Source organism: Cucumis melo, chromosome 2 (genome assembly GCF_025177605.1).
Source record: "Cucumis melo cultivar AY chromosome 2, USDA_Cmelo_AY_1.0, whole genome shotgun sequence".
Lineage (NCBI taxonomy): Eukaryota > Viridiplantae > Streptophyta > Magnoliopsida > Cucurbitales > Cucurbitaceae > Cucumis > Cucumis melo.
Genome location: NC_066858.1, coordinates 22,073,899 through 22,218,077, shown reverse-complemented (window position 1 = coordinate 22,218,077; position 144,179 = coordinate 22,073,899). Strand labels below are relative to the sequence as shown.

At 30.8% G+C, this 144,179-nt stretch overlaps 11 protein-coding genes across 17 annotated transcripts; 5 read left to right on the top strand and 6 right to left on the bottom strand.

The window, feature by feature from the left end:
* The first annotated feature begins 20,012 nt into the window (after positions 1-20,012).
* LOC103494249 (villin-4) lies at positions 20,013-29,549 on the top strand. Its single transcript, XM_051080964.1, is given in 23 exon segments — positions 20,013-20,291; positions 22,229-22,315; positions 22,586-22,685; positions 23,273-23,341; positions 23,421-23,657; positions 23,736-23,913; positions 24,083-24,215; positions 24,445-24,607; positions 24,688-24,835; positions 24,980-25,080; positions 25,281-25,436; positions 25,745-25,813; positions 25,921-25,989; positions 26,124-26,261; positions 26,361-26,489; positions 26,817-27,038; positions 27,343-27,483; positions 27,631-27,756; positions 27,878-27,943; positions 28,220-28,550; positions 28,643-28,845; positions 28,935-29,101; positions 29,176-29,549. Coding segments are annotated over 21 exon segments (2,949 nt in total). The 5' UTR covers positions 20,013-20,291; positions 22,229-22,259; the 3' UTR covers positions 29,049-29,101; positions 29,176-29,549.
* Positions 29,550-42,355: 12,806 nt separating this feature from the next.
* Positions 42,356-44,647, top strand: LOC103494250 (putative glucose-6-phosphate 1-epimerase). The gene is made up of 9 exons (XM_008455364.3): positions 42,356-42,551; positions 42,750-42,824; positions 42,906-42,962; positions 43,174-43,328; positions 43,444-43,584; positions 43,673-43,775; positions 43,867-43,966; positions 44,051-44,310; positions 44,393-44,647. Exons 1-8 carry the CDS (start codon positions 42,387-42,389, stop codon positions 44,266-44,268), a joined length of 1,014 nt encoding a protein of 337 aa, XP_008453586.1. The 5' UTR covers positions 42,356-42,386; the 3' UTR covers positions 44,269-44,310; positions 44,393-44,647.
* A 1,415-nt stretch (positions 44,648-46,062) lies between these two features.
* Positions 46,063-48,093, bottom strand: LOC103494251 (uncharacterized). Its single transcript, XM_008455365.3, has 3 exons — positions 47,993-48,093; positions 47,000-47,316; positions 46,063-46,912 (listed from the first exon to the last, which is right to left on the bottom strand). The coding sequence occupies exons 2-3, from the start codon at positions 47,312-47,314 to the stop codon at positions 46,286-46,288; spliced, it is 942 nt and encodes a 313-aa protein (XP_008453587.2). The 5' UTR covers positions 47,315-47,316; positions 47,993-48,093; the 3' UTR covers positions 46,063-46,285.
* Positions 48,094-64,089: 15,996 nt separating this feature from the next.
* On the bottom strand, positions 64,090-70,395 carry LOC103494252 (plasma membrane ATPase 4-like). Its single transcript, XM_008455366.3, has 16 exons — positions 70,181-70,395; positions 68,823-68,942; positions 68,508-68,744; positions 67,604-68,365; positions 67,393-67,515; positions 67,188-67,292; positions 66,958-67,102; positions 66,509-66,673; positions 66,191-66,429; positions 66,069-66,101; positions 65,871-65,952; positions 65,626-65,786; positions 65,376-65,549; positions 64,922-65,104; positions 64,628-64,812; positions 64,090-64,531 (listed from the first exon to the last, which is right to left on the bottom strand). The coding sequence occupies exons 1-16, from the start codon at positions 70,229-70,231 to the stop codon at positions 64,435-64,437; spliced, it is 2,862 nt and encodes a 953-aa protein (XP_008453588.1). The 5' UTR covers positions 70,232-70,395; the 3' UTR covers positions 64,090-64,434.
* Positions 70,396-79,688: 9,293 nt separating this feature from the next.
* Positions 79,689-83,720, top strand: LOC103494256 (uncharacterized). 2 transcript variants are annotated; one of them, XM_008455370.3, is made up of 4 exons: positions 79,689-80,325; positions 81,033-81,130; positions 83,208-83,264; positions 83,396-83,720. In XM_008455370.3, the coding sequence occupies exons 1-3, from the start codon at positions 80,064-80,066 to the stop codon at positions 83,259-83,261; spliced, it is 414 nt and encodes a 137-aa protein (XP_008453592.1). In that variant the 5' UTR covers positions 79,689-80,063; the 3' UTR covers positions 83,262-83,264; positions 83,396-83,720. The 2 variants fall into 2 exon arrangements, with proteins under 2 accessions (XP_008453592.1, XP_050936920.1); XM_051080963.1 differs by having other exon boundaries at positions 79,811-80,325; positions 83,208-83,720.
* Positions 83,721-84,834: 1,114 nt separating this feature from the next.
* On the top strand, positions 84,835-93,958 carry LOC103494254 (uncharacterized). 2 transcript variants are annotated; one of them, XM_008455367.3, is made up of 16 exons: positions 84,835-85,129; positions 85,229-85,414; positions 86,016-86,195; positions 86,538-86,946; positions 87,650-87,768; positions 87,857-87,934; positions 89,143-89,283; positions 89,945-89,992; positions 90,095-90,261; positions 90,443-90,521; positions 90,606-90,688; positions 90,882-91,011; positions 91,474-91,606; positions 92,283-92,446; positions 92,532-92,724; positions 93,334-93,958. In XM_008455367.3, the coding sequence occupies exons 1-16, from the start codon at positions 85,010-85,012 to the stop codon at positions 93,537-93,539; spliced, it is 2,436 nt and encodes an 811-aa protein (XP_008453589.1). In that variant the 5' UTR covers positions 84,835-85,009; the 3' UTR covers positions 93,540-93,958. The 2 variants fall into 2 exon arrangements, with proteins under 2 accessions (XP_008453589.1, XP_008453590.1); XM_008455368.3 differs by having other exon boundaries at positions 84,845-85,129; positions 89,948-89,992.
* Positions 93,959-96,576: 2,618 nt separating this feature from the next.
* Positions 96,577-99,586, bottom strand: LOC103494257 (probable receptor-like serine/threonine-protein kinase At5g57670). The gene is made up of 7 exons (XM_008455372.3): positions 99,221-99,586; positions 98,867-99,121; positions 98,616-98,773; positions 98,441-98,520; positions 98,206-98,341; positions 97,675-97,824; positions 96,577-96,896 (listed from the first exon to the last, which is right to left on the bottom strand). Exons 1-7 carry the CDS (start codon positions 99,444-99,446, stop codon positions 96,753-96,755), a joined length of 1,149 nt encoding a protein of 382 aa, XP_008453594.1. The 5' UTR covers positions 99,447-99,586; the 3' UTR covers positions 96,577-96,752.
* Positions 99,587-103,789: 4,203 nt separating this feature from the next.
* LOC103494258 (uncharacterized) lies at positions 103,790-106,660 on the top strand. 4 transcript variants are annotated; one of them, XR_007818755.1, is made up of 3 exons: positions 103,815-104,605; positions 105,566-105,655; positions 106,347-106,660. XR_007818755.1 is itself a non-coding variant. In XM_008455373.3 (2 exons), the coding sequence occupies exon 1, from the start codon at positions 103,881-103,883 to the stop codon at positions 104,577-104,579; it is 699 nt and encodes a 232-aa protein (XP_008453595.1). In that variant the 5' UTR covers positions 103,790-103,880; the 3' UTR covers positions 104,580-104,605; positions 106,347-106,660. The 4 variants fall into 4 exon arrangements, 2 of the variants coding, with proteins under 2 accessions (XP_008453595.1, XP_050936919.1); XR_538612.2 differs by having other exon boundaries at positions 103,817-104,605; positions 105,561-105,655; XM_008455373.3 differs by lacking the exon at positions 105,566-105,655 and having other exon boundaries at positions 103,790-104,605.
* A 717-nt stretch (positions 106,661-107,377) lies between these two features.
* Positions 107,378-112,560, bottom strand: LOC103494259 (VIN3-like protein 2). 2 transcript variants are annotated; one of them, XM_008455375.3, is made up of 5 exons: positions 112,250-112,560; positions 112,066-112,148; positions 110,404-111,076; positions 109,159-109,439; positions 107,378-108,858 (listed from the first exon to the last, which is right to left on the bottom strand). In XM_008455375.3, the coding sequence occupies exons 2-5, from the start codon at positions 112,088-112,090 to the stop codon at positions 107,660-107,662; spliced, it is 2,178 nt and encodes a 725-aa protein (XP_008453597.1). In that variant the 5' UTR covers positions 112,091-112,148; positions 112,250-112,560; the 3' UTR covers positions 107,378-107,659. The 2 variants fall into 2 exon arrangements, with proteins under 2 accessions (XP_008453597.1, XP_008453598.1); XM_008455376.3 differs by having other exon boundaries at positions 112,066-112,133.
* An 8,222-nt stretch (positions 112,561-120,782) lies between these two features.
* Positions 120,783-127,345, bottom strand: LOC103494260 (ABC transporter I family member 6, chloroplastic). The gene is made up of 6 exons (XM_008455377.3): positions 126,867-127,345; positions 126,713-126,763; positions 125,732-125,953; positions 123,061-123,183; positions 121,563-121,739; positions 120,783-121,120 (listed from the first exon to the last, which is right to left on the bottom strand). The coding sequence occupies exons 1-6, from the start codon at positions 127,194-127,196 to the stop codon at positions 121,034-121,036; spliced, it is 990 nt and encodes a 329-aa protein (XP_008453599.2). The 5' UTR covers positions 127,197-127,345; the 3' UTR covers positions 120,783-121,033.
* Positions 127,346-132,724: 5,379 nt separating this feature from the next.
* On the bottom strand, positions 132,725-135,746 carry LOC103494261 (AP2-like ethylene-responsive transcription factor AIL5). Its single transcript, XM_008455379.3, has 8 exons — positions 135,196-135,746; positions 134,955-135,037; positions 134,732-134,740; positions 134,355-134,443; positions 134,196-134,269; positions 134,036-134,086; positions 133,876-133,952; positions 132,725-133,716 (listed from the first exon to the last, which is right to left on the bottom strand). Exons 1-8 carry the CDS (start codon positions 135,636-135,638, stop codon positions 133,115-133,117), a joined length of 1,428 nt encoding a protein of 475 aa, XP_008453601.1. The 5' UTR covers positions 135,639-135,746; the 3' UTR covers positions 132,725-133,114.
* Between the last annotated feature and the right edge of the window lie 8,433 nt (positions 135,747-144,179).

The following is a 144,179-nucleotide window of genomic DNA, read 5'->3' as shown; positions in this document are numbered from 1 at the left end:
CATATGAGGACTCAGTTTTGCTTTCGCGTTTATGTATCAGTGTTTTAGTATTCTGTTTTTAATGAAAATTTAGTCTTCCCTCTTTTCAAGAAAGTGTCTATTGTATTGTTTCTTTTTAGTAATGACCTCAGCTTAGTATAAAGAGTTGGGTCGTTACATCACTCTTCTGTGATTTTTCTCTAGTCTGCTTCTGTGTATGAACAAGGTCTTGTCAATTTCTCCTCTGGAATATCCACTACCTCTCAAATACACAGTTAGTCGGTCATACTAAGCTCTCAGAGCTTGCTTTAGTCCATATAAGGCTTTGTTGAGCTTATACATATGCTTCGGGTGCTCGGAATCTACAAAACCTTTTGGTTCAGCAACATAAACCTCCTCATTCAAGTACTCATTTAAGCAAGCACTCTTTACATCCATCTGATACAATTTAAATTTATGTATGCATGATATGCCCAGTAAAAGTTGAACGACTTCAAGTCAAGCAACAGGAGCAAACGTTTCATCAAAGTCAACACCTTCAACTTGAGTATACCCTTGAGCTACTAACGGCTTTATTTTTCGTCACACATCTAGTTTCATCAGTCTTATTTTTAAATATCCATTTGATGTCAATAACGTTTACACCTCCTGGCTTTGAGACTAACATCCAGACATTTTTTCGTCTAAATTGCAGTAGCTCCTCTTGTATAGCATTTAACCAATACTCACCCTTGAGAGTAGAGTCAACAGTCGAAGGTTCAATGGTGGAAATATAGCACAAGTTAGCAACCATCTTCAAATAGTCAAACTTATCTTTCTTTCTGGTCTGCATCCCAGCTGATGGATCACCTATGATAGAGCTTGCTGGATGATTTTTCTTTACATGAGCTGACGGAATTAGTAAAGATTTGTTATTGATAATTTCTTCTGATGATTTTTTTCAAACTTTTGCCTGGACCGTCGGATGAATTATCAGCTTTAGACTCTTCCACAGTACTCGTAGTTCTGACTTCAGACATGTTTGGAGTCTCATCTTCCTCATCATTCATCTGTTTTATATCATAATCGAGATCATTTATAACTACATTGATTGTTTCCATAACACTGTTGGATCTGTTATTGTAGACTCTATAGGCCCGACTGTTTTGAGAGTACCCGAGAAAGATTCCTTGTTCCGACCTTGCATCCCATTTCTGACGGTATTCTCGGTCAGCTAAGATATAACATGTACTTCCAAAAACATTGAAGTATTTGACATTTGGTTTTCTCTCTTTCCAAAGTTCATAAAGAGTAACAGTCATTCCAGTTCTAATAGTTACTCTGTTATGAATGTGACAGGCAGTATTTACAGCTTCTGCCTAAAAACATAAAGGTAAATTTTTGGCATGTATCATAACACGAGCCATTTCTTGTAATGTCCTATTCTTTCTTTCTTTTACACCATTTTGTTTAGGAGTTGTCGGTGCAGAAAACTCATGGTGTATTCCTTCTAACAGACAAAAATTGTTAAAGCCTTCATTATCGAATTCTTTACCATGATCACTTCGGATTCTTGGTATCTTCTTCCCTTTTTCACGTTGTAGCTTCAAACAAAGTTTTTTGCATATTTCAACCGTATATGTTTTTCCTTTGAGAAAATAAACCCAAGTGTATCTTGAGTAATCATCAACAACAACCAGCACATACCTCTTACCTCCAAGACTTTCTGTTTGCATTGGACCCATGAGATCTATATGTAACAATTCCAAGACTCTACTGATATAACATTCTTTCAAACTTTTATGAGTAGACCTTGTCTGCTTGCCAATTTGACAGTCTCCACAGAAGAAGTTTCCATTTACGTCTAAATCAGGAATTCCCACAACTGCTTTATTTTTAATAACTTTCTCCAATCCTCTCATGCTGACATGCCCCAGCTTTCTGTGCCACAGCCATGTTTGATCGAATCTTATCAACTGACAGGTGTCAGACATATTTGAATTCCAATGGTAGCAATTATCAGTTTGTCGTTTACCACTCATGCAAATTTGATTTTCTTCATTCATGACAACACAACCAATATTATCAAAACTAACTTTGTAACCTTGATCACACAGTTGACTTATACTGATCAAGTTTGCTTTTAGTCCATCCACATACCTAACATCGTTCAGTCGTGGTAGATCATCCTTGTCTATGTTACCTTAAGCTATAATTTTTCCTTTTGCACCATCACCAGAGGTAACATGTCCGGTGACACAGTTGTTTAAGTTTGTAAAGTAGGATCTGTTTCCATTCATGTGTCTGGAGCACCCATTATCACAATACCACGAATAATCTGCGGTCTGAAAGAATGTAAAGGCAATCTTACATCTTTCAGCAGATTTAATTCTCCAAACCAAGCGAGGTTGACCACGGCTTCTATTCCAGTGTTTCTGTTGACGTAACTGATCTCGCCTTAATTTATAACAAATTGACTTGATATGACCTTTTCGACCACAATAGTAACAAGTTCTCCCAAGAGATTTAACTGGAGTCCTGATGCCAGTCTCTACATGAATCGTGTCATATTCAACTCTCACTGAGGCAGGGACAAACTTGATTTCTGATGTAGCTTTAGAACTACTTGTAGAGGCCACAAATCCCAACCCATATCTATGAGAGCCATTATGTCCAGCTTTTAGTATTCAATCTAGATTCTCCGTTCCTGAATTTAGCACTTTAACGGATTTTAAAATCTGATCATTCTCATTTTGACCCTCTCTCAATTTTAACTTCAGAGAAGATATTACAGACATCAACCGTTCATTTTCTTCTAAAAGATCTTGGATCCTTTCCTTTTGTATTGCCCTAGCTTCACAATCTTCTTTCCATAGAGTTTCAAGCTTCTTAATTGATAATTCATCATTTTTACTTTCTACCGAACATTCACTATATCATCAGTGTTCTCATCAGTAATTCGTACTGCGAAAGCATTTATGTTGCCATCATCTCTACTATCAACAGATTCTTCATCTCACAATGTGACACGAAAGTTTTTCTTCTGTTTTCTCAGGAATGTGGGACATTCTGCCTGATAATGACCAACTCCTCCACATTCTCTACACTTGCAAATCTTTCTGTCACCTTCCTTTTTCTTAAGATAACCATCACTTCTTCTATCAGAATTTTCATTGTTTCTCCTAGTATAACCATTATCATTTCTTCTTCGATATTGATTAGAAGTTTGAACATTCATACCTGTGACATTCGAATTTTTTTAAATTTCAAAGGGCGTTGGTGAATTGTTTGGTTAATAAAGCTATTGAGTCATCTATGTTTGCTTTAATATCACAATCAACCTCCTCACTTAAATGTGTGGATTTAAAAGCAATTCCCTTGCCTTTCTTACTTTCTCTATCAGCAGTGGCCATCTCAAACGTAAGCAACGAGCCAAACAATTCATCAAGTTTCAGCGTTGTAATATCATGAGCTTCCTCGATCGCAGTAACTTTCATATCAAATTTTCTGGGCAAGGAGCGAAGTACTTTTTGAACTATCTTAGAATCAGGTATCTTTTCACCGAGCAACATCATTTGCGATTTCAAGAACTCTCTTATCATAATCAGATACTGATTCATCCTCGGTCATTCTCAATGCCTCAAACTTAGATGTTATCAACTGTAGTCTTGAGATCTTTAGTTTTGAGGTACCTTCATACGCTACCTCCAAGGTTTTCCAAACTTCTTTGGCTGTGCTGCAGGAATTTATTAACTTGAAAACGTTCAAGTCAACACCATTAAATATCACGTTAAGAGCTCGGGCATTCCCAACAGAAGCTTGCTCTTCTGCATCGATCCAATCAACTTCAGGTTTTGGAATTGAGACACCATTCACGATAATCATAGGAGGATCATAACTAGCCACAAGAGCTCTTCAAGCTTTTCCATCTAACGTCTTAATGAAGAAGATCATCCGAGGTTTCCAATATGGGTAGTTTTTACCATCTAAAATAGGAGGACAAGATGCAGATGGTCCTTCTCTGATTATCTCCATGATATTTCTATCCGCTCTGATACCAAATGAAAAATAGTAAAAGATAATCAAGGACCCTTCAGTTACAACTACAGCTAATAATATAAGTAATAACTAGTGAGACAGTAGAAGAGAATAACACACGAGACTTTGGTGACCCAGTTCGGCCAATATTGCCTACGTCTGGGGAGCTGCGCATAGCTCAGATGAGTAATTTTATTAATAGTCACCATAAACATCAAAACATCAATATAGCTTATGTATACATCTCAATACTAAAACTATATGACTTGTGAATTAACATCAGACTCCAGGCTCCCCCTGGAATAAAGAAGACTCTCGTCGACAGCATCTGAGGGTCAGGCTCCCCCTGAATGTATGCGTGACTCAATCATTAATCAGACTAACCATAGTCTCATTCTATATGTTACTCATCTGCAAACCTCAACGTTAGATAATCATGTTGCTTCCGAAGTCATAAGGTCAAGCTACCTTTTGTAGAGGGCGCTTCAATGATAAATCGGAAGTTACTTTTTCGTATCAGCAACAAAAACTTTTCTCTCTATCTTCTGCTTTTTTTCAGCCGATCTTCAAGACCCCAATACATACATATATCTCCAACTATGTATATGCCTTGTATCTTTAATGAGATCCCTAAAGAATAGGAACTTATTATATTCTTGGAGATAATTAGAGAGATTCCATAAATATAGGAGAATCAAATATTCATTAATTATCTTCTCTCAAATATATCTTCTCTTTTAATTTAAAAGATATTCTTTTAGACAAACTATACTTCAACACATTCTTTATAGGTCGTTTATTAAAACCCTTGGTTGTATGAACTTTGGGCGCTTATTTTGAAAAGTTTATTAGTCTGCTTATTAAGAAGGTGATTTTTGTTTGGCATGTACTTAATGTTTATGCTTATTTTTATGCATTTTCAGTAATGAATGTTGGTTAAGGTTCATTTTCTTCAAATTTGTAGGTAGTTGAAAAATCCATGGACCATGGTATCGATCAAGTTCACATTTATGCGTCAGTTTGCTTAGACTAGGTCACACATACATGTAATATTACAGTTAATTTATCTTTTTGATTATTGTAAAACTTTTACCGATAATGTAATTTATATTTCATATTATCAATATAAATATCTTTCCAAATATATGTGGGTAATGTTGAAATTCAGTATTTAATTGTTTTTAAAAAAATATATATTGTAGAAAAATATGTGTTGCAGAAATGAAGAATAACGACACCAAACATGTGTCGACATATAAGCCTTTATTAAACAGAATAAGTATCGTCAAAGCACATTTCTTGACAAGAATTTTGTGTAACGAAACATTTAGAACAACAATATATTAGTGTCGAGTTATATTGAAAGGTGACACACTTAAAGCGTTGTTATAAGAGTATTAATGACAATATATCCATGTCGAGTGAGAGATAGCAGTGACACATTTAAATTGTCAATGTAACGGTATTAATGACAATATATTCGTGTCGAGTGATAGGTTACGGTGACACATTTAAAGTGTCAATGTAAGGGTATTAATGACAATATATTTGTGTCAAGGTATAGATAACGGTGACACATTTAAAGCGTCAATATAAGGTTATTAATGACAATATACTCGAGTCGAGTAATAGATAAGCGTCAATGTAAGAGTATTAATGACAATATATTAGAATCAACGCATAGATAACAATGACACATGATTTGTGTCAATGTAAAGGTATTGATGACAATATATTGGTGTCGAGTTATAGATAAGGTGACATATTTATTGCGTCAAGGTAAAGGTATTAATGACACAATTTTGGTGTCATATAAGAATATTTAATGACACATTTTCCAAAGTATCATTAAATAGTCTTTCTTGACAGTGGCTTCAATGACACGAAAATTGTGTTGTTGAAAGTCTTTATGACGCAAAATTTGTGTCGTTAAAACCCAAATTTGTAGTAGTATTTACATATATATATATATATATATATATATATATATACATACACACACACACTTCTCTAAATCCTATGATCAAAATCGTAAATAATTACAAGTACACACATAATCTAGTAGCCCGACTCTGGCCATACTAGGTTGTTTGTAAAGCCACGTGATGAATTCAAGACATTCTAACATTTACCAAGATGTGAAGTATTCTTTGAGCTATGGTACTTCACAATGTAGTTTTTTCAAAATTATTTTATTCTTTTAATTGTCATGTTGTTGGATTCATCTTATGTTTTGGAGGCGAAAACGTTTTTTTTTTTTTTAAGAAAAATGAGGTTGGTTTTGTACGATATTTTAAGAAAAAAACGAAGTATTTTAAATACCTAAAAGCTACAAGTAACGTTGTTTGTATATATGTGTTATATATGTTTAAATTTTAGCTAGAATTATTGATCCAGTAGCATATTAACCAAACTACTTACTAGAGTGATCAAATCTTAGAAACGAGTTATCTTTACTCTTGAACTTAATTTTCATATCGAATAAAAAAAATTTATGAGTGAAGGTGTTGCTGTTAAAGCAGTTTTCAAAGCATAAACCGAATATACATTTGTAGTTTCTAAAAAGTTTGATTATGGTTGCAACCAACCAATGGCAAAGAATAATACAGTTTCTCTTACCATTACGATTAAAATGAGAGAAGTCAAAGTATGAGAGTCATAGGTAGTGACTTTAGGATGGAGAAAAAGAAAACCAAACTTTTATCTTTCAAAATGGACCTTCTTGTTTAAGATGATCGATCATGTTTCGTTAGATCATAGGGGATAATTAATTTTGTTGGTTTATTATTATTATTATTTTTTTATAAAACATCAACCTCCATCGTAAATTTTCTTCCAACCATATTTATATTTATTTAAATTGTCTATAATAACCATTTCATATGTGTGCCCTAATTTTGAACAAAATTATATATAGTTATAAGATTATTCTATTTCATTGATTTAAAAAATATTAGAAATATTTGAACGTATTCGAAAATTTATTTTATGTCGTAGAAAAGAAATACAAGATAATTTATATTATTAAAATAAAAATAGAGGAATAAAGAAAACAATATGATTAGAATAAAATGGAAATTAAAAAATTAAACAAAAATAAATAAATATTCAGAGTTAAACAAATTAATGAATTTAGTTGCCTCTTGACTTTTCATAATCAAATGAATATTTAACCAAACATATTAATAATTAATGTAACGTCCCAAAGTAAGTAATTTTAAGTTTGATTAGCCTAAGTTAAATTTTGGCAATTATTGAAACTATTTTTGGGTGTTATATGATTTAATTGTGAAAATCCTTGATTTGTAGAAATTAGAATTAATTAGATACTTTGGGAAAATATCTAATTAATTGAACTTTGGAATTTATGTTTGAATTGGTTGTTTTAAGAGATTTGTATTTGAGAGAATTTTGGATAATTATATAGGAGTATATAATTATTTGAATTTAAAGTTAAAATAATTATATTATGAAAATAATATAATTATTAGAGATTGGGCTATTATTTTGGAAAGATAAAGTGATGTGATTGGAAAGAGAGAGAATATCGAAGTTTAAAAGGGAATTTTATGGGTTTAAATGAAGAGAGAGTAGGAGATTTTATTTGAAAAAGGAGTAAAGAAAGAGAAGATAAAATGATAATAATTTTTATATTATTATTATTTTATTAAATAGGCTCTTTGGAAACCGTGGCACTATTCATCATCGTCTTCACAAACCCTAAAGAGAAAACCCTAACCATCACTCAATCCACCGCCGCCGCCACTTGTTTTTCGTTCGTTCATCATCGTTCCCTACCCTCGCGACAGCTTGGGTTTGAAGGTTACGGTTTTTAGGGTTTCTTAAGGAGGGAGATAATGAACAGTGCACGCACGCAGTACGAGGACTATTTAAAATATTATTATTATTTTCTTTTCTTTTTCCTTTTTCTTTTCCAAATAAACCAACTTCTTCTCTCTCTCCATTTAAAACCAACCAAATCTCTTTTTAAACTCAAATCTCTCTCTTTTCAATAACTCCTCCCATCAAATCTTCTTTTTATCTTCCCGAAAGAATATATATCCTTAAATAATTATATTATCTTCATAACATAATTATTTTAACTTCAAACTCAACTAATTATATAATTAATCATAATTCCCTCAACCATAATTCACTTAAAACAAACAATTTCAATCATAAATTCCAAACTTCAAATAATTAATTAGATATTTTCTCAAAATATCTAATTAATTCTAATTTTTACAAAATCAATAGTTTCAACAATTAAATCAAATAATACCCAAAATAATTTCAACAAGGTCAAAATTAAACTTAAGATAATTAAACTTAAATTACTTACTTTGGGGAGTTACAGTTTCTACCAATGATAGATTTTATTGTGTAGTCATTGCCAATAGTTTCTATCAGTAATAGAAACCAATATACAAAAATATAACTTTTTTCCAATAAATGCACCCATTAATACCAATTTGCAATGGTTCAACAAATACTAATCTCAATGCAAACATAGACAAAAAACTTGTAATGTTTCAACTTGTAATCCAACATTTTTCTTCATTAATATGGTAAAATCAACTACATATGAAGGTGCAATGTGAACTCATCATAAACATCCACAAAACTAATGCACTACAATATCCATCTACTCAATATTAAGAGATTTGTACATCAAAACAAAGTCAATTGTAAAATCTATCACAAATATCCATAAAACTAATGTACTAACATATTCATCTACTCATAATTGAGAGATTTGCAAACCAAAACTAGGTGCAAGATCCGTTATTCTAGGAGAATGCCTTCTTAGTTTTAGAGGACATTCTTCTTGCCTCTTGCATTCTTTTGATCTTTTTCTTTCTTTTGCTCTTCAACATTCTTCAATACTTCCTTTGATGGTTTAGGTTGTCTCTTCGACCTAGCATTTTCAATATTCTTCGCTATTTCCATAATTTTCATTTTGTCTTTTCTTAAACAACCTGAAAAAATAATATTGAATTAGAGTTTATACATATACACATTGAGTCTATCATAAAACAACAAAATGTGATTATTATAATACATTCACTTGGTTCGCTTTCCATGATATCTTTTTGCTTATCCATCTATTAAAATTACAATAAACACATCAACCCAATGAACTAAACATCCCTCAAGTCTATCAATGATACAACATCTAATAACAATCCAACACAAACAAGTAAAACATCCTTCAAGTTGATAAAAATATATCACTGATAGAACATAAACAACACCACATAAAAATATACATTAAACTAAATTATCTACTAACATTCCAATGCAATCAAACTAAACATCCCTCAAGCCTATCAGTGATACAAACACATCAATGATAGACCCTAACACTAAGCAATAATACAAACCTAAAATAGATCAGCATAAACAAACAAGTGAAACATCCCAACATAAACAAATTAAACATCCTCCAAATCTGTCAATCAGTGATAGAAACATATCACTCTTAAACCCTAAGCATCATAACACACAAAATCCACATTAAACTAGAGCTTCTACTAACTTTCCAAGTCAAACGGGCTAAACATCTTCCTAGACTATCAAGGATTGAAACATATCATCGATAGACCCTAAGCAACAACATATAAAAAGTGCACATTAAACTAAAACATCTAATAACAATCAAACACAAACTAGTAAAACATCCTTCAAGTTGATAGAAACATATCATTGATAGAACATAAACAACATCACATAAAAATATACATTAAATTAAATTATCTACTAACATCCTAATGCAAACAAACTAAGCCTATTAGTGATACAAACATATCACTGATAGACCCTAACCTTAATCAATAACACACAAACCTAAAACAGATTAGCAAGCCAAGCAAACAAGTTAAACATTCCAACATAAACAAGTTAAACATCTTCCAAATCTGTCAATCAGTGATATATAAATATATTATTGATAGACCTTAACCTTAAGTAACAACACACAAACTGAAAACTGAGCACAATGAAACAGAAAATGAAGGAATCAATTCCAAACAAAATAGAAAAAGAAAAAAATCTACTTCAAACAGGTTATGACCAAACGAAATCAAAGATACCTTATGAAAATAACTTACTATTTCAAACGAGCAAATAACTTACGATTGTACTGGATAATAAGGAAAAGCAAAGAAGTCTGTAAGATGAAGTAAAGAACATGAAGCAAAGCGAAAACCATCGGTACCATCGACAAACCAAATCGGAATATGAAGAAAGGAGAAGAAAGTAGAAAATGGAAGGAAAACGTGAAGAAGTCTGCTTAAAATCGAAATACGAAGCGACAGAAGCTTAAAGTATATGTAGGGGCATTTTCGTCTTTTATTTTGGACTGTTGTTAAAATTTGCCATATTTGAAAATTTTTTAAACTTTTGCTATATTGTTAATTAATTTAGAGTTCAATGTTATATCTTCAATTGATCCTATTTTAGTAGGTAAATGAGTTTTGTTGTTGTTTTATTTATTTAAAGACGTAATAAAAAATGGGTTTTCTTAAAATATTAAAGTAACCATATTAGAAAATAAAATAAGGTTTTAAGATATTCTTATATGCATGAATATTTGAGGTGGGTATGGGACGGGGACTCAATGAGATACTCTTTCCATCCAAAATTGAAGACTCACTTTGTTTAATTCATCCTCACTCAAATCGAGGCTGGTACCACAAGGATTTTTACCAACATTAAAAAGTAAATATTGTAAATATAATGATATATTATAAATGTAGATATCCATAACCTACATAGGTTACAATTTTAATATAACTCTCTCATTCAATTCCATATTGTAACATTCATCCCATTGAATTTCATAATATAACTTATACCATGATATATCCTATAAATAGAGGAGTATGGTGTCTTTGTAAGACACACCACAATTGAGTTCAATTGTCTTCTCTACTCCCTCTCTTCTCTATTTTTTTTTTTTTTTGTGTTCTTGCATTGTTCTTATTTAGTTTTTGGTTCTTTATTTCATAACACGTTATCAGCACAACACTCTACAATTTTATCATTTGCAAAAGTTTTACCATGTCAAGTCTTACCAAATTAGAATTTCTAGCTCTTGATATCAATGGTGATAATTATTTATCATGGGTGCTTGATGCTGAAATTCATTTGGATGTCATGAATCTTGGAGAAACGATTAAAGAAGGAAACACGACTTCAAGTCAAGAAAAGGCGAAAGCCATGATTTTCCTTCGACATCATCTTCATGAGGGACTAAAGATTGAATATCGCACGAGATCCCTATGAACTATGGCAAAGTTTAAAAGAAAGGTATGATCATAAAAAAAAAAAGTGTGATTCTTCCTAAAGATCGATATGATTGGATGCACTTAAGGTTGCAAGATTTTAAATCAGTAAGTGATTATAATTTCGCATTATTTCAAATTTGTTCAAAATTATTGTTATGCGGAGAAAAAGTTACTGATGAAGATATGTTAGAGAAAACCTTTTCAACATTTCATGTCTTGAATATGCTCCTACAACATGAGTATCGAGAAAGAGGTTTTAAAAAGTATTCTGAATTCATATCATGTCTTCTTGTTGCCGAACAAAATAATGAGTTATTAATTAAAACCATGAATCTCGACTAACTGGAGCAACACTATTCCCTGAAGCGAATGTTGTATTTTTAAATAATATTAATGGTCGAGGTTGAGGTCATGGTCGTAGTCGTGGCTGAGGTCGTGACCGTGGTAGAGAAGAAGTAATTATACTTTACGTGGTAATGATCATTTAGATTTCAAGAAAACCACAAATGATGATCATAGAAGAAAGACTCCACAAAATAAGAAAAATAAAAGTGGTGAAAATCAATGCTTCCGTTGTGGTATAAATGGTCATTGGACTCGTACTTGTCGTACATCCAAGCACTTAATCGACTTCTATCAAGTCTCGTTGAAAGAAAAAGGGAAGAATGTGGAAGTAAACTTTGCCTATCAAGATGATGTATTTGATCCTTCCAACATGACCCATTTGGATGTGGCGGATTTCTTTGAGTCTCCTGAAGAGAAAACTGATGTTAATGAAGAAGCAGCAAATACTTCCTTTAATTATGATAATGTCCAAAACTAATATTTACATTATGTTTTCTCTATTTAACATTTACTAGTTCATTTACATTATTTACACTTTAAGGTTTAGTTTTTTTTTTTCTCTCTCTTTTTACCAAGAGACTTATTGTAATCGTTTTTTTTTTTAATGAAAAGTTATGGACATTTCTCATATTTTGGCTGACTTAAAAGATGAATTATAAAGACTTATGTTTGGCAGATAGTACAACTATGCACACAATACTTAAAAGTAAAAAATATTTTTCTACATTGAAAATGTTTGAAGAAAATGTGAAAACAATATCAGATTCTACAAAATTGATTGAAGGTTTTGGTAGAGCAAACCTTATTTTGCCTAGAGGAACAAAATTCACAATTAGTAATGCTTTGTTCTCTAGTAAGTCAAAAAGAAACTTATTGAGTTTCAAAGATATACGTCAAAATGGTTATCATGTTGAAACTAACAATAAAAATAATATAGAATATATTTATATTACATTTATTGTTTCACATGAGAAGCGTATATTGGAAACACAGTCTGCCTTTTCTTCTAGATTATATTATACTCATATACGAGTAATTGAAACATATGCAATCATGAACCCGAAGTTCATGAATTTCAATATGTTTACTATTTGGCATGATCGATTGGGTCATTCTGAATCAATAATGATGAGAAGAATCATTGAAAATTCTCATGAACATCCATTAAAGAACCAGAAGATTCTTCAATCCAATGAATTATTGTGTATTGCTTGCTCTCAAGGAAAATTAATTATTAGACCATCATGAGTCAAAGTGGGAGTTAAGTCACCTACATTTTTTGAACAGATTCATGGTGACATATGTGGACCCATCAATCCTCCAAGTGGACCATTTAGATACTCCATGGTTTTAATTGACGCATCAAGTAGATGATCACATGTGTGTTTATTATCAAGTCAAAACCTTGCATTTGTAAGATTACTTGCTCAAATAATCAAATTAAGAGCACAGTTTCCTGATTATACAATAAAAAAACATTCGACTTGATAATGCTGGTGAATTTACATCCCAAACTTTTAATAATTATTTCATGTCAATTGGGATAAATATTGAACATCCTGTAGCTCATGTTCATACACAAAATGGTTTGGCAAAATCATTTATCAAGTGTTTACAATTGATTGCCAAACCATTACCTATGAGAGCAAAACTTCCATTATCTATATGGGGTCATGCTATTCTGCTTGCAGCGTCACTTATACGCATAAGACCGACATTTTATCATAAGTATTCCCCAACACAATTAGCTTAATTATGGCCAGGAACCAAATATTTCTCATTTGCGAATTTTTGGTTGTGCAGTATATGTTCAAATTTCCCCACCACAACGTACTAAATGGGACCTCAAAGAAGGTTAGGAATATGTGTCGGATTTGAATCCCCATCAATTATTAGATATCTTGAACCCTTGACGGGGGATGTATTTACTGCAGGATTCGCTGATTGTCATTTTAATGAGACAAATTTTCCAACATTAGGGGGAGGAATTAAGAAGTTGGAAAATGAAATTGCCTGGAATGTATCGTTATTGTCTCATTTAGATCCTCGTACAAAGCAATGTGAACTAGAAGTTTAAAAGATAATTCATTTACAAAGTGTAGCAAACCAAATGCCAAATGCAGTTACAAATACTAAGAAAGTGACCAAGCCATATATTCCAACTGCAAATGCTCCATCTAGAATTGAAATCCCAACTCAGCAAGTTGATACAATTAATGAATCAGTGTTGCGCCAAATGCGTGGTAGACCGATGGGTTCAAAGGATAAAAATCCTCGAAAGAGAAAAGTGACCAATAGTCAAAATGACTTAATTGACAATAGAAACATTCAAGAAAAAGTCCTGGACACGACTAATGGTAAAAATATTGAAGAGACTCAAGTATATGAAGATAAAATGAGATCTCGATAAATTATGTCATGACAGGAAAAAGATGGAATAAAACTAATGTAGTTGTGGACAACATTTTTACGTATAATATTGCACATAATATCATTCATGAAAATAAGGATTATGAACTTAAATCTGTTGGCGAATGTCGTAATAGAAAGGATTGGCCCAAGTAAAAAGAAGTCATCCAAGCAGAATTAAACTCACTCACAAAACGTGAAGTTTTTAGACCTATAGTTCATACACCTAAAGGTGTAAATGGGTATTCGTGCATAAACAAAATGAAAATAATGAGGTCACTAGATATAAAGCACGACTTGTTACACAAGGATTTTCTCAAAGACCGGGCATTGATTATGAGGAAACATATTCTCTTGTGGTGGATCCTATTAAATTAAGATATTTAATTAGTCTGACTGTATGTAAAAAATCTTGATATGCATCTTATGGATGTAGTTACAGCATACTTGTATGGATCTTTGGAAAATGAAATCTATATGAAAATCCCTTAAGGATTTAAGATACCTGAATCATATAATTCAAACTCTAGAAAATTATGTTCAATCAAATTACAAAGATCATTATATGAATTGAAACAATCAGGACGAATGTGGTACAATCGCTTAAGTGAATATTTATTGAAAGAATGTTATTAAAATAATCCAATTTGTCCATGTGTTATTAAGAAATCACAGTCAGGATTTGTGATTATAATTGTATATGTTGATGATTTAAATATAATTGGAACTCTTGAAGAGCTTTCAAAGGCAATAGAATATCTCAAAAAGGAATTTGAAATGGAAGATCTTGGTAAGACAAAATTTTGCCTTAGCTTACAAATCGAGCATTTAACCGATGGAATTTTTGTTCATCAATGGACATATACAAAAAAAAAATTAAAAAGATTCTACATGGACAAAGCACACCCATTGAACATTCCAATGGTGGTTCGATCACTAAATGTGAAAAAGGATATCTTTCGACCTTGAGAAGATAATGAAGAATTACTTGGTCTTGAAGTATCATACCTTAGTGCAATAGGTTCACTAATGTATCTTGTTAATAACACAAGACCAGATATAGCATTTTCAGTAAATTTATTAGCAAGATATAGTTTTTCTCCAACAAAAAGATATTGGAATGGAGTTAAGCATGTACTTCATTATCTTCGAGGGACAATTGATATGGGTTTGTTTTATTTAAATAAATCAAACTTTGATCTAGTTGGTTATGTGGATATTGGATATTTATCTGACCCACATAAAGCAAGATCTCAAACAGGTTATTTGTTTACATGTGGAGGAATTGATATATCTTGGCGGTCTGTAAAGCAAACCATTACGGCCACTTCATCAAGTCATGCAAAAATTCTTGCAATTCATGAAGCTAGTAGAGAATGTGTATGGTTGAGGTCAATGACTCATCATATTCGAGAAACATGTGGTTTGTCTTTTAGTAAAAATTTATCAGCAATACTATTTGAAGATAATACCGCATGTATAGCACAAATCAAAGGAGGATATATAAAAGGAGATAGAACAAAGCATATCTCACCAAAACTCTTCTATACACATGACCTTGAAGAAAATGGTGACATCAGTGTTCAACAAATTTCTTCAAAAGACAATTTGGCAGACTTATTCACAAAAGCATTACCCACATCAACATTTGAAAAGCTGGTGCACAACGTTGGAATGCAACGACTCAGAGTACTCAAGTGATGTATCCATAAGGGATAAATATTTCCCTCAAGGAATAGGAATACTGCACTCTTTTTCCCTTTACTATGATTTTTTTCATTGGGTTTTCCTAGCAAGGTTTTTAATAAGACAGTTATTAATATATAAAAACGATGTACTCTTTTTCCTTCACTAAGATTTTTTTCCAATTGAGTATTTACCTAGTAAGGTTTTAACGAGGCATTTATTTTTATATAATATGGATATTTAAGGGGGAGTATTGTAAATATAACAATATATTATAAATGTAGATATCTATAACCTACATAGGTTACAATTTTCATATAACTCTCTCATTCAATTTCATATTGTAACATTCATCCCATTGAATTACATAATGTAACCTATACCATAATATGTCCTATAAATAGAGGAGTGTGGTGTCTTTGTAAGACACACCACAATTGAGTTTAATTGTCTTCTCTTCTTCCTCTCTTCTCTATTATTCTTTTGTCTTCTTGCATTGTTCTTATTTAGTTTTTGGTTCTTTATTTGATAACAGTAAAGACATTAATTGGATATTTTCGAGGATGATACGTATTTTTTTGTTTATTAAAGTAGTCTTAATTTGGCTCCAGAGTCCATTAAGGTTTAAATCCAATTAGTTGGATTCAAATGTTAGGTTTATGGACAACTAAGCTCAACCCCATAAAACCTATAGTAAAACCCTAAAGAAGCTATAACGAATTCTTTGAATAATTGGAAGACTTTCTAATTTTTCAATACTTAATCCCTCTCTGTAGTTAAGTCATTTGAAGATAGAAATGAACATCAGATGGCATATATATATATATATATCAATCATAACTGATTAAAGGAGTTGACATAATTTATTTGACAGAAAAAACATCATTTCTCTACAATTATTTTACTTTTTTTTACAATTACCTAAGTTTAGAGCCTTGCAACCGCCAAACCAATATACCTTAGGCTAGTATTATACAATTTATCTTATTTTTATTTACAAAATTTAATAAGAGAGAAAAAGAATATGTAATCGTTATTTTGGAATTCAAGATTAATTTTTTTTCTTTTTTTTTTTTAATTAGAGTTTTGTGCACTCCATTTCGCTTTAAATTTATGATAATTTAGAGATGGTTGCTTATGAACAATGCCTGCCAAAATAAAATCTTCCCATGACTTAAATAAAGAAAGGAATAGACAATGTAGAGTTGTTGAGATTGATTTTTTAGGGGTGTGGAGTGGTTATAATAGGTTTTTTAATGATAGGAGGAACGCATTATAAATGGTAAAAAGATTGTGAGAACCAAAAAGGAAGATAAAATGTTTTCCTTTTTTCTAAGGATCCTCAGTTGTCCATCTTAATAGGGAAAAAATGTGAGAACTATAGATTAGTAGGTGAGTGTAGCTTACAAAATTAAATAAATTGTAGTAACACTGAAGTTTAAATTAATTGAAATTGAAAGTTTATGGTAAAAGTTGATGTGGTATCCTACTAAAGTTGAGATATAAAACGTCTCTCACGTTCAATTTTCGTTTCAGCTAGCGTTAACTAGGAAGCACCAATGAGACTATTTTTCTTTTTTCTTTTAAACCATAATAAGGGTGTGTTATGACTTTGTATCTTGAATTGCATGCATGTTTTCTTTTTATCGTACAATTTTCAAATTTATATAAAATATTTTTCAAACGTAATAATAGTATCCTAGATGTTGAGGTTAAGATACAAACAAAACACCATCAAAAGTATTATTAAAAAATTATGACAAAATATAACAAAACTCACAAAGTAAAAAGTTTACACGATTCAAGGAAAAGAAAATACCTTAAGGAAAAGAGAGTCGAGTAGGGTTGGTAAATTCATTGTGGGGTCATGTCCCTCAGGGACCCCGCTCCGACCCTAATCGGATTATTTTTTTTTTTTTTAAGGACACACACAAGTATATTAGGTATTTAATTTTTTACACTTAGTCCAATTTTCATTTTTTGCTCTTTTCAAGTAAATTAAAGTGTCCAACCCAAGTTCCAAAACCAACTTGTATCATTTTCACATTCTAGCACGTTTAGCAAGCTACTCCTTACACTCACAATTGGTCTAGCCATCGAGCACCCCTCATATTTAGCAAAGCGACGACTTAGGTTTAGCAAACTACAATGTCATATATTCATCTATGTCGTCTATTGTCAAAAAGATTTAGTCAATGATGTTGTATAGTTGTCCATTCGATCACTGTAAATTATGTTTTTCCTTTGAATTGCAAGGATTAGGGCAAGGGACTAGGGACGAGGACACCCTGCCCCACCCCGACTTCGTTGTCAACCTTAGAGCCAAAAGATTTCCTTCCATGGAAGTTCCAAACCACCTAAAAACAACAAAGAAAATCTCAAACCGCACAAACTAATTGGTCACATGTGGAGGGCATACAATAACTCTCCATGAAGACAAATAATGTGTTCTCTCAAGTCTCAAAATATAATAAATAATAATATAGCAAATAACTCCAAACTTCATGCTTGCAATAACTTAAATCAGTGAAGACTTGTAAGGAAAACGTGCTATTGATATAAAAACTTTGAGAGAAAATATAATGAGAGGAGTAATGACATAAAATTACAAATTTTAGTCCTTATGTGCTTGAAAAAAAATTAATTTGATCCATGTAATTTTTTTAGGACTCACTTTATTACTGTTCCGTCCCTGAGGTTTAAATACATTAGTAGCATGTAGCTTTATTGTGCTATAGTATGTAATCAAAGATTTTACGAACATAAATACTCCATTTGAGTTTTTCCTTCTTTAAATTTAGTTTTATTGATGTGATAGCAATGTATTTCAATCATAAATGTAATGAATTGTTTTTATCACGTTTACTTAGACATTTTGTAAATGTAATATATGTCATATTATCGTTTATGGTCAACTAGTAATTATAGGTAATTGTGACATTTTCATAATTTTCTGAATGATTTTCATAATTATTATATTATGGCGGTAATTGACAATGATAACAATATTCACAAGTAATTTTATTACTTGAACCGAGTACTCTCTACTACTTAATCAGACCATAGATTTTTTTAATTATAAACCGAGTACTCTCTACTTCCTCTTTTCTATATATATTACATGTTAAATTTGATATCACAGATAAACACACACAATGTTAAAATTATTTTAAAAAATTAATTTATTATTATTATTATTATTAAGAAAACTATAAAAAAAAATAAAATAAAATGGATAAAATATTTACAGAGTGAATTATTTATTATTATTATTTTATATATTTCTAAAGCTATTGATTGGACGACCAACCAAGATTACAGAGTAAAGCTTTTATCATACAAAGTACAATTTTCAGCTAAAAACAAATAAACAAAGTCGATATTGTACTTAAAAAAACAAACACAGTTATTATTAGATAAGATCTAATCACAAATTTAAAACATACATTAAAAAAGAGTCTAATTCTTTTCATATCGTATTAATATTATTGAAGAACAACACAAGTTTCAAACAAATAAATAGGTTTTGTAAAGTCTCTGTATTTGAAAAATCAACAATGAAAAATCATCATAATCCTACCATATTTGAACATAATCTTCCACAGTTTCTATGAAAAAGGTAATAACTTTTGTGCTGGAACTGTACTGTCAAGCGTTAACATACAATAACATAAATAAAAATTGAATTAGCATACCGAATTAGACCAATGGATTTCAAAACTGTCTAAAAAATGGAGAAAGAAAAATAGAAAAGAAAAGTCCCCAAAAAGCAAAAGGAAAAAAACGGAAAGAGAATTGTTTCCTATCGTAAAGCCCCATCGTTGGCTTTTTGGCTGTGTGCTTCAATAATGGACGGTGACCGACCTTTCTTTCTCCCTTTCTTAGCAGCCAATCCTCACAGCGCGGAAGTCAGCCAACCCCATTTGCTAATCGCAATCATCTGACCAACCAATTTTATCCCTTTAATTTTTTTTCTCCATTTCAAATGGGAAACAAATAAACTAATTCTGTGAAGAAACAAGCGATTTCACTGTAAAAGAGTAGACCCCATCATTCTCAATTACATTTTACAGGTACCCATCTGGATGTTTTTGTGTTTTTGTATTATTTGATGGTTGTTATTTATCATACTTTTCATTTCATATAATTTCACCCTTTACTGTTGTAAATTTTGAGATGTGATTAATTGGGTCCAGACTTCATTGATTAAAGAAGAGGAAATTTCATTTCGAAATTTATCTGGACAATGTGGGTTTAGCGGTGAAAAAGGCTAATTCCTGTTAATTTATCTCGTGGGGGTGGCTTTAGTTAGTGATATGCACGCCTGTCCTTAATCATTCCCTCCATATTCTCTTTCTGAATTTGTTATTCCTATTATTTATTTTTCTTCTTCTCCTTCTTCCGCCCTGTTTTCTTTCTCTGTCTTTGGCTTCTTCCTCTCTCGTACGTTCTATCTACTGGGTTGTGAAGATTGTACAAATTCCATAAGCTTCTACAAGTTGGGACTGGATCTGGGTGCTTGTTCTTTTTCCTGTTATTCATCTCCTTCACGTTTTATTCAACCAGGTACTTAAATATTTCGGCCTTTTCATTTCTCTTTGTCTTCCTCTTATTCATCTGGTGCCTTAATTATGTTAATCCCTTGGAGTTTCGTAATCAACCTATCAGTTCCCTATATGCAACAAGATATTCCTTTTTCACTTGTTTTGTTCCTTGGTACCATTGGCTTCGTGGGACATGCTTGTCAAAGAGTAAAAGTATAGTATTTTCTTTGTTGAGCCCGGAAATTTTGTTCATACAATGTTTGCTCCCTTATGGTATGTATCAAGCTGAGAATGACTACTTGCATAATTGACCGGATATTCATGCTGTAAAGAGCACGTTCAGCTTTCCGTGGGTTAGAATTTCGAAATTCGAATGGTGGGAAAATCTTACCATGTGCTGTTGAGAATTGTATATGCATTTCACCTTTATTTTTCTGGGTACAGAAAATTCGCTTTTAATGTCCGAGCGTTTGGGTCTTACGGTCATGTCTTTATATTTGTAACTCGGATAATCTAATATATTGCTTATTGCACTTCCCTTTCTCCAATTGAAGGACCAGGAGGATTTGTTCATCGTTCCTATGTATTTTGTTCTTCTAAGGTGCAAACTTTACATTCCGTGAGGTGTAATACTAGTTTCGTTTGATTGTAAAGTAGTTGGGTTGTTTCCAACTGCTGTATTGATAGGGCATTATATTCAAAAGCGTCGTTGTCATCTCTGCTTTTTTCAACATTATTTTTCTCCAATGCAATAAATTTTTTGTTCTTAAGAATGAATATTTCATGTATTCTTTTGATAAATAATGATGAGCTTTAATTAGCTGTAGGATTTTTTTTTTCTCCCCACAGAGCTCGTTTAATCTTTCAACAGTTTGACCTAAACTGGTTTAATGTTTCTAATATTGAAAAAGGATGTCTTTTATTACTTAAATGCTTTGTACTGATTATTATTTTCTTAGGAGATTTCGTTTAATTAGTTCATGTTGTGTCTTGATATGAACATCAAATCATTTGAACTGAGCCATTTTACTCAGGTCTTACTTGAGAACATATGTGCTTACATTCAGAAGTAGGAGGAATATGGGTTACACGACATATTGTGAGAAAGTAAAGTAAAAAAAATAAAAAAAAAATTCCTTTGCTGCAATAATTTACCTCTTTGGATTGATAGATTACAAGAATATGCGAAGGGTAGATTCTCGGAGTGAGCTAGGGGAGTGGTCTAGGATTTTGTAGATGCTGGCTTGGCCTGCATTAAAGGAAAAATCTTTTGTGAATGCATAATAAAGAGTGCTAAGGTATAGTTGGATGATATGTTTTTATTTGTGCAAAAGAGTAGTGGAAGAAAGTTGGGCAAGCTCTATTTATGATGTTTGTTACAACTTGGAAAGAAACTTGTGGTAGGAGTGAAGAAGGAGAATATACTGGGATAGGGCTAGAGAATGAAGGAGACCTATTAGGGATTCACCTCTTTGGAACATGCTAAGCCACTAACTTATTTAATTATAGATTTGGTTACTGGTTACTGAAACTGGAAAATAATTCTCTTCATAGTGAGACAAGTAAAATTCTCTCGTAGCTTCAATCAACATTTTCCGGATGGTTTTGTCTGCATTATTTAATCCTTAGTCAACAGTTTCAGAGTGCTGAATGTCAAAACTAGTTTAGTGTTGCTTATCACTATCCCATGAGCAATTCCTCATGACTTCGCAATGTATTTTGTATTTTATGCCAATTTAATGACTCACCCTTGCAGAGGTAATTATGCCACGACAGTTCTACAACTAGTGTCACTTGTGATAACTTTTTGGTAAATGAATTTTTGTTGTTGTACAAAGGGGGCTCCAACTTGGAATAAGATTTATTTTGATTCGTTTGATCTGTTACATTTGAGACCACTTCACTCTGATTCTTATTTGCCCAAAAGTGACATCCCTTTGACTTTTGTGTGCCCAAAAGTGGCAGGTAACAACAGAGTTGGCAATATAACATGGCTGTCTCCATGAGAGATTTGGACCAAGCCTTTCAGGGTGCTGGCCAGAAAGCGTATCCTCACTCATTGCCAATATAGCATGCTTATTGTTAGTACTTTATTTCTATTTTCTAGTAAATCTAGCTTATGAGGTAAATATTTTTCCTATAGCAATTGATAATCTTTTCAATATACCAAAGTTTACACAGTTAAGTAAATTTACTAAAATTTCATTGCAACAGCGAATTAAATATATTTTCAACCACTTCATAGAATGATTTATTACAATTGCTTCATCTCTTGCATCTGGAAATTTCTACTTCATTTTCCTTGACAATACACAGTGGGCTTGAAGTATGGCGCATAGAGAATTTCCGCCCTGTTCTTGTACCAAAATCATCTCACGGAAAATTTTTCATGGGAGATTCATATATAGTCCTCAAGGCAAGTGGTTTTGGTTTGGTTTTTTACTGTATGCTTTGACAAAACTTGTCTCGAAACTACACATTTTATTTTAATTTGTATCCTTAATCAAATATAACAATAGGCATCCTTAATAGGCAGAATATTTTTTTATGACAAATAAGGCAGAACACTATCTTTTTGCACCAGATGCAGTATATGTAGATGTGCTTCCTTTAAAAGTAGTTCTCATGCGACCTGTCTCATTGCATCTAATTCAATAAAGCTTAGATACTAAAAGGATGAAGGACAGAGACTGGAGGGGCTTATTAAGAAATCATAGCAAGAGAAGGGATCTTGTTGCATTATTAACTTTATTAATCTGTTGTGGGCTTTTACCAGACTTGGATTTGAGTATTTAAAACCTATATGGTTATCCTGTCTTCATTCTGTTCCTTCTTTAAAATGTATTATCCCGCTGCATTCTATCTTATAAGGAATTGTAATCAGTTTGATGAACGGCAACCTGCTATTACAGCAGCATGCCAGCATTAAAAGACGAGGGGAAAGAAGCCCCCCTTTTTTTCTTGATACCTTCATTGATCCTGTATTTTATTCATTCTTTGCAGACCACATCCTTAAAAAGTGGTGCTTTGCGGCATGATATTCATTATTGGCTTGGTAAGGATACCACGCAGGTAAGCTCAAATCAATCAGTTCTTCTCTGGTGGTTATTTCTTTGTTTTCAAATTGAATTTGCAAGACCTGTCAATTTAGGATGAAGCTGGTACTGCAGCCATCAAAACTGTTGAGTTGGATGCAGCTCTTGGAGGACGTGCTGTACAGTACCGTGAAGTGCAAGGCCATGAGACAGAGAAGTTCTTGTCATATTTCAAACCGTGCATTATACCACAAGAAGGTGGAGTTTCCTCTGGGTTCAAACATGCAGAGGCTGAAGAACACAAGACAACGTTGTATGTTTGCAAAGGAAAACGTGTTGTTCATGTTAAAGAGGCAAGCTTAACCTCAGATGCATAAAGCTGATAAGGAATTAGCTTTTCCATTTGCTAAGTTTTTTCATTCTGCTGGCAGGTTCCTTTTGCTCGATCTTCACTTAACCATGATGATATTTTCATTCTCGACACCAAGTCCAAAATATTCCAATTTAATGGTTCCAACTCATCCATTCAAGAGAGAGCGAAAGCATTGGAAGTAGTTCAATACATTAAAGATACATATCATGATGGAAAATGTGAGGTAGCCGCCATTGGTAAGTAACCCAAAAATTAGTAGTCTTGCATTTTGTTTTTTCTTCTTCTTCTTCTTCTTTTGTTTATTTGATCAATTTTGTTATTATGAGTTTGGTTTACTATGTTTAAAACCTCATAATTTTCTACATTTTTGTCACTAATAATCCAGTTATGTCTATTCTCGTACAGAGGACGGCAAATTGATGGCTGATGTTGAAACTGGCGAATTTTGGGGTTTATTTGGTGGTTTTGCTCCACTTCCAAGAAAAGTGGCCGGTGAAGGTGATAAGACGGTTGACTCACATCCAACTAAACTATTGTGGTAATATATTACCCTGTTTTGTTTTGTTTCTTCTACGTTTCATGAGAAATCATGACCATATCTTGTCACTAGTTACTTGCTACATGTTCAGTTTATCCCTTCAAAGTAATGAATATATTTTGGAGAAATATAATCATATTTACTTCCAAATTCTATAATTCTTGCTTATTTTAGTGTTTTATTCAACTAATTAATGATGTAGTTCTGATAGTAGTATGTATGTCTTTAGTGTTGAGAAGGGCAATAGAGAACCTGTTGAGGCTGATTCTTTAGCTAGAGAGCTGTTAGAGACAAATAAATGCTACATTCTAGATAGTGGGACAGAAGTTTTTATCTGGATGGGAAGAAATAGCTCTCTTGAGGAAAGAAAAAATGCCAGCAGAGCTGCAGAAGTAATTCACAAGACCTCCTTGGTTTTTTATTTTAATTCTTTTTGAAGACTTGAGATTCTTACATCTCTCCTTGTTAACAGGAGTTAGTTAGTGTTCCTGATCGTCCACAATCACATATAATGCGTGTGATTGAAGGCTTTGAACCTATTATCTTCCGAGCCAAGTTTGATTCATGGCCTGAAACAGCAGCTGTAGCTGTGTCAGAGGATGGTAGAGGCAAGGTTGCAGGTTAGTAAGAAGAAATTCTCTGATTTATGTCTCTTTTAGTAAATCTTTTGGTTTTCATTTTCTCCTGTTTTTCTCATTGTAATGCTGACATTTCTCCTGCTATTGTGTGGTGTTCTCACTTTTTCTTTTTGGGTTATCTTTCAGCACTTTTGAAACGCCAAGGAATTAATGTGAAGGGTCTTTTGAAAGCTGAACCTGTCAAAGAGGAACCTCAACCTTACATCGACTGTACAGGAAATCTACAGGTAAAGTTTCTAAAACAATCGAAAATTGGCTCTTCTTTTGTTTCAAGATAAGCTTCTGTAGTTGAAGTACCTTCAGACTTTTTGTAGCCGTCCTTAACATAGAGATATCTGTAAATATGGTTAGATAATTAGCGCTCACTAGCCTATTAGTAATCTGCACAAATGATTTACTCGATGATGAAAACTCCCTAATTTGTCAGGTCTGGCGTGTCAGTGGCCAGGAAAAGCTTCTACTTCCTGTCTCTGATCAATCAAAATTTTACACTGGAGATTGCTATATTTTCCAATATTCTTACTCGGGAGAAGACAAGGAAGAATTTCTCGTTGGAACATGGTTTGGTAAACAAAGTGTCGAGGTAGTTAACTTTTCATTCCCAATTGTCATTTCCTTACAATCACCACCTCTACACCCTTGTGTGGACAAATAAAATGGATTGTATTAAACTCGTAGTAGTGATGTTCCAATTTTGTCATGTTTGAAAGCATCAAAATATTTGAATAATGATAATTGGAAAGAGTTGTTAATGGCAACACTTTCTAGAGTCTATAGGAAAATTTGTAAGCATAGACAATTTTTTTTTTTGTGGCATGTCTGGGTTTGATTTTATTTATTTATTGTTTGTTTTCTGAGGAGTATCTTATTAGTTCAATTTTTTTCAAATAGGGAGAAAGAGCTGCTGCTCTATCGCTGGCCAGCAAGATGGTGGAATCATTGAAGTTCCTGCCTGTCCAGGTACCTTCTACGATTTAAATTGTCCACCTAACAAAGGTTAAATACAATTATTCTAAATTCTTTGCTGTCTCTAATCGAGGACACTCATCTTTGTTTCAAATTGCTAGGCTCGTCTTTATGAAGGACATGAACCAATCCAGTTCTATTCAATTTTCCAGAGCTTTATTGTTTTTAAGGTATGTGTGGGTTACTTAATGGAAATGCATATAACTGTATTATATTAAATGTTTACTTCTTGAGACATCCCTCTCTCTCCCCTTCTGTCAAAGTTGAATTATTTCCTGAAGTTGATTGATAAAAAATTTTGCAGGGTGGGTTGAGTGATGGATACAAGAATTACATCACAGAAAATGAAATTCCAGACGTGACAAATTCAGAAGATGGTGTTGCATTGTTTCGAGTTCAGGGTTCTGGTCCTGAGAATATGCAAGCAATTCAAGTTGATGCAGTACGTTGCTCTAGCTCCATGGTCTTTTGCAGTTTCACCTTGTGCATACTTCACTATAATAAATACATCGTTGTTTTTTTCTTCTTTTGTTTCCATCAGGTCGGATCCTCTTTGAATTCCTCTTATTGTTACATTTTACATAGTGGCTCTACTGTTTTTACTTGGTGTGGGAGTCTTACCAACACAGATGACCAGGAGCTTGTTGAAAGATTTCTCGATGTGATAAAGGTGGTAGTTATATGTTTTAAGGAACAAAATCTCGTCGGATGATTGAGTTCCTATGATAAGAATATCTGAGTTACTTGTTACTTTTGGATGAATCCATTATGAATCCTGGTGCCATTAGAATATGTAAATCGTATGTTTTTAGTTAAAGAATTTAGAGGGAATTATCTCTGTGAAAACAAAAACTTGATGATCAAGCTGAACTGGACATAGAATATTTCTCAACTATGTTTGCCTTTGGAAGTTCTTTTCTACTTTTGTTCAAGTACATCCTGTCTTCGAAGTTCATCTCTGGAAATACCTTCTCATATGATTCCCAATTTTCTGCAGCCAAACTGTCAATCCAAGCCGCACAAGGAAGGTGCAGAGTCTGAACAATTTTGGGATCTGTTGGGAGGAAAAGTGGAATATCCGAGTCAGAAAATTGCAAGGAATAATGAGAGTGATCCACACTTATTTTCTTGCACTTTTGCTAATGGTGCGTACAATTCAATTTCAATTGTAAAATGTACTATACTCTTTCATCATTATTGTTCTTTTTTTGGTATATAAGTCTAACTTTGTACATGGCATTGATTTCACTGCGGAAATGGTGGCCTCGTGCAGAAAATTTGAAGGTATTCTCTTATTTGTTTCTTGAAATCTTCTAAAAAAGAACATCATCAATCAATTCTATCTTGAAACTTAATCAGGAGTTCTTAATTTCCTGTTTGAAGAAGAAGTAATCCACCGAAGTTCCTGTGTTCTTTGTGCTGTAAAAATATCTTATAGTAGTATATGGTCCGTTTGCTCCAGCATGGTCTGATTTCATATATGCTATTTCCTAAATCTTCTTCAAAACTCTATGTTATTGCAGGTTGCTGAGATCTACAACTTTGGCCAAGATGATCTGATGACAGAAGATATTGACATTCTGAGTTGTCACTCTGATATCTTTGTTTGGGTTGGTCAGCAGGTTGACCCTAAGACTAAAGTCCATGCTTTAAAAATTGGTGAGGTAAGTTTTATATTGTTCATCATGGAATTCCCTTCTTGTTCTCTAACTTTGTTCTTCCACCAATCATCATGAGATGGAATTACTCTTATGTCTGCTATAATCTTATTTTGTTTTTTTTTTTTCTTTTCTTTCTCTAATTCTTGACAGAAATTTCTTGAGATCGATTTTTTTCTTGAAAAATTATCACGCGAAACTCCGATATATATTGTCATGGAAGGAAGTGAGCCACCTTTCTTCACACGTTTCTTCTCATGGGATTCTGCAAAATCTGCCGTAAGAATTATATGTTTATTTAGTTACAATTACAATTATATGTATTCCAAAATTCTGACAATAATCTTTTTTCTTATTTTATTTGAACTTCTTTTTGTTTCTTTAAAATATTTGAATACAGATGCACGGAAACTCATTTCAGAGAAAACTTGCATTAGTCCGAAATGGTGGTACTCCTACTGTAGACGTAAGACGTCTTCTGGTTCTTCTATCTTTTTATTCAGTCATTTTTCAGATTTGAGCACTGCTCTGAAACAAGGTTTTTAAATTTTAATTGAATAATTTGATTTCGGCCTCTTGGGATTAATGACAATTAATACAATATTTAATATTATGAGAGGTCCTTCAACAACACTTTTACTTTGTCTCCCATCTTGAGAAGGGGTATTTGAGTAGGCTATTCAGCTACCATTTGGTCAGAATTTGTCAAATGTGTGATTGAACATTCCTTTTATTGGCGCAGAAACCGAAGCGGAGAGCTCCTGTAATCTATGGAGGAAGGTCCAGTAGTGTGCCAGAAAAATCACAGCGCTCAAGGAGTGTGTCTTTTAGTCCTGATCGAGTCCGTGTGAGAGGAAGGTCGCCGGCTTTCAATGCATTAGCTGCAAACTTTGAGAACCCAAATGCTAGAAATCTTTCTACACCTCCTCCGATGGTTAGAAAATTATACCCAAAATCTGTTACTCCTGACTCATCAAGACTGGCTTCTAAGAATGCTGCCATAGCAGCACTGAGTGCAAGTTTCGAACAGCCACCACCTGCCCGAGAAGCTATTATACCTCGCTCTTTGAGGGGTACGAGTTCATCTAAGTTTCAGCCACAGTTCATTTAAAACCATCACGGTTTCCTAGTTTAATTGAATTCTTCTTCATTTGTGTTTCTTAAGGGAGCCTAGGATCCTTGAAGCCGAAACCAGAGTCGGACAATAAGGAGAACTCCATGAGCAACAGAATTGAATCTCTTACTATAGCGGAAGATGTGAAGGAGGGTGAAGTTGAAGATGAGGAGGGTCTCACAATACATCCGTATGAATCACTTACAACAAATTCAAGTAATCCAGTATCAGAAATCGATGTGACGAAGCGAGAGGTGAGGATTTGTTGATGAAACAATTGGACGAAAACTAGGAATACCATTAATCAACATTGAGTTTTGATGTGCGGAATTTGAATGTGCAGACATACTTGTCGTCGGCAGAGTTCAGGGAGAAATTTGGAATGGCAAAAGATGCTTTCTATAAGCTACCTAAATGGAAGCAGAACAAACTTAAAATGGCCTTGCATCTGTTTTAGATCTCCTTGCTAACAATGTCTTTGATTGCTCGTCGTGGAGTTTTGGTTGCCAGGTAGGTAGCAGTTTTCCTTGCAACAGTTTTTGGTTCGTTCATTTCACTAATTCAGATGTTTTATTCTTTGGCAGATGGGCAACTCAGAGTCCTTAATGGAGAGCATCAGTGCATTTTAAGCTGTTTCTGCTCCCAAACAAAACTCAGAGCTGTTCTTAATTGGTTTGATGAATGGTTTCACTAGCAGTTGAGTTAGTTTGTGCAATATATTCTTTGAAAATTGGTTTGATGTGAGCAATTTTGGTTTTTGTTATCTCTAATTCTTTTCTTGTTCATTGAGTTTTGTTCTTTTAATATTAAAAAAAAGGGAGAAGAGGAAAAACAGAGAGCAATAGTTTAATTTTAGTTGTATTGATTGATGATTGAGGATGGAACCATGTACAGCATTGTAAAGATTAGTCCTCTCATTTTTTTTTCATTCTCTAAAATAAAAAGTGTGATTTTCTTATAGCATTTTTCTCCTTACTTCCTATACATGTTTTTTCTTTCACATTTTTTTTAAAAAAATATTTATTTCTATTTATGCTATTTGCTACAAATATTTATAAAATATAGCAAAATTTTAGAATTTATTAAGAATAGATATTGATAGACATCAAAAGATTTCTATTTGTTATATGGCAGACATCAATAGAAGTCTATATTTATATTGGATTTGTTTATAAAAACATTGCATTTGCACAAAAAAAAATTAGTGAATTAGGGTAGTTTCCAAAATATTTATGAAATGTAGTTGTTTTGACTTTTGAAGAAGTTGGGCGTTCGACATCCGACTTATACTTTTTCTTTTTAAGAAACTAAATGCAAGTCTGGTAATCAAAAAAATTTGGGTGGGTAGAAAAAGGTCAAATTTATTGTAGTTCTTCTCGTTAAGCTTAGTGTGAATAAATCAAAAATTAAATTGGGGATAAGAATTATACTACTTTACTAACTTTATAGTCAAATTTAATGAAATTAGTTTGGTTTTGGTTTGAAATTGATTCAACCCACAAGTTTAAAATCAATTAAGATTGGTTTTCTCTACTAAATTATATTATTGGTAGTCATTAAAAGTTTTTGTTTTGCTTTTTCTTGAGATATATTATGAGTTTGGATCGTATTTGTCGAATTGTTTTGAATATAGCAATTTTTCATATTTATTTGGATAAGGATAAAACTAAAAGGAAGCAATACCTTTTGCCTTTTTCTTTAAATAATTTTTCACAATTTTTCTTTTACATTTTCAATTTTTTCCCTTTATTGGCCAAATTATAAATGTACTTGATTTTTATTTAACAAGTACAAATAAACACAATTAGAAATACAATATTCCATGTCATAATTTCGATTCATTTTTTAATTACAATATGCATTACACAATGTTATATCGTAGATTAGGTTAAATTACAAATTTATTCTTTGTTGGTTCGGATGAAATTAGAAGTTAGTCTATATGATTTTAAAGTTAGACACTAATATCTATAGTTTGGCATATCTTCATTATATAGTCCACACGGTTTGTTAAAATACTTTTTTAATCATTAAAAGAAATCATAGATACAATAGCTAACAAAAAAAAATTGCTATAGTGTAGACCTTCTATAGCTCTTTTATCAAATGTCCTATGTTATTAAAAGTTCACAATTTTTTTGATAGTCTTTCTTTTATCCACTATATCAAATACTATTAAAAAGCTTTCAAATATATTTACCTTGGTAGGTAAATATATACCACATTCATATGCTTTTATAGCTAATAAAAAGTGCTATTATAGGTTTATAGGTTTGTAATAGCATTTATTTGAAGCTATTATACGTTTCTATAAGCCTTTTCTATGCAATAATATGGGCTTTTCTATAGCTTTTTATTTATGTTATTAAAAGCTTTTATAACCATTTCTTGCCAATTACATAGCACATCAAATGTTATAGTGACAATTGTTAGCAATTTTTATTTATTTTTAACGGTAGCCAAAGCTATTTCACTATTACTCATCAAATATCAACAGTGAAATGATTTAATATTCTAACAAAACGTAAACGATAGCTACACACTACAAGAAATCTAGCCTTAAACCAAACCGACATTAAAGGCCTTTAATGTCACTTGGCGACCGACATCTTTGTAAGCGTTACTAAAGGCCTTTAATGTCGGTTGGGCTTTAATGTCGGTTTATAACCGACATTAAAGATGTCTTTAATGGCTTGCACACTGGCTTTAATGTCGGTGGAAAAACGTCATTAAAGACATCTTTAATGTCGGTTATAAACCAACATTAAAGACCTTCTATGTCGGTTATAAACCGACATCTTTGAAGGTGTTATTGAAGGTCTTTAATGTCGGTTTATAACCGACATTAAAGCTGTCTTTAATGTCGTTTTTAAACCGACATTAAAGATGTCTTTAATGTCACTTATGACACATCTTTAATGTCGTTTTTCCACCAACATTAAAGACACATTTAATGTCATTTTTAAACCGACATTAAAGACACATTTAATGTCGTTTTTATACCCACGTTAAAGATACATTTCATGTCGTATTTATAATAGTTTTTATGACGGCAAAACCGATATTATTTAAGTCGAATTACGTCCGGAAATGTTCGTCATCATATATTTTTACAATATGAAAAAATGGCTTGCACACTAGCTATAATGCCTACTACTCAATGCACACAATAATACCTAAAATTTCAGCAATGCACACAATAATACCTAGTTCACCTGCAATGCACACAATAATACCTAAAATTCCAGCATACATTTCCATATAGAACTACAACAAATACACATCATCCAACACTTACATATAATCACATATCAATAAACACAACTATATTCAACACTATAAGTCCAACTACTCCAAATCCTCCAATATATCCACTTATATATATAATCACACATATCAAACAACACATCCTGCTATCCATGGCAAACCAATAATAAACACCTACAATGCATAAGATCCAACACTAAAATACGAGCACACTTTTCTACACTTCCATATAGTACTACAGCAAATACGATCATCCAACACCTAAAATATCAGCACACCTTTCCACCCTTCTACATAGTATTACAACAAATAAAATCATCCAACTCCTAATCACATATTTAAATAAACAACCAACAACTGAAAGTGAAAACTCAAAAATATAAAGATAATATATAAGATCGTGATTTATAAACACAATAGAAAGTTCCTTCACTAACAAAGTATAGGTACAAACTATCTAACAAACAACAATTAGTACGGGACCACCTGCCCTTCAAAAAACTATAGGATTGTTCGTCCCTACAAAAACTTAACTCGACCAACTACTAACCTAACTACAAAAATCAACTACTAACCTAACTACAAAAATCAACTACTAACCTAACTACAAAAAGCAACTACTTACACAAATCTGCTAACAAAAGCTGCCCATTCAGTTCGAATCTCATCAATCTCCTCTTGCCTATATGCATTTTTGGTATTGAACTACACACAAAGAGAAAGATATGGAAAGATGAGTTTGGATCATAAATTGTAATATGTAAAAAGTTAAAGTAGAAACTTACAAGGTTAGTAATAGAAGTACTAGAATTATGCACTATCTCATGTATGTACTTTTGCACGTAGTACCCGCACCCTACAGAATCCAATTGACGAGGGCACTGCATGTATATAAATTGAATACAAATTAATCTTATGTTTCATAAAAAATAATTACCTGTAAATGCAAATTACCTTTACAAGTCTCCATTTTGGAGTTGATCGATAGCGTTGTAGATCGTGTTTCGCTTGCCATGTCTTCAACCCTCTAAATATTTTGAAACATTAGAAGATAAGAAAGTTAAATGAGAAGTAATAAAGTAAATACACTTACACATTTATGATTCCATGAATGTCTTCATTGACTTTACTCCGAAGAGAGTCCAAAACATAAACGCAATTTTCACGAAGATCGATAACATGCAACATCCAATGAAAACTACAATAAACAACATCTTCGATGTGAGTACACATTTAAGCTCAATGGAAATATATTAATGTGTTTCTCTTCTTTATTTACCCGGTATTGTATGGAATTAGCACTTTCTGTTCCAAGTTAACTGCTTCTAGCTGGTTGGCTAAATTTCTGGATCGAAGATCACGATCTTTGATATGTGACGATATTTTTGATTGGTCAATGACAACAAAATTCTTTGCACAGTCACATTTATCCCAAAGACATTTAAGTAAAAGCAACCATAGTTAAAATATCAACAAACTAACTACAACAGTGGTATTGGAGATAAAGATGAGTATAAGTTGTCTACTTACGTAATATACGCTAGTATACACATATAGCTGATTTCAACCATGCCGCAGTAATGCAACAAATCTTCACGAGCTAAATAAACAAATTTGTCACTTCCAAATATTAGCTCGTTCATTGGGATGCGAATCATGTCTACATCCTCCATGTTGTTCATGGCATGTCTATTTAAAAGCTTAATAATCCCGTTAACGTCAGTATAATTTGAAGGGTATACGACATCCTTCCTAGTTGAATGCTCCTATCACAACCAAGGTTCTAAATTCAAACTACATATACAAATAAAATCAAAACTTAAATAGTAAAAAAAGATACACACTTGTTTGTCATTGATCGTAGAAACAAGCTGACGATGCCATTCTATAATGTTACCCAATGCTTGATTTAAAGTCTCTATCTTTCCCTTCACTGGATTGGGTATAGTCAAATTTTCTCCCGTAACCACGTCTACTAGAACTTTAACATTGGGACATCCAATGTTATCCTCAACTATCGTGGCTACTGCAACAATATTATTAATGGATCCTATAGACAATTGGCATGGTGTTCCCTTTACAAATATTAAAAGCATAGTTAAGAACAATTGATCCTATATCGTTAAAAAACTAAAAGTGACAACAAAGTCAATTACCTCCACTCCTTTGTTGGTAGGTGTGTCCTCATCGGCATCAATATCTATATTAATACTTTCAATGGATGACCTCGAGTGATTACTTCTCTTCTTGTCACCTTTGCATCTCGAGTCATCCTCTTCTTTATGACACATTTTCTCCTTCCCTTTTACTGTGTTGAAATATTGTGATTGAGAGACGAAAGCACCCACGCCTCTTACACGTCCACCGTGCTCCTTGGAACCCAATGCGTCAGTCAAGATGTCCTCATTTTTATTTGTTGCAACTAATTCATCCTATAAAACAATACAAGTATAAAACAATTCATCATCAGTTAGGTTAACAAAAGATTATATATTGTAATCATAAGTATACTTACAATCCGAGAGGCACAATCTCGAGTAGCATCATCAAAATAATCATTATTTTTTCCTTTTCGTGCTTCTTTCCAAAGAGTTGAACGATAGGAAACATCATGCGTTATTTTCTACAACAAAAGATAGATATTTAATTAACAACAACATATTAAGATAAATTCTTCAATTTAATTAGAAATACTCACTAGTTCATCGGCAAGATTAGCATATCCCTTACGTGACATGTGGTGATTGTATACGCATTTCGACCTTCTTTCCCTTTGAATACGACTATAATCTTGTACAACGTATTAGTTTGTAGGTAGATATCAAAACAAAATTAAAGTGAAAATTTAAACTTATTTACCTCTCATTCTTCACTTAGTCTAGCATCCACAAACGATTCCTAATCTTCTTGATTTATATGAGAATAGATTTTGGGAGGAAACTGCAAGAGTGATGGTTGATCCTTAGACAGAAGTATATACTTCTGAGTTAACGTGGTCTTGAACGTTCGAAACTTTCTTGATGCAGACATAAGTATAGAATGTTTAGCATTGGGTTGTAAATCGAACGACATCTACACAAAAAAAAAAAAAAAAAACTTAGTTAAGCTTAGTTAAACTTAGAGTGTAAAGCAAACTACATTATATGAAAAATATAATAATAGAACTCATACCGATATACAATCATAGATTTTATCTTTTAGCTCATTCGGAACTTCTTTCCAAGAGTTGTATGTGATAGGAATCTGTTGTCGAACGCACACACCAATGTAACTTTGCATTTTCTTAAACGTGGCTCCAACAGGTTGTCCGTGTTCATTAAATTGAATGGGCAACTTTTGCCCAGAATTTCTCACTAAGGCCAACTCAGACATAGTAGTTGGCCCACGTGGAACAAATGATTTCTTTCTTACTTCTGGAAGCATTTCTCTTTCATTCTCACTGCTATCCTCCATCTATGAATCTGTAAAAAACGGAAATACATTAATAAGCAAAGTCAACATACATAAGCATAACAATTATGTTACGAACTTAAACATAAATACATTATAAAGCAAAGTAATGACATACCCTTCTCTACCCATCTACCTTCACAATCATGTCTAATATAAGTTGAATTTGTATCATCAGTCTCATTAGGTGTATCAACATTGGGCGTCCTTTTAATGGTTTCGTAACCACACTCTTGAAGCATATCTCCTATTTCATCTTCAAAGGAATCTTCTTCAATAGTTCTTTGTGGAGATGTTAAAACAATATATTGGATTTAGTTAGATCCAAAACAAACATAAAAGAGTATGATTGTAGTGATTACCCGTGTGGACAGCCAGCGACTGAATGAGCGATTATGCTCTTCTTGAATCCACTTTTTACTTCGAGCTTTACCAGAGTTAAGCTTACGCAAACTCTCCATATGTTGTCTGTCGTAAATAACAAGTTATTAAGTAATTACATAAACAACTTATATAGAATGAGAATAGATAGGATTTAGCACGTACTCGACGTATGGTAGAACATCATTTACATTCTGAATGACATAAAGATGAGCTTGATCTAACTGCTCCTTACTCGGTCTAATAAAAGAAGAAGCTGATAATGCTCTATCCATGTTTGAATTCTTTTTTATTACAGATGAGTTAAGTTCAATAGAACTAACTCCAGCAATAAATTCAAAACAGAACTCTATAGCCTCTTCAACAATATAATTTTCTACCATACATCCTTCTGGTCGATTTCTATTTCGCACGTAAGTTTTTAGGACTTTCATATATCGTTCAAAAGGATACATCCACCTTAGATGAACAAGTCCACAAAACTCAATTTATCTTACGAGATGCACTACAAGGTGTACCATTATAGTGAAAAATGATGGTGGAAAATACTTCTCCAATAGACATAAAGTGACAACTACATCTTCTTGCATTCCTTTCAATTGTGATGTATCAATTGTCTTCTTACATATAGCATTAAAGAAGAAGCATAACCGAATAATTGCAAGTCTTACATGTTTCGGTAGAATACCACGAATTGCCACAGGTAGCAATTGTTGCATAAGAACGTGATGGTCATGCGACTTAAGTCCATACAGTTTCAAATCTGTGAGTGACACTAAACTTTGAATGTTCGATGAATAGCCTTCTGGTACTTTCAATTCAGATAGTGTCTTACAAAAACTCAACTTCTCTGCTCGAGATAATGTATAACATGCCGGGGGTAAAAAGATCTTTTTCTCCCCTACTTGAGGGGCTAGCTCTGATCTAATGTTCAATTCAACCAAATCTAATCGACTTTTTACTCCATCTTTGGTTTTATCGGGAATATCAAGCAATGTGCCAATGAGATTTGCACAGACATTCTTTTCAATGTGCATCACGTCTAAACAATGTCACACATCAAGAAACTTCCAATATTCTAATTCAAAAAAAATAGATTTTTTCTTCCAATAAGTTCCTGAAGAACTCATTTCATTGTTCTTTTCGTTCATAGTTCTCTTACCAAATGAGTGTTTGTACTTACTTGTTTGTATGAAAATTTTTTCCCCACTCAATGGTTCTGGAGCCAATTCTAATTCTTGTGCACCATTGAAAACTTTCTTTTGTTTCCTATATGGATGATGACGTGGTAGAAACTTGCGATGCCCAATATATGTCATCTTCCTTCCTTTTGGCAAATAAATTGATGAAGTTTTCTCCCCACAAATTGGACATGCATGATATCCTTTGACTGTACAACCACACAAGTTACCATACGCAGGAAAATCATTAATAGTCCATAATAAAATAGCCTTTAGCCTGAAACATTGATCTTGATATGCATCGTAACATTCCACCCCATCATGCCAAAGTATTTTCAAATCATCAACTAACAGAGTTAAATAAACATCTATTTCATTTCCCGGTTGTTTGGGACCAGATATTAGTGCGGTCAACATCAAAAAATTTCTCTTCATACACAACCATGGAGGTAAGTTGTATGTCATTAACATAACTGACCAACAACTATATCTACTGTTAAGATCTCCATGCGGATTTACCCCATCTGTGGAAAGAGCAAGACGTAGATTTCTAGGTTCTGACCCAAACTCTGGCCATAAATTGTCTATTTTTTTCCATGATAATGCATCTTTTGGATGTTGTAATAGATCATTCACTTCTCTTTTTCTGCCATGCCACGTCAATAATTTTGATGTTTCTTTGCTTCGAAACATTCTTTCAAATCTTGGAATTGGAGAGAAATACCACATGACTTTCACTGGAACATTCTTAACCTCCTTCTTTGAATTTTTAGGAATCTTCCATCTTGACATACCACAAAAGGGGCATACATTTGCATCAGACAGTTCTTTCCTAAACAAGCAACAATCATTCCTACAGGCATGAATCTTCTCGTACTTCATTCCAAGAGTACACAAAAAAAATTTTGCTTCATAAGTAGAAGTAGGGCATTTGTTGGGAGTAGGTAAGATGTCAGAAATTAATTGTAATAACTCAGTGAAACTCTTATCACTCCATCCAAATTTAGCTTTCAAATTATATAACTTTATCAACGTAGATATTTTGGTAAAATTCGTACAATTAGGATATAATGGTCTCTTGGCATCATCTACAACTTCCTCAAAATTTTCTGACTTGTCATTAAAATAATTATGTGCAGCCTCAAACATTCCAATTGTGTCATCAACATCATCCTCGTCAATTTCTTCTTTTACACTACTAAAGACACTTTCATTGTTTCTCTTTATTGGTAGTGATTCACCATGAAAAATCCATTCTTGATAACTCTGATCGATGCCGTTAAAAAACAAGTGATCTCTAATTGTATTCACATCTAAAGTTTTTGCATTCACACACTTTAAACAAGGACATGCCATGACATTCGACGTCTTTGAATGTTTCAACCCATTTTTAATAAACATCTCAACCCCATAAGCATACTCAGATGACGTTCTATTCTTTTGCATCCACGACTTATCCATATTATATAAGATGCAATTTAATCTACAAAAAAAATCGAGAAAACAACGAAATTAAGTAAACTTAAACTGAACCCACATTCCAAAAACTAACAAGTTATATATAAACCGAAAAGAAACTACAATAATATTAAGCTCAAAAGTTAAAACTTTAATATTCTCATCTCATATTTTGCAAGAAAATGAAAAACAACTAAATAGTCATAAAATCAACAACAATTACTTGTTACGATAAAATGGAACACGTGAACAAAAATAATTGAGTGAACAACAATTACACTTATTCTTTACTATCGTATTTACTATTAACTTTGAACAAATAACAAAAATTCTTAAAGAATGACACCCAAAGAGATCAATTAAACGTGACAAGGAAAAAAATCCTCTCAAGACCTCTCAGCCCCTCCAAATGTCTTTCTATTCCTCTCAAGGTTGAAGTATCGCAAAACTAGTAAAAAACAATATGAATTTTATGAATAATTGAGTGCTTGCAGTCTAATAATATAGAAATTGTCTTAATCTATCTTTGAATATAAACTTTAGTTTTGTCTATAGTCTGAAATTATTATGTAGCATGTTGAAGTTGCTTAAAATTTATCTGTTTGCATTTTTTTTTTTTTTTTATAAATAAGCTGATACCAACTTCCGTTGAGAAAAATGAAAGAATACAAGGGTTGTTTGTGTGTGTGTATAACAAACAACAACAAAAACAAAGCCCTTAAAGGGAACACAAACAACACCTCTGCTGGAAAAAAAAACTCCCTTCCCTCTAAATGATAAATGGAGAAGGAACTCATCAATCATATCACTAAAAGCTTTGAGTCGAGCTATCTGAAGATCAAACCCTCCAAAGTAGTTTCAAGCCGAACAATCATATCATAATTCCAAACAAATTATCCAAATCTTCCTCCACACTCCAACAAAGGATACAACCAAAACGCCCAACCAAAGACGAGAACTTCCTCGAGAGCCTATCCAAGGTATTGATTCTACCAATAACCTAACAGACAAAGAACTTCACTCTTTTTTGTGATTTTTACCTTCCAAAGAATCGAGAAAACACTGCCTAGAAGGAGAGTAGTTTATTAAGTAATAAAAGAATGATCTACAAGCAAAGCTCCTAGAAGGGCTAGAACTACCAATACAAACATCCCTTCTGTCATATCTAAGCTCGACATCTCTAAGGCAAATAACGAGTCATAACTCTTTGTTGTTTGCCTATCAAACAACGTATGAAGGAATCCGAAAGAAAGGATACATTTGTTTAAAAGGAAAAGAAAAAAGTGTATAGTTTGGGAAGAAACAAAAAGAAAAGAAAAGGAGTGTATAAAAATGATAGAATATATATATAATAAGATAAAGAGCAATAGCTCCAAAATCTCAAATAATTATCGCAAGAGGTCATAAATAGTCATTGCACCAAAGTCTTAACCATTCTAACTAGATGCCACTCTTAAGAATTTTTCTTAAAATCAAGCCAATGACCTAACAACACATATGAATAGAATATATATATATATATATATATATATATATATATATATATTCATTTCTAACTATGGCTAATGTCCATTCATCTTCAATTAATCTACATTATAATCCCTAATTGATTACTATATAAAGTGGGTATAGAGTACAATGTGTACCTTGGAGTCTTTGTCCTTCCTGTTCCTTTCCAAATGCTTTCTAATCGAGACAACCTTCTTAATCAAATGGTAAAGATCCTCAGGAATCTCCGGAGCAAGCCCTTTTGATAGTAATAAAAAAACACACATTCAATTACCACAACAGCTAAAACCTAAAACTAATACATTAACATATACTCAATCTTCCATATCTATCCTGGTAACAGCTAAAACCTAAAACTAATACATTAAAATTTCGAATTGATGAACAAGAATGAACAAGTACAATACATTAAAACATGCTAAAAAACCCAAATTAAAATCGCGACCACTTGAAAGAAGATGGAAATTTTACCGTCGTTGATGTGAATGTGAGAGGGAGAATGAGAATGTGAGAGGATGTTTTTTGTGAACGCGGCCGAATTTGATTCCAAGGGTGGGCGAACAGAACAACAATCGTGGCGGCGATAGAAATGGTGGCGACGATAAAAATGGTGGCGGCGATAAAAATGGTGGCGTCGATCGGAGAAGAAATGGAGGGGAGTCGTTCGGAGAAGACGAGGGAGATGTCGAATAGATGGTCGAATGGTTTCGTATAGCAGACGGTCGAAAAGGGTAAAGTAAGAGAGAGAATGTTATTTTTTCACAAAAAAAAATTATTAAAAAAAAATTAAATGGACCTTTAATGTCGGTGGAAAACAAACATTAAAGTGTCTAATTTATTCAAAAAAAATTAAATTTAAATTTAAATGGACCTTTAATGTCGGTTTTCAAAATGGCGGACCTTTAATGTCGTCTTAAAACCGACATTAAAGCTTAGTCTTTAATGTCGGTGGAAAACCTACATTAAAGGTCCGCTTTTTCAAAACCGACATTAATGGTCTTTTTTCATTTTTCCCAAGCAATATTAAAGCCTATATTTGTTCTAGTGACAAAAACACACTTAGGCTGTATAGAATAATAAATATTGTGACAATAAAAATATGATCATAAGTTTCATCTCATAATATTAAAAATTTGTAATTCATTACATAACACATATGGTTATATCAAATACAATTAAAGAGTCACGAAGTAATTTCTCCAACGTGTGAGTAGACAAAATACAAGAATTCATTTCATTAAGTTTTGAAGATTAAAGCAATGAGTTCAAAATTCAAAAGCCAAGTAAATTGACATCCATTCCATCCACCCACCGATTAATACACCAACAACGAAATCAAATACAATTCAAATTATCATTTTCCTATTAAAATATAAGAGTAACTTAGAAATCAAAGTCACAAAATCTCATCTAATCTCGCTGCAAGAAATAACAGATACGATACTATTTCCAAACCTAACATTTTTCCCTCGTCCAAAACCATAAAAGTAGAACACAACTATATTAGGGATTAGAAAAAAAAAAAAAAAAACTATTTCAAATATAACAAAAAGCTTAGAGTGGAGCAAACTGCTACACTCAAAATTTTGAACCAAAAACAACAAAGCTAAATGTTCGTAAAATCCATAGTTATTCAAAATAAACCAAATTTAACATTTTTTTTAACATAGAAAATGTTAATAAATAAATTTATTAACAATAACTAATTATCAACTAATATTTAATAAACAATTACAACTAATTTACAATTATTTAAATTATAATTCAATTTCTAAATCATTCAACAAACGAAACTTAAATATATTAAATCGTTGTGTTTTGAATTCTACTCAATAACAAACCACCAAAACGTTATTACCAATAGCTTCCAAATTATTACCAATTGATGATGATTATTATATATTATTTTTAAATTCAAGGGAATATATACATAAAAAATATTTTGTTTTCCATAAAAATCAAATGCTTTGTTCTAGTGCTTAAATAAATAATTATAATTACTATCAAATTCAAATATATTTTTAACTTCCTATATCTGTTTTTCTCGAAAAAAAAATCAACTAAAAGTCTGTTAAATCCTTTACCGATTCGAGAGTCTTATCCACTTTATTTATCTTAATAACGTTCGTTCCAAATTTGTTATTAGTTATTTTAAACAGTATCGTTTCAAGTTCGTTACATTCTTACCTAATACATTTTTTTAATCAAATTAATCCTCTCTCTCTCTCTCTTAATCTATATTATAAAGTTCTAATTCTATTAATTTTTACAATAGTAAAAAGAAAAATAACTAAAATGATTTGACCAAGACCCCAAATATAGTGTTGATTCTGTTTGCATGGGATCATAAATAATTTTAAAAAGATGATTTAACGTAATTAAACAAGGCCCCAAATATAGCGTTGATCCTGTTTGCATGGAATTATAGCTCTTAAACAGGAAATGCTTGTGAGTGAGAGTCATTCTCGCTTATATATTTGCATTGAAGAAGGATTGTTGTTAGTTCTTCGTTATTGAATTTGAATAACACAAAATACAAATACAAATTGATGAAGAAATCCGAGATTACTGAATGCTCGTCCTCTTCTTCCTCCTCGAACCCTGCCGCCGCTGCTCCTCCTCCCGTGTCTCCGATTGGCAGCGTCGAATTTACCACTGACTCTAATGGTTTGGAGAAGATTGTTCTTCGTGGCCCCCGGAGAAGTACTGCTGAGGTATCTCTTTTATTATTGTTATTATTTATTATGAGGTTTTCATTCTTTATGGTTTTGCATTAAATCAAGAAATTCAAGATTTCAAAATTTTGATTGCAATTCAAGAAAAAGAATATTTATGAAATTGGTTTGTAAATTTTTTTTTTTTTTTTTTTTTTTTTTTTTGTAGTGATTTTGTGTGAGTGCCGTTTTGGTTAGGTGTTTTTGTACGGAGCTCAGGTGATTTCTTGGAAAAATAAATTGGGAGAAGAATTATTGTTCGTAAGCACAAAGGTAATTTAATTAATTAATTAATTTAATTCATTCGATTCATTCAATTAATTGAAGTAATATAATTTTAAATTTGGTTTATAGGCTGTGTTTTCTCCTCCGAAGCCGATTCGCGGCGGAATTCCAATATGCTTCCCACAAGTAGGTGTACAAATTTTATTTTGGTTTTAAATTTAGTTCTTCATCAAAATTAATTAAATAGATTAAAATTAGACGTAAGGACCGTCCAAAGTTGTTTTTGAAGTGATAAATAAATGTTTAAAAAAAGGGTGGAGGTTTAGGGTTTAGGGCTTTTGTACAGTTTCACCCAAAAATGGTGGAGGTTTTTAGGGTTGAGGGTTTTTGCGTACAGTTTCTGAACAATGGAATGATCGAGCGGCATGGATTTGTAAGAACAAGATTCTGGAGAATAGATTTGAATCCTCCTCCTCTTCCAACCGCCGCCCCTTGCAGCTCATCTATCGATCTGATTCTCGACGAACAAGATCGGTGGACATGGCCTCACAAGTAAAAAAAAAAAAAAACTAAACTATTATCCTAATCATTAATTAACATTTAATTTCTTGTTCTTGTTCTTGGTTTTTTTTTTTTTTTAAATTATACTTTATGAATTTGTTCACAGATATGAATTTCGTCATAGAGTTGCATTGGGATACGAAGGGGAATTACGATTGACATCTCGTATTAGAAACATAAGGCCTGATGGGAAGTCATTTTCGTTTACATTTGCTTATCTTCCATATTTGTTTGTTTCGGACATAAGGTTAATTAATTTAATTTGGTTTATTTGTGTTTGTTATTGAAATGCCTTTGGCTTCTTAATTAATTTTTTTGTTAATGCATGTGAGTAGCGAAGTGCGTATTGAGGGAGTGGAGACGCTCAATTATCTTGATCACTTGCGGGATAAGGAACGTGTTACTGAACAAGCCGATGCTATCACTTTTGAATCCGAGGTAACTTATTTCGCTCTAAATCGAAGTACTTTTGGATTAGGGTTTATCCCAAATTATGGTGGCCATAACTATTCTATATTTTTTGGTTTAGGTGGACAAGGTGTACGTACTAACCCCGACAAAGATAGCAATATTGGATCACGAGAGAAAGAAAACAATAGAACTACGGAAAGATGGGCTTTTAGATGCAAGTAAATATGAGTAATTGATTGTTTTATATTTGGTATTAATATAAAATGATCTAATATATAATGTATATGTAATAATGTTAATAGTTGTGTGGAATCCATGGGAGAAAAAGTCGAAAGCAATAGAAGACTTTGGGAACCAAGATTACAAGAGAATGGTATGTGTAGGAGCAGCTGCTATTGAGAATTTCATAACACTCAAACCTGGTGAAGAATGGAAAGGTAGAATGGAACTTAATTTTGTTCCTTCTAGTTATTGTAGCGGCCAACTCGATCCCCAAAAAGCACTTCTTGGTGTTGCCTAAATCATTCAATCAATCAATCAATCAATCCTTTTTCTCCACACGGTCAGAAACATAACCTTCCTCCTTCATCTGATCTCTACAAATGATAATTTGGTTCTCATATTGTTTTTCTCTCTATTTGCAGATCCCATGCATAGCCAAGATTAGTTCTCTCTCCCTTTTTTTTCTGCTTCACATTTATGGAAGAAATTTTTGAAGCCAAATTACAAAAAATGGTGAATCATATCATCATCAAGGGAGAGGTTTTGATAAGAAGATCTTCTGTTTGATTTAGAGTGTTTTAGATATATCATAGCAATAATGATAAATATGAAAAGTACAAAAATAACAGACATATCAATTCAATTGCATATATACAACACATATAGATTTGAGGTTTCTTCTTTCTTCCTTTGTCTTCTTTTATTTATGGCTTAAAATTAAAATTATAAACATTAGAATTAAATTATTAAATTTATGCCATGTCACCGAAGTACATTAATTAATATTTAATGCTGTATCATAATAATAGTATTAATCATAGTAATAGTATTAAGAAAATGTTTAACCTACCTATAATCTTCCTTAATTATATTATAATTAAATTATAAGGTTTTAGAAAACTCATATTAGACCAACAGACAGAAGGTTAGAATTTTGAGATTTAACCAATACAATATTAGACCAAAATCATAAAATTTTGAGATTTAACCAATAAAATCACATTGGTTATAATAATAAGGTTAAAATACAAATTTGGACCTATACTTTAATTTGAGTAATTGCACTTTCAAATGTCTCATTTTTAGTTTTAGACTTCCCAATCTTAAATTTAGTCCAATAGCACTAGTGTATTATTGATTTTTTCATTTCTTTTTATTTTTATTATCATTTTCATTATAAAATCAATTTTAATAAAAATTAACTTCGAGATACTAAATTTAAGATTTATAAAAATATAAGAATTAAAATTGAACCAACTTCAAAGTAGCCTAATACTAATAATAATAAAATAGTCAGAATATCTCAAAGTTGACTTGTTTATTTTTTAATTAAAAGAATATTTTAATATATATCAAATAACAACATTTTAAAAATACATGGATGAAAAATAGATTAAGAAAGAAAAGATCAAAATAGATTTAAACCCCATGAGTATGAAAGTACAAGAGTAACATTGGGGAAGAATAAGTTTATTTGAAATAAAATAAAAATAAAAATGAATTTGGGGTTAAGTATAAATAAAATAATTAATAAAAAGTAGTTAAGAGTTAGAAAAATAAAAACCATAGGTGGGAAGGGACAATGACATCCCACAAGACAAAATGGGTTATGTACGGAGCTGCACGCACGTTGAGTAGTGATAGCATTAACTTTAAGCACAATCATATCATCTCTGTCTTCTCTTTTCATCTTTCTATCTCCTTCTCTTTGTATTCGCATCTAATTTCCAACACCAATAATCCCCTATTCGACGCTCCGAATCATCAAACACGACATCTTAGACCAACGTTTTCCAAAACTTAAAATTGTATACTCATTATACACTAGTTACGATTTTGACACCAAATATCTCATATAACTAATAGTAAACTACATAAATCTTGGTATCTGTTTTTTTTTGTTGATTTCATTTTTGTCAAACAATAATCACAATTGATCTCCTTCACATTCTAACTACTCAGTAAAGCTACAAAATAGAGTTAGAAAGCCACCAAATTAAACACAATACATTATTATATATTCTCTGCTTTCAGTTTTTATCTTGTGTTGGGGAAATTTTGAGCAGTTTAAAAATAATTATAGATGGAAGTGTACAAAAAAGAAGAATTTTATGCTCCTGAAAATGGGCTCTTTTGTTCTCAAACATCAATTTTTATTAGAGTGAAGGTGCAAACTAATAAATTAGAATCTCAATTGGAGAAAATGTGTTAATAATAATATAATATGAACCTGTTTCTTTTTTTCTTCTTCTTCTTTTTTTGTGCAAGAATTGGAAAATTATCTGATGCACAAAATTTGTAATCATCAACAGCTTCTACTTGAGCTTTAAACTCTGAAAAAGCCAATGTGGCCTTTTTGTTTCTTGATCACAAGTTGCACTTGAACTGCTCATTGGAGTTGTTGGATCACTGCATTCTTGATCTCCTCTTTCTGATTTGAATGACAATGATGAATCAATCTCTCTTTTCTTTTGTGTAAGTGGTGGAAATGATTTTGATCTCTTCTTGCTTAGACTACCACCAATACTTAAAGTAAGTTCAACATCACTTTCTTCATCTTCACACCCATCTATACTCATTTTTCCGACGACAATCGGCGTACTTGGTCCAGCTTGGTCTTCGTCAACCGTGCTAATGCCGGTCGACATGTCTTCCTCTGCTGCTGGCCTTTCAAGATCAAACCCTCTTGATATTATTCTCATATTGTCTCCTGAACAGCTCCCACTTCTCTCCCTACTGCTTGGATCATCTGATCTCAAGCTTTGAAGATTGAAAATTAAGCCTCCTCCAATTGTTTGTGCTGTTTGATTTTGATTTTCCCTGTTGTTAAATTGCAAATGGTTCGTTGCCTTTGGACACCATAATGCATTTTGTTTGCTTTCTTTCCTCAGTTCTTCCATTAGCATCTTTTGAACGCTGTATAGCCTATGAAGTTCCTTTACCTGCAAAAAAAAAAAACATATATCGATTCATTCAATCAAATGTTATATCAATTTTGTTTGAACAAAAGGGTAATAAAACTATCTTACTTGATTCTTGAAAGCATCTTCATGGTCCTGCATTGTCTTTCGAATGGCGTCCACATCTCCTTTTTGCAACATCTTGTTAATTGCTTCTTGAAACTTGTCAAGCGAACCAGTAGATGTCATGGGAGAAGATGTATTATTATTATAGATCAATTTAAGGGGAAATCTCGTTGCTGTTGTTGAGTCTTGGAAATGGTGTTGCCAAGCATTCAGTCTTTGAATTGTGAATAATGTGTTGTTGTTGCTGCTGCTGCTGCTGCTGCTGATATGGGCAGATGTGGCTAGAGGATTGAAAGTGGGTTCAAGTCTTGTTCCCATACCTGAAACCAAATTTGGGTGTCAAAAAATAATGTTGGACATTACAAAAACACACAAAAAAAGAAAGAAAAAACTTAAGAAGACACAAAAGTCATATTTGACAAATTAAACAGAACAAGCTTTTTTCTTTCATTCTCTTTCCACAAGTGGGGTGGTTGTGAATTGTGTATAGCCACTGAGATTTAGATAAAGACAGAGTCTACTTGACCAATTTCTACTGTCTCCAATGCAAAATTTAGGCATCTATCAAGGAGTAATCAGTTCAAATTTTCAATATTCCAAAAATCCATATACTAAAGAAAAGAGATTTAGTTGTAATGGGGCCAATTATACTAAGCCAATAGTCAAATTTATAAGCCAAATACATCAGATACTTTGCTTCTTAATATAATCATCAATATCAGGGGCCCCTTTAGATCATTATTTATATATAACTTTCAAGGATCTTATGGTTTCTTGAACTTGGAAAAGCATAATCAAACAGTGAAGAAACAATGCAGAGAAAGAAAAAGAAATGGTATATCATGTAGATCTTCTCTCAATTATCTTGTGACGTAGAACAAAAAACTGCCCACTTCCTATATAAGATCAAACATTATAAATCTAATTGATGAATTTCTCAAAAAGATTCAGAGAAAGAAAACAGAAAACATTCAGAGAAAGACAGAGAGAAGTTACTCCGCTGATATTGTGAGCAATCCCAAGAACATGGAGAAGAATTCAACCAAAAACCATAATCAGAAAGAGAGAGAGAGAGAGAGAGAGAGAGAGAGAGAGAGAGAGAGAGAGAGAGAGAGAGATTCAGAAACAAAAGTAATGAAGAGAAATGATGAAAAGGGATTATAGATTTGACCTGATATAGAAAGAAGAAGTGGCAAGAATTTGTTGATTGTAAATTGTTACGAGAGTCATTGAACATCTTCAACCTTCTTCATACCAATTCCCAATTCTCAATTCCCTCATGAATGAATGAATGAATTACAATAAAACCAAGAAGTAGTCTTTGTTTGGTTTAGTTTGAGGAAGAAACAATAAAAGCAAAGCAAAACACAGCTTCTCTGTTTGTGACTAAAAAAATAAGAAATCTTTGGTGTTAATAATTCAGGGGTTGACAGGCTGTTGAGAAAGCTGGTTTGGAAGAGAGAGAGATCAGGAGGAATTGTGTAAAAGTATGGTATAAATATATGGTGTATTTTTGTACTTAAAAAGATGGTATTATTATTGTTGTTGTTGTACAAGTGTATATATATGTGTGTGTGTGTGTGTGTATGTATGTATGGTTGTGTGCTTTGGGGGATGTTGAGAAAGATGAAAGAAAAGAGAGAGGGAGGGAGAGAGGGGCCACATTAAAATATATATTTAGAATAAAAACAAAAGAGAGTCATAAACATGAACCAGTTTTGTATGTATGCCTGTGAACAAGATATTCCAGACAGCTCTTGGAAGCTTTCAATATATATATATATATATATTATATATATATAAGTATGCATGAATATGAATGGTGGAAAGTTTATGCCTTCTTCTTTCCCACATAAACTGCACTCTCTCTCTCTTTTCTTCAAACAAATTCTTATTCTTTTCCCCTTTCTTTTATGGTCACTCTAAAATTCCTATGTTTTTTTCCTTGATTCCCCCCCCCCACTCTCTCTCTCTCTCTCTCCATTATATATATTACGAGCTTTAGTCCGGCGTACATACATCTCTATGCATCATTTTCAAAGGAAAACAAAGTTATTCAAAAGAAAAGTTTATCACGTAACAACTCGTAGTTAGATACTTTAGATGTAGATTATGCACAAAGATTAATAATACAGAATTGCACAACGATCGATGTGTTTTACTAATATGACTATGTTAGTTACGTCTACGATTAGAGGTAGATAGTAGTTTATCGTTAAAAATGAAATATTAGATTACAAATATGTGTCAGTAGAATCCTCTAAATTCTAGAGTTAATTAACGTAAATAATATAAATACGAATGAACTTAAATGAGTGAGACCCGTACTTGATCATTCGAAATACCGAATAACATACTCAATACATTTCAACAAATATTTTCTTTAAATTATTATCACGTAACAAAACTTCCATGATTTGGATTGAATCACTATACACAAAAGACTTTGACCTAACATGCCCTTTAGCTGTAAATTCTTACCCTTTTGATTATTCAATCTTTACTTCCTTCACATCTCAAAGTTATTATACACAATTTAATTTCTCTTTCACTCTACTATTTAAATTGTACCATATTCTTCCCTCTTCAAAATTATCTACACACTTTGAGGTGGGGGAAGAGAGAGAACAATAATAATAATAAATAAATAAACAAAACTTTTGAACATTTCTCTCTGTCTAATAATAATATATTTAAAAGGCTATATTTAAAAAGCTATAATAATTTTTATTATTTTTTGAAAAAAAAAAATTCCCACATGTTCTTAAGGAGTTTAAGTTGAGAGTTATGATTACACTTTTGAGGGATGTATTTCTCACTCACTCTCTTTTCTCTCACTCTTAAAGAATAAGAAAACAAAAAAGAGTGTTTATGTAATGTTATATTAATTGTGGAAAAAATTATTATTATTATTATTATTATTATTATTATTATTATTATTATTATTATTATTATTATTATTATTATTATTATTATTATTATTAATTTTATTATTATTATTATTATTATTATTATTATTATTATTATGATCTATATAATTATGTGGTGCCAATAAATGTAAGCAAAAATAGGTGCCAAAACTAAGCAATATATTTCATGATATATGATATTATTATTAGGTATAAGAGATTTGGGATAGGGAAAAAGGGAAGAAGCTTCCACCTCTTACATCACTTTCCTACAAAAGCTATACTTATAAAAATATCCCTAACCCTAAGAATCCTTAGCTTCTTCCCAAATCACACCCACATGCCTCACTCTATATCTTTATTCATTAATTTACAAAATATATGAATTTGGGTTTTTTTTTTTAAAAAAAAAAACATTTAATTTATTTCCATTTTTATATTTTCCTTAATAAAATGGCAAAATATATAAAGTGATCAAGATAATGTTGGGTTGTTGCTGTTGTTGTCATTATTTTTGGGTTGGAAACTCAAGAGAAATAATCTTATTTATTGATTTTTTTTACTTCTTTGTGTGTGTGTGTGTGTGTTTTTCTTGGTAAGGGACCCACACTAAGAATATTTAGAGTTGAATTGCTAAAGTTAATTTATATATATATATATATATATATATATATATATATATATATATATTGTTATTTGCTTAGAAAGTTTTAATTTGATGAGGTAGTGGGAATTTTAATTACCAATATAGTTTGATAGATTCTATTTCTTAAAAGGAAAGGAGGGAAAGAAGATGACGATGGTAATAAAGAGAAGGGGGAAAAAAATAAAGGAAACAAGAAGGGAAAAATTGATGGGATTGGAGAAATATCTATAAAAGTTTATTCTTAAATACAAATTGGATAGTCCCTATCAAGAAGTGTTATACAAATATTCTCCCTTTTTTTAAAACAAATTAAGTTGTTATTGAGTATCTCATTTGTCTTATTATCAATTTGATTATTATTGTTATTTTGGAAGACTAAAAAATTTGATTCCAAGATCCAGTTGTTTTTCTCTGGCCGTCCTATGTCTGATTTGATAAACCAGGTTTATGTTGCCATGAAATATTCTTAAATACACATATTTAATTCAACCAAAATTTCAATACTTCTACCATCTAATTTATCGATCTCCCTTAAATTGGTCGTATAAATACTACCATTCAACGACTTTAATTCTTGAAATTTGAAAATGCTACCGATTGATAACTAATCAAAGTTCTATGATACATACATATGTCTATTATTATTATTATTATTATTATTATTATTATTATTATTATTATTATTATTATTATTATTATTATTATTATTATTATTATTATTATAGTTGTTGTTCTTCTTATTATTATTATTTATCTTGCTAAAAAGAGAACTAGATTAACCTAATATCGAGACACAAACAAAATATTACAAAAAAAAAAAACAAACAAACAAGAATCGAACAAAATACAAAAATAAAGCTCACAACTTAGAGAAAAAGATATATTAATATAAAGAAAAGAATCCTATTGGATCGCCTCAATAAAAGCTTAAATCAATTTCCAACCAAACAACTTAAGTAATCACCTGGAGAGGATGCAAGGTAGCTCAAAGAAACATATAATAATATTATAATCAATTAAGGTTGTATTATATTAACAATAAATACTATAATTAATTAATGAAGGTCTTATCCCAAATCATAATTTTATAATGTGTCCTTGTGACATGCATGGCATGGTGGTTGGCTATACATGGGTTGTCCATGTGAGCTATGCACATGCCCATATTTTCTCATTGACCCTTAAAAGAGAGAGACAGAGAGAGATAATCAAAGTTTTAGATTCACAAATAATAAACTATACAATAATAATAATAATAATAATAATAATGTATTTTAATGGCAAATTAATTTAGATAATTATGAGGGGAAGTGGTGGCTTTTCCACAATAAAATGATATAATTACATCATAACATTGACGTTATGCATTTGCAACAAACATACAATTTTTTAACGTTATTTTATATATATATGAATTTGAAACGTTTATTCTCCAATTTTATGATTGTCTATTTTGAAATTTGTGTATAGCACTTAACTTATAATAATGTGTGTTTTTTAGCTACAAAAAGTGTCCATATTGATGATGTAATTCGTCAATTGGTTAATAGAAAAATGTATTTTTTTATCATGAACTTAAATCATTGGTTAAATTATAATTATTACCACTTATATTACTGGTTTTATCAGACCTTTTTCTCTTGGCATTTGTTTTATATGAAAAATGTTTTGATTACATCTTCCTCCATCTTATTTATGAGTCTAATTAAAAGTTATCTAAGTAACATATTGTTTTTTTGTTCTTCTTTGATATAACATTTTAGTTGATGTTATTTCAACCATCCAATTGACTATATGGATGACAAAAGTGCATACAAGATATTAAAATCTCATTGTGAGTTACACATTTGCTACGATGTTAGGCAACATCTTTTTTTTTCCAAATTTTGTTATAGTGCATCTTGCCTAAGATAATTCAAACCTATTAAGATTTAGGCAAATCTTTACGTATTAGATGATCTAGACATACGAAAAGATTTTTGTTTGTGATTTCAATGTAACTTTCACCAAATCCATGTTGCAAACATATGGCACGATTTTTGCCTCTTCTATGTGCATGTGCAATTCCAAACTAAAAAAAAAAAATCTCCAAGAAAATAAGGAGTCGTTGGATTGGAGAAATGAATAATTCAACATTGATACATATCAAAGTGAAATATGAAGTGGGTCCTTAGAGAATCTTAAAAGAGTATTGACAAAATATACATGAGTGATGTATATCAATGAATTTATCGCATATTGAATTGTCAATTCGTATAAATTAGAATTAAAATCGGTTGGTACATCCAATACATTGTTTTGAAATACACCTAATTAATTTTGATCCTCGCAAATTTTCAATCATATGTTCTCCAATGTCATGTGTACTATATACACATATAAAACACTTTAAGTGATGTGAAAGGCAACTTAGCCTTATCCCTTTTGATTTTTACCAAGATTGAAAAGAAAAACAAAAACAATCCAATTGAGTGGAATACAATCCTCCAATTATACTAGTATTTATTTATTTTTACTATATATATATAAAAAAATCCTTTCCAAGTTTTCCAATACGTCATCCATTTTGTTTATACGTTTAAATCATATTTTGGTCCTTAAACTTTATGTTTTATTCTTTTTTTGTCTCTAATCTTTTAAAGACATCTATTTTAGTCTCTAAATTTTTAAAAAGAGTATATATTTTGGTCCTTGTGTTAATTATAACAACACGAAGAGGTACTTCTATATTTGGATAATAAAGGATTTAATTTTTAATTAAATATTAGATGATAAATTAATGTTTTATCGAAAAAACTCAAAAAGTAACTTTGTCTTCCAGATTTTAATCATCACTATTTTGGCTGTCATGTTACCTTCACTTTCTCAATTCACATGCTAGATATAATTCATCTGCATACAAATTAAGTGCTCAAGTTTGACATATTTTGTGATTTATTGGATCTTGTGATTCTTTTTTTTTTTTTTTTTTTTTGGTTTTGTGATTAATTGTGAAAATATTTATTTTTGAAATTTCGTAGATTTTATCTTTCTAGTTTATTATAGATGTGTTAATATCAATATATCCGTTTTTTTTTATTCTACTCAATGTCGTCCTTTTGATTTGCTTCAAGATTTCAATTTGAAAAATACCGAAAAAAGAAAAAGGTTTAAAACTATCCATTAAATGGCAGAACAAAAAACTTTGTACTTTAAATACTCTTTGATTGTACTACAAAAGAAACTATACAATGACAATATTTAAATATCTTTCATTAATTAATTGAATGAAAATACCTCAATTTTAGTTTAGTGAGTTTTTGACATGTCTAAGTATATATAAAAGAGAAAAAAAAAGATATTTTAATAACTAATTGATTAACATTGACATTTATTGATTATACATTAACATTAAATTAATATAATTGTCAATTATTGATATCACTTATACACTATAACAACATCTAAACTATGTCGAAAGTTAATAATTTGAATAAATAATATTTTGTTATAAAGAGTTATGGAAGAACTAAAAACATAATAATAAATAAGTGAATTAATGTTAGCTAGGTGGCAATAAATGGATGGAAGGTAGAGTGGGTCATTGAAGAGAACTAACTTGGAGGTGCCACTTGTTGAAATGGGGATGGAGAAACAAAAATGTATTAAAAAAATAAAATCTACTTTTCATCCACTTCAAATCATATATGCTTAAGTTATGTCACATTTCATATTCCACCAAGCTACCACTTATCTATTTCATTAAAAGCAAAAAAACAAAACCCTAAATAAAGGAACAATTACCATTTCTATACCTTATCATCAATTTCTAAATTCTACCTTATAATAATATAGTAATTACTATGGAATGATGTTAAAGGAATTTTTAGTCCCTAAATAGAATTTTTAAAATTAATTATGATTTGATTTTTTTTTTCCTTTTTGCTTTATGAATTGGATTTTAGAGACAGAGAAAACTGTAGGAAAAGAAATAAGAGACAGAGAAAACTTACACTTAAAAGGAACTATCTATCTATCTATATATATATATATCAAAATGGTTCTTGATTTTAATTTGAATTCTCAATTTAATTTGGATAAAAATGAGTGAAATGAATATCGATTATATGCGTAAAATAAAATCTAAGTACGTGTGACACAGACATTGAGCAAATGGTCTAAATGAGAAAGGTTAGAAGATCAATAGAATATTAAAAAAAAATGAAAAGTGATGCATAAAATAAAATAAAATAAGATGTAAGTAAGTAAGTAGGACAGAATAGTGAGCAAATGAGAAATGTTAGAAGATGAAGGGTAAGATTGGGAATTTGAAAAAGGGAAAAGAGTGAATAAATAAATTAAAAAAAAAAAAGAAAGGGGAAAGAATAAGGAGGAAAGAGTAAAAAATGGTATTTGAAGGGGTAGGGAGGGGGAGGGGGAGAGGGACAAGGGACATAGATGAGAGAGAATGTGTTCGAGATTGAATGAGAAAATCTTAGGAAAGAAAGACAAAAAGTGGTGGGGAAAAAGAAGAGATGGAAAAAGAAGACAAAAGAATAATAATATTAATATGTGCAAAATTAATAATTAATTTAAAATTTATTTTTATTTTTATTTTTATTTTTCCAAAAAGAAGAAGAAAAGAAAAGAAAAGGAAGTAAAGCATTAGAAGTGAAGTGGTGTGGTGTGGTGTGGTGGATAGTGGATTGGATTAGAAAGAAGCACGCTTTGTAGGCTAAGTAAGGCACATCCCCTAACCTCTATGGGTCCCTCTCCACTCCCCCCTCCCCTTCTATTTCCTCTCTCTCCAATTATCATTTCTTTTTTCTTTTTTCTTTTTTCTCTCTCTTTTTCTTTTTGCCCTCATCCTTATCTCCCTAAGATTCCCTATACCTAATTTCTTTTTTTAAAAAATAAATATTTCCTTTTCTTAAATTCTCTTATAAATATATATACATACACGTATGTATGTATATTTGTAGTTGGTATATGTTGATTTTGTTTTATAAATTTAGGACTTGTGAATTCTTTAAATTCTACAAATTTATTAGAAATTAAAAATTTAAAGGGATGTTTAGTAAGGAATTTGAAAACAAGGGATTCGATGAGATGAAAACATAGTTGTGTTCTATATTTTCATATGTACGTTTGGTGGTAGGTTCGAAAGTTGGAGTCTAATTTTAGAAAATATTTATATGTGTCTTGTATTATACATTTATAAATCATAAAGTTAATCTTATTTATCTACTAAGATTTAATTAATAATAAGTTATTATTCACTTATTTATGAATATAACTTATGTTTAAAAAATTGGTTAAACACAATTTTAGTCTCTTTTGCTAGGGAAAAGTTAGAGTTTAGCTTCAAATATAGTCTTTATGATTTAATAACTTTTATAAATAGTTCCTAAGAATGAGACTATTTCCTATGATTTTATCAAATCAAAAGGATTAAATTGTATTTATAAGTCATAGAGACTAAACTACATCATTTTAAAACCATAGGGACCAAATTTGTAACTTAATTTAAAATTTTAGTATTACAATATGATTTATAATACATTATATAATACATATTATATTTTAAAATATGAATTAAGTTTGTAACATGACATATTGTATTTCTAAGGGGGCGTTTGGGGGAAGGGTTGGATTATGGAGGTTAGGGTTATGTAATCCAACCCTCGTTTGGGGGAAGGGTTATGTAACCCTAGTTTTAGCCTCTTAACCCTTCCTCAAACCCTTCTTCAACACTTCTTAACCATTCTTCAACTTTTCCTCGATCATTCTTCAACATTTCTTAACCCTTCTTCAACTTTTCCTTAACTCTTCTTCAACTCTTCCTTAATCTATCATAACCCTACCTATATAACCTTTCTCCTAAACACATCTTATCAAAACATTATCATAACACTTCCTTCATAACCCTTTCCCCTAAACACATTTTATCATAACACTTCCTCCATAACTCTTCCCCCAAACACATCTTATCATAATCCTAGGTTTATCATAACCCTAACCCTCCATAACCTAACTCTTCTCCCAAACGGCCCCTAAATGTTTCTATATGTATTTAATATAATTCTTCTTTTTTAGAGGTAAAATTCAAATTTTGGATACAATAAGAACATAAAAGAAAAAATGAGTTAAAAACAAAATCAAAATTATCTATCAAACGTGTCCGAAAGTTCTACTAGACATACAAATTTCTACCCACGTAATCTATCCATTGTTGTTTTGAAACTTAAACTTTTTTAAAGACCTAAAAGAAATTAAAGCAAAGTACAAAAATGAAATAAATACAAATACTGAAGTCCAAACTTATAATTTATCCTTCTATTAAAAAGTTTCAAAAACTATGTAGAATTTGTTTTTTTCTTCCCTCTTATATTAATGGTGGAAAAATGCTATATTTAGGAAGGTTTGAATTGCAAATGGGTGGACAAGTAGAACAAGTAGGACAAAAATTGTTTGATCCATTATAATGGGTTAGGAATACGAATAACTTTATATATATATATATTTCTTTTATTGGTAATAAATTACGGATTGTTTTAACTTTAAAATTGTTGTGATGTAAGAAGAGATTGCGGCTACTTATTTCACCTATGTTCACATTTAAATATAAAGCTTCAATAATCTTTAATTAACTTTTAATTTAAAATTAATAATAATAAGCTATATAAAGTGAAAGTTAATTGAACAAATTAGTAAATTAAACTTCCCTATAGCTTTAATTTAATTAATTAAACTAAAAGAATTATAATGATCAATACTTAGAATAAAAAGATCCATTATTGCTAATATTGAATTTGATAAACTATGTTGACCTCTATAAAATCTCAATTTAATATTGATAGGTTTACAACTAAGAAGAAAAAAAAGAATAATTAAAAGTGAGATATAAAGTTTTTTTTCTCTCTAAGGAAGATTCAAATTAAATTACTAATTAATCTAATTTAATACATTAATTAGCCTCTCACCTAAAGATGGAATCATATTATATTAGCTTTTGTGGACATTAATAGTAAAACTATTTTGGTTCCATTTTAATAAAGTTTAGCATTAGATCAGATAGAGACCATATTTTCATCTTTAAAAATAAAAAAAATAAAAAATTATTAAAGAACACAAAGCTCTTCTAAAAGATTATCTTTACAAACATTTGGATTAATATATAATATATATATATTGTTGGAATGCTTAAGTCATATGCCTTGAAAAGGTTTTTTCTTTTATTTATTATTTGCATTCATGTATTAGGAAACCAATGAGAAGCATACTAAGTGCTACCTTTTCCTAAGGATTAAGTAAAGAAATTAACCATTATAATTTGTTATATTATTATATAATGATGCTTTTTTTTTTCTTTTTAGGTTTAAGATGTGACCCAAAATCTCTAGCAAATATATACTTTGAGTTATTAGATCCACACCATCTTTTAAATTCTTTTATATAGTTTGGAGATAAATTAAGCCAAATATCTCTAAATAGATTTTAACTTTTAAAAAGTTTCCAATGTATTGTATTTGATCTTTAAATTTGTTAAAAAGTAATACTTTTGAAGTTTTCTTTCTTTTTTTTTTTTTTTCTCTCTTTCGTGAAAATAAAATGGTACAACGAATAATGTATAGGAATTGGAAGACATGTATGACATCCAACGTTGTTCATGTAAATTGATACGACAACTTTTGTATATGATTTTGTAAACTATTTTAACGATGGCGTGTAGATAAAGTAACTTGTAATAATATAAATCTAAATTCTTTTATATAGAGCAAAATAATATCACTTGCACATGCACCTTTAATTTTTATATCGTCTTAGTTGTTGTTAGATTAATTTTCATCCTTTATATATATTTGGATGTTTACGTTTCAAAATTTCTATAAAATTAATTGAAAATTTAAAAATTTTAAAAGAGAATCGAAAACTACCTTTAAAGTTGATTTTCAAAAAGTAAGGATTTATACTATGTATACCTTTGTCTATGTGTTAATCATATTCTAGACATTTATAATTCTTGAAATTTCGATATATTGTGTTGATTAGAAATTTTCATTGCAAATTAATTGTAAAAAGTAATTCAATCCATGAATAACAGACATCTTTGTCGAATTTTTTAAAAAATAATTTTTTTTAAATCAAAATTAGTCCTAGAAAATAAAAGGTTTTTTTTTTTTTTTGGTAATATATAATGGTGGAATAAATGGTTGTGTGTTGTCAACTATTATTGATTATAGCAATAAAGAGATAGCAAATATAATGATTTAATATAGAATGGAACCATATGTCTAATAAATATTTTTCAAAACCTTAGCAAAGAAGGAGAGGGGACCATATACAAAACATGTCATGTGGATTTTTTTTTTGGTCAATCAAATTTTTTTCTTGACATTGAATGCAAAAGTTTCATTATTTGACAATTTGAAATACAACACATTCAATTGAATTCAATTGAATTGACTAGTTGCGATGAATTTTCATTTTATTTGAAGATATATATATGATACTCAAGGAATAAAATATCAAACCAAAACTATTAAAAATATGACTAAATTTTATTTCATATATATGATATATTGCGATAGACTTAGATATATATCATTTTAGTGAATGAAAGTAAAATTTTGTTATATTTGTAAATAAGTTAGCTCGTTTTACTATATTTAAAAATATCATATATTTGAAGTTTTCTTTTTAATTTATTATCATATTTTAGTACAACAACTACAACTAAAATAATAAAAGATTGAATCTTTAATCTTCTAGAAGGAATATCATGTAATTTACGATTGAATTAAATTAACTCAATGTTTAGAACATATTAATCTATATTAATTAACATGGTTTGATTATTAATTAAATAATAGATTAACAAATTGGATAAAATATTGATTGTTATTTTAACATTTTGTTTGGAATCAAAACACAAAATAAAATAAAATAGCATGTCCTTCCATTTTAAGTGAATTTTGAAACTATGCCTAACCAATGAATGGTTGGAAATTTATTTATTTTTCAAAAGTTTCCATATTTAAGAGAGGAAAGAAAAAGAAAATACCCCATGAATGGAATGGAAGGGGATTGTTCAATGTGAGATCTTAGAGGTGTGGAAGTGACACGTGTCAATCACCCATCCAAGGAAGTGGGAGATTGGGAAAAATTATATATTCTTTTTCTTATCAAAGGTTTTTGTGTTTATCCATTAAATTTGAATGAGATCTAATTGTCCACTTTGTGTTTGTTGACATGACTTGTTTTGTTTTTGGGTGATATGTGTGGTTGTTGATTCATTATTCTTCACCCTTCACTTCGCTATTAGGTGCTGATTCAACAACCAAAATATTTGGAATTATAGAAAATAAAAAATTTGTTTCTTTCCCCTATTTTAAAAATATCTTGTCGATATATCGGCATCTATAGATATTTTTGTCAGTCATAAAATTTATAAAATTGATTTCGATCATTAATAATCAAGTTGTTTTTACTTTAACACTATGTTACAAACAATATTATCAATAATCATATTCATTTAAATAGATGATATTATTTTTTATGTTTTATTTTACGAGTATTTATAAGAATCTTAGAGATATTTATGGATATTATAAAAAATTATTTGATTCACAAATATATATATATATATATATATATATATATATATATATATCCACGGATATTTTTATCCCGTTTAAAACTTACAATTTTGTTTTAAGTTGAAATATCATTAAACTAATAAATTTTAAATTTAGTTCTTACTACTTATTTATCGTCAATTTCTTTTTTATATATTAGTATTCTCATTTTAAAATTTAAAAATAAACTAACATATTATATTATCTTACATGGAGATTATTAGTATTACTTAACTAAAATTAATAAGTAATTTTTCTATATTTTGTAAATAGCTTTATTTTTTTCATTCAAAAAAATTTCTCTATTTTTTTTTAATCTATGAGCTTCTAGAAAAACAACCCTTTTCTCATTGGTTTATGATTTTGACTTACCATCATAAATTAAAATATTTCATTTCTTCGAGAAAAAAAAAGTATAAAAACTCACGTATTCAAAGTGAAACAAATAATTTAAAAATTAAAAGCTAAAGAATTTAAGGATGAAAAAATAAAAATATAAATGTTTAAAGTGTAGCTATGAAAGTGAAATTAAAAAAGAAAAAGAAAAAGAAAAGAAAAGAGAGAATAATGTAAGTAGATAATAATTTATAAAATGTGGAAATTGAAAGAAATGTAATTTGTGAATAATTAAATAGGGATAATGTGGAAGTGAGTTGGGACAGAGAATATATTTCCATCGCTTTGTCCTATGAGGACATTTATCATTCCCTCCTCTCATTCCTTTATTTGTGGAACTATAATATAATATTTGGGTTGGATTTACATTCATATAAATCTTTTTTTTCTTTTCAAAAATATAATAAAACAGTACAATATTTACATTATAATAATTCCGTTTAAAAGTTTATAGACTTACGACGTGGGTATATATTTGATACATAATCGTTTATATTTGATTACTTTAATTTAAAGATTTTTTTCAACATTCTTTATACTCTAGATTTTGTTATCCTAATCTAAACGACGTATAAAAAAAGAAGAGAAACGATAGAAAGAAATTTGGAAAAAAAATTAGAGTGGAAAAAAAAGGAAGAAGTACCATAGAAAAAAATTGCAGCTAAGAAGGGAAGAGTAAACCTGAAATATTTAATTTTTTTAAATTTTTTTCTTATAAATTTTATATATAATTCTAAATATTTAGAAATTTAGAAAAATCAATATTTTAATATTTTTACTTGGAGGAGAAAATATTTATATATGACGTAGTATTGAAATCTTATCTTAATAACTATAAATTTCTAAAAATAAAAAAAGAACTTAATAGTTATAAAAGTTAAGATCATTGGATTTTTCTAAGATTTATATGTTATATTTTTATCTCTTTTAAAATTTCGGACAATTCTTTTTTTTTCCATCTTTTACATCTATTTCAAAAAGAAAAGAAAAGAAAAATTAAAGCAACAAGATTTTCTCTTCTTGTACTCAATCTAATTATATTCCTCAATAAAACATGAAAGTGAGATGTTGAACCAAAAAAAAAGAAAAAGAAAGAAAAAAAAATCGGTCATTTAAATTAGAGTATAGTCTACTCAAATAATTGAGAATAGACAAACTTCATAGAGTACAATAAAAATACGAACATTCAAATTTTATTTAGAACAATTGTAAGATAATACTTCGGAAAAAAAAAAACTCAACTTTACAAATTTAACCTTCTTTTTCAAAATTTGAAAATTAAAAAGTTATTGTAAATGACAAAACTGTTAAGTATATTTTTTAAAGAAAAAATTAATTTTACAAATTTAACATTGTTTACAACCAATCTACTTTGATGTGTTTTACAATTTTTTAGCACAAACAAAAGTGGAGAAATCAGTTAAACTAAATTTTTGTTGGTAAGGTAATTTTCATTTGGTATATCAGTGGAACTAATATATGATTTATGTATAAAATTTATGATATGTTTGATAAATTTTAAAAACAAAAAAAATAGAAATAAAAAGGTTTAAAGCAATTGAAAATTATAAATGGAATTTTAAAAGTAAGGAAAAGAGGGGGAAAAAAAAGGAAAATCTTTAGCGTACCGATGAGAGGAAAGTTCCAACAAGAAATAAGCAATTGTTTTTTTAAAGAAAAATAATAAATTAAAGTTGTTAAAAAGAAAAAAAATAATAATAATAAAAAAGAAGAAGAAGAGAAGAAGAAGAAGAAGAAGAATAAGAAATGATGGAACAATTTTGGTTCCTCGTTCATTGCATCAGATTCGAGGTATGAGTTGCCGATGAATGAGGACAAAATAGAGAGCAATAAAAAAAGAACAGAAAGCATGGCAAAATGGGACCAACAAAGGAATCTCTCTATTTTTCTTTTTTCAGTTGGGACCAAACCAAACCCAACCCCCCCTCCCTTCCCTTCCTTATCACTTCTGGATCCAATACCTCATCCTCCATTTTCTTAATTACAATATCTTCCCCTTCTCCACACACGTTCTCTATATCCCCTCCTTTCTCTCTCTCTCTCTCTATCTATCTATCTATCTCTTCTATATTTCAAAATTAAAATTATAAAATTCCCTCCATTATTTCTCTTTTTTATTTATTCATTTATTCTTATTTCAATTTTGAAAATTATCTTAAATAAAATTATTTTATATTCTATTGGATCAATATTTTAGTTCATTTTTGTCATATTCAAAAATTATCATTTTTAATCTTATTGATTATTTAGGAAAATAATTGAAGTTTACTCCCTACAATATTAAGAATTATGTCGTAATAGATAGTTTATGTGATATGATAAGATGACATCCTCGTTTTATCAAATTATAATAATTAAATTTTAATTATAAACCATAAATATTAAGGTTAATATAACTATTTATTAGTGATAAATCACGATAAATTACTATTTGTGTTCCGAATTGTAGTTTATCTTATCATTGTTATTTTATTACATTTGTAAATATTTTTAACAAAAAAAAAGATTTTTAAAGGACTAAAATACAACTTTCCATATATAGGTTTTTAAAGGACTATAATCTGGCTTATATATAGGTTTTGAATTTTCTTTTAGTTTAGAGGTAATGGTAATAGGGAATGGAATATATTTGTTTTATAGAAAAAGAAATGGTGTATGATATGATCCATAGAAGTTGGTGATTGAATCTGTGGAACATGGGAAGACAAAGGTTATGGTTGGTCATTATCAGGTTAGAAGAGGAGACACAAAATCTCAACTTGATACTATTTGCCCTCAAGGGAAAGATTTCTTTGGTTCATATGGGAAAACCTTTTCTTTTTCTTTTCTTTTGGTTATTAATCAAAATATTATTTTTTTTTTTTTGAGTGTTTATGTGTTGGGATCTGAAATAAAGTAGAAAAGGTTGTAGGCAATGTGCTTGTCTCTAAAATCATTCCTTAACTTAATATATATATATCTTATTATATATTGTTCAATATTAGAATCATCATGAATTATTTGGATTCTTTCCTTTTCAAAAGTTGAGCTCATGGGATTCTGAATAATTATGATAGGCCTTGTATGTTTGGGCTTCATAACTGTATCATTTCCTTGTTATGCTTTTCATTTGATGTAACTTGAAATCCAAACAAGAAAGTATAAACAATACAAAATTAACTAACAATATGTTAGCTATATTCATCCAATGATATAAAAAGGAGTCAAATTTTATATTAAAAAGAAAATGGAGGTTCATATATATCAATAGAGTTATAGAGTTAATGTATTATATCTCACTAAATTGTGGAGCCAAAATCGTAAATAACATAAGTATAAATTAGGTTTCAAAGTTGTTCTCTTTGAATCTCCACTAGAGCGTGTTGCCCTTGGACTTTCACTCATTGACCGGATAGCATAAACTCTCGTGCTTGGTAATTAATCGAACTGACAGATAATAAATTTAATGTATTTTAACACAACTGCCAATCAATTAAACTACACTTGTAGTTATTATACAAACTAGAGATCAAATACCATTGCTTTATTCTCATTCACTTCTATTAGATGTTGATTTCTATACCATTAACAAAACACTTGAGAGACAAAGTGAGAAGCAAAAACATGGGGAAAAAAAGGAAAGGTCAACCCAAACATGACCTCTTCATTATTATGATAACAAATCTACATAAGTGAGGGAAAAAAAAAAAGAAAAGGAAAAAGAAAAGGCAAAGAACAAATGAGGAGAATAACATTGATGCTCTCCTTAATTTCTTTAGATTGGTTCTTCTAACATAACATTCTTCCTTTTCTTAGCCTTTTATCTCATTTTCCTTCATCTCTCTCTGCAACAACTGTTTATAGCAGTTTTTACACTGTGTAATGTTGTTGGATTGTATCAATATCCAACCCTTTCAATTTCACTACTGATTCAACATGACCCTTCAAAGTATTGAGCTCCCTAAGCCTGTATTAATAAAAATACAAGAAAATGTTGTAAATCAGTGAAGTAAATTATGTAAATTCTTAAGGTTGATAGTGAGTTAGCTCTTGTATATATTACCTAGCTATCTCTGCTCGTCTCTTGGCCTGCTCGGCGATTTCAGAAAGCTCTCTGTAGCTATTCTTTTCAAGGAAGAGACTAGCTCTTTCTGGTGCTGGTTGGAGGCCATGTAAGGTTCTTTGAGTAGCAGCCCATTGAGCTTCTCTTTCCTCCCTTCCATAGTCTTTCTTCGTCGTAAAGGCAGTCTGGTTTTGAAAAGAGAAAACATAGTTGCAATTGAATCTAGTTAACAAAATGCTAACGAGAGTTAATACTAGTAGGACATGTTGAGGTAAATGTGGATAAATTATATACCTTGTTTTCCAGTAAGTTAAGCCAAGCCTTGCCACTTAAGATGTAGCGAATTGCAAACTTGATAAAGTCTAATGGAATGTAGAAAACAACACTGTAGATCCAAACTACACCAGCCCATCCCCATCCTGCTCCTTTTATCTTTGCAAATTCCCAGTTTGCATATACTGCTAGGAGTGTTGCAACCTGAAATCCAAACAATCACTTAATAGTGTTATGAAATCGACGAATCAAAGAAAAGAAGTAGAGTATAAGTAGAAAAATCGACACGAAGATTTATGTGGTTAGCAATAATGTATTTGGTACGTCTATGAACAAACAGTTGGTGATATATGGATAATACAATGAGATCACTGTTCATGGTCCTTCGGAGCATCGCAGATAATAAATTTAAGATATTTTAACAAAAAGAATGAATGGTTCTTTTTCATATATCTTAACATTCTTAATTCCTTACCAGTTGTGCAATAACAAAAGCACCCATCAGTAGCATCCCCGGTCGTTCAACGTAGGACCAACTACGCGATCGAGTTACAAATATCAAAGCTTGGCTGACAATGCTTACTTGGAGGTAAAGAGCAGCCATCATTTCTTTAGGACTGTCCTTAATAGGCCTCACACCAAATTTCTCCTGCATTGCGCCATCATTTGATAAATAATAAAGAGACAATAGTGGGGTGAGGGAGGAATATTTTTTTAAATCTTACTGGGAAGAAATCTGTCTCCCTCATTATCCAGAAGAATATGACAGTCATCAATGCCAAGTAACCTCCAAGCATAATGCCTGTTGCAAATATCTCTTTCAGTTTCCAACTATCAGGTAATGGAGATGGCTTCACTCTATCCTTTGAAATGGTCATGATTGTACCTGTATAAGAAACCATTTTTGAGATTAGTTATCTAAAGGGATTGATAAAAATATTAAATTTTCATTGAAGAACGGGATACTAACCATCATTTAGAATGGCAATGATCAAAACCATGAATGGGGAGAAGTCAAATTTCCATATGAGGGCAATAAGCAAGAAACCAAACTGTTTATCAACAACAAAAAGCAAAAATTCATCAAGTAAGAGATCCATGATACATGTTGGATAAAAATCTATGTTTTTTTTTTTTTTGTATGAACACAATATGTTTGTTTACATACCACGATACGTATTGTGATCGAAACTGCATAAATCTGCAAAAGAAGAAGAAGAAGAAGAAAAGAGTGAATTGGTTAGATGTAATCATAAGACAAAACTAGTGTGTATGTTTTTTAAGACTCACTGTGTAGTTCTTCATTCTTTGAAAGATAGCTCTACTCGTAAGGACAGCACTGATGATAACACTCAAGCCTGGCTCTGTGAGAACAATATCAGAAGCACTTCTAGCAGCATCAGTAGCATCAGCAACTGCAATTCCAATATCGGCCTTTTTTAGTGCAGGAGCATCATTCACACCGTCTCCGGTCATTCCACAAATATGTTTCCTCTCTTGCAACTTCCTTACAATCTCGTATTTGTGTTCTGAACATTCGACAATGGAAATTTTAGACTACATGGCTACATAAATGAAACTTTCACATCACTTCAATTCATTTCTCACCTGGAAAAACTCCAGCAAAGCCATCTGCCTTTTCAATTAACTCTTCAATAGGAATGCCTGCAATGCTTTCATCCTTGTGTTGACCAAGTAATGATGCAGATGGATACATGTTAGTCCCCATTCCAAGTCTTCTACCAGTTTCTTTGGCAATGGCAAGTTGATCACCTGCATTTCATTAGAAATGATAAGTTAAGAAACATAGTAAGCAATGTAAAAATCAATAATTTGATGAGACAAGTAATAGTGTTGCAATGCAACATATCCCTGAAACCTAATTTGTTCGTTTATGTATTATTTATCATTTTAGGCCTGGGATTTAAAGAGATGTCATATATAGACCCCTTAATCTTATATGCATTTGTACTACGAATTATATGATACTCTCTCTAATAATAATTTGCTCTCTCTGTGCGTGAACCTGACTAAAAACACACAGTTAGTTGAATTACCGGTAATCATCTTGACGTTCACTCCCAGATTGAGAGCTCTTTTGATGGTTTCTCCACTGTCATGCCTTGGAGGATCAAACAGAGGCAATAAGCCAACAAACTGCCATGGACTTCCAGGACTTTCTTTTCTTTTCTCAGGCACTTCCTGGATGAAGAGATTTAACATAACAATGATTAGAGATTTTTTTCCAAATTAAGTTAAACTCAAATTCATTTGACATGATTATCACCTGTCTCGCAACAGCCAGCGAGCGAAGTCCGCGTTCTGCAAATTTATCAATAACAGCATGAGCCTTCTTCTTGACATCCTCTTTGCAGTTGCAAAGTGTTAAGATCTATATAAAAAATTGATCATAGGAGAACAACGTAGTTAGAAAACATTTGACTTGTTCAATGATCTCTAATGAAACAAACTAGTAGGAACATTAAGAATACCTGCTCGGGAGCTCCTTTGCTTGCTCGATGCCAATTACCATCAGAATCGATATAAGTTAATGCAGTTCTCTTATCCACAGGATTGAATGGGAAGAAATGCACTTCTCTTATGCCTGCTCGTGCCTACATTGTTACGAACACACAATGAATACTAAGAATATATGTCATTCTACGAATGTAACCAACAATATTCAGGAAGAAGAAAAGCTACCTCCTTAGGATCAGCTAGCATTCCTACAATAGCAGCATCAATTGCATCCTGATTTTCAGTTCGAGAAGCCCTTGCAGCCAGCAAAATAACATGTTGTTTATCCACACCCTTAGAAAAAACCTCGACCAAATTCACATCAACACTAAGCTTGTTTAGAGTCAATGTTCCTGTTTTATCACTGCAAAGGACATCCATACCAGCCATTTCTTCAATGGCAGTCATACGCTTCGTGATGGCGCCTTGTTGAGATAGCTTGTGAGATCCAATAGCCATTGTCACAGACAATACAGTAGGCATAGCAATTGGAATGCCACCGATCAAGAGAACAAGAAGATTGTCGATTCCGTCACGGTATTTACGATGTTGAATTGGATACATGACAATGATTTCAATAAGCATTCCTAAAGCAATAGAACAAATACAGAAATTCCCAATTGCAGTAAGCACTTTTTGGAAATGCCCAACTTGGTGAGTGCTATCTACAAGATGAGCTGCTTTCCCAAAGAAAGTATGAACACCAGTGGCTATTACAACAGCTTCAATTTCCCCTTGTTTGCAAGTTGAACCTGAGAAGATTTCATCCCCTGGATTTTTAGTAACAGGAAGTGATTCTCCAGTCAATGCAGATTGATCAACCTTCAAAGGGTCGCCCTCGAGAAGACGAGCATCTGCCGGTATAATATCTCCCAACTTTACACTAATGATATCTCCTGGAACCAAAATTGCAGCCTCCTGCTCACTCCATTTACCATCCCTCAGCACCTACAAATTCACACAAAAAAAATACATAAACAAGCTTTTATACAGTGCACTTCTCTAACTTTTAGAGCTCAAAATCATAAATAAGCGTAAAGAACGTGAATATAAATACAACTTGAAACGCTACATAAGACATTCTTCTAACCTTAGTTTTAGGGGCAAGGCCAGCCATGAGAGCAGCAGCAGCATTGCCAGCATTATTTTCCTCGATGAAACTGATTGTGGAGTTGATCACTAACAAACAAATAATTCCAACAAAATCTTCCCAATCTGGAGGCTTTCCACCACCATTTGCTAAAGCAATGGCCATAATAGCTGCAGCTTCCATAACCCATGACAAAGGATTCCACATGAACCCCAAAAACTTCAGTATTTTGCTTTCCTGTTCACAAAATTAAGAAAATGATTCATTAACACTTAAATTTTAAAAGAAAAATTACATATTTCAATTGGAAAATACCTTTTTCTCTTCTAATTTGTTGGGACCAAATAATTGGAGTCTGTTTTCTCCTTCTTGAGTTGTGAGACCTTCTGGGCCACATTTCAATTGTTCAAACACTTCTGCAATTGGTATTTTCTCCTGTATTTACATTTAAATGTATGGATTATGTTCTTCTTTCACTAAACCTATCTAATTTGAATTTCTTTAGATAAGTTTGACACACAATTTATAAGTGGATAAATCACAAATTACAACTAGTAGTGCTTGATTTATGCTCTGTGTGTGGGGGAAAAACATCTTTAGTAATTAGTTTTTTATAATGCAAATTTTAAATCGGTATTTTTAAACATGACAAAATGAATCGAAAAACTTATAATCATACCAAAATTTCAAATTTTACGACTAATATTAAATAATACGTATCTATCTATCATTTATATAATCTAAAAAATTTATTATATTTTTTGTAAATATTTTCAACAATTTTATCATTTTCAATTTTAAATTAATTTATTATAATAAACTTTTATGTAAATGTTTAAACCCTAAAACAAGTCTGTGCAGAATAATAACAACAATAATAAGAAAGGAAAAAAAATATCTCAACTAATATTAGTATTGTAATTTAATCCAAATGTTGATAAGGTTTAAAATAGTATGTACTAACAAAATTGTGTTCTATAATATTATTTTTAGTTAGAGGTTAGCATTACAATCAAAAATTCGAATCGACCAATCAAAAGATACCAAAATTAAAGACAATTGATCGGAGATAAGGTGGGGTTCGATCAGTGTCTATTTGAAAAAAATCTAAACCGACAATGATTTTAGAAAATTTCAAAAGCTTAAACTAACTAATCGACAGATTAACAACCAGTTTACAGTCGTTCATGGTTGAATCGATTAGAAATTTTAATAAACCATTTAGAGTCGTCGGTTTGTTCAAAAAGCTAACGCCAACCGACACTCATCCTTAATTTTAGTTCAACCGCTATATTATAGAGACCATTTATGAGAATTAGAATCGTATCAATTATGAAACGATAGATATTTTACCTAATTATAAAAGATAAATTTTAACTTTTGAAATTATAGTAATTTTCTTCCAAAACAAATTTTGTAATTTAACCCCAAAAAGAACTTCTAAATTAACAGTTTGGTACTGGATGCATACATGCATGCAAATCCAAGATATAATAATAATGTTTGTTTCTACTCCAATTTTTCAATAAATTCACAACGAAGTTAAAGAAAAACGAGATATATAATTAATTCAATGAAAAAGAACAATATAAATTAGTAAAATTAATCATGTTTCAAACAATTAAACAGAGGATAAAGAAAAAGGATTAGAGATAAAGAAGGTAATTACGTACCAGGTCAACAGCTTCGTTCTTGATCTCCTCCAGACTCAATTTTCCAGCCATCTTTCTTCACTAACTGCTTAATTAACAAACAAATTTAACTTAGGAACTATTTAGTTAATTAATCAGATATTAGAAATCAATGGCACACAAACTTTTTTTCACCACAAATTAAGAGAAAGAGAAGTATAGAGAAAGAGCCATTTGAACTGAAGAATTTAAGTTGCATTTTTTCTCACTCTCTCCATCTCCTTTTATACCACTATTTTATTTTTATTTTTATTATTATCATCATTATTTTAATTTTCAATCTACAATTGAATTTTCAATGGCAATTTGCATACCAATATATTTTTATAAATAATTAATTGGTAAGACTTTTCAATTAGTGATAATGCTAAAATAGAAAATGCAATGACCTTTGAGGAACTATCAAATTGAGACAAGTCAAACATTTTGAGTTAAAATGAGTTATATTATGTAATCATGGATTAGGATGTAGGTTTTTTCTAATTGTCAAAAATTATAATTAAGTTTGAGATATTTTTCTTTTACAAGTTAGAATTATATTTGATTGGTTTACCGTGGGGATTAATTAATTGATGTCGGATCTATTGAGCTGTGTTAACTTTGAGAACTTATTTTTACTAAAGTCAAAATTTGTACAATTACGTTATTTTCAAAAATAACAAAATATTACAAAATTCATCAAACATTTAAATTTTTTACTATATTTTATAAATAGTTTCATTTTTTGTGTTATCTATAACAATTCTCCATAAACTAAACCCTAGAATTATTTTTAAAAATAGTAAAATATTGAAATTATTTATAGAATATAAAAAGTTTGATTATCCCATGAAAAAATATTATGTTACACATACATATCTTACCCTATTAAAAAAACAAATAAAAGACAGACTAAACTTTGGTATATCCAAAACAAATATTAATGTTATATAAGGTGTCCATTCAATGATTCATAAAATTGACAAAATGGCTTATTCAATGTTTAGAGATTAAAAAAACCATAGACTGATGAAAAATTTTGAGTCAAGAAAACAAAATAAATAAAAAGACTCCAAAAATAAGAAAAAGATGGACGTTGAAAATTTTAAATTAACTCATATTAAGTTGTTTAATAGACGAACAAATTGAAACCCGATCTTAAATAATTATTTTATATTATTTTGATTTTTGGATAATTTTTAACTTGTGTTTTTCGTTTTCCAAACCAATGAAATATCATGAATACGCAAAAGGACTGTTTTCTTCTTTTCTTTTAAACAATAAATCATGAAATTGGTGTTAATAATAATAATAATAATTTAGAAGACAAAAATATTTTTGTAGAAGAACTGCCAAAAGCAAACCTGTTTTGCAAAAACATTAAATTAAACAACAACATTAATAATAAAAACATCAGTAAGCGTGATGGGATGACAATAACAAAGGCATGACGAAGGCTTTTCTAGTTTTCTTTCTTTCTTAGGGAAGTCAACTCTAAACTTCATTGCTCTAAATCTAAAAAACAATTTATGAGCAAAAATAATGAATTATTGAGGTGTATCTTTGTTATATATAATGTGCCAATCATATTTCTTTTATATATGTATATATAATAACCGAGATATTGATTTGTATAGTTAAACTTTGAAGATTGTATCAATTAAAACGATTTTAAAATAATATTTATATCAATTCAAACTCAAATTTTTGTAAGTATATTAACTTGTACCAGAGGGTATGAATCTTAATATTTTGAGTCAACTAAACTTTTTTAAGTTTTCATAAGTTAATTGATTTACGGTCGTTTTTTTTAATGTGAATAAATGTGTATTATAGACTTCTTTCATTAGTTGGTTTAAAAAATTATGTTTAAGAGTCTCAATTTATTTATATTTATGAAAGTTTATGTGTTAATTGGTACCATTATAAGTTTATTATGATATTTTTTTAATAAAATATAATGAAAGGTATGTATCGATAAATTTACAAAAATTTAAGAATTTAAAAATGGTATAATTTTCTTTTTAGAATTTAAATCGGTACACTTGTGGGCGTTTGGGGCGAGAAGTGAGTTATTATAATCTGTAGGTTATTATAATGTGTGAGTTATTATAATCTGTGTTTGGGGTGCAGATTATTAAACTCTGGGTTATTATAATTTGTGTTTGGGTGCAGATTATTATAATCTGGGAATACCAAAAGTGTTTTTTTCACTTTTTTTTTTTGTACTACAAATTTTATTTCAAAATTATTTTATTCAATCTCATTAATTATGTAGTTCGTTAAATAAATTTACCTATAATCTTCATAATGTAATTTTCTCATTCGTTAATTATGTAATGTTCAACATAATTAATTGTAGACAATCGAAATTACATATTTAGTAAACATCACAAGAATGACATAAATTGAGAGTGTTTCTAGTGTATACATTAAACATGTTAGCAGTTTAGAACAAATGACAAAATAATTTCAAGCGAGGATAGTAATTAGAAGAGTATTAATTATACTAATTCTTCATTTTCATTATTTAATTACTAGTGTTTTTCGTTGATTTGTGGTTTTTTTTTTTCAAAAATGATTTTTAAAGCAAGTTATAAGTTTGTTAATTTTGTAAAAAAAATTAAAAATATTATATAAGTTTTTGCATGATTTTAACCACTACATATGGTTGTTTTTTTCTAAATGCATTTGCCATACTATCATTGATTCTTTATTTTTTCTAAGTATGATACAAATTTATTCTTTTTATAATATAATATTATTATTATTTTTCTCTTTTATCATGCTATCATTCTTTTGATAACACAATTTGTCTTAAAAAAATGCATTATGATGCATGTCTTTTCTTCTTTAGATTTATTATACAAATTTGGTTATTCAAATTTTGTTTTATGCTAAATCTTTTCATAAAATAGATTTTTAAAGGAAAAAAGTAGAATCACATTTTTTCTAAAAATTATTCATTTGATTTATTTAGAAATAAAAGCTAAAAAAAAATTAATTCAATGAAAATACATGTATAATTTCATTTTACCCCACCTAATTACCAATATTTATTTTTATTATGTTTATTTATTTCTATAGCAAACATTGTCAAAAGTTGTTGATTGTCTTATTTGTTTTGTTCTTTTTGAAAACTTGAAATAAATTGATAAAACTATAAATTACTATTTTTTTTTAAGTTTAACACAATTGATTTTTTGTATTATGTTTATGCATTAACCGTTTAACACAATTCTTTTTGCAAAGGAAATTTTTTCTAAGATATTTTTCCAAGTTATTTTTTCCTAAGTAATTTTTTCTACGTTATTTTTGCAAATATATTTTTCCTAACAAGCCATATTCCTAAGTTATTGTTGCAAAGTATATTTTTTTTCTAATTTATTTTTCTAACAAAATTCATTAGATAAATCTTTTTGTGGCATAATTAAAATTTATGAAATATATAATAACCCTTGGAGGAGTGAGGGATAGTGATAAAAGGAGAAATGAGGGAGTGAGAAATAGTGTGAGAGAAGAAAATGGAAGAGTGGGGAATAATGGCAGAAGAGAAATAGGTGAATGAGTATAATAGTCCTAATCCTAATCCTTGAGTTATAATAACCCTTAGGACAAATATGGAGTGGGCTAAGGGCCAAACAGCCCACTTCACTCCTTCGTAATCTAAGGGCCAAACAGCCCCTTAATAGTTTAATATTTAAATTAGATATATATATATATATATATATATATATAACTCTTAAAATTAAGAGATATAAATTGAATTTGAAAAAAAAAAAAAAAACTTAAATCAGTAACTGTTTATTGATTTATTTTAATTTAGGTGTTTTGAATGGTTGTAGAATTTAATCTAATTATCTAACCTTTATAATGCCAATGTTTGTTCTTTAATTTTTTATTTTTAAGAAAAGAATGTTATTTCGCTATCCCCTAATTAATTGATTGTTTCAATCTTGTTGTTTAAAAATGACTAATTAATACAAAACAAGATATTTTGATAATAAATGACATTCAATTTATTTGGTCATTTGAGAACTTAAAAATTATAAATCATTCAATTAATATTAATGAATCAAATAGTCTTCAAATTTATTATATATTATTTATTACAATACTAAATGGAAGTTAGATATGGACTGCATGCATTTATACACTTAATGATGAAATTAGTCTTTGCAACAAAAACAAAACAATAATTAAATTAGTTGTTTAATTGTTTCAAGAACATTTTAATTTTTATTTCATTTTTACTCAATTAGCTATAAATATATATAAACTGTAGGCAATATTTATGCCTCGAATGATACTTAATTAATTTTAATTATTGCTCGTAATATGAAGTCACACACAGCAATAATTCAAATATTTAAATTTAAAATATATTTAAAATTTTAAAGTCAACTAAAACAATGGTGAGAAGTTTAACTTCTCAAGCTTAATTAATTATTTTTATTTATTTGTTTGTTGAGAAGTTGACATTAAAAATAATTAATTGATTTTGTACTAAAACTCGCCTAACCTAAAAAGATAAACACGAATGTCAAGTTCAATAAGATCGACTTAAATTTGAATTTTTAAGATAAAAAACTATAATTTAATTAAGATTTATAATATAAATTAATGAAAATGCATAAAATGTAACTTTTATTCCATGATTATGTGCACTTTTATTTTATTATTTAAATAAACATATAAAAAATTAATTTCGAGTTTGAACTCGAGAGTGAGTTCGAGACCTAATAATAACAATAACAGTCTTTTTTTCCAAGGAAGTGAAAAGAATATTCAACCAATAGTTGATTTTTAGACATATTTGGGGATAACTTTTGTTATGAATAAATTTAATCATTTTAGAACAATTTTTCTAAATATTTTTTTAAAAATTGTTCAACACTTCTTTTTTTTAATATAAATTTAGTTTAAGAAAATACAAAACTTTTGACAAAAGAGAAAAAAAGAAATCGAACTAACCATTTTCCACATTTCAAATAGTTTTTTTTTTTTTTTTTTTCTCTTTCTTTTTCCTATCTCTTTATTTATTTTATTTTTGGTACGTGATCGGAGTGGACTAAAGAGTATTGAGTTTTTTTTTCCCTGGAGGAGAAAAGTATGACGTGTGATTTGATTGTTTTTAAAACCAACATTCTATTGAATATTTTCTCTTTGTTTCTTTTTTTAACTCCTTCACTACTCCACCTGTCACCATCTAATTGGCCACTTTAGACGATGAAGCTACTCTCTCTTCTTAATATGTATTTTTCCTTTCACATTTACATTTACTGTATCTTTTCATCTTAAGTTTGGTGATTTCATTTCAAACCAGTTGGAACCATTGTTTTAAGCTATATATATATATATATACTCTTCTAAATACCAAAATTGTTAGTCAATCAAATTAAATTTATTATCGTCATATTGTTTAGAGACTAGTACATTAGCAAATAGAACTAAAACATTTATCGATACAATAAAATATAAAAAAAATTACTAATGCAATTTCAATTTATAAAAAGTTAAATTAATTAGTTTTTTTTTAATGTTAATGGCTTTTTCTTTTAAGGTGTCTAATGGATTTAAGAATATGTTAGTAGTAGGAGTTGGTGTGCCAGAGATATAGTTAATTTAGTGCAATAGTGTGATTATTTATGTATTTAACTATAAATACTTGTAATGTTTTCCTTTGACAAACACAATTGAAGTACTTTATGTTTTTATGTGATACCTTTTTCCCTCTTGTTCCATATCTTTGTTCTCTTCATTTTGTTATTTAAGTTCTTACCGTCACTTCATTCTTCATTTCATTGTTACTCTCGATTTTAAATGTTAACATACCTTGACTATATATATTTGTAATGAAGAAATGTGGTACTAGAAAGTTCGTTTTATCGAATTAAATCTTTCTTCCTATCAATTTCACTTGTATTTTGGTTGATTCAAGGATAAGAAAGTTTTACAAAATGGAGTAAGTATGACTAAGCGATAATCGATCATATGTGTATTATCATGCTATTAAAGTCGGAGGTTTAAATCTTTTCTAAATTTCATGATTTATTTGAAAAGCGGTGAAGCAATTGATAATAAGAAATATGAAAATGATTATAAGGATGTGTATTTGGCACCTTGAAGGTCTGAATTGAGTTATGAAGTGTAGAGTTAATAATTTGGAGTTAGAGATAATATGTTTGAATAGTAGAGTTATAAGGAAACAATTAGAATTACTAATAAATATTATTTTACATGTCGAATTCTAAAGTTGATAATACAAATATTATGACAATTGAACAATATTCATTGTGGAAAAAAAAAAAAGAGTACTTTTTAGGAGAAAAAAATGGTTGATAATTATCAACAAAATTAATTTATAAGTTTAGGGTACGATTGAAATTCGGAGGCGAATGTTTTTCCTTATATTTTGTTTTGCAAAGTGCCGAAGCCACAGAGTTTGGGCCGGCCGTTGGACCGCGTGCTCAAATCCCAAAAGTGGGCTATGGAACTGAAGTAAATTTGGGCCTAGAAGTTGGGTGTGAAAACGACAAATTCAAAGAGGCTTAATGGGCCATGGGGCACGATTGTAGAAATGGGCTCATTGGGCAAAGAAAATAAGATTTTGGGATAGTTGCAAATATAGTAATTATATTCAAAATAATGAAGTATATAGCAACATTTTAAAAAAATTGCAAATATAACAAAATCTGTTAAAATCTATCAATGATAAGAGTTTATCACTGATAGACCATGTAACAAATGTTGGTTTATCACTGATAAACCTTAAGAGTCTATCAATGATAGAACTCTATCACTGATAGACTTTGCTATATTTGCAATTTTTTAAAACTATTGCTACATACTTAATAATTATTCTAAAAATTGTTACCCATTATAATTACCCTAAGATTTTTAACCCAAAGAGCCGTAGGGAATGACTTAGACATGGATGGTTGCTTTGGTTTGTAAGATTGAGATTTTGTTGTCTTTGTTAGATTTTGAAGAAAGATTGACAATAATTAAACGGGAATAAGTGAAAATAACAAATATAAGGATAGAAAAAAGAAAAATAGCAAACTGTTATATTATTTTAATTTATGGTAAAACTGCTATAAATATTTTTTCACTTTTTTTTTTTTTGCCCAAAATTATCTCTCAATGGATAACAATTGTCCATATGCAAATACACTTATTTGTTAAGATCAAAAAATCAAACAAGATATCACATATCTAGAATACAGTTACTTTTTTTTTTGTTCGAAATTATCCCTCCACGGATACAATTGTCCATATGCAAATACACTTATTTGTTGAGATCAAAAAATGAACAAAATATCACATATCTAGAATATAGTGTATTTGTAAACACATTCACGATTATTATTAACTAAATCAAAAAATTATTATATTATTTCATCAATTCCTAAACATATGTCATTAGTTTCAAAATCCCCTAATTATCACGATCAAAATTAACAAATTAATGAAAAATAACTTCAAATATTCAATTTTTTATTTTTTGAATTATAGATTCAAAATTGAATTCCTCCTTAAAATCTAGCCAAAGATAATGCAATAATTAAATAATTAATTATTATGATAAAAATTAAGAAATAAACGAAAAATAATTTCAAAGATTCAATTTTTTACCGATCTCTCCCTAAAATCATACCAAATATAATGAAAACATTTAGTTTAAATTCAAAATTTTGTCCATCTTTCTAATCATATCAAACAATAATTAATTATTAAGATAAAAATTAACCAATTAAGGAAATTTTGAATTAAAAGATTCATTTGAAAGAAAGGGGATATGATATGTTGTTTGTGCTATATTTAAAAAATTATTTTTGTACTATATGTGATGTCCCATTTATTATTTAAAAAATTAACTAAAAAAAAGCTTTTACTATATTTTTAAAATAGAAGAAAACCCGTTAAGAACATCGAAAACAAATGTAAAATATGTTAGAACCCGAGACAAATCTTAAGATGAAAATTTGAAGATGTGGTATTTTTTATCTACCTGCAGAAAATGTGAGAATAGGGGACAAACCCAAAGAATAACTCAGCGGTTTGAAAACAAATAGAAGGTTGAAGACGAAACAAACGGTTGAAGATGAAACAAAACGGTGGAAAGCGATCTTACAAGTCACCGAAACGGAGGAAAGAACGGAGATGGTCGCGCGAACGAAAGTTTGAAACAATGTAGATGCTAATCGAATATTTGAAGCAACGAATATGCTAAAAGAACAAAGATATGAAGGCAAAATGAGATGCAAAAAAAAAAATTCTAGGGTTTTCAAAAGCGGAGAAGTAAATACAGAAGATGTGAAGTGGTTGCATGCAGATAGAGGATGTGATATGTGGTTGCATGCAGAAGATGTGATATGTTGCGGAAGATGTTTATTTTATTCAAGTGTGGGTGCATAGTTCCTATTAACTATAGGGTATTTGTGATATTTGTTACAATTGTATTTATAAATCACATTTATGAATTAGGTAGAGACATTTAAGGCATTATTCTCCCGTTTATTATTTAAAAATTAACTGTTTTACTATTTTTTTCAATTTAAAAATAAAATTATCATTTATCAAAAGTAAACCTTTAATTTTACTATTTGTCCGATCAACCCACAATTAAATGTTAAAGATGACATGGTTATTATCAAATAAATTCAATTAAATTCATATAAAAGTAAGAAATTTGTGATTTGAGAAAAGTTGGATGATTTTAGTTCGTGGATTGAGAATGAGATGTCCATTCGAGATATCACAACTAGTTTTTTTCAAGAGCTTATTCACTTTGCCAATTGAAGATATGAAAATAGGCGAAAGATTACTTAATGTATTCCACAACAACCAACGACTCTTCCACATGAGTATTTGGTGATAGAATTTAGCATATTTAAGAAGGAAACGTGCTCATAAAGATATGAATCCTACAAAATATAAAGGATTAAACATCTCTTTTAAAATTATTTTTGACAACGAACTTTATGAATCATATAGATTAATTAGAAGAATTATTAAAAACGACAAATTTAACAAAATATAGTAAAAATTTGAATTTTATCAATAACATACATTGATAGACACCGATATATTTCTATCACATCAATTTCTATAATTGATAGAATCCAAAATTTTACTATAGTTTGTAAACAATTTTATTTCTTTTTCTATATTTGAAAATGATCCAATTAATTAGTATCCCCACTAGCACTAGAGACAAAATATTTAGTTAAATAATCCAAGATTAAAAGGGTAAAATTGTGAAACTTATAGATCATTTCGAAACAAAATTTAAAAATCATAACATTTTATAGACGAAATTGAAACAAAGAAAAAACTTAGAAGTATTTGACTTAGAGGCTCAACCTTATTTACCATTAGAATTCGTACACATGTCGAGTAACTTCATGTTTTACTCTACCTCCCTTCGTCCCTCCTTCACCCTAAATGCATACTTCTCAATTCCAATATAATCTTTTTATCTTTTAGAATCGAAAGAAAAAAAAAAAGGAAGAAGAAGAAGAAATAAATGGAGGGCAAATGGGATATTTGAGAGAAATAGGAGGGGGGGAAATGCAAATAAAGAGAAGAGTGAGAGAAGAAAGACAAAGATCCAACGAGTTTACACACTGAACTCGGGTTGCGTGCGATCCCTCACCATTCTTTGAACACTGTGTGAGTGTTCGTTCAGTGGCCAAAGAAAAAAAGAAGAAAAAAAAATATATAAATCTAAATACTTTCTCCATTAAAGCTAAGCTAAAGCAAAATTCCTTCTCATACTTTCTCTTCATCTCCAAAAAGCTTCTTCTTCTTCTTCATCCAACATTTTCCATTTCCCTTTGCATTCACTCTTCTTCTCCATTTTTTTCTTCCAATCACCACAATGCCCATCAATAGTGAATCTACGCCGCCTCCTTTGATCGGGAAAATTGGCCCCTATACCGTCTTCATGACCCCACCACCCACTCCTTCACCGACCTCTCAGCCTCAGCCGGTGTTTGAGTCTCCTAAGAAGGTCATTCAGCCACCTCCGGTTCAGCCTCCCCCTCACCAGTTCGATAAGTCTGTTTCTCTTGCTGCTGTGCCTAATGGGAATGCCTCCGTTTCTGGGTTCTTCAGAAATGCTGTCTCTAAAGTGCAGAATGGTAATTCTCGTGATGCGATGTCATGTTCTGGAAAATGGGTTTCTGCTTTGAGTTTTGTTTTTTGTTGCTTTGTTTGAATTTAATGTTGGGATACTGGGGATTCAGGAAATAGATACGAGAATGGGTTTCTTTCTTTCTTTCTTTTTTTCTTTTTCTCTCTTGTTTTTGCTGATAGTGGTAGAGAAAAATCTATTTATGGAAATTGATGAGTTCGAACGTTATGGAAGTCCATGGTTTTATTTTGTGTGGCTACAGGGGATTTGGTAATTGGTTTAGCCCTATTGCTTGATGTGAAATTAGACCGTGATTCTCATGGAATAGTAGTGTTGTTCTTATTCTTTTTCCTTTTGTTGTTGCCATTATTGCTAATCAGGGGAGACGTTTGTGAGTGATAGTTCTTATTTCTCTAGTATCTTGTGAATTTCCTCTACCATATATTGTTCTTCTGTATTTGATTCTTTTTTCTTTTTTTGGAAATTTCTATATTGATACTTTAAATTGGTTTTCTCGTTAAATTTGATGGAAGTTCTCTTTTGTTTAAGCTCCACGTTACCTTGTGCTTAATTGTTTGGGAATTTGAGGGGAAGAAGAGAACAAGAAACTGAATAAAATTAGTGGTGGAACTTTGCTTCATAATTCAGACATTTTCTGCCATACTTTGATTTTTGTAAATGATCAAAACATATGGTTCTGATGTAATTTTGCAGCACATTCAAGGTTGGATGACCATTTGGCACGCTGGTTCGGGTTAAATCAATCTAAGTACCAGTGGGCACTAGATGATTATTACGAGAGCAAGGGAATGGTATGCATCTGGTCAAATTTATTAGTAGTACAGTTACATATTCTTGTATATGTCCTTAATTTTAACATTGGCTGTTCATTTCGCTTACCCTTCTGATTCATAGTCAGATTTGGCCTATTCATAGTTGAAATAAAATAGTTATTGGTTGAAACTGCATATACGAAGTGAAATTGAAGCAAACTTTCACTACTCATATATGAAGTAACTTCGAAGTCAAGTGTATCTCTAACTTGTTCTACCTTTTCATTTGCTATTTCATTTATTTTCATTTAATGCATAGGGTTAACTAGTTGAACTTATCTGCTTTCCACACTTGTTTTTCTGAGAAAGATAAGTAGGATGAAGAGGCTATCCGTGTTTCAGATGTGCGGTTGAAGTTAACCCATATGTTTCTATAGAGTAAAGGGAAACAATAAGATGGACATTTCCTCCTTGCCTTTGATAAATGATATAATTTGGTGCATAAATAAGAAACAAGCGATTAAATACATGAGATGGTTATCCTTCAAGATTAAGTCTTCTCCCGTTGTTTAGTTTTATTATTATTATTATTATTTTTTGTATATGTAGTTATAGTGTCATCATTATATACTTGTAAATTATCTTTTCTCTATTTGCCTAGTAGGAATTATAATTGCCTGACCTAAGATATTATTTACATGAATGATTGCCAAATATAAAAAAAGATATTATATAAATGCAAAGGTTGTAGTTTTTCCCCACTTAATGATTTGGTTAATCTTTTTGCATTTTAGTTTCATCGGTTATGATTAGATTTTATTCTTATATCTAAGCTTTTACTCTGACTTCCCTATTCTATAATGTAGAAAATCTCAATAAACCTTCAAAGCTTTTGCTGCACAGTTCCAAAACTCAATAAAACATTTATTCTATATTTAGCCATGGGTCTGGGCATTTTCTTCTGTTCGGTTGTCTAGTTTGTCCTTTTGCATTCTCTCATATTATCTCCATCAGTTTTCTGATTAAAACATCTAAAAAAGCCATGATGTTTCAACCCTAAAATAAATGGACATATTCATACACAACTCCAAACCTGTCTTAAGTTGAACTTCTGGTAGTTTGGCAGAAAGGTTAACTTTTCTTTTCCTTTTTTTTTTTTAAAAAAAAACGAGGAAACAACTTTGATTGAAAACAAATGAAAGAAGAATATGAAAGGGCATACAAGAAAACAGGATAGCGAAGCAAAAGACCCCTGTTGAACGTAACTAGGATTATACCTCTTCTCAAGATTTCTTAAGCTCCCAAAAAATTCTCTTGTTACAGCCCTCAAATAACAGCGATGAAAGAAACTGCCATGCACTGGGAGGGTGGGGGGCATAGGGACATCTACATAGGCTGACTGAATTTCAACTATTAACTCGAGACCATCTGTCTGAAATTGTTGAAGCAACATGTTTTAGTTTCCATGAACAATTGGTACATTCACAAGTACAGTGAAAAACCATGGTGGTCAATGGCCATTGGCCTAGGATTTAGAATCCTACAAGCTTCCTTTATAACCAAATTTAGTGGGGGTTAGAAGGTTGTCCATGACATTTGTCAAGGTGTCACAAATCGGCATGGACGCTTTTGATATTAGAAAAAAGGAATGATAAATGAAAAAATATAAAGCTTGATTTTTAAAAAGAAATCTTGTGCTGTTTCTAACCAATATCATAAAGAATCCAATTGACTTCATATTGCTTGTTTACTTCAAGCGAATTCATAGTAAAAAAAAATACCTATTAAAATATTTTCCATCAACGAACAATTCTAACAGATTTTACTTACAATGTTAAATTTTTTACAGTTACTTTATTACTTAGTCTTTTAGTAATAAATGACGCAAAATTTGACTTGAGTGACTAGCAAAATAGGAGAGTTTATTTATATCTTAATAATTGAACCAGATCTCGATTGATATCGTCATAAATCCCAGTGAAATGAGAAAGATTATTTAATTCTATATCAAATTCAACTTTAGATGCATTTATTTATATATCAAATCCAACTTCTTATGTCTGTCTATATATGTATGTATATAAAATCTTGAATTTTATCATCTCACTTACTGCAGGAAACTGGGGACATGAAAGCAAAGGAACCGTCGAGCAAAGCTCAGAGCGTGTAACAGGTGCTAAAATTTGCGACATTGTGTGCATAACCCAGCCCTTTACTAACTTCTACATGCCAACATGTTTGGTTTTATTTTGATATCAACTTTTGCATGCTTCAAGAATCAAACTTCTTGCTATGTGTTTGTAGGATCTCTCAATCTTTGGACTATAGAGAAACTATTTATACCTATCTATGCAATGGCTGAAGTGGATCTGATTGTTTATACAATGCCTGATGAAGTGGCCAGCCATCTTGGAATGTGATTCCATTTCCGTCTACCATATACGAAAATCGACAGAATTTGGTCGTGTTGTAGTTGTAAGCCGTGTAATGTTGTGTACCGTCGTCGTCTTCTTTTCCCCCCTCATTGATATCTTTTTTGTTCTTTTGGAGCTGAACCTTTAGCTTATGTATTTTGAGCTACCCTTTCGGGTTATTTGTGCCATTATAATGAAGGTAATGTTTGCTTCCATCCATCCAAGTCATTTGAGATTTCATAGGTCTAAACCAAATGAATAGTCATTTGAGATTTTATCAAATGTTTAATTGTAACAGAGAGAGTCTTACAAGCTTTTCTTTTAACAAAAAAAAAAAAAGTTGAAATATATTTTGAACTTTGATTCGTTTTTAAAATAACAATCTGATTGGAGGATGGAGTGTGCTAAATTAGATTGTACTTGTTTTTATCTTCATTATTATTAGAGTTAAATGATACGATAAATATAAAGATAGATTCTGACAAATTTGTAATAAGAATAAATATAAAGGTAGATTTTGACAAATTTGTAATTTTGTATCATTCAACGGTTCTCTCAGTTGTGGGTTCGAAACTACGATGTAGCGACTTGATGCTATCTTAAATTACTAATTGACCAAAACATATAAGCTAGTAAGTGAGTAAATTTAATTATATATCATTCCACAATTCGTACATTAACTGAAATCTCATGCAGAGGGATGGATAGGTTTTTCTTGATAGCCACCCTTTTCCCTTATAAGTCGGATTCCATGTGTTAAATAATTTCTTGATGGAAACTAAAATGAAATAAAAGTTAATTGAAAATAAAGTTTATAGCCAAACTAAAATTGAATTCAAAACTTAACCACGCATGAAATAACAAAGTTTTAAAAATATTTTTATACTCACAAAAAAAGTCCAAAAATACTTTTACAATTAGTTTTTGATGAAGCCCTAAAATTTTATTTAAATAATACCCAAACCTATTGAAAAGTCTCCTAAATATTTTTAAACTAGATAACTAAAACATATTAACCGTTTGTGTTTTATAGCAACAAGCATGTTTTATACTTTTTTCTTTCAAGTTAAGAGTATTTTTTTTTTTAAATTTTGAAAATTTAAGGTTATTTTTAAAAATATAGCATGTATTAATAGTCAAATACAACTTTCTTTTTGTTCGATTAATCATTGTTTTAATATGTTTCGAGAATTTTTTTTTTATTTAGAATTCTGTACAATTATATGTTTTAACTTACAAGGAAAATTGTGTAAAATTTAAATGAAGTAATATATTTTTGAACTATTTTAACCTTATAGGATGGAGAGAAAACAATAATCACTAAAAAAAACGTTTATTTTGTAAAATTGAGAAAGAGGGCATCGTTCAACAAAAACTTCCCATCGACGACGGCTTAAGAGAAAACAGAGAGAGAGAGAGAGAGGGGTTTAACAAACGCTTTAGGGCTTTGGCGGAGGAAAACCTCACCAATCTGCCATTCTCACAGCTTCTCTCTCTCCGTAAAATGATCACCGGCGGGAAGAGCTACGTTTCAGCACCTCCAGCTTTCTCCAATGACGCCAAGCGGCTTCTTGTCTGCACCGGCTACTCTGTCTCCATTTTCAGTACCTCCACTGGCTTGCAGGTGAATGCCTTCTTCGTTGCTTCTGTACTCGGTTTCTATACTGTTTGTCAATTTTTCTGACATTCGTGTTTGTTTTGGACTCTTTTTCTTCTGCTTAAGATTACTTCCTTGGAGGGTCACAAGGCCTCTGTGACATCGGTCACCGTGGTGCCGGCCTCTAGTGCGGCAAGTAAGATCTTGTGCTTCTGTTGGACTACTTCACTCGATGGAACTATTCGATATTGGGATTTCTCGATTCCGGAGCTCATGAAGACCGTAGATATTCGGCTACCGGTTTACTCCATGGTTAGCTAGTTATCTATTTGATAAGTATCGGTATTGTGTTAGAAAAAGGTTAAGAAAGCCCTCATATCTAGGTTATGAAATTATTTACTACCTTTTCAACTGTTTGTTGGGGAGTGAATATTTCAGCTTGTCCTTCTCATTATGCAACGGTGGTACCAGTAGTTATCTTTAGACTTCAGACTTTAGACTTCGTGAAATTAGAAGGCACTGAAACTTGTTTTTAAGACTCAATTTTTTCCCCCCTAATATCTTTAAGGGAAGTGATGATATTCGCTTTCATGTTGCTTATGATATGGAATCTTTTAGGGTCAGTTTTCACCTAATATCTTATAGGAAGTTCGAACAAGTAATGGAACTTTGTTAATCTTAAATTTTGGCCCTTTTTAGTTGGTGTGTATTCCAAAATTAAAAGTGGAAGTGAAACATAGAATCAATATGTAGTTCAATGAACTGTGACATGGACTGGTAATATCAGTTCAATGAAGTGGAGTATGGAACGATGGTGTGTGTGTTGCTCAAAACTATGTTTTTCAACGAATTGTGTTGGTTCTTTGAGTTACTATAACTAAATAGTTTATTTCGCATGCTTTGTTTTCCTCAGGTCATCCCTTCTCTGTTAGGCCAGCCGTTGGAGAGGGATGCAAAGTCTGGTGACCTTTTTGCTTATGTATCAGTGGAAAACATAGGAGTGAAGGATGGAAAGCCGGTGCCTGTGAGAGGACAAATTCTTAAGTGTAACTTAACCAAGTCTCGCTTGGCTGCTGGGGTCATTTTAGCTGAGGTGCAATTGACTAAGATTCTTTTCATTATCCCTAATGGTTTCATAGTTGCATATTTTGAAACAAATATTTATTTGCTAAAATTATGTTTTGACATTTTGCATGTGTTATTCCATATGTTTAAGTACAAGGCTATTGGCTCAGGAAGTATCGAGACAAATATTATAGGGTTGGGTGGTTGTTCTTTGAAATCAATTAGGGCGTGCAAATATTGGCCTAAACATCCATAAGCATATTTTAGGCGTAAAACATGGTAGCTGTGCATAAACTTATATAGTGCTATGGATGTTTTGGTAAGGTTTCAAACTATATTAATACATCATTACTATTCTCACTCTTAACAGACTCAACAACCTGAATATTTAACTATTAGCTCATCAGGGAGCTTCTTTGGCATCCGAAATAAGCGCAAAATCCATGTATGGAAAGTGCCAATTGGACAATCTAAAAATTTAGGGGCTAAAAGAATTACTCTGCATCACACAAAAGACTTGACGGTTCTTGCATTTCACCCAACCCAAAGAATGGTAGCTGCAGGTGATGTGACTGGGAGAATTTTAATATGGAGGGGATTCGGTAATAGGACATTTGCTGTTTCTGGTGAAGAAGCTGGCAAAAAGTCTTTTGACAGTGATGAAGATAGACCAGGAGTCAGAGGAAATGATGATGCTGATTCTTGCTCTACAAGGCACTGGCATCCTACTGAAGTGTTTGCTCTCTCTTTCTCCTCTGATGGGGCATATCTTTATTCAGGTAAAATGTCAACAAATAACAATTGCTAATGGGAATACATCCTGGAACTTCACACAATCGCAAATGGGAATACATCCTGGAATAATAGAAAATGTGCTTTTAATTACAAGTTTGACCGTGAGATTTTGGGAGGAAGTTTGAGAGAGCAGAAGGTTTAATACATCTGAGTGGGCTGTGGGCTTTTAGAGTCTCTTCTTGTAGCTTTTGTTGGTTTTTTTGTGTGCTCTTGTGCATTCTATCATTTTCTCAATGAAGGCTCAATTTCTCAATAGTAATGGAAATTACATGTTTGACAATGACTTATTAAGGGTAGCAATTGGAAGGTTTGTAAATATTTGAATAATTTTCTGGTCTTCTTGCATGAGATGAGCCACTCTGATACTAGGCTTTTAGCTATATGTAGTGGATGCAGTTGCATAAAGGTTGATGATGATACAAGTTGCATCACATGAAACCTAGTCTAGAGGAGAATGAAATGTAGCATGTCATGTTCTTCAGGGGTGGCACGTATTAATTTAGCAAGTCTTCAGTTAATCGCACTACCATCTTCCTTCTTCTGATATCCATGTGATGATCTAGAATTATTCTAATTAGACATATTAGGTTACTCTTAATGCCACTATTCTTATCTGTCCACAATGGTTGCTTATTACTTCCTATTCTTTTATGTTTTGATCTTCACAACTCTTAAATCTTATTTAAGGTGGGAAGGAGGGGGTTCTTGTGGTTTGGCAACTTGACACAGAGAAGAGAAAATACCTGCCACGAATTGGGTCACCACTATTGTATTTTACTGATTCTCCAGATCCTCTGCTTGCCTCTGTAAGTAGATCCTTTATTTCCACAACCAAGTATATTCCGCCACAGATTTTGTTGGCCCTTTTGTTTAAAACTGAAATTAGTTTTTCAGGTATCTTGTGCAGACAATCAAATTCATTTACTGAAAATGCCTTCCATGGAAATCTTGAAGTCCATATCTGGGATCAAGGTTTATTTCAGCAATCCTTTTACGAACTCTCTTTTTTATTGATGGGGCCTTCCTTGATATTTTATCATGTTTGTGGGTTGGAAAGAATGAGACTGTCTGATTTAGAATTGTGGGCTATGCCACCTTGCATATCATGGAGATATGTTTTGGAGAATGGTATACAATTAGAAGCCACCAAATGAGAAGTTAGATAAAAGATTTCTTTTAAGTGTGGGTCTTTATGTAAAACTATTGCTCTTTTTTTTTTTTTTTTTTTTTTTTTTGACAATTTCTCCATATTATTATTTTCTTAGCATAGTAGGTAGTTTCCTTCATGTACATTATGGTTTCCATGCCATAAGAATGTAGCTTTCTTGTTTCATTGTTGTCTTCTAAAGAAGCACAATTAAGGATACATATATTTCAATTTCTAAAATACTAAGAACAGATATGTGGAGGATTTGTTATTTATTATTATTATTATTATAGTTTTAATGTTGATGTCCAATTAATTGTTATGGAACTTAAATTCTAGTAGATATAAAAGAGAGTTAAATCTGGGAAAAAAACCCAGTGGCATTGTAACTGTCATTGGGGAGGCCGAGAAGTGGTGGTTGGTTGGCAGTGGTGAGGCTGAGTGGTGGTTGGGTAATGGGCAGACGACATTGAAGAAGTAGAAGATGAAGATTGAAGAATGAAGAATGAAGTTGAAAGTTGAAGTGGATGGGATCGTGTATCGTGATTTAAAGAGTGAGGGAGAGAAGAATGAAGATTTGATTGCCTTTCTGTATTTTTTTTACTTTTTTTCTTTCTTTTGTTTTGGCTTACCGGATTTAAGTGGGCTTTAAAGTAAAATGGGTTGCAGGTTGGGCTTTTAAGTGACTAAGCTTGATACCAATGATCTGCAAATTTAGAAGAATATATGCTTCCTAGGTTATCGTATATAATGACTATCGATTTTTGATATTTCTGTCATACTGGCTTAGTAAGCTAAAGATGTCTTTCACTCTTCTATAAGGTTTGTTAGATACATGCATGTTATTGCCTTATTCTCTAATCTCTTACTTCTTTTCTAGCATACGAAGTTTTGATGACTGCACAATTGTATCTAATTTTAATTCTCACACATTTTCTTCAAGTCTTATTAGAAAATAATGGCTATTTTATTTGTCTATAAATGTTCTTTAAGCCTTATTTTACTGCAACTTCTTGTGTTGTGTTATTTTCAGCTTCCTTGTTCATTTCCTGATGTTTGTCAAGGATCTAATAACGGATTTGCCTTTGATCAAAATGATGGTCTAGTTGCCCTTCGTTCAGAAAACTATAGCATTCAGTTCTACAGTTTGTTTGATGACTGTGGAGTTTGTGAGGTGAGAATGTACTGATTACTTAAGTAGCTAATGAACTGGGGTAGTAAAATGTACTTATTTGTATCCCTTTTGTTACATGGCTTTATAAATATCTAGTTTAACACGAGTTTCATTAGACCATGATATGTCCTTCAGTGTTATCTATAACATGGCTATCAGACTTTCTTAGACCACAAATGCTCTTTTTATCAGGTTGATATTCTAGTTGTATCAAAATCACATTTTCACCAAGACTAACAAAAATAGTAAAAGATTCTCATTTAAAAAAGATCAAAGCAGTTTAATTCACCTTGATCCGCCAGTGCTAAAGAAGATGCAGAAAGATCTTAATTATCAAAACCTGAAAGGGAGGGGAAGGAAAATTTGGAGAGAGACCTGTCAACACAGTTTGAAAAATTTATATCTTTTTGGAAGTGTTGTCTTAGTGTTCTTTGTACCGTTATTTACCAAAATGACGAGTTACCTAACTAACAGCACCTCAGATATTTGTGCCATTCTGTACAAAGTCTTGACTTCCAAGTAATGAACAGAATGTGGCTCTTTTCTCATATATGTGTTTGTACATGGCTTCGTGTTTAGACACATTCATATCTAAAAGCATTCAGTTTTTATGTCAGTATTTTAGTCTCTTAAGTCTTAACTGTTCTACATATAATGTTAGCAGGTTCAAATTTGTGAGAGGAACCATCAACCCGGTGAAGAGCTCACTGTATGTGAACTTATATGTTGGTGTCATTTTATTGAAATAATGTCTGTAGGAGTAGGAATTATGTGTCTGATGCTATCACTATACTTGAATATTGGGTGGCAGGTTGTTATTACTTCTGTGGCTCTCTCCCTTGATGGTTCTTTAATGACTACTGCTGAAGTTAGAATTCCTGAGGGTGGAATTGGTGGTTTCATTTGTCTCAAGTTTTGGGATTCAGAGTTGGAAAACAAAAAGTTTAGTTTGTCAACCGTTGTATATGAGCCACACAGGTTTGCTTCTGGTTCTTTTCTAAAATCACAAGGAAAATTTATTTCAAAGGTTACTATAAGACCGGAAGAGTTATGTTCTTGTGATCATAATTTCATTGCACTTGTTTGTATTTTATGCTGGACCCAGAAAATACTGTTTCCGTCTTTGATCTGAATGAAAAAGTGCACTGCCATTTGACAGGGATGCTGGGATTTCTGCTCTCGCTTTCCACCCTAATCGTCGTATGGTTGTCAGTACATCATATGGTGGAGACTTCAAGGTACTGTTGGAACAAAAATAATCTTATATAATAGTATTTTCTGCGATGAAATTCATTTTATTTTATATTTATTTTTATGTTTAGATGTGGGTTTGCAATGGAGGACTTCAGAAAGTTCAGGGAGAGAAAAGTTCAAGCTGGATGTGCCATTCAGTTGGGTCTTACAAGTATGCATTCAATTTTTAGTTTTTCGAATGATGGGAGAAAATATTTCTCTTACTTTTTAAAATGTAGGCTTAAGTTGGATTTGGAAATTGTTTTCTTCCTTAAAAAGTTTCTAAATTGTAATGTTACTCTGGTGTTTGAAACTGATGGTTTATTGTTATTTTCCAATTCTCACATAAGATTTTGTTTTATCAGAAAGAAGTCAATGACTGCTGCCGCATTTTCTGCCGATGGTTCTGTTTTGGCTGTTGCTGCAGAAACTGTCATTACATTATGGGACCCTGAGCAAAATATCCTCGTTGCTGTAATTGGAGAGACTCTTACGGTACATAAAGTTCTCTCATATTAGCCTATATTTCCCAAAATAACGAAATGAATCCCAATAAGAAAGAACTGTTAAATTTGACATAGTCCAGCTGGTATTTCATGAAATTTAGCCTGCCTCTTTTCTACATAAATGGTTGTGCTTCATTTCTTTAAAAGCTCTATAGGTGAATTCATAATGTGTTTGATCACATTTTTTCTTTTTCATTTTGTGACAAGTATGTAATGTTATTTGGTGGTGGGTCGGATGCTTCTCTCGATCTTAAGTCTGTCAAAACTTGAATACTGTGTTTGAACAATCAATTTAAAAAAATGACTTTCTTAGTTAATGATAAAAAGGGGAAGAAACGGAAGTAAAACTGTTGATGTGCTCTGCCAAGTTTTTAACTAGAGAAGTTCTCTACTCTAATTTCATTATCTGCATTCATCTCTCTCATCAATTCATGATTTTCAATTTGGACAGCCAATTGTGAATCTTAGCTTTGCTGGAGACTCCGAGTTTCTTGTATCTGTGTCACAAGGTTCAAAACCACAACTATCTGTTTGGATTGTGTCAAAACTATCATTATCCTGGTCATACAAGCTTCATATAGAAGGTTTAATGCTCTCCTTTCCTTTCTCCTTTAACTTGGAATTTATATAATTCAACTCAAGATGATTGATTCACTTCTTTAATTTGATAAAACAGTAGAAGACCAATTTCACAAATTAGCAAGGGAAAAAAAACGACCATTAAAACTTCTTGATGAAGATGAGATGCTAATATTTGCCAAAACAATATTTTTTAATTTTTGTCTATGTTAATTAGTCCTAGGCTCCAAAGGCTGTATCTCTTTACAATGCAAGCATCTGCAGTGAGTGACGGCTATCTTTTTCTTTTTAAGATTTCAAATAGTTATAGATTAACTTGTGACAACTAATTGACTAACTGCGCGCTTTTGGGACCATAAACATGCTGGTTTCCTGGAACTTAACTGCCAGTGGGAGTGATTCAAATTTTTGTTGTGCAATTTGAAATACTTGGCTCCTCCTAAAATACCAAGCACTTCCTTGAGGCCTTATTAGTGTGTATTCTGGAAAATGAACAAGGAAACTGGAAAGTATAGGGATCCTGATAAATGAAAGATACATTTCTTTCAGTTGGCACCTTCACTGGAGCGTCTATTATTTTATGGACTATTAGCTTTTGTTTATGGTGAGATGACGTTTGAGCCATGACCATAAATTTGTCCTAAATTCTAATCGTGGCTGTTCACGATTTGCTTCTAACAGCTTTGGCCTGTGCTGTGGATAAGTCTTCTTTTGCTGTGCTTGCCCTTATCCCCGAATCTGTACAGTTGCAATTTAGTGACTCAACATTCCAAGGAAGAGATGGAATGATTTTGCATTTTAATGCCAATGATCCTGTTCCCCTGAGTACCTGGTCTGTTAGGAAGGTATACTATTTTCTACATCCTTTATCCCACCTTCTTAATATTAAATTATAATTTATAATTAATTTCTGTTGATGTCCCACCACAGGCTCAGGGAGGGGGTCTTGCGTTTCTACGATCCAAAAAAAGTTACATTAGTTCAGATGAAAAATCTGGCCATCCATGGCTTGTCTGTATCAATGGTGACCACGAGTATACTCTATTTGACCCATCTGGCAAGGAAGCACAAGAACTTAGTTTGACCAAGCAGGGAAACTATCACGCCCTTGAAGAAACTGGAGGTAAATTATTTTCTATTTTAATCGTATCAACAATTTGATTCTCTATAGCTGTACTGCCTACTTTTCTAATCTAGGCCTTCACAATATCCTCGTTTTCTCTAGTAAAAAGATCCTTACCCCGCATTGACCTGATACTATTTTTTGTTTATTTATTTTATGTAAATGTGCATGCTTAATGTATTATTTATATATTTCTTTAGGAAAAAGGGACCTTTGAATTGGTTATGACTGTTGAGGAGATCTCATGTGCCATTGTGCCTTTTTTGTTCTTGTGGTTTATGATAGACCCTAAATATATTGAATTATAAAAGATTACGAAAATACAAGATAAATCGCTTGGACTGACCCTCCCAATCTTTAAATCTCTCAAGCCCTAATTCACCACCAAAATATCATCTACCCCTTCTTATAACCCAACTTCTCTAAGAAACTATTTAATATTTACTAATATACCCTTAATATCCCTCTAATACCATTCCTATAGTTTTGCAATTCCTAAATGAATCTTTTAAAACTCCTTATCTCATCCCATAGTTTGCAAGATTAGATCTTATTCATTCGGAAAAGTCTTGTCAATCCCATGATTATTAATAAATCAAATTATTACAGGGAAATTTGGATATGAAGCTATCTATGGCGAACTGCCAGAATTTGAATCAAAGATGGACCAGACCTTGTCTGCCCCATCTGTTCCATCACAGAGGCCTTGGGAGACCATCTTCAGTGGTTCATCACATGAACTTCCACCCCTTACTAAGCTTTGTTCATCATTTTTAGAATCATTATTGGAGAGGAGGACCGTTACTACCGAGTAATTTCGAGTCCACTGAAACATGTCACATTATATATGCTTCTTGAGTTCCTGGTTTTGACTCGATCAATAGGTACAATCCGAAGATAGAATCAATTGCCATCAAAGCTGAAGCCTTCGATTTCCCGATTTCTATTCAAGTACACAGCATGAATAGCTGTCTAAATGGTGAACCATTCAGCTTACGTTGAAGATCTTCAAAAGAAAAAAGATGGAACTTGTTTCCAAAAGAGTAAGAAACATCCGAAATTTTTTGTTAGGTAGGCCAATTTTGAGTGTGCAATTTGGATTTTGATAAAAGAGAATTAGAAAATTTTGTAAATTATTATAAGGTATGTTTTCAATTTGGGAATTTTATCCCAATCAGGAACATTTTATATCCTATAGAATATATAACTGCAGCGGTAAGGTTAAGGTTGGTGATGACAATTAACACATTATTAAGATACATGTCACATATGTTTGTGGTTGACCTTCGAAAAATTTAATTCCCTAAGCAATTAAAAATGGTTAGAAGGAATCGTTGGGACCCCAATAATAAATGAGTCATCAAAACCAACTTTTTAAAAATCATATTACATGTAGTAGTTCAACTTAGAACAATGAATTGCATCGAATTTTGAACAAAGGAATTTCCAGTATTCATTCTAGTAAGTGCAATTTCTATGTATTTTATACTTTTTTGTTTATTTATTTATGTCGTTATGTAGCCGTTCAACCTGCCGCCCTCTAAAGTCTTTTTAGGTTAAACTACTCCCATGCCTTTCTTTTCTTAAAACATCTCCCCTCCACTTATTTTATTTGGGATTCTCTTGTTTAATCTAATTGTTGAAGATTATGGGAAGATATAAATGTCGATAATGACTTAATTTAATTTCTATAGCTTGGCTTAATTGTACCTAAATAAATCATCAAACAACAACTAACAAGGGTTGCAATACTTGAGTAAACTTTTGATGGTTTGTGTAACCCCGTAAGTATTAAGCATTGTTATGTTCAAGAGTACTTTCTTTAATAATTATTTTTTAGTGTTGTAAGAGTAAATAATTAAACAAATGCAAGAACGAAGATTTAATGTCATAGCCAAATTCTTGTCACTTATAATCACATATTTGTTTAATTGATTTTTTTAAAACATATTGAATAAAGAATCTTTATTCATTTTCTCTAATATAAAAGCACATTGTTTAACAAGTATTGGTTTGTGATTATAACTAATTATAAACTGACATTTGACACAAAAAAAGTGCAACTACTAAAGAAAACATTATAAAAACCCTTCCCTTTCTGTATTCAATACAATTTATAAAATTAAACAATATACATATATCTATAAACTATCAAAATCTTTGTCCACAAATAACTTGAGGCCATAACCATCCAACTTTGGAACTACTTTGTATTTATTTAATAAATACCATAAACTCTGAGTTGTTGAGTTGGCTAGGGCTACCCTTATCATGTCACCTCCACCCATTGCCTTTTCATATATTTTTTCCTCATCTAATTATTCTTTATAAATACTATTTGGATCCTTGTATTTTTTATCGATTTGATTCATTTTGGTTCATGAAGATTTAAAATATTTGTTTTGATCCGAAATTTTTGATTCATTTTGGTTTCTATACTTTCAAAATATTCATTTTAATCATTGTAATTTCAATTCCAATATATTTTAGTGTTTGAACTTTCAAAAAAGAAATAACAATTCTGATCTCTTTGAAAATAAAGAAAATGAATACGGTCACTTTTGAAAATCGTATAAGGACCAAAATAAACTAACTAAAATTAAAACTTTGGGTATCAAAATATTATTTTAATTCATTTTTCTATTGCCATGATTTTAATTTCCTTATTTTGTATATGTGAGAAGTCTCTTTATATAGGTACATTTGGTAATCCATCACACTCTTAATTTTGACACATTTTAATTAATTAATTTTGATGATTTAACATCAATTGGGTCAGTTTTGATTTTGACATCCCAATTTAATTTTAGTTAATTATGGAGTTGAACAAAAAAAAATTGGTATAAGCTAAAAAATTCAAATGAGATGGGTCATGATGAATTTGGTTTGTATTATTATTTTTTCAAAATCCATAACTAAGTTTGTTCCTCAGGATAGTAATACTACAATTTGAGAAATTTTAAATTATGATATTATGGGTCAATAATTCAATGAATATGTTAATTGATTTACCAAAATAATATAATAATATCAAGTAGTACTGAGAGAGAAAACTTAATTAAACATTAGTATGATCCAAATTTGAAACAATAGGTCTTAGAATTTAATTGGTTATAATAATAATATATTTGATTTAGGTACAAGCTAGATAAAATAAGTTATATAATGAATTAGAAAAATAGAGAAAATCATGACACCATCTCACGTAGAAAGAAGCAAACAAATTTACAATTCTCAAATTGTGTAAAGTAGGCCCCTACAACCTTTTCACAGGATTAACAGTAAATCAGAATTTGATCTCTTTTCTTTCATGATTTGTATGCAAAAATTGCAGGGAAGAAAAGGAGAAATCGTAAAAAAGCGTTTAATAGAATTTTTATAGTTAAAAGTTTAAAGGTGTAATTGAAACTATGGTCGAACTACCAAGTTGGACGTGGAAATAGAAGTTTCTTTGTTCGCTTTTAATGCTTAGAATTCAGCAAGCCAGCTATTGAGGATCATGGGGGAAAAACAAATCAATTATATGAAAAATGTACTTGTTTGTTTCATGAACCCCACCCCTCAATTATTATCTGACTTAAATGCCTGAAAGCCCTCAATTTCATCCACAAATTTGTTGTTTTCGTTTATCCATTTCAATGATTTCTTAAAGGTTCAATTTCCAAAGATCAAAATTATTAATGGTATGGCATACAAAACTTTATGAGGTATAATTAGTTCTAGTCATGAGTTCAAATATTTCACTCTACGTATTCACATTCAATGTTTAAAATTAACAGTTTCTAAAATTTGGAATATGGCGTGACATGTTTGGTCCTAGTTGGAATCTAAATAATACATGGCAGAACCAAGTTGGCAACGATGGCAGGTGCTCTATTTTTTTTTTCTTTTCATTTTTTAATAAATAGAAGATATGCATTATTAGTAGTTCAATCTACCTTCATATGTACACAATTTACTGTCTCTATTGTGTGGTTTGGACATTGTTTAATCAAACTTCAACACTTTCAATTCTGGCCTACATTGAATTATGGGGATTGAATAGAGAAAGAACTGTCCCATTCATATTCCAAGTCCTCAAATCCCCAGAATTCATCCTTCTCTTCTGCTTCTTCCTCTGGCATTTTCCACCTCTCGGTATCTACATACCGATCCTCCATAATGTCGAGTACCTGAAAAAACACATTGTTCTTTTTAGCTTCAACCATGCTCGCACAGCCACCAAATAAGGTTATCACTTTTCAATCTGCTACAACATCGTGTACGAAACTCTCGAAACTACAACTAGCCTAACAAAGAACGCATTGCTTGGTTTCTTTTCTTTCTTTCCTTTTCTTGACCTGTTTGGAGATCAGGTTTACTAATGAACAGTTGAAAGAGAGAGAATTTGGGAGAAAGTCAAGATCAGAACTTTCATTAATGTGATTTTAGGCATTCTTTTATTAAGCTATTTTCTTTTTCTTTCCTAGCTTAGAAATTCAAGTTAGGTAGGATAGTTGAAACATTACTAATTTCATTTCTATTCAAAAGTGCCCAATTGATTTTTCTTCAAAATCATCACTACAAGGAATCTTTTTGACTTCTACTGAGAAGGCTGTAACTTTCAAGATCAAAACTTCCAAAAACTACTATCAATGAAGAATATTTCCATATAAGAATCTATAAAATTCACTACATAATTAAAAAGAAAAAAAAAGAAGAGAGCAATCTATAAGAGTCCAAAAGAGAAATTCCAATTCTAACCTCTAACTACTCCTCTTTCGGAAGGATATAATATAGGGGGTTTCGACATTATTAAGAGAAGAATGGATGATGAATTAAGTGCCATGATTAGAAAGCTTTATGACTACAGTACAAAAAAGACAAGCTTGCAATTATGTAGATTATTCTTGCAAGGATCAATTGATTTCATAAGAAGTTGATAATAGATGCAAGGAAAGAGTTAGCTACCTCAGTCATGGTGGGTCGCCATAACGAAGACTCCCGAATGCATAATGAAGCAGCGAGGGAAAATCTTTTCAACTGTGTAACGTCGTAGGCGGACCCCAGTCGTGGATCTACCAGCTTCTCATACTCTCCCCGGTTCAAAATCGGTTTGGCCTGTGTTTGGTTTAGAATTAGTGTCTGACTATAGCAACACAACCACATTACCGACATGTCAAATTAGCAACAACTTTATATATATAGATTCACTCTTGAAGAAACCAGCCACTGATCTAAAAGGGAAGAAGGGATATTCTCGAAAACGAAAACAATCGCCAACCATTTGCAAAGCGAAGAAGAAATGTAGTAAGACTCGCAACCAATGACCATTTTCTTTACTGAAAGTTTGGTTAAGAAACAAGCCAAGGAAATGATTATTCTTTCTTGAAGATAAACTTATAATATATTTATATATATAATGAAAACTGGAATCCAGAAGACAACAAACATAAAAATGGAAATATCAAATATATATTTGATAAAACTAATTTAGCATACCCAGCTGTGTAAGCTTTGGTGAGACCCATCAACAGGCTTTCTTCCTGAGATTACTTCTAAAAGAAACACTCCAAAAGCAAAAACGTCTGTTTTCTCATCTACAATCCCATGCATATAGTATTCTGGAGCCAAGTGCCTACAATGATCAAAGTTCAAAACCCTTTTATTAAAAAAAAATATCATTTTTTTTCTAATTAATTTGATCCAAAAAAGTCAAAGCTAGCTGCTAAATTACCCAAAAGTCCCTTCAATTGGAGCAATGGAATGATGAGACCATTGATTTGGGAGCCATTTAGCTAACCCAAAATCTGAAATCTATGGAAACCAAAAACCAAGAAACACATCAGATTTCATAAGTAAAAACATTGCAATAAACATTCAGACAAGAGCAATTGATGAGAATGACAAACCAGAGGTTCAAAATCTGCAGTCAAGAGAATATTTGAAGACTTAATATCTCTATGGATAATCCTTCTCTGACAATCTTTGTGTAAATAATGAAGTCCTCTGGCTGTTCCAATTGCTATCTTGAACCTTGTTTTCCAATCAATTGGACACAAATTATCATCTGAAAAAACAGTAATTTCAAATTTTTAAGCTCATTTAACAAATGGGGAACCAAAATTTTCAAAATGGGGTTGTTTAAAAGAAAATTGCTTACCATGAAGAAGAGAAGCCACAGAACCTCTTGAAGAGAAATGGAAAATGAGATAAAGACCATTGTCAATACAACAACCTAAGAGAGACAAAACATTCGGATGTTGAACATGTCCTATTGTCCCAATTTCTGTAAGAAACTCCTTCTCTTTCCTTTCATCAATGGAGGTTTTTGTAAGTCTTTTCACAGCAATTTCTTCACCATCATTTAAAATGCCTCTATAAACTTCTGCATACCCTCCTTTTCCAACTAAGTTCTCTAAAACCCACATCAAAAAACAGAGTCAAAACCCCAAAAACAGAGTAGAAAAAAAAACTTTTTTATTTTTTTATTTTTTATTTTATTTTATGGGCGTACCTGAGCTGAATCCATCAGTGGCTTCAAAAACTTGTTGAAAAGAGAAGCATTTCCAAAAGGGTCTTGGAGAATGATGAGAAACAATACAATCTGTGTTATGAGAAGCATCTGGGTTTGGAGAATCGTCTCCTAAACTACGTCGCTTTAGAGAGAAGAGGCGTTTGAGGCTGTTGGTTCTTATGTACTTCATTTTCTGTGGAGTTTGAACAGAAATGTAAGAGTTCATGCAAAGAAAGAAGAAGATGAAGAAAGGATAATGAGAATGGTGGTGGGTTAGTTCTGTTGTGTGTGTGTGAGTTGGGGGTTGAGAAAAATGAAGAATTTAAGAAGAAGAGAGTGGAAGGATGTATATGTAATATGTATTGTTGTGTGTTATGTAATGTGTGTCGTAGTTAGATGAATGAGTTTGAGAGTGAGCACGTGTGAGACTTTCCATTGTTTTTATTTTGTTTTTACAATAAACTTTGTAGACAGATGATTGCCTTTGTCTCTTGTGATACACCTGTTTCTTTTCATTTTTATTTTTTTTATTCATTTATGTTCTTAATTATCATATATTTAACTTTTATTTTTTAAATAATTAATATTTATCCCAAAGTTTTATTTTGCGTAAGATCGAGCCTTCAACCTCAAAGTCCAAATAAAATACATGTGTTATGCTACACGTGTCATAATCGTAATATAACGAGTCAGTGACATTTTTATTATATTGTTATAGAAAAATCAACTAAATATAACAAAATAATTAACAAGATGATACTACTATCAACTACGTTAACTTTTTAATTCTAATATATATTTCATAATTTAAATATATATTTTTAACTTTTTTGTTTTTATAACTTTTCAAAAACATTGTTTGGTTGATATTTTTCCATTAGCATTTATGTAAAATTAAGATTTTTTTTTTTTTTATCAACAACCCTGTTTTAAACTTAGATCGTAACTGTTTAACAAAATAAAGTTTTCGCATGTATTTATAGATTTAATGGGACCTATTATTTAAATAACACAAAAGAAATATAAATAATATAACTTTTTTTAGTTCAAAAGTACATTTGAATAAAACACGTACTTTTATAAGATTGAATTTTGTTCGAATTGACATGTATTAATCTAAGAATTAACTAAACTTTTACAAATTTTTAAAATCATGAAAATCTAATTTTCGTGGTGATGAAAAAACTTTAAATTAAAAACCTAGTACCCCTTAATTAATCATGAACTTAAGTACAACATTTAATGAAAAAAATTAATGTAGATTAATGAGAATCAGATCTATGGTTCCATAGTTTTAGATTTAAGAGTAAACTTGGAAATTTGGAAATGATCCCTTTTTGACCATTATTTACTCACATCATCACATGGATGATTCTCATTTTGAGAAACATTAACAAATTGTTTTAGATCCTTAAAATAGGGTTCCTATTTCAATGTCTTTTTATGAAAAAGATGAATGGAAGTATTAAATTCCATTCATTTTTGTAAAAACACACAAAACTTTAATTAGAAAATTCCAAAAGTAAAAATATTAGGATATTTTATATAGGGCTTTTTTTTTTCTTTCTTTCAAATATAGTCATTATCTTATGGTTTATGTACGATGAACCACTAATCTATCACGGTTTATGACAAATAGATTGTACTAATATTTTGTTATATTTGTAAATATTTTCAATAAATTTATCATTATATGATTGGAAACTATATTTTTGTGTTATATATTGAAAATTCTACTCAAAAGTCACCTCGTGAAACTTTAATCTTTAGGTCAACAGTATATATCTTGATCAGTTGAACTATATTAAAATCATACTTTAATTAGTTTCCATTTCTTTTTTTTTTTTTAAGTATAGAAAATGATTTAAATTTTTGACTTTGAGAAAAAATGTGTACTAATAAAAACTAATTAAGATCTACGTCCACTTTCCTAAGTTATACTTTATTTTGAGAAAGACGTACTTAATATAAAAAAAAAAACTCAAAACTAAAAAATGAAAATTACAAGTAATGTAAGATGAACATGATAGAAAGGGTTGAGAAAGGGATGTTTTTCTCAACAACCAACAAAGATAAAAGTAGCCTTTCACCCTTTTAAAATCAATGCTACTAATTAATTTATACATACACACACCTAATTTCAACACATCAACCAAAAGGGAAGTGACAACTTTTTTTCTTTCTCATTTTTTCACGAGCATGCATCATTCACTTTTTTGTTTCCTCTCTTTATTTCTCTTCCAAATCGACTTAATCATTTACTTAACTGACCTTAATTAGTCGTAAAAAAACATTCTAACACAAATCTATCTTTTTCACGTTCAAGAACAGAAAATTGTTAATTAGGACATCAAGTCTCTTTAGTCTCTCCATACTTCTACTGTAATATAAAGTAATTCACTTTACGTATTTTCGTTGCTTTAATACCACTATTGGCCAAAGATAATACACCTCTTCGATGTTTTCATGTTTAAAAAGTTCGATATTCCCAAGTTATTGTTTAACAATGACATGAAGACATTAGTCAAAGTTATAATTTGACTAAAAAGCACAAATATTATTTCTAGAAAACCTCAAATTTTAGATAAATAATACATAGTAGGAATCCAATAACACTAAAACACGTGAAAACAATAAGTTTGTAGAGAAGAATAATCTCACACTAAATTTAGAGTCGGACGTTTTTATCCTAAGCCAATAACATAAAAAATTAATTTCACTATATTTAATTATGTATGAGTTTAGTTAACCTAAAATAAAAGAAAAAAAGGCAAGTGAGATTTTTTTAGGGTATGGAAAAAGGTAAGTTTTATTGGGTTTGGTCCCAAGAAATATGAGGAGGAAAAAGGTATGCATGTGGGAGATGGGGTAGTCCTTCCCTTGTTTTCCCGATTCTCGGTGTACGCATGCTTCTTACATATTATATATTATATATACATACATACAAATTTCAATACATTATTTTTCTTTTCTATTCTAATTGCTTTATTGTTTCATTTAAACCTGCCCCCTACTATATTCAATTAATACACTTTTTGGCCACTGGTTCTTTATTTTGTTACTAAATTTTGAAATATAGTACAATTTTAAATTTTGTTTGGTTTATACATTTGGTTTTTTCAAACTTGTTTTAATTACAAGCCTAAATATATAATTGTCTATTGGTTAAGAGAAAGTATTATAAGATTATTTGTAGCGTTGAGTTGAGTTGAGTTGAGTTGAGTTAGGATTTTAATTTATGATAATGTTTTACCCATCAATTGGAGTCTATGTAGATTTCAAGATACTTTTATATTCCGTTCTTTCTTTTTTTTTTTATTCAATGTTTTCAATGACTTCGTCTATCGACCGATTCTTACTACAATCATTGTTGGTAGCATGCTCCAACGACTACTTCCAAAACTCAACTCCAACTACAACCATAGTTGACGACTTTTGCTATCTCACTCCTTATGTGCTCCTACGACAATCTCCAATAAAGAGCACCTACAACACTTTGCACGACTGTCACCTTTGACGATCATCTACAGTGACAACTATGTTGAACATTTTCAACAACTAACTTTAACGACCAACTCTAATGATCATATAATAAAAGAAAGAAAACCAGGAACATTAATTCAACATTGACATATAAACACTTTGAGCATATATATATTACTTTGATTTAGTCAATGTAGTACTTTGATTTGGATTCACAACTCTAATCTACAATTTGACATGAGATGCCATCAAAAGCCCAAACACCTTGATAGCCTAATTTTTCCCTCACATTGCACTCATACTTTCCACTAATGCGAAAATACATTGTAATTTTGTTATTCAAAAGAAGGAAGAGTATTTTATCTATCTTAAATACAATGCTTGCATGGAAAAAAATCATAAAATACATTTGAATGTTTTAATTTGGCATCTCAAATTTATTGTTAAAAATTTGAGAGCATATATGTCTAAATAAAAGGTAGTTAAGCAAACAAAAATAATCACTAGAAACTCAAACTTTTTAAGTTACCAAAACTACATCTTATCGTTGGCTTGATAATTTTTTTTTTTCTAATGAAAATTGAAGGTGGAAGGATTTTGACTTGGAATTTCTAAACTTAGATATATATATATATACGCATGTAGTAGTTGAGATAAGCTCTTAATGACTTCGACTTTGCATACAAATATAAATTTTTAACCCTAAACTAAAAAATTATGCATCATATATAAAAATTCTATAGACATATTTGCTCTAAACTTCCAAACTAAACTCATGTAACTCCTATAACCTTATAAACTTGGTGTTTTTGAATTAAAAGGAAAAGAAAGGTAGATAATTTAGACAAAACGAGCCTTGTTGTTGGAGTTGTATGATGGATTGTTACGGCCCAAACAAACGAATCTGGCGAATTCAAAGGCCCATTCATATGATCAAAATAAAAGCCCAATTAGAAGCCAATAAACAAAGTCAAAAGCCCATTGTTTTTCTTCACGAGAAAGCCCATTTCAGCACAAGATCTGATCATCAACTTCATTCTAAAACAGAAGGGCTACTTCCGTAATTTTAAAGAAACCCAAGGGGTTTTTCCCGCTCAATTGCAAAACCCCAAATCCGATAGGTAATTCATTTCCTTCACTCTGAGCTTACGGAATAGGAGATTCTTACAAATCCGCCATGGTCGACCGTGAACGGGATAGAGATAGAGGCCGCGACAGAGATAAAGATCGGGACCGTGATAGATACAAAGACCGGGAGCGAGACCGTGACCATCGGGAACGTGACCGGCGTAGGGATCGAGAAGATCGTGACCACCGTGAACGTGATCGGGACCGGGAACGGCGTAGGGATCTAGACGATCGTGACCGTGAAAGGGAGCGTGGCCGGAGTAAAAGGTCACACACTCCCGACCGCTCAAGATCCCGCCGTTCTCGCACCCGCTCGCCAGACCGGCACCGGTCGCGGTCTCTTTCTCGTACTCCTGAGGACCGGTCTTCTCGCCGCCGCCATCGTTCTCCCTCCCCGGATCATGCTCGGAAGCGTCATCGCCGGGATTTGACTGCGGACGACGAGAAGGAGCGGCAAAAAGCAGTTTCTGACTTTGTTGATGGCATTGCGAAAGAGCAGCACAAGCAGAAGAATAATAAAGACAACGCTGGTAGCGGAGAAGTAGTGGAGGAGGCCATGGCCGATGAAGATGAAATTGAGATGATGAAGAAATTAGGTATTCCCGTGGGTTTCGATTCGACCAAGGGCAAACCTGTCCCAGGTGCTGATGTGAGTGGCGTTAGGGTAGTTACCAAGAGGCAGCCTAGGCAGTACATGAATCGTCGTGGCGGGTTCAACAGGCCGTTGCCGGCCGAGCGCACCCGGTAGCTAATTGATTTGGCTAGGTCACCGAGGTTAGTCTTTTGAACTGTTGTTGGGATTTCTTAGCTCCGCTTTATTGAACTGTTGCAACAATTGAATAGCTTAGTCCACTGAGTTCTTCCTAAATTTTGAGCAACAACTGGAACAAGTGTTTTTTGTATTTTGTACAAAGATTAGAATGCTGTCTTCTACCTGACATTCGGTTTTAGTAGTCCGATTAACGTTAATTAATTGTGCACTGTGTTTTTGTGCTCCAGTTCCTAGTCACTTATACTATTATAGATGTTCAATGGGGTAGATGAGTATCTCGTCATCCTTGAGGATCTGACTAAAGTATTTGACATCTTTACTCCTGAAAATTCTCCTTAGAGAGAAGACTAATTTCTTTGTCCATTTCATCTGTTTAAGACGGCTTTTAGACTGATGTTAGTAGTTACTTAACGGTAGTTAGTAGTTAGTAGTTAGTAGTTACTTAACGGTAGAGGTATGAACTTTTCACACATTTCATAATATCACCTTACAGTTAGAACTTCATTGCCACCATTCTTCTTGTACAATGGTTGAAGGTTATACTCTGCCTAGTATTATCAAAGAGAACTTGAAGAACCCAAAATTTTGTTGAACATAATTTTGGCATTTAGTTTTTGAAATTATAATTGTAAAATTCTTAATCCAGTTGAGGAAACATTGTGATGTACTTCTTTGGATGTGTTATAGGGCCGGAGCTCCTTGTATCAAAATATTGAGCTTATGTGTATGGTAGCTGGGCATGTCAATTTCTTGTGTGAGATAGTTTGTTTATGTTATTTGAGCCAACAGTTGATGGAAGTTCAAAAGTGATGAATTTAGGAATATATTCAGACTTGCTGATATATGAAAATATGATTTAGTTTTTCATTTAAACAAAGAAAAAATTTAGGAGTTGTTGGCTGAAACTTACAAAGATGGTAAAACAATGAAACTGAGTATAGCTCTCACTTGCTTCAGTGTAGCAACCAAGACCGACATTCTTCCTGAGATATCATTGAGCGGTGGGAGATGCATGCAGACCAGGCTATTGCAATGTGCTCGATCATATTCTGGTAATAAAATCTTGTTACCGAATGTGTTTCCTGCTTAACCTAAGTTTTGATATAGCTCGATTCAGATTTCAAATCCTCAGCTGTCTTAGGGGTCCGCCTTGTGATTGTGAGTTTGCCGTGATTAGGGTTTGTAAGAAAAAGTTAACCTTGTTTGTCTTTGTAAACTGGTTGGCTGGCAGTTTTTGAAATAGTGATTTGGAAGAAAGCTCGTCTGAGGGCAGTAATTCTCAAATTTTCTTGTCATAATTTTGGGGGCGACTGTCCATCTATCTATCATTTCCAATCTCTTCGACCTTTTACACTGCCAGCATTTTCTAAGTTTGAGGACTCAACTCTTAGATGTCATCCCAAGACCCACCTGTGTTCAACTTCATCAATAGATGATTCAAGAGTTTGTGAGTAGATCCTTCAGGAGTAACTAAGCACCCATTTAAACATAATCCTTTTTAGTTGCCAATTGCGAACACTCCTGCAATCACCTTTAGGTGCTTTGAACATCTGTGTTGGCGTCTGTTAATCGTCCCATTCTTCTAGATTGAAGTTTATTCTAGTATTTAATCAGGGCTCAGTTCCTTATAATAAAAAGTAATTTATTTTTGTAAAGTCATTTGTACTCTTTAGTAATATTATCATTTACTCATGTAGAGGTAGTCCAATGACACAAGTTTGAACCCGTTTTTGCTGTTTGCAGGATTTGGTTTACTTGACTTTGCTGGAGAGCCCAGATGGAAGTCTTCGGGCGCAATATTGTTTGTATGTAATATAATATTCATGAAACCTTGGAAGTCAGAGTCGAGTTGAGTTAATTGATACTCTGAAGAACGAGGGATACTTTAGCCTATTGTAGAAATTGGAGAATTTTCCATGTTGCTTATTTGTTTTCAGTAAAAAATGGATGGTGCTTAGATCAATTGAATTGGATTCGGTTCCTTCAACCTTAAGATTGTGCTGCTGCAAAGCCATGCAAAAGCCTATATAAAGCATTTCGATGGTGTTTTTTGTTTATTTATTTATCTTTTGCACTCTTTTTTTCATTTGGAACGTGATCTTTCATTAAGAGGGGAAAAAAGGGAAAAAGACAAATGAAATCACTTGGAACGTGAGGATTCGTTGTGTATTGGAACATGAGGGTTTGTTGCATCTAACGATGGGCAGTATCTCTTCCATTTTTAGAATCTGTATTACACAAACTTCACCTTTTAGATTTATTTATTTATGAATTTTATTATTATTAAGCATTGAGAAAAGTTTCCAAGAGACTGTTTGAGAGGTCTATTTTAGAAGTTGACTTAGCTCACATCCACAAGCAATCAAAGTAGGAGAGCATAAGCTTACAACAAATGTTAGTTTGAAAGACTTAGGAGCAAAATGTTATCAAACAAACCGATAGAAAACACAAATTTGGCATACGCTTATATGAAAGAATGAAAAAAGGAAAAGGAAGAAAGAAAAGTAAATGATAACTACTCAAAATTGTTCTCTCATTTCAGATGATTTGTTCATCCTATTAATTTGACTTATAACATATTGGGAGTTAAATAAGGATCAATCTTTTAAGCTTTGTTTTGGCTTCGAGATGAAATTCAACCTTCAAGGGAACTCTTAACTTGGAGGTAACATGAATAACATGGAATCTAACTTGCCTACTCATTCCACAATTTAATTTTTAATGGTTAAGAAAGTAAATGAATCATCTACATATAGAGAAGGGACATTCAAAACTTCAAAAACAAGTTTTAATAAACTAATTACTAAATGGTATCAATGAGTAAGTAAGAATGTTAAAATCATCCTCATCTACAAATCTGTTCGAAGTGTTTAAAATGGCGAATGCGGATGACATATTATCATCACAAAAATGCTAAATAAAAAGCTTAGATGATGCCCAATTCAATTGATGACAATTTAAATAGAGAAAAAAAAAGGGGTATCTAAAGAATGCCTACGAATGATAGAATTTCCAATCTCGGACTTTGTTAAATTTGTTGGTTTTCGAGACGATGATCAATGCCAAAGCTTCATACAAAATCCAGAAGGCACAGCACATGTTTTCTTGCTTGAAATGCATTCCGAAAACGTATCCACAAGTTGCTCGGCAAGAGCTGATGGATCTTCAATGAAGTTATCAACAAAGGCCTTCACTATCCTAACTTCTTGTGTTGTCGCTCTCAAGCTATACCAAGTTAAGAATTTCTGTCTGAAGTTCTTCTCTATGTGTCCTTCGCATTCTAGCCATCTAATCAACTTTACGTAATACTCGAAATCCTTATCGGAAATACCGTTTCCAGTACAATCCACATCTTGCCTCTCTGCATTTCTCTTCTTAGATGTGCTGCCATTTCGGAGTTCCTCTCCTCCAGATCCCTTATTATCTCGATCCTTGGTGCAGGATTTCGACCGGCCACTCCTTCCGAGAACATCCTTGAGTATTTCCATTTTGCAAGGAGTAACTGGCAATCCAGCCTCGGAGCTGCTAACAAGTGGTGTGGATTTAGTCCCTTGTTGAATGGCAGAATTCGAGCCCTTATTCATGCTTGTTGTACCTTCAATGATTTGGACTTGAGAAGAATGCCTGTCTTCAAGTTTTGAAACATTGGGATCAGGAAGCATGCTACTTTTTCTTATTACGTGTTCCTCATCCAACGACGAAACAGAATCTTTTGCTGTTCCCATTCCACTGACATCGGTGCAGTTTATTCTATCCTCAGATTGGTTAATAGTGATAATCTTATTAGATTCCTTGCAATAAGAAAGATAGCTCCCTGTTTGACTATCGGTCTGGTCACTACACGGCACTATATTGTTAGTTTCATCTTCTACGGAAGAAGGATTAGAGAGCTCACTGAAGTTGGTCACAGGACTCTGACTTCTTTCAATCACCAAGCAACTTGTGTCATCTTCCCGAGGAATAGTAGTTGAGACTTGAACTTCACATGTCCCCAAATCGCCTGTCCCATCAAAGGAAATGGCTTTGAAATAGTATTCTGAAGATGGGGTTAGTCCTCGGACGACAAACCTCAAATTTGGTTGAGACAAGGTGCAAGTTGGCTCGATAGGATAATCTGTTTCGCCTGCCTTTCGATGCCATAGCCTGTAACCAATGGTTTCTCCACAAGAAACATCTTCAGTACCCACAACCACTGTAATGTATGTTGCATCAACATCTTCGAACCTTAAGAAGTTTGTAGCTACCAAATTAGTATCTGCAAGATCGAAAAAGACAGGTAACTTTTACTGTATTACTTTTTTTCTTCTAATGATTTTTAGTGAAACACTGCACAGTAAAACACAAATGCCATCTGTAATATATATCTTAATTAGTGCTCTTGTACGTGGAAGATAGTTAAATATATCAGCAAAGCAACCCATTCAAATATTGTCTTGCATGCTCAAATTACTTTTTAGACTGACACCAACTGGCCATATAGAGGGTATTCCATAAACTTAGTAAAGAAAATTTGAGATGAGTAAAGAAGTTAGGAGCCTTACATAAAATAAATTACCTTGTATCATGGAACTGAGCGTATCGATGGCTAACGAGCAGAGTTTCTGAACCTCTGGTCCAGAAGAAAGCCTGTTCACTATTCCTCTGCCCGTACCAACCGGTACACCAGCCAAAGGACCCACCTCAGCTTCAAGTTTCTTCACAGCCTCATCCACAATCTGATAAACGTCTTGGTACTTTTCACCTTCACTCAAAAGCTTTTTGCTTAAAGAGATACGGTAACACAGGATATACACCCGTCTTGTTTCCTTTGCCTTCATCAATTGTTTTCTCAAACACCTAAAAATTTTTATCCGAGTCATTCATGATATGGTAAAGAACAAAGATTCAAGAGAGTCGAATGCAGTCTTTTATGGTATTGAAATATCAGGGACCTCTTCATGCTTCATGGCCACAGACAAGTATTGCAGTCTTTTGCAAGCCAGCATTACATCTTCAATCACTGCATGTCTAGAATTTATAGTGTAGAAAAATTTGACTCTTTATGATTTTATCAGTTGGAAAAATTACAACATGCGGATGGGAAGAAGAAAATGGATGGACGAAAGGATGTTTAGACCAATGCGAGACATACAGCATCCTAGCTATTTTCTAACTCCAAAATTTTGCAACCTTTAAAAAATTTATTTCTTTTCTTCTTTTTAATTCGGTCCAATTATTGATCTCTTTTAGCAATCTCCATTTGATTTGGACTGGCCGGTCTTTGAGGAGGGGACTTTTTATATCAATTGGTGTGCGATCAAATACCGGTTCCCCAAAATGAGTAAAAGACACTAAATGTTTAAAAAATTATCGTGATTGACATTAGATATTAACTCAGTGAGATTGCAAGTATGTAGGAATAATGTCCTAAACTTAGTCAACTTCTAATACATTATGGACAACAAAACGTAATTAAATTCTTAACTTGAATCTTCGACAGTAAGAGAAACGAAGCAACAATCAGCAGCTTCATTTTTCAAGATAAAGAGAACCACACGTCTCAGGTCCAAATAATTAGAAAAGAAAAAACTTTACAAACTTTACTACTCCAGAAGGTTTGCAGATTCACGGCCTTAGGATGAATGAAAATGAATAGCAACCGAGGCAGTGACAATGCAAATTACTTTACTAGATTCACCTCAATAAAAATCGATTGATGTTTTCAAAGAAAAAAAATCAAGAAATTAAAAATGAAGACGAAACAAACCTTTCGAAATCCTTTCAAATTCAATGAACCAGATATAAAAGTCGGAGTAATTACCCAATCAAGTCATTGACTTTTCCACAAGATACACAACAGAAGGTCCCTTCAATTCCGGTCTGCTGTCCTCTAGAAATCCCAGATTTTTCATGCTTCAGTGCACATTCAAGATGGCATGACATACGACATGAAGTGCTTTGAAATGGTGGGTCAGAGCTGCAACTTAACCACAGACTAGGATCCTTATTATCATCATATTGATAACAGATGCAGCATGAACACCTCTTGCAAAATTTATCATCTTGATTTAAGTTAGCTTTGCACGCCGAATTTCTGCAGTACACTGCAATATTTGAGTCAGTCCTAGTGTTACTGATTGGACTATTGTTTACAGGAACAGGCAGCCGTGCTGGCTGATCAATTTTTCTTTGCCGTTTGGAAATCTTTGGAGAAGGACAAGGAGAAGACTGACTGTCGAGGTCTGTTACATCCTCAGTTGACCCTGATTTCTTTTTACCAACAATTTTCAGAAGGTTCTCAATTATTTTTAGTTTTGTTAATCCAGTATATTTCCTCTCTTTTCCCATCTCTGCACACAAGATTTCTAAAATCTCGTGTCGACTCCAGGACTGAAGCAATTCAGATGCATGTGGCTGATCTGATATTTCATAGACCAAATTCCTTTTCTTCTCCATACTCATCATACTAGATCTTAATGGTTCGAGAGCAGCTCCTAAATCCCAACATAGAAGACGAGGATGCACATCAAAGTTAGAAAAGACAAAACATAAAATCAAACGTCAAAAAGGTACAAGTTCCGTCCTGTTTAAGTTGAGTCAGATTGGGTTTGACTTCATAAATAAGATGAACATGCATGGATTAGTAAAACTAGTTTTGGGTGAAACATATCGATTTAAATGAATAAATTAAAGACAATCATTTCACTTACGATCAAATTACATATATATGATTTTTCAAATTTCCACTAGATAACTTTTACAGGTCTTCCTAGCTCAAACATCTTCCACGAAATAATTGCTTCAAATCCATGGATCAATATATTCAATAAAATAAAGTATCACACCAACTTTTGAGAAAACATATACACATTTCCTTAAAATACTACAATTTTCACTGTTATTTGCAATCATTTGTACAAATGACTCGAACAACCTGAAGTTTGCCCAGCCTAAAAGTACTCTAAGGTTCAATTAGGTCGGGTTGATTCCAAAACATACACCCGTTTATATCCTTCCAAAAACCTCCTGTGATTGAAAATCAAAAGTGCAATCAAACAGAAAGAACAGTTCTCACATCTCATGCAAATAAACTCCTATGCCAAATTAATCTTCCAAGAAGCGAAAAGACTCGGATAATTAGATAACTCGAATAGATCATCCAGGCAATACGTCCATCATCTATTGAAACACACACATACAAAATTATAATCCAAAAATTAAGCATTTTATTACTAAATGTGGTCTCAAAAGTTCCACATGAACGAACGCCTACAAAACCCACAGATAGACGCAATTCATCAAAAACCACGAGAAAAACTAAAAGCTCACTACCACAAGGTCCAGACGCGGAAGTACAACAAGAACGAACAATTTCCGATTCCAGAAGAAGTAAGAGGCAAAATTAAGAATCTAAAAAAAAAAAGAAGAAACTAACAAAACAAAAGCCGATGATAAGAAAAACGAAAAGGATTGAGGAGATTACCTTCAGATGAAGAATCGGAAGGCATAGCGAATCGACGACATTAGCAGGAAAAAGGAACAAATAAGGACCTGAAAACATGAAATCTGGAAGGATAATAAAACCGTGAAAGCCAAGAAGAAGAAGAAGAAGAAGAAGAAGAAGAAGAAAAGAAAGAGAAATGGAGGAAAAAGGGGAAGTAACATACCAATAAATTACAGCGGGAAAGAACGGGAGGAAGAAGGAGGAATCCATGGGATTGAGATATTGAGATTGAGATTGAGATTGTGATTGAGAAATTTAAAGAGGAGGGATGATGATGATGGAATCTTTGTGTTTTTCGTTAGAGGCTTAGAGAGAAGAGTCTGTGTGATTCGATCAAAAATCAAATCAAATCAAATCGAATGAATGAATGAATGAATGAAGAATACTATTAGCCGCTCTCTCTCTCTCTCTTTCTGTCTCTCTTTTTTCTCTTAGCTCAAACCATTACAAATGCGGCTGCATGATTTGTCCCTTCCTTCCCTTGTGTTTTTTTTTCTTCTTCTTCGTAGTTTGTTTTCTTTATTTAATAATTAAAAGTTTAAATCCCTGTCTTGATTTCTGAACTCCTTTTATTATTTTATTTCTTTTTTTTTTTTACTTTTATTTTACGTCAAAATATTTACAAAACTAAATATTCCATAATTAAAATTTTACCTATAATTATCTATATTTGAAATTATGTTATATTTTATAAATATTTTCAACAATTTTATTATTTATGATAATTTTTATTAATAATTTATCAAATACAAAATTAAACGTTGATGGATATATTAGAGAATTTATAAAGCTTAAGGATCTATTGGATGCAAAATTAAAAGTTCAAAAGTTTGCCCGATGAATTTAAAAAATGAAATATTTACAAAATCCCTATGAATAGGATCAAACCTTATTCCATGGTATTTACATGAGATTCCTCCTTTTTATTCTTAAGCAAGTCTCCGAGAAGGCTTGACTTAGTTGATCAATGATTTTTGTTCTGTTTTCGTTTGTTTTAAGAAATATATCGATCAATTTTGATTCTTTTCGATCAAAATGTATTGATCCATGGACCTATGTGTCTATATAGATCATATTCATAGATTAACGAAAATGTGCAAAAACTATATTTACCTCTGCCATTTTATTAGTCTTTTCCTTTTTACAATAGATCCAAACTTGTAGCTTAAGTATATTCTTTAAAAAAATTAATATAAGAGGTTATGGAGTTTCGAACCTTCTACTCTCATCTAAATAATAAAGTAATGTTTATTGCAGATTACGTATGTAATTGATTATCTGATTATCGTTTTCATGTTATAATATGATTTGTTAATGTACATCTTAATAGTTCATTGTTAAAACTTATTTGAATCATTTTAAAATTAGCCAAATTTCATTTTAGTTTTTATATTTTTAATAGTTCAATGTTAATGCTTACCTTTAATCGTTCTTAATTTCATTCATTAATTTTTATTGAATCTAGTTAAATTATTGTAATAATTTTTATGTAATAAATTAAACTACACCATGTAAATATATTTACAAAAATTTATAAAAGAAATACTTAAACTGGGTTTGAAAATTTAACAACTAATTATAAATAAGAAATCATAAATTATCACATCATTTATCAAATTAATATAAAAAAATAATTGAATTTAACACTAATTAAAAGTTGACGTGTATTCAAATTGAAAATGAAGAGATAAATTGATCGATTATAATGATACACAGACAGTAATTATTATTTAATTATATTAAAATTGAATTAATTGAGCTTAATTTAGTCTAAATGCTAAATGTGACACTGAGTCTATGAGTTTAGTCCGTAGACCAAACAGGTCTAAGCTCATAAAGTCAATCAAAAGAACAATTTTTTTTACTTCAGAAGGTCTAAAGAGAGAAATCTTCTGACAAAGATAGAAGTTTCTTAAAAGATAAAGCTTTCTTCTCATACTCAAACTTTAAGAACATCACGTGTTCCGCTTCTTCAAATAAACATAAACATTCAAACGAGGGACTAATTAATCTTTCAAATGGGCTCCCACAATCTTTTCCTTAGCAATAATGCTGCAAAAATGACAAATAAAACAACAAAGGAATAAGAAATCAAATCAATTAATTTTTGGGCCAAGATGATGTTTATCCCACCTTAAAAATTGACCTTCTATTCATGTTATGGACTATATCAATCAATTAGTACCCTTGCATTTGCATTATTAATGTATGTATGGCTTTTGGTTGTTTGTTGAATCTTGCTTGTTTCCTACTGACTTCTCACTCTCTCCAAAACATGTCAATATTTAGTAATAAATACATAAAATAGCAAAATTCAAATTATAAAAATAAGAAAACCTCACTTTCATTTTTTTCTAAATTTGCTATCTTTTTTAAATCCACAAGTTTTTAGTCACAAGTATTATTAGATACTGCACTAACGCACTCACACATGATTGAGAGATAAGCATACACATCCATTTTGTTATATAGTATTTATAAAAATAAGTACCTATGAAATTATTGCTCTATATAATTGATACGTTTTTTTCTTTTTTTCTTTTTTATTATTTATCCTGTAACGTTATAAATCCAATAAAATAGTATCATATGAAGAAATTTTAAAAACCATAAAATTAGGGAATATATGAGGAGGGTAAAAACTAGAAGGAGAGATTAAGTTGAAATAGAACTGCTTCTTTATAGAACTAAAAGCGCTGGATGAAATAATATTGAATTAAAATTCATATATTTGTTCAAATCTTAAATTAATTGGTGATTTAATATGATATTCGAGTATGATTGTCATGTACTAATTAAATCTATGTACTTTTATTTTCTTTAATTAAATTTTTCTTAGATCTTTTATGTATTTCAGACCTACAAGTAAAAGTAAGTGTGTTTGATTTTAAGAATTTAGATAGGCTCCAGAGTTATATTTGAGGAGAGAGAAAGAAAATTGTTATTTTCCAATGAGGTTCATAATTTTAAAAATAATAAAATATTCATACAATATCAATATTAAGCTCACTAAAAATAGTTGGGTTTTTTTTTTTAATAACTAAGTAATCACCGGTGAACTTTCACTTGGCATTAAATGTTTGTAGAATGTATTTTAAGAAGTGGAACTCAAAAATTAAATAAAAAAAAAACTATATTTCAAATAAAATAAAGGTGAAAAATGAATAGAAAACTAGTAATACTTAGGTGCATTTCAGACCTCACCTATTTCTATGTATATCTTCGTACTATTATTCATATAAAGAAAATATTAAAATATTCTAATAAAGGAAAAATTAAAACTCGTGACAAATTTTAATTAGATATTAAGATAAGTGATCTCGAGTTATAGTTGGAGATGATTGTATTATTTTTAAAGTTCACCATTGATGAATAATAGTGGTTCCCATGGCATGCCTAGTTGCCTATAATGGCTTTGTGACAGTGTGTCACTCATTTTATTGGACCAACCATTATAGTTATTATGGTTGGTAGGTTTCTCATTGCTTTTTATGCAACACAATATCAAAATACATTTTTTTTTTTGCACTTTTTATTTTATCTTTTAAGACAATTAGAAAAATCAAAATCTTTACTTTGTCCTTTGATTTTCCATTAGAGGCAATATTCTTTCAGATATATGTTTTTCTTTTTAAAAAAATTAAAACTAGGTGAAACCATATTGATTTAGACATATTCTTATATATATACATACACATATATTCTTGCAACAAATTATTTGGTGTGCTATTTTTACTCTTATATAAGATTTATATATACTTGGTAAATATCCTTATGAGACAAAGTATGATATTTTTCCTATGCGTTATGTGTATGAATGACAAAACAATCTAACTTACTAATGAAACTTTGCATTGTGCATTAAATTTTCAAATAAAAAAGTTCAATAAGATTAAATTTTAATATCTTACATACACATACATATGGTGTATAAAATACATATTATACATACACATATATGATATATATATATAGATATATATATATACATATATGAGATATATATATACACATATATAACATTTCATTGATATTGACATAAAATATTAAATATTAAGTTGAATTGTGAAAAAGAGGAGATATATGTGCATGGGATCCTAAAATTATATAATTTGGTATTTGAATTAAGAAAAAGAAAAAGAAAGAGAAAGAGAAGAGGGGTGAAAGGGACATATGCATATAACTACAGCGTTGAGATATTGAGATAAGGTGGGGAACCCATTTTTTCCCCTCTTTTTCTTCTTTTGGGTGTCCATAATTACTAAAAGATTGGTACAATAGAAGTCCCTAAGATTCACAAACCATACTCTTCCATTTTTAAAAATTGGTATTACCTTCATTCATCTTTCCTAAATTTGTACGATCTTTTTTTCAAATAATATGTTTTATTGAAGTAATATACAAAATAGGTTAGGAGAAAATATATTGACAAAAATAGGATGGTTTAGGCGAACTCGTATACACGACTTTCACGACAGTCGTGGACGGGTCTACAAGCTGGCACGTGGACCTCACAATTTTTTCATTATTTAATATATATTAAAATATTCAAATCTCCAAATTTCAATTTCTAAAAATATTTTTAGTAGTTAAATATCTTTCTAAATTCTGATTTCTAATTTTCAAAAATATCTTTTCTTATTAAATATCTTTTCAAATTTCAAATTCTAATCTCTCTTTTATATTAACAAAATATGTTATTAAAAAATATGTTAAAAAAATATTATATTAACAAAATATCTAAATTTTTTTAGAATCAAAATAAAAAAAAAAAGTTATAACAAGAATAATTTTATTGTATAGAAATAAGAATATCTAATTTTTAAAAAAAAATCAAAATATTTAATTGCAAGAATATCTAATTTTTTTAGAATCAAAATGAAAAGAGTTATAGGAACAAATAATTTTGTTAATATCGGTGAATTACAAATATTTCTTTAATATATTTTTAATAATATATTTTTGTTAATATATACTTTTTAAAAAAGAATTGGAGATTGAAATTTGAAACTTGGGAAGATATTTAATAGAAAACATATTTTTGGAAATTGAAATTTGAAGATTTAAATATTTAATATATATATTAAATAACGAAAAAAAGAGAAGGTCGTTGTGGGGTTCATGTGCCAGCACATTGAAGTCGTGGACTTCATGCACGACTTTCTAGCAAAGTAGTGTACCCCGTACAACTTTGCCCAAACTACCTTATTTTTGTCAATATTTTTACTCCTACACTATTTTGACATTACTTTTAAAAAAATAAATTATTTAGAAAAAAATCAAATATGACTCAATTGATTTGAGTATATATATATATATTCCATCCATAACAATTCTCCTAAATAAATTATATATTTCTTTTCTTTTCAAATATACTCAAAGTTTAAAGTGTTTTGTATAATGAACTGAATCAGGTATTTATAATTGATATTCTTTCGTGTTTGTTTTTCTCTTTTATCTCGTCTTTATCCTCGCCCTATTCACTTCTTTCTTCTTCATATATATTTGTTTTAATTATACTATTATTCTTGTTGTTGTTCAAACAATTCCTCATTAAACTCCTTTCTCTACCATTTTATAAACTGACATACATAGTACCTTTCCTTTTGTATATACACATACTCATAGTACTTACCTACTAATTGTTCCAAAATCTTTGTCTCTTCCTTCTTCTTTACCATAAAAGAAAAGGTTTTAATCTTCCTATTATACCTATTCCAAATAAATCAAAAAACAAAACAATTTACCTAAACATCCTACTTTTAAAACAAACGTCAAAATCCAAAAAGTGTTCGTAAACTAAATTGAGCACGTGTCGCATATCATATTTTAACCTTTCATTTTTTTTTTCAATTTAAATTAACGATTCAAAATATATTTTATTATCAAAAGTTTAGTTCAACAATAATTAAACTCTCCACCTTTAGGAGTTTGATTAGCATAATTAATTACTTGGAATTAGGGGTTAGAAGAAACCTAATTAAGTAATATACACATGGTGAGGCACGTGATGTGGTTAGTGGAACAATTAATAATAAATCCGTAATGCACTAAAGAAAAAAATAATAATTAATGAGTAATTTAAAATAAAGATTAAAGAGTCAATGTCAAAGTGACAACCAACGTCAAAACTCCTATCTTATAACTGTTTCTTTCGTGTCATAATTATAAGGTTAGAGTCTGATTTTTGGTCATTAAATTTTGGATGATTAGGCAACAATATTTATAATATTAATTAAATCGATATATAATAAAAAAAAAAATTTACTAATTTATTTTATAAATACACTTAGAATTAAATAAATTCAAATTTAAAATTATTATTATTCTTCTTTTTTCTTTTAAAACCCAAATCTCTCGCATTTCCTTTAAGCTCTCTACCGTTGTCTGTTAATGTCTTACATTGATAATATTTAAATTTTGACTATATTTTATTAATATTTTTAACAATTTTGTCATTTGTAATAACTTTTTAAAAAATGTAAACTTGAGAGTTGAGTCGAACGAGATTGACAGAAAAAATCTCCACCTCACTTGAAAAGGATGATCTATCATTTTCTATTTATATGGAATGTAAATCTAATTATGACAACAACATTTCATATTATTACGTGAGAGGCACGATAGACGACTACTATTACGGTCTATCGTAGATAAACTTTGATATTTTTATATATTTATTCTATTTTAGGATATTTAAAAAGAAATATCCCAAAGTTTGGTTGGTAAATTGAAATTTGGTTGGTTGAAGTCCAAACAAAATAATGGGAAAATGATAATATTATATTATGTATGAAACGTGGTCCAAAGCTACCAACCAATAGCGGCTTACAAAGAAAAACTAAACACTTTACTTATTCCATGTGATATATTATTTTGTTTCTTTCCTTTTCCCAAATATTTTATCCCAAAATTCTCTTCCTTTCTAATCCCCAATATCTCCTAAAGAATAACAAATTTAGTATATAATAATAATAATATCTACTTTATTCCGTATCAATTTTTTATATTTATAGATATTTACAAAAAGATAATAGGTTGCTTTTCAATATTGATGTCCAACCATTCGTACGTATACCACATACTTACTTATGATAGTACAAACCGATCAAACTGACCAAATCGTCTTAAACTTCATATTTATTAGGGATAAGCGTCATTTGATAATTGTTGGTAAATGTTCAAATAACTTCTTCTTATCTCCAATTAATAGCTTTTTGTTTAATTGATTTTGGTCGATAGACTCAGTTTTTCGATCTTTCATGCTTATCTCTAATATTGAAAAATAACCTTTTAGACATATTAGAAAGCAAAATTTTATATTTTGAAAAGGACGACATCAAACACATTTTTTAAAAAAACAATGAAGCAAAAGATATATGTTTTTTTTTATTTCCTTTAGTTTTTTTTTTTTAATAAATCAACTTTATAGATCGATAAGATAATTGAGTGCAATACACGCCAATTATTTTACTAGGGAATTAAAAAAGAAATAAAAGAATCTCAAGGAAAAACATTGCTTCTTCTCAAAAAAGTTTCTCCTTTAGCCTTTACTTTGGTGGAATAGTTCATTCTTGAAAAAATAAATACTTCTTTTAGAAGTAATTATATATATATAAAAAACTTTTAAGTCACTATTTAGTTAATACACACTCGTATGTATATAATAGATGAGAGATTACTCGACTCGCTTTGATAGAGTTGAAAACATATAATAATAATTAAAAAATGCATATTGATTTTCAAATATCTCTAAATTTTGATAGTGGAAAACAAAGTTTTACTGAGTAAGTATTCATCCACAAATACTCAATTCTAATTTTTTTTTTGTTTTATCAAAAAGAAATATGTTTGTTTAAAAACGAATATGTTAGCACAGACAGTTGAACCAAAATATAAACGACCTTGATAATTTATAAAGAATCGAATTCAACCACTAAAGAAGAGAGTAGAATCTCCATGGTGGTTCTTACAATGAGTAGAATATGAAAAATGAAAGAAAACTAAATGGTGAAATATAAATAAGAGTGGGGAAAACATGCAATAGTTGAAATTGTCAAATAATTAATGGTGGGAGGGAAGTTAGGAATATGAAGAATGAAGAGGGTGGGTTAGTCAACTACATAAGGCGTGTTTGGCACAATAATCTTGCGTTTGCCGCGTCTTATTTTTCCATTTCTTACTATCCATTATGTTTGTGGACAACATTTATATTGCCACATGGACCAATCTCATTCTTCTTCCCTAACTTCTTTTCTTTTAGTCTAGAATATGACTTTATTAACTCTAATAAATTCTAATAAATTCAATCCATAATGATCACCTCCCTAAGATCTTTTAGAAGCCAGTTTTGTTACTCCTCAGAAAGATTGCATGTGTTTTCTCTCATCCTTGGATTCCTTTGAAAACCTACATCAAGCATACTACACCTTTGTACCAAACTACCCATAACAGTTATGCAAGTTTGAATTGCTAACCATGCAAGCCTTTGTTACTATAGACTTCTAAACTTTGCAACATATCAAATTTTTTTATTGATATTTACATTTATCCATAGGCTTAATATCGATATGAGAAATAAATCATGTATTATATTATAAAAAATCTGCAGAATGTAAATAAACTATCAACAGAATATCATTAATGTGCATCTAACTAATAAGAAATGTTTAGTGATTTAAAAGGGAGTGAAATGCTTATTTGTTAATTTAAATATTATGTTATGAAGTTTTATATTTATAATTATACAAAACACATACATTGATATCGATTGTTTTGTCGATTGCTCCCATTAGACCTCGACATCAACGTTTAAAACCTTATTATAGAATTTACACAATTAAGATGCCAAAATTGGGACAGAAGAAACATTGACGGAAAAATTTATGTAAAAGAAAATACTTTCATAAGTAAAAGAGAACGTTAAGAAGAGATCATGTTCGTACGATTATGAAGTAGAAATTGCTTTGTACCCTTCCTCCTCGAGGAGTTTCGCTATAGAGATGTCTCCGGTTTTCACAATTTTCCCATCCTCCTGAAAAATTAAATGGAGAACTACTCAGTCAGTTGCCAGTATTGAAATTCAATGGGCACATAAGAGCCAATTTACTCGAGAAAAATCCAAATTTCACACACAGAAAGCAAAGGGAAATATGGGATAAAAACAAGAAATAAGAAGAAACCCATAGTTTTCAGAACAAACTTGAAATATATGGACTTTAAGTGATTATGACAAATGTAACCTAAACTTTACATATAGTAAACCCCAATCACTGTATTAACGTATTATTATCAGTGTGTATCATATCTTTTTCGTTTCTACTTCAGCATTGATCCTTTATTCCATTTCATTCTACATATTGTTCTTATCATAATGAACTGAACCAGAAAAAGAAGAAAGACTGAATATATCTCTCTCCATCTTCGAAAGCAATCACATACTGAATGAATATTTTCCTAATGTGCAAAATACTTACCATGATATGTATGCGAGAAGGTTCAATAAATTCCAGAAGTCGTAGATAATGAGTAATCATTAACACTGAATTATTTGGTGTCAAAAGCCCGTTCACTGCTCTTGCTACATCACGAAGTGCATCAACATCCAATCCAGAATCTATTTCGTCTAATATAGCCATCTCTGCACCCAAAACCTGCAAAGACATCGACAATTTGAGAAACAACAATACTCTTGATTCTTGTACATAATTAAGTCTTACCAAATACAGAACGCTGAAGTTCTCTCCCTACCCTTTTCCAACCACTTATTATTCAAAGTCAATGGGTTTATGCATTTATACTTAAAAATTAGTTGAAAATATTTCACTTTCAAAATTTTTAGTATTTTTTTCAAATAAACGTGTCTATCTAGTATACTAACAAGTATTTGATGCATATCTAACAAATGTTGGGCCTATTGCAACTAGTGTGGAAACACATTTATTCTACTAATAAGTGTCTGATACGTCCAACAACTTTAAGAGTGTATAAATGTTCGACATTTGTCGAATGAGGCCATTGCTCATGTTCGTCCCGGTGTTGGACGTGCCCTGATACCAAATGTTAAGTATCTAAACACCCTGCACACAGAAAATATACAAACACTAGGACACCCAAACACCACCAAAACAGGGGATATCAACCTCCCAGTGTTCTATTGTTATACGTGTTAGAATTAGTGGGCTTGGTCCAAGGAAAGATTTATCCGAATTTTCTTTCTTTTTTTGTCAAAAGTTTGTTGTCTATCTATTTTTCCCCTTTGCATCTTTTGTTCATAAGAAATAAAAACAAGAAAGTCAGATCATGGTTTTCGGTGTCTATTTTCTTTTATCACTTCTAATAATACAGCACCAAAAACCACAAAATTTCAACAATCACACACCAAAACATCACAAAATGTCCCATCAGAGCAAACAAAAGATAAGGAAAATGACAAGAAAACATCAGAACCAGTCGACTATTCCAGAGAGCCCTCTCTCCTTCCAATGAGCTATCACTCCCAAAACATTCCCACCCCTACACCAAATCCCAAAACCCTACAAAAGCCGATCATTTGGTCCCACAGGTCTCATAATGAAGCATATTATCATTCTTCATACCCCTCTTCTCTCATACACTAACAAGCTTAACTCTTGGAGTATTACTCGTCGAGGCTACTTAGGCTACATTCATCAGATTTTCCAGACATGGATGCAGGAGAATGAAGAAAGACATTATTATGTTTTTGGAATAATGACATATTGGCACTCAAATCATCACTGAAAGAATCTACCATGCCAGTATCGTCAATATTACTCTACAAAGACCATGACAAATTCCACACCAACAAACTTCAGATTCAGCATCAGGAGGATCATCAACAATCATAATAATAAATACACAAATAATCTTCCACTCAGTATACTTATATTAGAAACATTAGTTCCAATCAAAATAGAGACAGCAATGGAAGGTAGAAAAAAATATTAAACTTACAGCAAGTTGTAAGATCTCATTACGCTTTCTTTCTCCACCACTAAACCCTTCATTGACATTTCGATTGAGGAAATCCGTCTTCATGTTCACAAGATCAAGTTTGGGGAAGATGTATGCATAAAACTGGAGCATAATGAAGAAGTGAATCAACTAGCCAAAAGTTTAAATTACTAAATAATTACAATTTACAAGAGGTAGAGTAATCAACGTGAAACTAGATATTCCAGTAAAGAATGAAACAAAATAAAAAGTGATGCTTGATTTCTACAAATCTGAACAGAAATTTGGAATTTGATTGAAAAAAAGGTCATCATTCAAGCTACATTGCCAGAAGATTTTATTCTAGTCAGAGACACATGCATTGACACCAATAAAAATTAATCCTATAATATATATTATTTTGTCTAGTTGTCTTTTATTGTCACTGTACTTTCCTTTAAATTAAGGTTCTCTTGTTAAACTACATCCATGTTTCTCTATTGTGAAATACAATGAGGCATATCTAAATTGTTGTGTTATTGTAATAGTAAAACAGGCAATGTTTCCCTATGCTGTTAGTTCTTGTAGAGGTTTCCTATTTGGCAGGTGAATGAGATACCTCACACTTCTCTGTCAAATGGGGCTAGGGTTTGAAGTTTGGGTCACCAACTAAGAGTGGCCATTTGTTGACACCATCAACCTAGCCATTGTCATCTAACAAAAACAACCGCAAGGACTTTTCCTTTTGTTGCAAAGCCCCAATCATTGGGGTGTCAAAATTGTGCTTTGGCTGCACGGGTTTGTTCTATTTTTAACATGTCTGTTTACTTGGTTTCATCAAAACCTAATAGAGTGCAAGGATATTTGGAGAATAGTGAGGTTCCGATTTTGTTTTTCAATTCTTCACTGCAGAGGATTTTGTCAGTTCTGTGTGTTCCCAATTGATGAGATAAAACCTATGCTGATATCTAAATATCTTGGAGAACAATGGCCAGAGAGGGGAAAGAAATTATACAAACGTGATAAGCGCCATCAATGCTTGATTAATGCAAAGCTGGAGGTCCTTCCATTGCACTCATCAGCATTTGCTTCCAATTCTTTCTTGTCTTTTTTGATCCAAGAGCAAATTAGAAGAAGATTTCAAGATAAGTTGTGGCATATCTTAGGCTACAGAATGTTGACCAAATGCTATGATACTAAAGTTAGGATATGTCACCTCTAGAGCCAGCCAAGGATGTTTACCAAATGCTATGTTACCGAATGATAAATGTTTGATTAATGCAAAGCTAAATCTCCTTCCAGAATCCTTGTCAACACTCCAAGTAAAGTTAATTTAAAAGTTGTTTCCAACCAGGAGCTTAGTTAAAAGACTGGATCACTCTTAAATTGAACCTAGAATCTACGATGGTCACTCCTAGATCCAAAAGACAACTAACTTCAAAATTAGTTTGATCGAGACTAACCCAACATCAAATCTAAAGCAAGATTTGAAGGGAGGAAAAGAAAACACCACCACAACCAACAAAGAGGTTGATTGTTGAACAAATAAAAAGGTTTAAATATCATTAATTTGAGTTTACAAAAGGTCGTGTGAAGGCCTAAGAACTAAAAAGCTTTCAAATCAATTAAATGCATATCGTAGAAAATAAGACCTAGGAAACTAAAACTTAATTGCATACTAACTAATAAGAGAAAATGCAAAACTAAAATGTAGAAAGTTTTCAAATTGTCTTAGATAACTCCCTAGAAGGCGATGTGCACATTTGACCTGGTTTGACATCACAAATTCCAACGTAGTGCACACTTGACAGCACTTTCTTGACAAAATCTGCACACCTTTTTTGTCCCACACGCCATCTTCCAAAAGTCTCATGCATCTACACTCAATTTTCTTCTTGACTTATTGAACTAACATTATACATAAAATTTGGCTCAAAATTATTTCCCATCTTATGTATTAGCTAGTTTTTAAAGAAGCAATGTGAATGCCTCTTGAATCTTCTTTGCTTTGGTCCTTGTAATTGCTCCTTCAGGTACATGCAATGCATCAATGGTTGGATTCACATCAAAACGCAGGTTGATTGATTGCATGATGCCTATGCATAAGCACACATGGGTATCCAAACATATTTTGTTAACTTTTATTAATTTTAATAAAGGCAATTTTTCGTTTTTTGTTTTGTACTCTCTGTGGGATTCTGCTCCTCTTTTTGTGTAATCTTGAGGTAGGAAGTTTAGGGTGTATTTCTTTTGAGCCTTCTTGTATTTCTGCCGAGGCTTCTTTGGTCTTTGTAACTGTTTCTTGGCACTTTGTTAACTTCATTAGTCTTGGTTAAATGTTGTTCTTCTGTAGTTAAAGTTCAGATCCTAGGATTTGACAGTTTGGTTTGCTATTGATTGGTAAAAGACTGCTGTCCAGCCTACAAATATGTGTATTGACAACCTGTTTAAGGGATTCAATAATAAGAAATTTCTCCGAGAATTGGTTTACACCAAATCATCTTCTAAATTTTCACTAATCTAAAGGAAGATTGTATAGCATGAAATAAAAAAACAAAAAAGAAAGAACAGCATTTTACTAAATGTTAGATGCAAAAGGTATTTATATGTGAATTCTTCCTCCATGAGTGTGTACACATTTAACTGAAAATGAATAAAGCAACAAAAGGGTGCGTCCATTGAAAATGCATACCTCAATTGGCCCCAGCTCTGCCAGACCAAGTTTTCTTCTTCGTGCATTGTATGCCATATTTAGAAAGTCAATATTGCTAACACCTGGAATCTCTACCGGTGACTGAAAACTCATAAATAACCCTGCAAGTGACCTTTCTTCTGGTTCCATTTCAAGCAAATCACTTCCTTTAAACACAATACTACCGCCTGTAACCTCATAATCTGGGTGCCCAACAAGTACCTTAATCCACAAATCGACGCATCAATTTAGTGGACAAAACAAAGGAATCCAATCTCCAAGCAGATAACAATAACAGGGAGGCTATTATAACGCATTTCAATGACTAAGATAACCATAGATGCGTTCTTTCCTTTGTCTACAAAAGGAAAAATTCAATCTAGGACAGATGTACATTCTAAAAGTAGTCGTTGGAGCTTCGCCACTATACTTCCATTTTTTATTAAGAAACAATACTTTTCCTTGGCATAATGGAGACTAAGCTCACGATACAAGACACCATTAATAAAATTAAAATACAAAATGACATAATTAAACCGCAGAAATAAAAGCATTCTAATTTAGACAAATATCCTCTATGGGATAATCAGCAAAAAAACTTGGATTGAGAACACCTTGAAGAAGCTAGAAGACGAGCTGAACCAAAACAATGAGACCAATATATAGACTTGCCAAGGAAAACTCTCTGGTTACGCTGCAACCAAATCTTTTATATCAAAACTTAAATTGCATTTGACCACAGTACTTCGGCTTTGGATGATAATAATATGATAACAAAGCTTTAACTCATTTACCATAGTAATTGAGCTTTTGGACTATACTAAAAGTTAAATAAAGCTGGAAAAAATTCCATCCGAAGTACAAATTGAAGCAAAGGAAACTAACAAACTTCTAAGCTCAAAGTTCATTACTGATAAAAAACGTCAGAAATCCTCTTTTTGTTTAATGAGAATTAGAGAAATGAACACAAACAATACTGACCTTTGCAAATGTGCTCTTTCCAGAACCATTCTTTCCCATGATGGCGTGAACCTACTAGGGTCAGAAAAAATAATTCCAAACGAACAAAAAATCAATGAAAAATTCAAAATGTGAGAATCCACTCCTAAAACAATACTATTAATTTTGAGCTAACCTCTCCTTCGTAAACAACAAGATTAACACCCTTGAGAATCTCTTGCTTGGTTTCTGCAATTACAGCAGTCAAATCCTTAACTTCCAGCAAAACACTCTTCTGACTGTCAGAGAAACTAGTAGACGGAGAATTGACCGCGGAGAGAGAAGCTGTCGCAATTCGAACTGACCGACGACGATTGAAACGCAAAGGGAGATGGGAAAAGGTAGTCATCATGGACAAAGTAGACTTAGACGGCAAATATGGGACCAGAGGAGAAGTGGATGTAGTAAAGGATGAAGAGCCGTATGCCATTGACATCGCCGTTGTGAAAGCTGAGCAGTATGCCATTTGGGCACTCAATCTCGCTCTTCGGCGATCGGTCTAATTGGAAGATTGGAAGAATCCGGCGACCGGTTTGGTCGTACGTCGGAGAAGAAGATGAAGAAAAGGCTTAGAGAAGAAGGGCAGCCGCGTGTTGAGGTTAGAGGTGCAATACAACTTGGGCCTCCTAGAGCACATCCAACCCCCATATGCTACATATGGTCTGGGCCGATAGGAAATAGCCCAAGCCCATTGAACAAAATTTAAATCAGGCCTGCAAACAAATGATTCTTTTTATGGGCCGATAGACCCAACAATTGCCCAAACATTAACGAAAATTTCTAAGATAGCCCACGTTCTTCTTGAAAATCAATATTAAACTCTTTCCCACAAAAGAAAAAGGGTTCAGTAATTCAAACCATAAACCATTTGTTGTGTACACAACACACAGATTTAACCTTTTAAAAATCTATATTTACATATTTAAATTGAGTTTGTAATTATGTTAAAAAAAATAAAATTGAGACATTATCCAATTATGTCATTTTAATGTAGATTGTTATGAATAGCACAAAAATAAAATTATTTTACAAAATACATAAAAAAAAAATTAATTGAATAAATTTTATTATATTTTCTAGATATTTTCAATATTTTATTATTTTTTGAAAATATCCGTATTAAATTTTACCCGGAGAGAGAGAGAGAGAGAGAGAGAGAGAGAGAGAGAGAGGATATAAAGACTGATATTATCACACACGCATGGGCAAAATGAGAGAAGTCAGGTAGCACGTGCGACCTCATAGCCACATCATTGTTGTAATAATATCTCCAACAACCAACCATACAAATCTTAGTTTAAAGAAAAAAACAAAAAAGAGAAACTACGAAATCATTGCACTACATATTTATCTTCTTAAAATGTCAATAAATTTATTTATATTAAACCCATTGATAATTTATTTTTATGAAAACCATTGGTTTTTAAAATTTCAAAAGAAATTGTTTTTTAAACAAAATTGTAAAATAGTATAGTATTCTATTTACATTGGATTGTGTCACATATAGTTTATTTTTTATATAGTTTAAAATATTTTATTATATTTATAAATATTTTCGAAAAAATTTATCATCTAAAATAATTTCTTTATATTTTTTTAGTTTAATAATAACATGTGAATTTAAAATTTGAATTTTGAAATTCTTAGTCGGTGGTATGAATTTGTTTTCGATATATAAGGTAATTTGTTTAAAATTATATATAATAATTTTCACATTGTTTTTATATTCACTGATCACAAATTAATCATGGTTTCTCTTAATTAAGTTTTAAACTTAGTATCCATAATCAACTAAAAAGGCAATTGAAATATATGAAGCAATGGGAAAAATTGATTCAGCCAATATATACGTCAATTCGCTCAAGACCATAAATATAGAAATAAAAATCTAAGTCGGGAGAAGAAATTAAACTTCATTTTATCACCTCGATTAAGTGTAAGGATGAGTTTCTTTAAGTCGGTGTAACTAATGAGATAAATTATTAGACAATATGTATAGTATAGTAGCTTAATAAATTAGTATTTCATAATTAATTAGTTAATTATCTTATTTTCTTATAAATTTGGAAATCAAAATAGTCTATTTAAAGCTTAAAGGAATATCAATTGACTCTACAATATTGTCTTTTAGAGTAAATTCTTTCACTAAATCTAAAAAGATGATTTTTTATGGTTTGGTCATAGATTCAAACTGTTGTCTGCAATATTCTGTTTGATTACCAGATTTCGATAGAGATTAATTTTTTTTTCCCACAAATTAATAATATTACTAATCAATTTATTTAGAAGTTTAATTTCAATAAAAAAAAAGAAAAGAAATTAAAAAAGAAAAAAGGGAAAATTTGAAATCCTTAGTCAAAGCAAAACGAGGATAGAAAAGGGGGGAATATAAAAAAGAAAAAGGTAAAGATAGTAATAATAATTATAATGGGAATAGAAAAGGAAGAAGAAGAAGAAGAAGAAGAAGTAGGGAAGAGGAGAACATTGTGGCCGACACAACTTGTTTGTATGTAAAACAAAAGGACCTCTCTCAATCCCACTTCTCTTTTAAAAGCATATCTTTTTTATACAAGAGAAAAAACCTAGTTGCTATCAATTTTATGCTCATCTTTTTTCTATTGTCAAATTGTATCCATCTTCGATCAGATGTACAAGACTCATAGCAAGTTAGATTGTATTTTCTTCTTTTAGTACATGTCGATAGTAGAAGATTTGAACCTAAAACCTCTTAGATCTTTACAACTAAGATTTTGTTAGACGTTTAGGTCGAAGAATTCAAAATTTGAAAATAATAATAATAAAAAAAAAATAAAAAAATAAAAAAAAAAAAGAAGAAAGGTTTCATCTTTTTAACAGCATAGTAATTACCTTTGACTAAGATTGGGTTGTTGAGTTTCTTCAAAATGTTTACCTTTTTCAGAAAAATGTCATGTGCCCAACGACATGTCACACTCCCCTTTCTTTCTCTCTTTTTATTATTTTTTTTCCCTTACTCTCATTTACATTGCAATGTCTTAATGTCTATTTTTCTTATTATTTATATGGTCAAAATTTAATAATAATAATTAAAAAAAAAAAAGAAAAAAAAAAGCAATGTGTAGTTTAATTTTAAAAGTTTCTATGACAAATTTGATCCTAATAGCATTTAAATGTGTTTTCCCACCTACCCACCTATAAGGGTGTACTTGTAGATAGTGGAATTAATTTAAGAAACAAATGTAGAGTAAAAATTGAATAATTCAGTTTTCTTATGGAATAAAATACTTTAGATTTTGAGAACCTACTTTTTATTATTAGTATAATTAAAATGTGAAAAATTAAACATTTCTACCTCTACAAGGAGGAAGTCGTATCGAATAAAATCGTTGTACTTCATGTTTTAAGATGCATGTTTTGTGTAACATATTCTAAAAATAAGCTTTAATTACATGTTTTTTAAAATATTTATAAATTACAAAAATAATTATAGTTAAAGAATTCAATACAATGTAAAAATATATTTTTACAAATTAATTTATGAACTTGTTTTAGGTTAATAGTTTTGTATAATTATCCTTTTGTAAAAATTACATTTTTAAATTTAACAAAGATAATTGAGTTTTAAAATAAAATGCCACCGATGGGATTGTTTTTATCATCTTTAATAAAATCACTCATTTTAAAACATTGAATCCAAAAATTAAAATTATAAAAACGTTGTTTTCAAAATTTGCTCGTTTGCATTACAAAAAAGGAAAACAATTTTTTGAAACAAAATCTAGATTGTCAACCATAACACGTATTCACTAAATTATTTGTGAATGTGAAAACATAAAACAAAATATAGATAATATAAGTAATTGTATTGCCACAACATCTCCAATGTCCAAATCAACACTAATTTTTTGGATAGGGAAGAACTTATTTATTCTCCGATCCTAATTATTATTTACAAAAAAATAATAACCATAATATAATAGACATTTTTAAAAATATTTTGGGCCAAGAAGAGTCGAAAGAGTAGAAGCAAATGATCTACGCGTAGTTAATTATTACTACGGCTTAAAAACATCAATTTTACATCTTGCTAACTCTTTAAAGTTCACAACTTCACTCTTTGACCCAAACAAAAAATAAATGATAAAAGTGAATATAAATAGTATAATTAAATGGACAATATATAACTCGAGAGAGTAGATAACTTAATTAAGATTAATTATCAAAATTATGATCATCACACATGTGATTATAGAGTGCATGATAAGGGGAATAGGTTTGTAGTTATAGTGGAATAATAATAGGTAGATTGTTAATTTAATTAAAAGGGTACTCAAAGCAAAAAAGCAATAATAAAGAAAATAATAATAATGGTCAAAAAAAATTATTCGAATGAGAATAAGAAGTAATGAAATATATATATTTATCCGCCGAAAGGTACAAAAAGGACTTATCCATCATCTAAATTATTATAATCACATCCATTATTATTATTTTCTCTAAGGAAAAAAAAATCAAAAAGAAATCAGATCACAAAAGCTCTTAAATTTTTTTTAAAAAAAAAAAACTCAAAACTCTCTTTATATTAATTTCTATCCCATTAAAAAAGAATTAAAGAAAAAACCTTTTTGGTTTGGTCAAGAGGAAGGGGGAAAAAAGAAAAAGTGTTGGCTTGACCTTCTTTTTTAAGTGTGTGTGTTTTGAATATATATGTGGGTGAATTATGATCAGTCATTTTTTGTTTTTGCTTTATATTTCACCTTTTTTTTCCTTTCTTTATTATTTCTTTCTTTCTACTTATTTATTATTTGTTCCTTAATGTATGCCTTTTGCCTACCTCTAACTTAAAACAAAGGACAAAAGATAACACCAAAAACATCAATTTTTTTTTATTATATATGGGTGTATATGTATTTATGATCATTCAAAGTATTGATATATGAAGCTTAGATCAGTTTCTTTTCTTTTCTTTTTTATTTTATTTTCAAGTGTACTTTGCATGTAAAATATATGTTTATTTGTCTTTTAACTAAAATAAATTAGAACTACTTTTTTAAACAAGTATTTTCCTATATCTTTTTGGAGATTATTAATATTCTTTTGACACGATGAAGAAAGATCATATTTTTAATCTCTAACAAGAAAAGGTAAGGTAATTATCGTTATTAAATTAAAAAAAAAAAAAAAAAAAAACTTCTAATTATATCAAAATGAAGTTAAAAAACTAATTACCTAAATTTGAAAGTTATAATTGAGATGGTTTTTCTTGAGTTCAAAAGTTCAATCTTTAATACTAGTGGTAGTTGTAATTTTATCATTATGAATAACTAGCTTTTAGTTTTCTTTATAAGGTAAATATTTGCATTGATTATCGACAGTTTGTTCTTTAATATATAGCATAAAATAGTAAATATTGACATTGCAAAAAGAAAATATTTTAGAGAAACATTATATATTATCACACACTAAAGTAAAGAAGAAAAAGAAAAATGATATATCTGTTGTTGTTGTACAGAGAAGGTACATTGGTGGATAAAATATTAATTGCAAAAAGAATCTTAAAAAAAAAATGAAAAGTAAAATTGAGTGAGTGAGTGAGTAAGACCTCTCTCTGCCAATTCAAATCCACACCAACTCCCCAAAAGCATGCAAACCCAACCCACCTCACTAGATTCGCAATCTTTCACTTTTTTTTTTTTTTTTCTTTCTTTTCATTTTTCATCTTTTCTTTTTTTCTCCATGTTTCAAATCTATCATATGTCAGTTTAGTAGTTCTCTGCACTTTCAAATTATTCCCGTAAATCTCCTTGAAGTTAATTAAAAAGCTAAAATTCCATCAGGGTTATTGGAATCATGAGTGTTGTAATAACGAGAGGAGAAAAAGGATAGTTTGAAAACTGCAGAAAGAGAATAACGATATCCAAATCAAAAGCATATGAACGTAAAACTAAAACTCATTACAAACTCTCTCAATTATTAGAATACATTCTTACTAAAGATTTTGTGAACCGATGAAAGTGTCGAGTGAAACAGGAAATTGCAATAGCATTTGTTATAATTTAAACTACCAACCACTATTTACAAGAATCTAAACGAGAAGAAAGATTACACTGAAAAGAAACCATTTTTTTAGAATTTTCCCCCATAATGAAGACAAAATGTAGTCAGTGATTGACCATAAAGAAAATGCAGAAAATAAAAAACCCGAATGGACTTAATTTGAAACACAGAGTTCTCAAAAAAAAAGTCAGTACAATTTCATAAGTAGAGTCAGCTTAGCTAATAGCTATTCCTAAAATGTCAGTCCACTAGATCCTTTTTTTGAGTCTATAATTCTAAGTTGGATCCTTTGGTCAACCCCCCCCCCCCCCCCCAACCTCTTTCTTCAATTCTCAAACCCCTTTTTCTTCATTCCATACCAAAAATTGGTGTCTGAAAAAAACTTGCTTTTGCAAATGCCATTGGCGTTACATATTGTTGCTGTTGTTGTACATACATCCCGCCTTCCGTCATCCCTGACCCACTCGATCCTAGCTCCGTGATGGCGGGAAACATTGTGGATTCAGGTTGTTGAAACATCGATGACGACGACGACAATGGTGGAACATTATTATCGCCGGGTTTGGGGAGATTTGCATTGTAGACTTCGGGGTTGTAGCTGAGAATGGACCAGTATTGATCCGATGGGTCTTGTTTGATCGGCATTGTGAAGCTTAGAGTACTAGAGGAGTTATTGTTTTGCTGCGACGATGACGAGATGAAAGTTGAGGTACTTGAAGATGGAGGAGAATGGTGGACGTCACGTTCGTCGGTCGATCGACTGCCTCCATCGGAAGCAGCAGAATCAGAAGTGGTTTTGGATTTGGAGCCTGACATCCCTCCTATGGGAAGGTTGCTACTAGCAATGCTTTTAACGTCATAACGACTAATGTCGAAGTTTGTGACCGCATTTAGTCCTCGGAATTTTATGGCTGCTATATCATAGGCCTCCGCTGCTTCTTCTTGTGTGCCTATTATGATAAAAATGTTAAAATATTAAATACAAAAACTTAAGAATGTGACATCAATAATCCATTAAAAAGTAACTAACTAGACAATAATATTTTGATAGTTTGAATAATGAAATAGAAATAGAATAATTATTTATTACTAAAAATTAGAGAACTCACTGAATGTTCCAAGATAGAGATCTTTATTTCCAGCAACCCTTCCGATTCTTGCTTGCCATCTGCCATGTTGATGGTGCCTGAATAAAACGATACCGTTTTCAATCATTTTTAAAAGAAAAAGGAAGGAAAAAAAGCAAACAAATATATTAATTAATTATACCTAGTTACACCTCTGTAGATAGAAGCACCTCTAGAAAAACCACTGCTTCTCCTATATTTATATAAAGAAAAATATATATTAAATATAATGATGAAAATAAACATTATTTAAATTAAGGGTTGGTTATTACATAAGTAAAAAAAAAAAAATGTAAAACTACCTTCTTAACGAAGCAACAAATTCTTGTCTGGTCATATTCTTCATATCCTCTAGTTCTTTTTCGTAGTTGGACACCTTTTAAATGAAGATTAATAAAAAGTTACAAAAAATAAAGAAGAAAAAAAAAGAAATGAAAAAGATTTTTTTTTTTGAAACACACCGGAAAGTTGGTGGTGGTGGTCGGACCCCAGTACTTGAGAGCGGCAAGATCATAAGCTCTGGCTGCTTTTTCTTCTTTGTCATAACCACCTAATCAGAAATTCAAAAAAAGAAACATAAATATATAATAATTAAAATCAATAAATGAAGGTGAAAGAAAAATTAAAGTTAAAAATGATTCAAATAAATCTTGAAACAGAATCTTGGAACTGTTCAAACCCAGACAGACGCCCTGTCTGATCTGTGTTCTTTTTGATGACTCAATCATACATTTCCATAAATATAAATCAAACACATCATCTTTTTTTTAAAAAAATATATATTAACAAATCAAAAAAGAAGAAGAAGAAGAAGAAGAAGAAGAAGAAAGGAACTCACCCAAATAAACTGAGAAATTATATATATCCATAGCGCCAACGACCATAATCACGTCCGATCATCAGAACAAAAGAGAGAGAGAGAGAGAGAGAAAACCCACATCAGAAACTCACCCAAAAAAAACTTATTTTACTCTGCTTTAAATTCCACATTTGGAAACCCCTAGAAATTAATAAAAACAAATAGTAATAAAAGTACAAAATAAAAATAAAAATAAAAATACCTTGTCTTCCTTTTCTACTCTGACCTTCTCTTCTGCAACTATTATCCCACAAATGGGCTTCATATCGTCCAGTCCATCTATGCCTAAACCACAATAACAAACAAAATATATATATATATATATATTAAAATTTCATTTGAACAAAAAATTAAAGTTTTTTTTTTTGTTTTTTAGAGAATAATAGGGGTTTATCGTGGGGGTACTTTGGTAATTTGAAAGGTAGTTATAGTTATGATCTTACCTAGTGACACCACGGTAAATAGAGGTGCGTTGGCCAAAAGTATCGACAGCCTTCTTAGGCGGAGGGGGCGGAGGGGTATCGGGTTGAGTCGGCGGCGGCGGGGGAAGCGGCGCGTGGAGATGTTGAAAGTGTTGGTCGGGGAAATGAGAGGTGGGTGGTCCACGGAGAAAACTGGCAGCTATGGTTTTGAGATCAGAATCACAAATCTGAGAATGATGAGGAGAGAAGTGAGATGGCGGGGGTGGCCGGAGAAAGTGCTCGAGCTTAGGGACGGTGGGGGAGAAGATAGAAAGATCAGTAGGAATAGGAATAGGATTGGGATTGGGATTAGGATGGAAGAGAGAAAGAGAGTCGGGATTATTAGAAAGAGAAAAGGCGAGCCAATTTGAAGAAGGAGAAGGAGAAGAAGAAGAAGAAGAAGAAGAAGAAGAAGAGTTATTCATTTTTTAAAAAAACCAAATATAGAGAGAAGCTTTGGAAATAGGAAAGAGAGAGTAAAAAGGGAAGTGGGAGAGTGAAGTTTTTCTTTCTTTTTTTTTTTCCTCTGAATGAAAGAGTTTGGGAAGGAGAAATGGACACAGATATAGAGGTGGATGAAGAAAGAGAAAATAATGAAATAGGGTTTTGCACATTCTTCGAGGCCCTTAATTCTTATTTTTATTATTATTATTTATACTATTACCTATCCGAACGCTTCACTTCATCCTTCTCCTAAACTAAATGGTATTAAGTTTCTTTGATATTTTGATCTTTTCATTAATATCTTATTAATTATAACATTTTAATTTATTTAGAAAGAAAATTGTTTATTAATCCATTTAGACCATTTATTTGTTATTTTATCTCATTTTTAATATAAAAATATTTACTAACTACAACAAAATACCTACCACATAGACATTAATAGACATTTATTATTGATATAGGATAGTGATATAACAATGTCCATTAATATTTATTATTACTATTTTGTTATATTTGTAAGTATTTTTTGTCTATATTTATCTTTAAAAACAATCATTTTTTATAAATATTTAAAAATTTTATTGTAAAGATCAATAAAAAGTCGATAGAAGTCTATCGATATATATTATCGATAAAATGTGAATTTTTTTATATTTTATAAATATTCTAGTTCATTTCGTTAATTTTAAAAATAACTAAAATATTTATTTATATTGTTAGATATATTTTTTTTTTGTCAATAAATCAATATTCAAATTAAATATGGACCTTGAAATTTTCAGTCACATCATAACTTAATTGTTTAATTAACACTAATTTTACACTCAATGACATATTCTTTCTATTTTATCAGTGTATAATTAGATGTTCTATTTTGTCTATGAATAGGAAAAAAAATTATAAATATAGTAAAATCTTCAAGAATCTATCGATAATACAAATTTATCAATGTTAGAGTATATTGTAATATCAACTGTTCTATCACTAATGGATCGTAAGAGTCTATTAATTACAATAAAAACACATTTTGCTATATTTACAATTTTTTAAAAAATATTATTATCATTTTATTATTTTCCTAAATCGAACATATTATAATTACTATTTATTATTATTATTATTTTGAAAAAGGGAAGTTTTTGGAAAAGCATCTTGAATCGAAAGAAAACAATTTACGAACAAAATGCTGATTTTATTAAAGCAAAGGGAACAAGATTGATTTGATCAGGACCCATATAAATCATATACAATTTAAATAAATCATATATAATTTCAAATTCAAGTTCCTCCTCGAGTTAAATAAATGTTCGTGTAAAAATTATTTCAACTTTCTCGCTAATTAAAATACACACTCTTATTAAGCTTACTCATATCGATCATTCCTATCGAAACAATACAATTTATTATAACCATTATTATCTTCTCCCTCCCAATAGAAAGAATGGGTGAAAATGGGAAATCTCATCATGAGCAAATAGTTTGCGAAAATAAAGTTTATATTAACTAAAAAGAAGAAAATAATTTACGATGGCCAAGTGAAAACAATATTAGATTATTATGAAGAAACATAGACAAATAGAACAAAATGGTTAGCAATAATTATATAGCAAAATATCATTCTTTATCACTACAAAAATACTTTGAGATAGAAATAAAACTCAAATTTGATTTGTATTTAAAAAGGTTCTATTTAACGATATTGGTTTTTTTTTTTTTTTTTTTAATGGATGTGAAATGATGTTTGCGTATGAATATGATGTGATAACTCTATTGGATTTATATGAATATTAAAATGAAAAATATAGAGAAATAATAAATAGGTAATAATGTAGAAAGAGAGTGAGGGAGAAAAGGCCAAGTGGAAGAGTAGGATGGGATGAGAGAACGGTGTGGGTATTTGATTATCTATTTCATATAAAATTGTGTTAAATTGACCAAAGAAAATAAAGTATTTACTTTATCGAATTAAACGACAAAAGAAAAATAAGAGAGAAAAAAAAAGAGAAGAAGAAAGAAATTAGAGAGAGATGGGTAGAATGTGAAGAATGTAATGTGTGTATGAAAGTGGGGAAGCAAGAGTGTATAAAAGGGAACAACCTCCCCCACCCTTTTATTTTTTTTCTTTTTATTTCTCAGTCAAATCCCCTAAATTTAGGGTTTTCAATGTCCTTCTAGTACAAATAAAATTTCTACATTTTTATTCATGTTCCTCAAATCTTATACCAAAATATTGATCTAAGTTTATCATAGTTATCGTTCATAATTTTTAAAATTTTATAATAGAAAATCATTTTTAAAAAATAAAAAAAAAAAACTTAAATAAATTAGAAAGAATTGATTTTGTAAATAGGTTTGATTTTTGTTAAATGCTACTTACAAATACTAAAAACAAATTTGTATATAGTACATATATTTCTTTTCTTTTTTTTTTTTAATATAGAAAAAGGGAATTAAATTCTTGACTTATTATGGATATTACATATTTTATACTATTTAAATTATATTAAAGTTGACCACATCACCAATTTATTTATTTTTTAGCTATTCACTTTTCTTTTAGGAAAATTTATTCTTTTCCTAGATTTTGAATTTAGTTTATATTCAACCCTCGGATTGAAATTGGTGATATTCTATTTGTTTCAATTTAATTGGTAACTTTTTAATTATAATTTTATATTCTGTCTTATTTCAAATTTTATCGTTCTAATCTTAATTTTTACTACATAATCACTTCTTAATTTTGTTGCTAATTTCTATTAAAAATTATAATTAATTACTTTTCATTATTTTCCTTAAAAATCAAATTGCACCTGATTTAAATTTATATCTTACATGAGAAAATGAAAAAAGAAACGTAAATTTCAAGAACAAAAAATTAGTAAAATTTTTAAACTTAGCCCAACACCGATACGTAACTAAATGAATAAGATTTAGGAATTTTTTGGATGAAATCAAAATTAAAAAGCCAATAGTTAGGGGAGGAAAAGGAAGAAAAAAAAAAAAAAAGGAAGTTGGATTTGTGTTACTATTAATATTTTGATTTTGGGTATTAAGTGTTATTAGGGAGGGAGTGTTAAAGAAAGAGGGATTTGGAAGTGTGTAGTCATTTCTTTTGACTCACTTCCTCGCATAAGACAATTCCCGCCTCTTTCTTTTTCGCTTTCTCATCCTACTTTTTTTTTCCTTTTCTTTTTTTCTTTTTTTACCAGCTTATATTATTTAGTCTTCATTAAAAAAAAAAAAAAAGAAAAAAAGAAAATAGTAAAAAGAAAACGATACTTTTGAGTCGATGCTTTTAATTAATTACTTCTCAACTTTTAAATGTTAATTTAGAATTTCCTCTACATTTATTCTATTGGAAGAAGTCTCTACATAATTGAGAGATGCTTTTAAAAGATAACTGTAATCAACGATCTAATTGATTGGTTTATAGAGATTTAAAAATGTATTACATTCAAATAAATGGAGTAAATTGGTACAGCAACAAACTTCAAAGTTCAATTAATATGATGATTTGGAGGTCAATTTCGGTGCTTTTTACCTGCTAATTTTGGTTGTTTTTTTTTTTTTTTTTTTACAGTTATCAAACTATTTGAAATTTTGGAGTAGAGACTAATTTATTTGCTCACTAAAATGTGTTAACAAAACTGTACGAGTTAATATATATATATATATATATATATATATATATATATATATATGTATGAGGAAGGGAGTAAATGAACGAAATGGTTGGGAGATCATATATAAATTTATTAGCTCTTTTTTTTTTTTCCAAAGGTGATATAATATTGCAAAAGAAAACTAATTCTTAAAATCAGAGGAAAAGACACAAATCTAAATAGACCAACGGGTAGAAGAGTTAGAGCTTACAACCAAAAAAAAAAAAATGTAAAAACAAACTACAGAACTCACATCTCTTGACCAGAAGAAATCATCGAAATCACAACAAAGAAAATTATATTTGAAAACCTTTCACAAAGTCAAAGATATCTTAGAGCTTCACCAAAAGTTTAAACTCATTAACCATATATAGCGACAATCAACCGTCAAAGAGGAGACATCATTATGAAAGAACGATGTCAAAGCATGGGAGAATCTGTAATCTTAGATGACACTGACATCTCAGACACCGCCAAATTAGCCACAACACTAGACCTCAACATTGCAACCCTAAGTCTCACTACAAGAAATTTTGCCTCTATCGACGCCCCTAAATGTCATATTTGACAGAAGTGATATTCGTTAGCGGGTTGTTTAATCGTCAGTAATAAATGGCATCATCGACGTTAAAAATTAGAGAGTTGTCATAGATGTGTCTTTGATAATGACTTATTTTTGTACCGTCGACATGGGTAGACATCTACTAATGGTTCATTATTACCGTCTAGTCTAAGTGGACCAATGCCAAGGGTTATTATAGATCGTCAGCAGTTCTAACAGAACATTATGTTTTTTTCCTTTTTTTTTCACAACTTTCTTCACCACTTTATAACCTTATTTTCCTCACTGCGCCGGTCGCCAAGTTCCTACTAATTCAAACAAACATCGTCGCACCAAGCTTGTCCTCCAATTTCCTCACTGTGTCGCCACTAGCTTATTCGACAAATACATCATCACCCCCCGTGCATCTTCTCTTCTTCTCTACTCAACAATTATAGTTTTCTTTGGTGCACCACTATTTTAAGGTGTCGGCATTTCACGAATACACCGACGACAATCTGTGACTGTTGGTGACCTACACTATCGGCAACGCGAATATGCCAATGACATTCCTACACCCTCAACATAATAACTGCCCATGATAAATTTTTGTCATTAACTACTATACCTTTTGTTGACGACTGATTTCTAGAATTGGCAAAGTTTCATTTGTTCACAGATTTCTTTGGTAGTTTTAGTATAAGCCGACATTCTCTTTTTTCATCGTCAACAGAAGCTCTTCCGACATACCTATGCTAACGGTTTACACTAATTGCTACATTTTGTCGACATTAGAGAAGTTGGTGTATTTTTCAAGATATAATGACGACAAATTTTGTCATCAATGCAAAGATCAATTTCTTCTGGTATCTCATAACCTTCTAACAACAACAATTACCCTATAGATAGAAGAGAAATGACCCTATAATTTATTGCTTTCTTTTGGGTCAATGTCTTTTAATAGTAAGTACCGACTCTTTTAAATTTAAAGTAAAATTAAAAATACTACATACATAATTCTTCTAATTAAGATATTAATAACGTGACCATAGTTAAACGGCTAAAAGATATGGTGACAAATTTTAGTTTGTTATTGCTAAGCTTCCTTATAAGTTATAAGCCAACATAGTTATAAAAAGGTTTAAATTACTTTTATTCTTACCACTTTCTAATTTAAAAAAGTTTGAAGGAAAAAAATTGATTTCAATTAATAAATATATCCCGATCGCAATTGATAATTGTAAAATTGGAGTATCTAATATCTAATTTTAAAAAGAAAATGATTTCATGTTATTATCTCAATCGAGTTTAAGTCATTAACTTTTTGTAACTACATAATATAAAACATTAAAATATTTATCTCGATATTTTAGTTATATATACAAACTCAATAAAACATCAATATTACTTAGTATATAAACTAATAAAAGAAACTATCTAAATAAATAATTAAATAGTTTTTAGTTCTAATAAATGATAAGTTGTGTTTTATGTATATTTATAAAGATGTCACACATTAATTCTTGTATTATCACCAAACCCTCTAATTGACTGATATATTAATTATTAACCAATCGAAAAATATCTCAATCCTAACTTATAAAAATTGATTTCAATTTAGTTTAATATATAATGATGTATAGGTTTAAGTAGGTGATTAAAAAAAGGAAAAAGAAAAAACCATTTATTTTATAAATAAATGATGTATAAAAAATAACAATTTTGTTTTAGAAAAAAAGGACAAGGAAATGTGGAAAAAGTGGAAAAGAGAGAGAGAGAGAGATGGAAGGGTGTGATTAGGTAATGGTATCCACATGAGTGCATGTTAGTCTGAGGACACGTGGACATTTAATTTACCCATTACTCTTTTAGTAAATGGACACGTGTCGTTGTCAGGTTGAAGGATGTCAGAGGTTTGCATGCATTCATATATCATAACTTATATGTCTTTTGTTAAGGCAAAACCCTCAATATATATATATATATATATATATATATATATATATATATATATATATATATATAAATCTATCTATTTCTATAGATTTTAAAAAACAACAATAGGATGGACACTTTTTATCTATTTTGCTTCTTTTTTTTCTTTAATAATTTTTCTTATTATTATAAAACTTTTCTAACTTTTAAATTTGAAAATACAAATAGCAAGTAAGTTTAATATATTTGGTATTATTATGAAACTTAATAACATAACCATTCATGCAATTATTTAATCAGTAAACTTTTCTTAATTTGTTTACTTTGGAACACTAGATAGAAATGTAAATTACATCATGAAAATTTCAGAGTTATTTGAATATTTTCTAAAAAAATATAAAAATTGTTTTATGGGTTAGCCAACATGTTGCTCATGTTTGAATTTTTCTGCAAGTATTTTTTTAAAAAACATCTAAATCTACTCGTTTTGCTTTCGACGAATCTTGAATTTAATCGTTTATAAATTATATTTAAAATGATTAAATAATAATATAAATTTACATAAAAAGAAGACACCAGAAATAAAATTTTAAATTTCACACAAATATTTAGCTATTGAAACAATAAAGTACAATACGTTTACGTTAGGTATTCTTTTAAAGATTTGTCAAACGATTAAGGACTAAAACAAAATTTTCTTTTGAGGTTGTTTTCACACATTACAGAATTGCCAACTTATTTACCAATATAATTAAAATGGCAAAACCTTTTCACTCCATTAAAATAACTTTCTGATTTGTTTTGACTGTTACTTCACATTTCCAACAATTTAACATTAAAATAATTTCTCAGTACTACGAGGTTTAACGATAAAACTATAAGTGAATAAATTTACTAGATTTAAAAGGTATAGTTTAACGTCATAGATTGACGTCTAGAATGCTCCAATTTATATTATTATATCATACAATATGACATCTTAGCTAGCACTTGACAGACAAAAACTGACATAATTTCACTGAACAAAACTTAAAGATAATATTTTCTTTTTACTCAATAAAACCCCCCCACTAATTAAATATATAATCTCAAAACTATACTCAAATTCTAGATGTGATGAGTTCAAATCCAAAAATAAAAAAGAATAAAAGAAATCAAAACACACATCCAAAGCCCTTGGGAAATACATAAAGTAATCACTGGTGTACAATCCAAAGATCATTGGTATTGATAGTATGAGATCCAGAAATAATATCATTAAAAGATATTATTATGCTCTATTGAGAACACCCTAATCATAATGTGCTGATTAAACAAAACCACTTGGTGTAAAATGAAACTCTCATACAGCCCTTCTCGAAAAAACGGTTGTAAATGTAACAATCACCTTTAAAATCAAATTTAAATTTAGTTCCTAAAATCTTGAAGCTATCAATTAGTGATAGAAGTATATCTTTAAAAAGTTTTGGTATATTAATAATTATTTAAAAATATTATTATACATTTAATTATTATTTCTTTAAAGTGTTACACAAAAGAAAATATCTCCAAACATTTACATTATGACTTTATTCTAGTCAATAACAAAAAATATTAATGTTGTTAAGTGAAGTCGATAATATTCTCGTTTAATTGCTTTACCAGCTCCAAACAATCAAATCCAACAAAAATGTATTGAAGGTCCATCAAGACTAGCAACATATTGTCGGGCCTTATTTTAATTTGTACACCTAACAAGAATTTTCACATAATGTCTTGAACATGTGTAACAATTGAAGAATCAACCTCTCTCTCTTCTCTTGAAGATAATGTATACAAAATTGGCCGACATGGTTGAATTTTAAAAGCATGTAATGAGTTCTATAAATGAAGGGTTGATGTTCTACATATATATATATGATGTTTGATAATGTTTTTTTTTTTCCTTTTCTTTTAAATTCTAAAAGGAATTAAAAAAGGAGAGAAATGAGAAGTGAAACGTGGAGACAAAAAAATGAATGATTTTGGTTTTAGTCACAGAATGGTTGTCTAAAAGAAGAAAGATGCATAAAGGAATAAAGAAATGGGAAGGCTATCCTATTTTAAAATTAAATTTAAATTAAAAGACTATAATTATTTGAAAATTGAATTAAAATTGGGAATTAAATGGAGAGGTTGTCTTTTTGTGTATACCAAAAGCGAAGAGGAAAAAGAGGATTGGCAGAGAGTTCGGCGGGGCAGTGTTTGAATTTGCTTTTTATGATTCCTTTTTTCTTTTCTTTTCTTATTATTTTATAATGTGAACTTGAAGCTAAATTCCAGATTGAGAAAGAGGAGGGAAAGAAAAGGATAAACAATAATGTTTGTGTTATGGTCAAAATATGAAATAAAAAGTTATGTGG

Bases quoted from the DNA above. Each gene is read 5' to 3' on its own strand.
- LOC103494257 (XM_008455372.3), bottom strand. From the start codon at position 99,446: ATGAACTCTTACATTTCTGTTCAAACTCCACAGAAAATGAAGTACATA. The intron at 98,774-98,866 runs GTAAGCAATTTT...CTGTTTTTTCAG, and splicing joins TGTGGCTTCTCTTCTTCATG to ATGATAATTTGTGTCCAATT. The intron at 98,521-98,615 runs GTTTGTCATTCT...TGGTTTCCATAG, and splicing joins CTGCAGATTTTGAACCTCTG to ATTTCAGATTTTGGGTTAGC.
- LOC103494260 (XM_008455377.3), bottom strand. From the start codon at position 127,196: ATGGCATACTGCTCAGCTTTCACAACGGCGATGTCAATGGCATACGGC. The intron at 125,954-126,712 runs GTCAGTATTGTT...TTGTGGATTAAG, and splicing joins GAAAGAGCACATTTGCAAAG to GTACTTGTTGGGCACCCAGA. The intron at 121,121-121,562 runs GTAAGTATTTTG...TTAATTTTTCAG, and splicing joins CTTCTCGCATACATATCATG to GAGGATGGGAAAATTGTGAA.
- LOC103494251 (XM_008455365.3), bottom strand. From the start codon at position 47,314: ATGGGAACAAGACTTGAACCCACTTTCAATCCTCTAGCCACATCTGCC. The intron at 46,913-46,999 runs GTAAGATAGTTT...TTTTTTTTGCAG, and splicing joins AAGATGCTTTCAAGAATCAA to GTAAAGGAACTTCATAGGCT.
- LOC103494254 (XM_008455367.3), top strand. From the start codon at position 85,010: ATGATCACCGGCGGGAAGAGCTACGTTTCAGCACCTCCAGCTTTCTCC. The intron at 85,130-85,228 runs GTGAATGCCTTC...CTTCTGCTTAAG, and splicing joins GTACCTCCACTGGCTTGCAG to ATTACTTCCTTGGAGGGTCA. The intron at 92,725-93,333 runs GTAAATTATTTT...AAATTATTACAG, and splicing joins CGCCCTTGAAGAAACTGGAG to GGAAATTTGGATATGAAGCT.
- LOC103494256 (XM_008455370.3), top strand. From the start codon at position 80,064: ATGCCCATCAATAGTGAATCTACGCCGCCTCCTTTGATCGGGAAAATT. The intron at 80,326-81,032 runs GTAATTCTCGTG...GTAATTTTGCAG, and splicing joins TGTCTCTAAAGTGCAGAATG to CACATTCAAGGTTGGATGAC. The intron at 81,131-83,207 runs GTATGCATCTGG...CACTTACTGCAG, and splicing joins ATTACGAGAGCAAGGGAATG to GAAACTGGGGACATGAAAGC.
- LOC103494261 (XM_008455379.3), bottom strand. From the start codon at position 135,638: ATGAATAACTCTTCTTCTTCTTCTTCTTCTTCTTCTTCTTCTCCTTCT. The intron at 135,038-135,195 runs GTAAGATCATAA...ATTGTGGTTTAG, and splicing joins ATTTACCGTGGTGTCACTAG to GCATAGATGGACTGGACGAT. The intron at 134,087-134,195 runs GTAGTTTTACAT...ATATAAATATAG, and splicing joins TTTGTTGCTTCGTTAAGAAG to GAGAAGCAGTGGTTTTTCTA.
- LOC103494258 (XM_008455373.3), top strand. From the start codon at position 103,881: ATGGTCGACCGTGAACGGGATAGAGATAGAGGCCGCGACAGAGATAAA.
- LOC103494252 (XM_008455366.3), bottom strand. From the start codon at position 70,231: ATGGCTGGAAAATTGAGTCTGGAGGAGATCAAGAACGAAGCTGTTGAC. The intron at 67,293-67,392 runs GTATTCTTAATG...TTTTTTATATAG, and splicing joins GCAAAGGAGCTCCCGAGCAG to ATCTTAACACTTTGCAACTG. The intron at 66,674-66,957 runs GTAATTCAACTA...AATGAAATGCAG, and splicing joins GAACGTCAAGATGATTACCG to GTGATCAACTTGCCATTGCC.
- LOC103494259 (XM_008455375.3), bottom strand. From the start codon at position 112,090: ATGCCTTCCGATTCTTCATCTGAAG. The intron at 111,077-112,065 runs GTAATCTCCTCA...GTTGGGATTTAG, and splicing joins TTCCGATTCTTCATCTGAAG to GAGCTGCTCTCGAACCATTA. The intron at 109,440-110,403 runs GTAATTACTCCG...AAAAATTTTTAG, and splicing joins AAAGTCAATGACTTGATTGG to GTGTTTGAGAAAACAATTGA.
- LOC103494250 (XM_008455364.3), top strand. From the start codon at position 42,387: ATGAAGAAATCCGAGATTACTGAATGCTCGTCCTCTTCTTCCTCCTCG. The intron at 42,825-42,905 runs GTAATTTAATTA...TTTGGTTTATAG, and splicing joins TATTGTTCGTAAGCACAAAG to GCTGTGTTTTCTCCTCCGAA. The intron at 42,963-43,173 runs GTAGGTGTACAA...TTTTGCGTACAG, and splicing joins TTCCAATATGCTTCCCACAA to TTTCTGAACAATGGAATGAT.